Consider the following 144,179-nt stretch of genomic DNA (forward strand, 5'->3'; position numbering starts at 1 on the left):
TATTATGCTTGGATTCAGGCTTTCACTTCACCTCCTGGCTATCTCTAAACCACAGCATTACCTATGAATCCTCTCCCTTTCAACCACCTTTGTGTGTTGTTTCACCATCACCACCCCCTCCCCCCACATTAGAATGTAAGCTCCTTGAGGGGAGGGACTGTTTTGCTCACTTGTATTTGGATTCCCAGTGCTTGGCACATAAAATGATTAATAAGTTCTGTCTGTCTGTCTGTTTGTCTGACTGTATGTCTCTTTTTCTTTCTCTTCCTCCCACCCCACTTCCCTCCCCCCTCTCTACTTCCTTCCCTATCCCTTTTCCTTGTCCCTCTCTCTATCTGAAAGTGATGAACCCCTTTGATGAATGTGCCCCTCTTTGCTTCATAGTTCACCTGATGTTGATAATTGGAGATCTCTTTGTTTTTCCTACATCAAGTAATCTTCTAGTTTCATCACATATGTTCAGGAGAGAGAAATGTTTTTGCTTTAAAGACTTTTAGCAACCAATAATTGATAATAAGTACTGATGTGCCTTATATCTTCTGCACCTTTTGGTCAACTGTGTGACATAAAAAGTCTACAGAAAGTTGTTGGTGAAATCTTTCCAGGTGCCTCCTTATATATTCATCAGAGATGCCTCTGGTTACACATGTGGCTCATTTTTGTCAAGATTTTACAAAGACGAAAAGTGAAACTATGTCTCAATAGTTATCAATGCTCTCTCTCTTTATCTTCTTGTTTTTTTTCAATTACATGTAAGAACAATATTTAACATTCATTTAAAAAAATTGGGGTTTCAAATTCTCTCCCTCCTTCCCTGTGTTTCCTCCTCCCTAAGATGGTAAGCAATTTGACTTAAGTTATACATGTGCAGTCATGCAAAACATATTTCCACATTAGTCATGCTGTGAAAGAAAACACAGATTCCAACCCCAAATAAAAACACAAAGAAAAATAAATAAATGTTTGTTAAAGTATATTTTGATCTGCATTTAGACTCCATCAGTTCTTTTTCTGGAGGTGGATACCACCTTATGAGTCCTTTAGAATTGTCTTAGATTGGGACAGCTAGGTGGCGCAGTGGATAAAGCACCAGGAGGATCTGAGTTCAAATCCAGCCTCAGACATTTGACACTTACTAGCTTTGTGACCCTGGGCAAGTCACTTGACCCTCATTGCCCCACAAAAAAAAATTATCTTGGATCATTGTATTGCTGAGAAGAGCTAAGTCATTCATAGTTGATCATCATATGATATCTTTACTATGTACAATGCTGTCCTGGTCCTGCTCACTTCACTTTGCATCAGTTCATGTAAGTCCATTTTTTTTTTTTCTGAAATCTGCCTGCTCATTGTTTCTTACAGCACAATAGTATTCCATTACATTCATATGCCACAAGTTGTTTAGCCATTCCCTGATTGATGGGCATCCCATCAATTTCCTTATTTTTTTAACACAAAAAGAGCTCCTATAAATATTTTTTATATGTCTTTTTCCTTTAAAAAAATATCTTTGGAACATTGTGCACAGAGACAGAAATATTGTTTGATGAAGAACTGAGAATGACTTGACTTTTCTCAACAATACAATGATCCAAGACAATCCCAAAGGACTATTGATGAAACATACTACCCACTTCCAAAGAAAGAACTGATATTGATGGAACACACTGAAGCATGCTGGTTTTTGCTTTTTAATTTTTTTCTTTTAATCAAGTTTTCTTGTACAAAATAACAAATATGACAATACTTTGCATAATCATACATGTATAACCCATATCTGATTGCTTGCTGCCTCAGGGAAGGGGGAGGGAGGGAGGGGAGGGAGGGGAGGAGGGATAAAAATTGGAACCCCAAACTATAAATAAAAATGTTTATTATTAAAAAAAGAAAATTCAAAAGAAAAATAAAAGAAAGAAAGTGAAAAATAGAATGCTTCAGTCTGTGTTCGATCAATATCAGTTCTTTCTTTGGAGGAGAATAGTATGCAACCAGATATAGGTTATACATGTGCAGTTTTGTAAAACATTACCATATTAGTCATTTTGCGTAAGAAAACTTGAATAAAATAAAAAACATTAAAGTGAAAAATAGCATGCTTCAGTCTGTGTTCAATCAATTTCAGTTATTTCTTTGGAGGTGGATAGTATGCTTTATCATGAGTCCTTTAGGATTGTCTTGGATCATTGTTTTTATGCACAGTTTCATAGCACTTTCAGTATAGTTCTAAACTGCTAACCAGAATAGTTGAATCAGTTTATAACTCCATCCTGCTGCCCCAATTTCCCCCTATCCCCTCTATAATTTGTCATTTTTTGCTTTTCTGTCATATTAGCCTATCTGATAAGTGTGGGATAATACCTCAAAGTTGTTCTAATTTGCATTTCTTTAATCAATAATAAATTAGAGCATTTTTATATGACTATAGATAGCTTTGATTTCTTTAACTGTAAACTGTCTGTTCATATCCTTTGACCATTTATCAATTAGGAAATGACTTGCATCCTTATAAATTTGAATCAGTTCTCTCTATATTTTTGAAATGAGGCCTGTATCAGAGATACTTGCTATAAATTTTTGTTCCTCCTGTTTTTAACTTTCCTTCTCATTTTGACTGCATTGGTTTTATTTGCACAACTCCTTTTTAATTTAATGTAATCAAAATTATCCATTTTATATACCATAATGCTCTTTATCTCTTGTTTGGTCATAAATTCTTCCCTTATCCATGGATCTGACAGGTAAACTAATCCATGCTTCCCTAATTTGCTTATTATCTCACCCTTTATGTCTAAATCATATACCCATTTTGACCTTATCTTGGTATATGATTTGAGATGTTGTTCTGTACCTAGTTTATGTCAAACTACTTTCTAGTTTTTTAAAGCAGTTTTTGTCAAATAGTGAGTTCTTGCTTCCAAAGCTTGGATCTTTGGGTTTATCAAACATTAGATTACTATGGTCATTTCCTACTATGTATAGTGTACCTAATCTATTCCACTGATCCACCACTCTATTTCTTAGCCAGAACCAGATTGTTTTGATGATTACCACTTTGTAATACATTTTGAAATCTTGCATGTCTGGGCCATCATCCTTCACATCTGTTTTCACTAATTCCCTTGATATTCTTGAACTTTTGTTCCCCTGGACAAATTATTATTTTTCCTAGTTTTATAAAATAATTGTTTGGTAGTTTGATTGAAATGTCACTCAACAGATAAATTAATTTAGGTAGAATTGTCATGTTTATTTTATTGGCTCAGCCTACCCAAAAGTAATTAATATTTTCCCCCAATTTTTTGGGCCTGATTTTGTGTGAAAAATGTTTTATAATTTTGTTCATCTAACTCCTGAGTTTGTCTTGGTGGATAAATTCCCAAATATTCTATATTGTCTATAGTTATTTCAAATGGAATGTCTCTTTCTATATCTTGCTGCTGGATTTTGTCAGCAATATATAGAAATGCTAATGGTTTACATGGGTTTATTTTATATCCTGTAACTTTCCTAAAGTTGTTATTTCAACTAGTTTTTTAGTTGATTCTTTAGGATTCTCCAGGTATACCATTTTATCATCTGCAAAGAGTAATAATTCTGTTTCTTCATTACCTATTGTAATTCCTTCGATTTATTTTTCCCTAGTACAATATTGAATAGTGGTGATAATGGGCATCCTTGCTTCATCTCTGATCTTATTTGGAATACTTCTAGCCTATCCCCATTACACATAATACTTGCTGATAGTTTTCAATAGATAATACTTATTTTAAGGACAGCTCCATTTATTTCTATGCTTCCCATTGTTTTTAATAGAAAAGCATGCTGCATTTTGTCAAAAGCTTTTTCTGTATCTATTGCGATAATCATTATTTTTGTTAGTTTTGTTATTGATATGAGCAATTATGCTATAGTTTTCCTAATATCGAACCAGCCCTGCATTCCTGCCATAAATCCTAACTGCTCATGGTATATAACCTTTGTGATTTATTGCTGTAATCTATTTGCTAGCATTTTATTTAAAATATTTTCATCAATATTTGTTAGGAAATTGGTCTATAGTTTTTTCTCTGTTTTTGCTTTTCATGGTTTAGGTATCAACACTACTTTTGTGTTGTAAAAGGAATTTGGTAGGAGTCCTTTTTGCCTATTATTTCCAAATAATTTATATGGTATTGGAATAACTTGTTCTTTAAATGTTTAATAGAATTCACTTGTTAATCCATCTGATTTGAGGAATTTTTTCTTAGGGAGATCATTGATGGCTTGTTCAATTCCTTTTTTTATGATGGGGTTACGTACTCTAATTCTTCTGTGAATCTCAGTTCATTGGTTCTTTATATTCATTCATATACTTGGAAACACTGGCTAAAGAGATCAAAAGTTGGCTAGCTAAGAAATTTCCTGTCTCCTCTGGCTTCCTAATAATGGTGGTAGAGAGTATACATCATTTAGTCTTTTACAGAAAATAGTGATAATATAAAACAGTATCTTGGCCTTTCTTTCTTTTTTGTGCATTGCTGGCTTGTTTGAGCAGAAGCTATTTTAATTGTTCCAAATGCAATTTTTTTCTTTCAATTTTTCTATTCTGACTCATCTTTGAATCCTTGAAGCCAAAAGTTTGGCTGCAGCTAGACTTTGGGGATTCCCACTGCAGCTCCAGACATTTCTGATCTGTTTTTTTAAAAACCTCAGTGCTTTCCACACCCAGCACCTTCCTACTCTCTTTTGGGAGAGGGTGCTAATGCTGAGCAGGGAAGGCTTTGGAATAGGCTGCAAATCTTTGGTCTCCTTCCTTCCTAAAGCCAGAGAAAAATTTGTGAATGTTTTCCATCTTTGCATTGACAACTCGTGTCAAAATTTGTATGGACTTAGTTCCTCGGCAGAGAACTTTGCTTAACAATCTTCTGAAGATTAGCATGGGGGGGGGAGGAGGGGGGTGCATCGCAGCTAGGTGATGCAGTGGATAAAGCACCAACCCGATAGATTCAGGAGGACCTGAGTTCAAATCCGGCCTCAGACACTTGACACTAGCTGTGTGACCCTGAGCGAGTCATTTAATCCTCATTGCCCCACCAAAAAAAAAAAAAGTGAACTGAAGGAGGAAATGGTGAATCATTTCAGCATCGTTGCAAAGAATGGCTAGACATGATTGAAATAACTGGATTAGGGTGAGGACAGACTTGAGGCAGGAATTTACTAGCTGTGTGACCCTAGGCAAGCCACTTAACCCCCATTACCCCTCAAAAAAAAAAAAGATTAGCATGGTAGGAGACAGTGAGCAAGGAGACCTGAGCTCAGCCTGGTGCTGGCCAAGGTGCTGGTAGTCCCATGTAGTCTGAGTGGAAGAATCCAATCCTCTAGAGGCTGTTCTTTCTTTTCTTTTCTTTTTTAGCAGAATTGTGCTGCTACTACTGAGGACTGGTAAATCCTTGGCCATGCCAAAGATATCAGGTTAGCTATCTATTCATGACAAGCCCAATTAGCTAATAAGTTTGTATCCTTCAGATCTTGGCCCATGTCTAAAAGAAGAGCTCATTTTGCCAGTCCTTCAGTTTGTATGTTTAAGCTAGGTGCTCCTAATGGACAGTGGTAAGGTGGGGGAGTGTGGAAAGGCAAAGGGCCCGGGTGAACAATGATGGATTGGACAAAGTTCTCAGTACTCCCCAGCTGCTCATAAAAGTGCGTGTGTTTAACGCTGAGGTTTTCCTGGGAACACCATATGATTATGAGTCACGAACCGTGGTGTGCTTCACAGACAATGCCATGGGTGACTCTGGGGGCAGTAGAGAGAGACCCTATGGGTGCAGGGAGGCTGTTGCAGGTTAGTGAGGATGGCCTAAAATCAGGTTGTCATGGAAAAGATATGATGGCCAATGCCATATGTGACCAGAACCAAGGTGAACCATTGATGGAACAAGAATGGAGGGTACTGACAGGGAGCCTAAATGCTGCCCTGGTGTTTATGAAATAGCAGTACACGCCAAGGGATAAAGGGGGCCTCTGCTCCATTTTATGTATGCCCTTTTGGGAGGGTTTAAGAGTTTTTGGGAGGATGTGCTCAAGAATCAGGATAAGGAGTCATAGATGCGCTGAATTCAGGACTAATAAAGGGAGTGTCCATGTGCAGAAGATATAGGCTCTAGGGAAGAATCAAATTCTACACTTAAGCACATACTGGTGAATGGGTGCAAATACATATGTACACAGATGTACATGGGAATCCACTATCACAGTGTTCACACGAATGTCCATATAGACACAAATGCTACAGAATCACATTATACTATCTCAAAACACTTAGCAACATACTAGCTGCACCCAGGTGCACCCAGATGCAGGAAGTCATAGCATAACACACACAAAAATGCACACATACAATGCACTCACACATACATTTGAGTGAAAATACAAATCCACAAGCACACAAACATGGAAAATACCATATTTGAGATCATGCAATGCATTCACACACAACTGTGCATGTGTGTGCACACCCACATTCATGATCACATATGTGTAGAATACATATGAATACCATTCTAGATATGTCTAGGATGCATACATGTGAAAACCCAAGGTCACAAAATGTGTAATCACAAATGATCCCTACACACATGCATGCACTCACATGCACAAATCAAAAAGTGCGTTTGTACACACATGAACAAAATAATGACATACCTCACAGAAACAAGCATACACAGTGGTAATCAACCACCAGGCATTTATTGAGCACTTGCTTTGTGCCAGGCACTACGCTAAGCATTGAGGATATAAACACAAAAACTGCCTCCCTCCAAGGGGTATACATTGTAATGGGGGAAGAGAACCCACAAAAAGAACCTATTATAATCATCTAAGTAACTGAACTAGAACAGTGATCATAGTGTGAGTGGAGAGAAACAGCAAGAGGTATGGAGGGAGAAAGAGCACCTGATTGGATTGTGGGGTGACAGAGAATGAGAAGTCAAGGGTCATGTAGAGGTTATCACCTTGGAAGATTGGAGAAATAGGAGTGCCCTTAGAAGAGAGGATGGTGGGGGTGGGGGAGATAACAAGTTCAGTTTGGAACAGGTTGACTTGATGCCAATGGGGCCCTAGCTGGAGGTGTCCAAGAGGCAGCTGTGACTAAAGGGGGCAATGACTAAACAAATGGTGATATATGCATGTGATGGAACATCACTGACTGTCATGTATGAAGGAAGTAGAAGAGGAGCCAGCTGACAGGGAGAGGTTGAAGAGGATGGACAGATAGACAGAGAGGGATGGAGAGAGAGGGGAGAAGACATGAAGGTGCAGGAGCAAGGTCTCATCCAGAAGAGGGGTCGCCTCAATTAGAGTCTGGTGAAAGAGGAGACAAGTGGGGGCTCTGAGAATCTTCGAAGAGCTTGTGATTGGTCTGGAGAGAGAAGGGATGATAGCCATGAAGTGGCCATGTATACAGGTGGCAAAATATGAGCTCTAGCCCTGAGTGCACATGGAGGGGCCACCGAGGGCAGACAGAACCCTCTTAGGGCTTAGGAAATGGAGAGAGCCACAGCTTGGCTGAAAGGGAGCTCCTTCACTCTTCCAGATTTTCATTCAATCCGACCAAGGTCCTGGGGAATGTTACACTGTGTGATGTTCTTAGGGACAACTAGGAGGCACCATAGTGCCTAGAGTGCTAGGCCTGGAGTCAGGAAGACTCTCATTCCTGAGTTCAAATATGACCTCAGATGCTGTGTGACCTTGGGCAAGTCACTTCACCCTGTTTGCCCCAGTTTCCTCATCTGTCAAATGACCTGGAGAAGGATATGGCCAACCCCTCCAGTATCTTTGCCAAGAACACTCCCACTGAGGTCACAAGGAGTCAGACATGACTGAAAAATGACTCAACAACATGATGCTCTTCATCATCACCCAAAATTATCCATCTGACCTCACATAGAAGCAGGACCAAAGAGGAAAAGTTAGCAGGGGGTGCAATTAGGGTCAGTGTCAGTGTCAGTGTCAGTAAAACCTTCCTAACAATGAGAACTGTCCCAGAGTGGCCTGGGCTGCCCTGGTGAGTGAGCACTCTCTGTCCCTAGAGGCCTCCACGCTGTGCCCGGAGGTCTCCTTGTTTTGTGGAAGTTGTAAAGGGAATTCAGGCCAGAGCTTAGATTGGATCCCATGGCCTGTGAAGTCCCATTGGAATTAGGGAAGTTAGGTCAGGGGCCCCATCTGGCTCACACCTTGTGGAATTCTCTAGCCCCTGGTGTCTCCGGGAGTTGAGGACAGCCAGAGCCTTAGCAGGCAAGATGCCTCATGGAAACTGCTCATCCTCGGCTCATAACTTCCATCCCCAATAGCTCACTTGCTGCTTGGCAGACTATTGGCTCTGGGGATGTGTGAAAGAGACAGACAAGACAGAGGGGGGGCTGCATGGGGAACAGGCAGAGAGGGACAGGGAGAGAGACAGTGAACACACACAGAGGGTCAGAGACACAGAGAGAGATGGTGAGACACTCAGAGATGGGCAGAGACCCACAGAGAACAGAGACACAGAAACAGTGAGAGATGGAGACAGAGATACCCACACAGAGACAGAATCCCAGAGCTGCTCGACCCACTGCAGGGGGGACCCCGACAGCCTTTCCCCATCCCTCCTTTTACTTGCTCCCCTCCTCGGAGCACCTTCTGCTTCTCTGGCCCCTGCCTCAGCCTGAAGATGCTTCCCTTTCATTCAGCACCATGTTGCCATGGTGACCAAGTTGCTGGCTCCTTCCTCCAGCATCCAGTCACTCCTTTGCTCAGCCTGGGGCTTCCTCACCCCCACCGCCCATCCCTGCTCCTCATGGGCACAGCCATCACCAAGGGGCTTTTGGAGGAACACAGGTGCTGTCTGTTCCCACGTCCTCTAGAGTTCCCTGTCTGGCTCTCTCCTTCTGGTGGTTCCCAGATGGCTGATGCTCATCAGAGGGTTCTCCAGGAAGAGGGTGAGTAATGGGGTAGGGGTTGGGGAGCAGAGCCCAGGCACAAATAAACCAGGGTCTTGAGTGTGGGATGTCAGAGCTCTGTTCTGTGTTCCAAGTTCTGTTTCTTCCCTTGGTTGAGCTGTTAAAGTGTCTTGGACTCAAATGCTGTGATTATTAGAGCCCCTTACCTTGGGGCAAACTCTTCACCTGCTTCCCTCCTCCCATCCCCACCCCCTCAAGTGGAACTGAGCTGGCCATGGCTTTGACAGACTTCTTTTCTTTGAGGAGACATGAGGGTGGGAGGCCCAATGGATCAGGGTTGGCCCCACACCTGGAGAATGGAGCCCTTGAGTCATGGTGGGCGGGGGCGGTCCCTTCCCGAATCTCCCACACAGCCTCCCCAGCAGGAGGCTCTGGAGACCCTGACAGAATACCTCCATGACACTCACTGTGTCCCACAGCAGTCTCTTTCATTTCAGAATAGGGTGGATTGTGAGAGTGTTTGCTGATATGGAACTTAAATCGGTCTCTGTCCATCCATTTGGGGCCTCTGGGGCCAGACAGAACACATCTAATCCACCTGCTTGTGTCCCTTGTTGCCCCAGAGCCTTCTCTTCTCCAGGGTGTGTACCCCTCATGCTCAGCTCTCTTCTCCAGCTAGCCTTCCCACAGCACGGTCTTGAACAGACTTCCCAACTCTTCATTGCCCACAGGAAGGAGGTACTGTCTTTGCCCAGGAGGAGGGCCCTTTGATAGACAACTACCCTGAATGCAGGAGGGCTCAGTGGGACCTTTCCCCACCCTCTGGGGTTGAGGGAATGGAGCTGGCTCAGCTCAGTTCTCCTTCCAGGACCAGACACCTTAGCACCAGCAGCTGAGCCTGAACTATGGTGTTTCTTGTTTGCTGCTTCTCAAAAACAAATTCGGAGCCCATCTTACTGTGTGTGGGTGGAATGTGTGGTTCTCTGGCACACTCGGCCAAATCTGCATCTCCAGAAATTAGTCAAGGAACTGAATTAAATTTACTGTGGATAGAGGTCAGGGAAACTGTAAGCACTGGAGTCCCAGCAGGCACTGAGGTAATTGCAGAAATCTTGAACCAGTGTAGGACCCGTGAGGAGGAGAGGCAGAACTGCTTCGAGTCAGTTGTGCTCAGAGAAACTGCAAACTGAAAGACGGGATAAGCTTCCTAGGCTGCTCACACTAGACTGACTCTTCATACAAGCCACAGACCCACACCATCAGTAGCCTCACTCACACCAGCTATGACTTGTTCTCACCAGCCAAAGACTTACATCATTGATAGCTCACTTATACCAGCCACAGGCTCACTCACACTAGCCATAGCCCATAGCAACTTGTTCTAGGGTCATTTCACACAAGTTACTTTCCTACATTATTCTTTTATGTTTGCTATTCTTGTATATTTGATATACACCTCTTTGAAAACAAGTAAAACCCTGTGGATCTCTACTAACTTTTCTCTTTCACACCCCTGGAGTCCACATGTTTCACCATTCCAAACCTTCTTAGACCTCTGCTATCACTAGAAGTTCTATCCTAGTCCACTTTTTATGCTTGCTATTCAGGTGGACAAAATAATCGCTTTTTGCAAATTGAATAAAAGTATTGAAATGTAAAAAAAGAGTCCAGGGTGGAGCCCCAGGGTGGAGCCCAGCCATGACATTCGTGGCATTCTTTATTGGATATTAACAGTATTAACAGTATCAAAGTTAATTTTCCTGTCACCTCCAATGAAGCTCAGGAAGTTGGCTGAAGCCAGGGGCTTTCAGCCTTGATGATCCCCTGGAAGGTCAGGAGGTGGCATCTTTCACCATTGCCTCCCTTGGTATGTTGCCTGTGCAGCACAGACAGAGGGCCCTGGCTCTGAGCTCAGTTCTTTTGATGCCCACTACCAGATGAGCTGTTCTTTGGGGAACCTCAGTGTCTTTATATCTAAGGATGGGTGGGGGTGGTTGGCCTCTCAGACACCCCCCCAGCTCTAAATCTTTGATCCCACCTTGTGTTCTGCTGCCAGAAATAGAGGGGTCCCCAGTTCACTGCAGCATTTCCTAAGTTGGCCACACCTGCTCCAAGGGACATCCGGACTCCTCTGTATCCACTGGGGGCTGCTGCACATCCCTAGCAGGACTGCCTGACCAGAACAGCCACTAAGGGTGGAGTCCTGCTAAAGGACTACTTTGTGAGTTGTCAAGCAGAACCCACCACCCCAGACCCTTTGCCCCTGCATCCTTCCCCTTTCTCCTTCCTTGTTGGTCAGACCATAGGTGCCCACTCTTATCTTGCTGATTCCTTCTGTTTGCTTGGGGGAGGGGAGCAAGGGGATTCGGGGACGGAAGGCAGATTTCCAGTCCTATCACACAGTTTTTAAGGACATCTGCTGGGGCAACTACTGGGATTGATGCTATTGGTGAATCTTTTTCAGAAGCCAATGAGTGCTGACCTCAGATCAGAATTGCTTCCCGTAAAAATGAAGCTGGTTAAGGAGGGGGCAAATCCTCGTCCTTCTGTTCCCTCTATTGGGTTCAGTTCAGGGGGGAATCCATAGGTCTCCTCAGAAGCTGAAGTTTCTAGAGATGGGCAGATGTACTGTCTGATTAGTTGCTATTCAACCACAGCACTTCAAACCAATGGTTTTAAGCTAATTTATATCTCAGTAAGAAGTTTCCAAATGGGTCCACTTGGGCGCTAAAAGCATCATAAATCAGCTGTGCACGAGGCAGAACTAACGCAGTGGAGGTGGGGGGGTGGAGGTGGGGGCACAGCTGTGTGAGCAGGAAGGTTCCTGAAAGCGACCAGTGGACTGGCTGCGTTCGGGGAGGTGCTGAGAACCTTGTTGGAGTGTATGTCTGCCCTGGGTCCTTCAGAGCTTTGGGTCGCTAAAGCAAATTTTTGACCTCCTGGAGCTCAGAGACCTAGAAAATAAGCCCTTCTCCCCACCCCTGCCCGCCCAGCCAAAGTGTTTCCCAATGTGAACCTTGGCCTTTGGTAGAGGCTCCGAGAGGGCTGGTCTTGTCTTCTCCCTCCTCTACCCCTGTCAGCCATTCTGGAGAGCAATGTGGAATTGTATCCTGAAATCCACTAGGCTTGGCATGCCCTCTGACCCAAACAAATCCCCTCTAGGATAAAGAACAAAGAAAGCTAGCTGGACTTTCTGAGCCTAAGGGGACCCGTCAGCTGGGGAGTGGCCGAATCAATCCTCCACATGTTGCCAATCTGTAAAACAGAGAGCAGCACCCACCTCCCAGGGCCGTTGAAGATCAAATGAGTTCATATTTGTAAAGCGTTTTGCAAACCTCACCGGGCTGTCAAAATGTGCACTGCTGTTATGAGCTGCTGTTACTATTGGACTAACCTAAAGGAGCTCTGGAAAACGGTGTTATTCTACTCAATTATATTAATTACCAGATCAGCCATAGCCTTTGCCCCAGGGAGACCACTGCTAGGCATAAACACCCTGAGGGAGCCAAAGACGCATCAGACACATCCCTCGCTCCCTCCCGTTTTCTCTTCTCTCTTTCTCCCAGTGCCCTCCCTCTCTCCATGCATCCCATGCAGTCCATTTGTTTTGTGCAGATCTCCACACTTTCTTCTCTGTGAGCAGGTCAGTTCCATACTCAGCTCTTTTTCAGACTGTATCTCCAGTGCTTGGGCTTGGGCGGCACACAGCAGGCACTCCATAAATGCTGTTTGAAATCAGCCTGGATTTGATCCGCCCCCCCCCTTTTGTAATTTCTCCATGGAGTTTTCAGTTTTATTTTTTTGAATTGGTTTGTTTCATATCCCTCTTGTTTTGTTCATTGGGGAACTTCCTATTTTTGCAGGAAATCATTCATTTTCCTTAAAGCCTCCCTTTTGCCAGCACCTAATTGTGTGTGGCAGGCTCTGCTCATTCTTTTCATTTTTGCTCTGCTCATTATGAACAGGCCTTGTTCATTTTTATTGGGGGTAATTTGATTTTCCTCTCTCTGGTTTTGCTCAGGCTGGCTCAAGGGTTATTGATTTTGTTCATCTTTTCCAAGAACCAGCTTTTGGTTTGGTTTTTCTCTATAGCATCAGTGGGTCCTTAGGGAAGAACTTGAAGGTCATGTAGGCCGGCCCTCTGACTTTACACACGAGGAAACTTAGGCCCACAGAATTTGAATGATTTGCCCAAAGTCATTCATCAACCAGTCAACAAACAACTTTTTTAAATCATAAGAGTATTTTATTATTTTCTAGTTACATGTAGAGATAGTTTTGAACATTTGTTTTCATAAGATTTTTAGTTCCAAATTTTTCTCCCTCCCCCCTCCCCAAGACAGCAAGCAGTCTGACATAGGTTATATATGTACAATCACATCAAACATATTTCTGCATTAGTCATGCTGTGAAAGAAGAATCAGAACAAAAGGGAGAAATCTCAAAAAAGAAAAACAAAAAAAGTAGAAACAGTCTGGTTCAATCTGCATCTAGATTCCTCAGTTCTTTTTTCTGGATGTGGAGAGCATTTTCCATCATGAGTCCTTTGGAATTATCTTGGAGCATCATATGCAACAAACAATTATTAAAGTCTCTCCTATGGTCCATGTAGTTGCTAGATTCCAGGCATGTGAAGACAAAAACCAAAACAAACAAACATACAAAAAAACCAAAACTAAAACCTGAACCCTGTCCTCCAGGACATTACATTCAATCAAAAAAGATAACATATTCTCCTGTAAGCATTTGTTAAACAAATAAAAGGTAGTTTGGGAGGAATCAGGAAAGCTCTTATGTATGTAGAGAGTGCACTTTGTACTTGGATTTAAGAAAATTAGTCAGGGAATATGTAAAGGTGGGGAAGGAGTGCATTCTGGGAATTGTGGGCAGAGGCCTGGAGCTGCTGGGTGGAAATTTTTTTTAAAGTTGTCTTTTTTTTTCCTGAGGCAACAAGGGTTAAGTGACATTCCCAAGATCACACAGCTAGTATCTGAGGTTGGATCTGAACACAAGTGACCTGATTCTAGGGCCAGTGTTCTATCCACTGCACCACCTAGCTGCCCCTGCTAGATGGAATGTTGAGTGTAAGCAACAGAGAGAAGACCAACTTGACTGGACCATAGAGTGTGTACAGGGGAGGCTGGAAAGGTATATTAACCCTGGATTGTGAAGAGCTTTAAACACCACGTAAAAAAATTTGTGTTTTTTTCTGTTTTGGTTTTGGTTTTGGTTTTTGCGGGGCAATGGGGGTGAAGTGACTTGCTCAGGGTCACACAGCTAGTAAGTGTCAAGTGTCTGAGGCTGGATTTGAACTCAGGTCCTCCTGAATCCAGGGCCAGTGCTCTATCCACTGCACCACCTAGCTGCCCAGTGTTTTCTAAATTATTTGTGCTAGGCTGTACTTTGTTATATTGTTTGCTACTTATAAGTTAATGGCTATTTACATAATAATGGCTATTGCACCCGTTTTGGCAGTAATCATTTATTATTTGTGCTTTTTTTTTTTTTTTTTTTAGTGAGGCAATTGGGGTTAAGTGACTTGCCTAGGGTCACACAGCTAGTAAGTGTTAAGTGTCTGAGGCCGGATTTGAACTCAGGTACTCCTGACTCCAGGGCCGGTGCTCTATCCACTGCGCCATCTAGCTGCCCCTAGTAATCATTTATTATTAACTAATATCATATATACCAGTAAAGTATTGACTCTGTGGCAGCACAAACAAGAGAAAAGCCCCAGAGAGCCAGCATGTGGTCTCAAGGCCTAAGCACTTACATACCCCTAAGTCAGAGAGCAGAGAGCCAGTGAGGAGTGCAAGAGAGAGAGAGAGAGACAGACAGACAGACAGACAGACAGACACACACACACACATACACACACAGAGACAGAGTAACCCTGGTGTGCCCAGGGATTTTTTTTTTTAAGTGAGGCAATTGGGGTTAAGTGACTTGCCCAGGGTCACACAGCTAGTAAGTGTTAAGTGTCTGAGGCCGGATTTGAATTCAGGTACTCCTGACTCCAGGGCTGGTGCTCTATCCACTGCGCCACCTAGCTGCCCTGTGCCCAGGGATTTTATCCCTCTGAGATAGAGGCAGATCTCCATACATTGATCTAAGCTAATGGGTTATAGCCTCATTCAGTTCCATTGATTGACACGTGGAAATTTATTTTGATTTGGGGACCCTACCTTTGGGCTGAGATTAGAAAGCTTTAGGCCCAGGTAGCTAGGTGGCAAAGTGGATAAAGCTCCGGCCCTGGATTCAGGAGGACCTGAGTTCAAATCTGGCCTCAGACACTTGACACTTACTAGCTGTGTGACCCTGGGCAAGTCACTTAACCCACATTGCCCCGTTAAAAAAAAAAAAAAGAAAGCTTTAGGCCCTCAAGGTTTTTCTGTGTGGGAGGGGCTAATGCCCCTCCCCCTCAGCTTCAGCTTCAGCTGAGCCAAAAAGCCCCATGGGCTGTACAAGATACCAGGTCAGACAGCTGGGGGAGAGAGCCCCAGCTCCCTCCACCCTGAGAGAATCTATCCAAGAGATCCCGACCTTGTCCAGGCCGGGCTCTGGTGTAGCCCATGCCGAGGTCTCAGGCACGCAGCAGGGGCATGAGCCCCTGGAGCCCTGGGTATGGTACACAAGCAATGCTCGAGCATTCCCCCAGCCCCAGGCACAGCCCTGGCTGGCAGATTAGCTTGGTGTGTATGGGGCACAAAAAAGCCCCGAGATTTGAGTGGAGAGAAGTAAGATATATATAGACCTGGGAGTTAGATGGCAAGGGAGGCCGGCAGACAAGATTAAGAAGGGAACTGACAAGATTAGAAGAACAGAGAGAGAGAGAGAGAGAGAGAGAGAGAGAGAGAGAGAGAGAGAGAGAGAGACTGACAAGATTAGAACAATGGAGAAGGAGAGGGGCAGCAAAGGCGTCTGAGGGCAGACTGATGGAGCAGAACAGGAGGCAGCGGAGAGCACAGAAGGGGTCAGCACAGGGTACAGGCAGAGTTAGTGAAAGGAGCTGAGCAGTGAAAGTGGAACATACCCTAAGGTAAGAGGTGGCAAGGGCCCTTATTGTATTAAAAAAGTTCCAAGCTCAGCAGGTAGAAAGAGATGCCCAGAACACAGTCAGGTTGTACATTTTATTTCCCTGTATTCATAATTTTAAATTGTATCTCATAAATAAACTCTGCTTTGATTATTTAGCTAAGAGGCTTCTTAATCTTTTGCTTATCAATTTTGGGAGTGGAGCAGTGTGGTGGAACTTTATAAATGGCCCATATTAAATTAATAGCAGTCAGATAGCCAGTTAGTCAAAAGTCCCCAGATTAGTCCTCCAGTAAAATTAGTCCCCCCAAATTAGGCAAGTAAATAAAAATATTTTTACAGACATGATTTGGGGTGGGGAAGGGGGGTCCAGAGAGGGTAAATTCCAAAGTTTAGGTGCTTCTTCCCTGAGCTAAACAAAAGAATCAATCTGCATTTCTTTTGAGGGGGAGACCAACTAAGCTAATGCCTGAATCTTTCCTAGAAACCCATTATTAATAATTATTTTCTCAGAAATTCATGCTTTGATTCTAGAGGTAATAGAGACTGCAAGTTTTTAAGGAGGGGAGATGCAGAGTCCCTCCTGACCACTTTGGTGTGAAAGGGGAGATGGTTGGAGCAGGAGAACTAATTAGACGCTATTACAAAAGTCCTGGTGGGAGGGGATGGTGGGATGAATTAGGGTGGTTTTGTGAGGGGAGAGAAGGGGAGGATGGGAAAAAGCTGTGTGGAGATGGGTTGGATGTGTGGGGCAAAGGAGAGGGAGGAATTAGGACATCTCAGAGCTTGTGAATGGGTGACTAGAAGAAATGGCACACTTTTCAAAACTGGAAAAGTTTAGAAGGGGGTGGGCGGGGGCGGGGAAGATAATGGTTCTTTTGGATATGTTGAGTTTGAGAGGAGGTCTTTTTCAAAAGATGCCATAGATTGGATTTAGGGTTTAGGGTTAGGCTTGGTGGTGCAGACCAGGACCCAGGAGAGAGACTGAGGCTGGACAGAGATTTGGGAGTCAGCTGCAAAGATGGTATTTAAATGCATGGAAGTTTATGAGGTTCTTTACAGAGAATGGAGAGAATGAGAAGAGGACCCAGGATGGAATCTTTTTTTTTTTCCAGTAAATACTCCTTTATTTAGGGTTTTGAGTTCCAAATTCTATCCCCCCTTCCCTCCCTCCTCCCTGAGTCGGTAAGCAATCAGATATAGGCCATACATGTGCAATCATGTAAAACATTACCATATCAGCCATATTGTACAAGAAAACTTGAATAAAAGAAAAAAATGAAAGAAAGTGAAAAATAGCAGGCTTCCCTATGTGTTCAATCAGTATCAGTTATTTCTTTGGAGGTGGATAGTATGCTTCATCATGAGTCCTTTGGGATTGTGTTGGATCATTGCATTGCTGAGAATAGTTAAGTCATTCCCAGTTCTTCATCAAACAATATTGCTGTCTCTGTGCACAGTGTTCTATTGGTTCTGCTCACTTCACTATACATCAGTTCATAGAACTCTTTTCAGGCCTTTCTGAAGTCATTCTGCTTGTTGTTTCTTAGAGCACAATACTATTCCATCACCATCATATACCACAGCTTATTTAGTTATTCCCCAATTGATTGGCATTCCTTTGATTTCCAGTTCTTAGCCACCACAAAAAGAGCTGATATAAATATTTTTGTACAAATAGGCCTTTTTCTCCTTTTGGGGGATGTCTTTTGGATATAAACCTAACAGTGGTATTGCTGGATCAATGGGGTATACCCTTTGGGTATAGTTCCAAATTGCTCTCCAGAATGGTTGGATCTTTTCACAACTCCACCAACAGTGGATTAGGGTCCCAGTTTTCTCACATCTCCTCCAACATCCAATATTTTCCTTTTTTGTTATATTTATACTCTGAGAGATGTGAAATGATACCTCAGAATTGTTTTAATTTGCATTTCTCTGAGCAATAGTGATCTATATAATTTTTTCATATGATTATAGATAGCTTTGATTTCTTTGTCTAAAAACTGTTCATATCCTTTGACCATTTATCAGTTGGGGAATGACTTGTATGTTTTATAAATTTGACTCAGTTCTCCATATAATTGAGAAATGAGGCTTTTATCAGAGATACTTGTTTCGAAAATTCTTTCCCAGTTTTCTGCTTCCTTTATAATATTGGTTACATTCGTTTTGTTTATGCAAAAGTTTTTAATTTTATATAATCAAAATTATCTATTTTACATTTTGTTTTGCTCTCTATATCTTCTTCTTCTTCTTCTTCTTCTTCTTCTTCTTCTTCTTCTTCTTCTTCTTCTTCTGGTGAGGCAATTGGGGTTAAATGACTTGCCCAGGGTCACACAGCTAGTGATCGTTAAGTGTCTGAGGCCGGATCTGAACTTAGGTCCTCCTGAATCCAGTGCCAGTGCTCTATCCACTGTGCCACCTAGCTGCCCCTCTATATCTTCTCTGGTCCTAAATTCTTCCTCTGCCCATAAATCTGACAGACAAATGAATCCATGCTCTCTTAATTTGCTTATGGTTTCACCATTTATGTGTAAACCATGTACCTATTTTGACCAGGATGGAATCTTATTGTCTACCCCTAGGTAGATGTGGAATATGAAAGAGGATTCCACAAAAGAGACTGAAGAAGAGTGGTCATACAGGGAGAAGAAGAGCTGAGAGACAGTAATATCATAAACACAGAGAGATGAGAAAGGGCACAAGAAGTCTATAGTGTCAAATTTTGCAGAGAGGCCTGGAAGGATGAGGAATTTCTTTAAAAGGCCATCTGATTTTGCAACTAAGCCATCATTGGTAACTTTGGTGGAACTCATTTCTTCCTTTTTGTGTCTATTTATAATTTCTCTACGCTGTAGTGTATGGTCTATTTTTGTGAAGGTAACATGTGAGGCTGAGAAATATGTCTTTCCATTTGGAAGACACTGTAAGTCTTTCAAATCCCAATAATTTATTCAGTTCTATATTTTCCATTTGTTTACCTTTCTGTTAGAGTTCTACAACTTTGAGAGAACATTAAAATTTCCTGCAATTATTGTGTTTCTGTACATGGCTTTCCCCTCAATGATGCTATATCATTTACTGTATTTATATTGAATAGTAATATTTTCTTTTTATTCTTATAGGTTGCCCAGCTATTTAATACCAACGTTCTGCCAGTAAGGGTATTTGATAATGAGAGATAGAAGACAATAGTCTTCAAATAATTAAAAATGAATATCCCACAGAAGGTAAGAGAGAAGTCTGGTGAGTCTGAGGATAGACCTAATAAGAAACTTAGAAGGATCTGAGTAGAAGACATCCCCAAGGAATATCTGAGAGTGAAGGATGACAGGTAGAAGTCCACAGGGATCCAAAGGTACCCTGGCAGTGCCAGGAGCAATCTGGGAAGGGCTCCAGCATGTTGGAGGGATGTCCTATGCATAAGAACAAGAGGATTGCAGGATAGGTAGGCATGGCCAGCTGTCAATTGGCTTGCTGGCTTCTCTGGCTTCTTCCAAGGCCCAGCTAAAGTCACCCCTCTCCAGGAAGCCTTTCTAGTCCTTCTTTTTTTTTTAATTATAAAAGTATTTTATTATTTTCCAGTTACATGTAGAGATAGTTTTCAACATTTGTTTTTATAAGATTTCTAGTTTGAAATTTTTTCCCTTCCTCCTCTCCCTCCTCCCTCCCCAAGACGGCAAATAATCTGATATAGGTTATATATGTACAATCACATTAAACATATTTCTGCATTAGTCATGTTATAAGAGAAGAATCAGAGCAAAAAGGAAAAACCTCAAAAAAGAAAAACAACAGCATCAAAAACAAAATAAATACTATGGTTCAATCAGCATCCAATATTCCACAGTTCTTTTTTTTTTCTGGATTTGGAGAGCCTCTTTCCATCATGAGTCCTTTGGAACTATCTTGGACCATTGTATTGCTGAGAAGAATCAAGTCTATCACAGCTGATCAACACATAATGTTGTTGATACTGTGTACAATGTTCTCCTGGTTCTGCTCATCTCACTCATCATCAGTTCATGCAATTCCTTCCAGGTTTCTTTGAAATCCGCCTGCTCATCATTTCTTACAGCACAATAGAATTCCATTACCTTCATATACCACAACTTGTTCAGCCATTCCCTAATTGATGGGAAGTCCCTCAATTTCCAACTCCTTACCACTACAAAAGAGCAGCTATAAATATTTTTGTACATGTGGGTCCTTTTCCATTTTTTATGATCTGTTTGGGGAAAAGACCCAATAGTGGTATTGCTGGGTCAAAGGGTATGCACAGCTTTATAGCCCTTTGGGCATAGTTCCAAATTGCTCTCTAGAAAGGTTGGATCAGGTCACAGCTCCACCAACAATGCATTAGTGTTCCAATTTTCCCACAGCTTCTCCAACATTGATTATTTTCCTTTTTTGTCATATTAGCCAGTCTGATAGGTGTCAGGTGGTATCCCGGAGTTGTTTTAATTTGCATTTCTCTAATCAATAGAGATTTAGAGCATTTTTTATATGACCATGGATAGCTTTGATTTCTTCATCAGAAAACTGCCTGTTCATATCCTTTGACCATTTCTCAATTGGGGAATGACTTGGGTTCTTATACATTTGATTTAGTTCCCTATATATTTTAGAAATGAGGCCTTTATCAGGAGTACTGGCTATAAAAATTGTTTCCCAGCTTTCTGCCTCCCTTCTAATTTTGGATGCATTACTTCTGTTTGTACAACAACTTTTAAATGTAATATTCCAGTCCTTCTTAATGCCAGTGGATTATTTCCAATTTACCTAGTCTGTAGCTCATCTATACAGCGTGTTTGCTTGGTGTCTCCCCCACCAGACTGGGAACTCCTTGAGGACAGGTACTGGCTTTTGTCTGTCTTTGTATCCCCAGTGTTAGCACAGAGCCTGGCACAGAGTAAGTGCTTTTTATTTGACTTGATTGGAACCACTGGAGAGACCACCCAAACTGATGAGATTAAACCTTAATTTGAGTATTTAAAAAAAATATCTGGGGCAGCTCGGTGGTGCAGTGGATAGAGCACCAGCCTTGTAGTCAGGAGTACCTGAGTTCAAATCCGGCCTCAGACCGTCAGACACTTAACACTTACTAGCTGTGTGACCCTAGGCAAGTCACTTAACCCCAATTGCCTCACTTAAAAAAAATCTAATGTGTCTTTAAGCAGATAACATTTTATCAGTTTAACTCTCCAGGTATTATGAATTTTTACTTTTACTTTGATAAGTCATGTGCCAAGACCTGTGCTAAGCAATGGGAATAGGAAGAAAGACCAAAAACAGCCCTCAAGAGATGCACTTGAATGGAGAAGCAAGCATGCCAACTACAAACAAACAAGACCATACATGAAATACTGGTGTTTGTCTCCATGGGAAGGCATGGCCGTGAAGAGACTTCCGGCAGAAGAGGGGGGTTTAGCTGAGACCTGAATGGAGCCAATGAAACTTGGAGGAGAGGTTGGGAAGGGAGAGCATTCCAGGCATGGCAGAGCCAATGAAAATGTCAGAGTTAGGAGATGAGGCCTGAGTGCTGCTGGATCACAGAGTGTGCAGGGGAGTCAAATACAAGAAGACCAGAAAGGTTATGAAGGGCTTAAAAAGCCAAGCAGAGACTATTGTATTTGACCCTAGAGGTTATAGGGAGCCACTGGAGTCAACTGAATAAGGAGGTTGATGTTGTCAGATGTGTACCTCAGGATCTCTTTGGAAGCTGTGTAATGGTTGGACTAGAATGGGGGGCAGCTAGGTGGAACTACAGTGGACAGAGTTCTAGGCTGGAAGTAAAAAAAAGACTCAGTTTCCTGAGTTCAAATCTGGCCTCAGACACTTATTTGCTGTGTGATCCTGGGAAAGTCACTGTCTGCATCAGTTCCTCACCCATGAACCAGAAAGGGAAGCTTGGTGGCACAGTGAATAAAGCACCAGCCTTGGATTCAGGAGGATCCGAGTTCAAATCTGGCCTCAGACACTTGACACTTACTAGCTGTGTGACCCTGGGCAAGTCACTTGACCCTCATTGCCCCACAAAAAAATGATCTGAAGAAGGAAATGGTGAATCATTTCAGCATCTTTGCCAAGAATGGTCAGACATGACTGAAATAACTGGATTAGGGTAAGGACAGACTTCAGGCAGGAGCATCATCTATCCAGACATAATATGATGAGAGCCTGCACCAGAGCAATGGCAGAGGAGGAAAGGGGATTCACGCTGAGAGCTGTTGTGGAAACAGAAATGATAAGACTAGGTAAACAATTGGGAATGGGGAGAGAGAGAAAGTGAGCAGTCAAGGATGACCCTGAGATTGTGGGCTCAGGTGACTGGGGGATGATTCAACAGTAACAGAGAAGTTAGGAAGGGGCTAGACTTGGGGGTGGGGTTGCCATGTTGAGTTTGAGTTCTCTACAGGAATACAGTTCTAGATGCCCAATAGGCAAGTGGAGATGCCAGCCTTAGGTCATAACTGAACAAGTAGATCTGAGAGTCATATGCATGGAGATGATCACTGAAACCACAGGAGATGACAAAATTACCAAGTGAAACTGCTTAGAGGGAAGCCCAGTGGGCAGGCATGTGTGCTGGAGATAAGGATCCCACAACGGATGGCCAGGCAGACATTGGGAGAACCAGTAGAGAACAGTATCCCAGGGAGCTAGATATGAGATTATCAAGGAGAAGAAGATGCATGACAGCATCAAAGTCTTCAGAGAGCTCAAGAAGGATGAGAAGAGATCACTGGTAACTTGGGAGAGAGCAGTTTCAATTGAAAGATGAAATTGGAAGCCAGATTGCAGAAAATGATGAAGAGGGTTAGAGAAAAGCAAGTAGAGGCATTGGTTGTAGCGGTTCTTCTGAACAAATTTAGCCAGGAAGGGGGAAGGGAAGAAAACAAGCATTTATTAAGCACCTACCATGTGCCAGGCATGATGCCAAGCCCTTTTACAAATTTTAACACAACAATCCTGTGAGGCATGTGCTAATGTGATCCCCATTTTAGAGTTAAGGACATGGAGGCAAAAAGAAAGGACATATCTGCAAGGTTGCAGAATCACCAATGTTTCTGATGATGTTATTGGGTGAGCTTCCTTCTCCCCTGAGCAGAGGCCCTCTGCTGCTCTTTTCTTGCTACTACACTTTCTGATGTATGTCTCCTCTCAGCAGCTCTCTGCTGGTTTTCGGTAGGTCTCTTCCTTGCTGCACTCTGCTATCGTCTTCTGTTTTTCTGCTGTTTGTTTCTCTGGGTCCACTGATGTTCTCCTCACTTAGCACAATACTTGGAACATGGTGTGGGCTTAAAAAATGCTTCTTGCCTTGCCATGCTATCAGTTGGACTGCAGTTGCTATGTATACAACCTCTTCCTACAGGGAGAAAGCTCTGCTCATTATAGCCATAAGACCTGGGATTATTGCAACCACATCCAGACAGGCAGCTGCCAAAAGCCAAAAGCCAAAAGAAGCCTTCAAGTTGTCCCTTTTTCACATAGGATCTGTCTTTTGAATTTTTTTCCTGCCTCCACTAAGTTTTAACTCTGATTTATGGTCTAAATTTCCTTTTAATTTATACTATCTCTGGGCCACTAGCTTGGGTCCTCTTTAAATTATCAAAGGCACTCCATTTAGCAAAACGGCAAAGGACCTGAAGCTGAAGAGAGACTTTCCTTTTAATCCCCAGTGATGCCCCTGTTTGACATGCAGTTCAACTCAGGAGCAGGACTGAAAAGGACTAAGAAGTGGGAGAGGTGATAGAGCTGACAACCCGTGCTCACATTCCTACCAGCTTCTCACAATTAGAATTAAACCAATACCTTGTGTCCCTACCTTAAGTCTCTCCCTCATGTTGTACATTCCCATCAAATAATTCCCTTTCCAAATCTCTATATCACTCCTCTGATGAAGAATTCTCAATGACTTAAACTGTTTGCAAGACAAAGGTTTATTTCATAAACCTGGTCTCTAATTCACAGTCTAGCTCCAGTTGACCTCTCTGTTGTTTCTCCCATTCTCCTCTTGGACAACCTTTTCCCTTCTGTGGAATTGATCTCCACACTGCCCCCATCGATGTCTTGTCCACATCTTTATGTATTTCTGTTGTTACCATGCCTGGGATTCTTCCCTGCCCTCTGCTCCTAGTCACCTCTGGGGTCTGTCCTCCCCTTAACTTCACAGACCAAGTTGATCAAGTGTCGCTAGGACTCTTCTGAGTCACAGCTTAATCCAAAGTACATCTGTTAAATGCCTACTACATGCACAACCTACCTTGGGTTAGGGTACTGAAGGGACTGAAGCAGAATAGGCAAACCACCCCTCCCTCAAGGAGCTTACATTCATTTGGGTGGGGAAAATAGAACATACACACAGAAAAGTAAGGACAGAAGAGAACATGGCAGACACCAAGAAGAAATTAAAGTCCAGGAACATTTGTGAAGGGAAAGATGCCTCAGCTGTGAAGGTGGACAGAGAGCAAAGGCTCTCATCCCCCCAACCTGAAGCCTGACTTGTATATGAAGGGAAGACCCATGGAAAGTATGCACTGCTCCTTCGGCCAACTTCCCCAAGCATATGCATATGTAAGGGTGAGGCTGAAATCACTCCAACCCATTCAGCCATCATACATAGATCAGGTGGTTTTTCACCAACTATGGACCTTCCTAACTCTTACAGAAAGACTGTTCAGATTCCAACTCAATCCAGTAAACACTTAATAAGCACTTACTTTGTGTTAGGCATGTTGCTGAACAGTGGGGATTGTTGTCTTTCATCTTGAAGAGGACCAATGACATTGAGGGTAATGTCTTAACTCTTGTATGAATTGGATTTAAGAGAGGCAGAGTTGCACAAAGCCATCTGAGTCCAGTGGCAAGATATACATCAGGATGACTGGAGATGGCCCTGGATGGCTAAGACAATTGGGGTTAAGTGACTTGTCCAGGGTCATACAGCTAGTAAGTGTCTGAGACTGGATTTGAACTCAGATCTTCCTGACTCTAGCCCTCTATCCACTGTATCATCCAGCTGCCCTTAGGAGAGATTCAGACATGACTGAAACAACTAAACAACACCACCTAAGGAAACATTTTCAGGAGCCCAGCAAAAAGATTTCCAGGAGCCAAGTTGTCCCTTTTTTCACATAGGATCTCTAAGCTTGAATCCACTTTCTTCTAGACTCGATATATGCTGATGGGAGGGTGTGTCACAGACTTTTGGGTGGATGTCTTGTACAAACTGTCTTTACTATACCATCTTAGAAAAATCCTTTTTCTAAAAGCTCATCAAGTCTAGTTGACTAATTATATTCATTTATAATTATGAAGGAAGTACACTGAAGGGGCTCATGAGCATTAGATGAAGATGATGATGATGAAGATAGATAGACAGACAGAAACACAGATAGACAGACAGATACATCGTGGGCCAAAAGTAACAAAGGAGGTCTGATGTTTTAATATATTTTTGAAAATAATTTTCCTTTATTTTCCAAGTATATTTTTTCCTATATATACTGTATATGATGCTATGGTATTGTAAATTAAAAACAAAAAATAAAGGAGTTATTAAATATCAAAACTCCTTCATGACTTTTGACCCACCCTGTAGATAGATAGATAGATAGATGGATGGATGGATAGGTAGATAGATAGATATAGATGGATAGATGATAGATGAATAGATGATGGATGGATAGATGGATAGATGATAAATGATAGATGGATGGATGATAGATGGATAGGTAAATAGATACACAGAAGTAGAAAAGACACTCCCTCATCCCCTTAGGGATAACACTAGAGATTCTAGGGGGTTATGGTAACCATAGTCTGGGGACTTGATTTGTCAGTGGGTTAGGGTTACACACACACATATGCAGGGCAGCCATTCACACACACACACACACATATGGACAGGAATAAGGGCTAACCTCACCTGTGTAAACACTTCCAAGCCCATTCCTAGACCTACCACCAGAGCTGAGCTGGTCCCAGGTTGTTTTGTTTGCCTCCTTTGACAGGCAGAGTCCTAGAGCTCTTCCCTGCTCAGGACTCAGGGGCTACTCACCTGAAGTGCCCATTAGCAGCTTCCCCATCAGACCCTAAGCTGCATTAGGACAGGCTCTTACCACCGATGTGAACTTTGACTTCTGTTCTCCAGAACTTTTTTCCTCTTGGAGACTTGTGGGCTTCATCAAGCAATATTTACTTTTGTCAAATGAGTGAAAACAAGTAAGAACTACCCCGTACCTGTTACTACAGACAAGCACTGGTTTCTATAAGAGGAAACAATTTCAAGGGGAGAGGTTTAAACCTATTCTCCGTGCATAACAACAACAGTAGCTAGAATTTATATAGCACCTATTATGAGCTAAGCACTTTATAATCAGTATCTTATTCCATCCTCACAAAATGCTAGGAGGTAGGTGCTGTTATTGTCCCCATTTTACAGATGAGGAAACTGAGGCAAACAGAGGTGATGCGACTTATCCAGGTCACACAACTAGGAAGTATCTGAGGCTGGATTTGAACTCAGGTCTTCCTGACTCCTGACTTCCATAGCTCTACCCACAGCGTCCTCAAGATACCTATGTTGACCAGCAAAGGACTGTGAGAAATCACAATCGTAGTCCACATCCAAGCCCTTGTGGACAGAAGGGTGATAATCCCAAGCTGCTGCCTCCAGTCTTTGTCCTAAGGCACGTGGAAGGAAGAAGGCAGGTCCTCCTCCGTTGAGGGCCTTATGGGGTGATTGACTGAAGTCTGGATGCATGTCTATGACCAGTGAACTGCCTGATCATGTGGTAATCACATCAGACAGACCAGTCAGGGAGTGGGGAGGGAGAGAGTACCCATGACTGCTCCAGCCTCTGCCTGGGATCACTCCCACCCAGGTGCCATTGACTGTGGGTGGACCCATCTGACTAGGTCAACTGCACAAGTTCAGCCAGACCCTCAGTGTTGCTAGACAGTCCCTACTCTATCTCCCTCATCAGCTCATCATCCCCTCAACTGGGCCATCCCTAGCCGTCCTGACTTTTGTCTTGTCACTGGACACTAATGACTCTGGAGGAGAGTGTGAGCCTGATGACTCTGCATAGCTCTGCCTCCCTTAAATCCAATTCACCTGCAAGTTAAGACATCATCCATGTGATGTCATTGATCTTCAAAAACAAAGGGTGGGGGCAGCTAGGTGGTGAAGTGGATAGAGCACCGGCCCTGGATTCAGGAGGACCTGAGTTAAAATCTGGCCTCAGACACTTGACTCTTACTAGCTGTGTGACCCTGGGCAAGTCACCTAACCCCAACTGCCTCACCAAAAAAACCCCAACAAAAAAAACCACACACAAAAACCAAAAAAACAAAACAAAACAAAACAAAAAACAAAGGGTGAACAACAAACAATTCCCCTCTTCTCCGAGGCTCTCCCAAACCTCATCCCTCCTCAAACCTCCCACAGCTTCCACTCCCCCTCCTCTCTCAGCTGAGACCCTTGCTTAGTATTTTACAGAAAAACCAAGGCTGTTCACCGTGAGCTCCCCCTCCTTCCCTCTTCCTCATCTCCCATCACCCAGGTGCTTTCTGCCCCCTGTCCTCCATCTCTCCTGTCTCACCTGATGGAGTGGCCTCATTCCTGACCAAAGATGACCCATCCACTTATTCAAGTGATCCCCTTCCAGCCTGTCTCCTCCAACAAATTGCCCCCTCTGTCATCCTCACTTTTTCACTTATTTTTAATCAATCCCTGTCTACCGGCTCATTTCCCACTGTCTATAAACATGCTCATGTCTCTCCCATACTGAAAAACATCGCTCACTTGATAGTTCCATCTCCACTATTGTCCTAAATCTCTTCTGCCCTTTGTGACTAAACTCTTTTTTTTTTAAGTGAGGCAGTTGGGGTTAAGTGACTTGCCCAGGGTCACACAGCTAGTAAGTGTTAAGTGTCTGAGGCAGGATTTGAACTCAGATACTCCTGACTCCAGGGCCGGTGCTCTATGCTCTATCTACTGCACCATCTAGCTGCCCCGTGACTAAACTCTTCAAAGCAGCTGCCTACCATAGATGCCTCCACTGTCTCTCCTCATTCCTTTTTTAACCCCTTACAATCTGGCTTCCAGTCTCATCATTCCACTGAAACTCTGTGTCCATAATTACTGATGACCTCCCTGTTGCCAAATCAAGTAACCTTTTCTCTACCTTCATTCTCCCTGTGGGTCACTGACGATCACCCTCTCCTCCTTGATACCCTCTTCTCTCTGGGTTTTCAGGACACACACACACTCTCTCTCTCTCTGTATCTCTATATCTCTTTGTCTTTGTCTCTCTCTGTGTGTCTCTGTCTCTGTCTCACTCCCTCTGCCTCTCTGTCTCTCTCTCCCTGTCTCCTCCTCCTCCTCCTCCTCTTCCTCCTCCTTCATAACCTGCCCATTTATTTATTTATTCATTTATTTATTTGTTTGTTTGTTTGTTTATTTATTTATTTAGGGTGAGGCAGTTGGGGCTAAGTGACTTGCCCAGGGTCACACAGATAGTAAGTGTCAAGTGTCTGAGGCAGGATTTGAACTCAGGTACTCCTGAATTCAGGGCTGGTGCTCTATCCACTGCGCCACCTAGCTGCCTCTCCTTTCCAGTCTTCTTACACCTGATTTCCCCACATACTCTTTGATCCAGTGACCCTAGCCTTCTGACCATTCCATAAACAAGACTCTCCAGCTCTTGGCTCCAGGCATTTTTCTCTGGCTGTTCTTCCTCCCCACCCCCCCACCCCCCCACCCCCACACCCCCAGTGCCTGGAATGCTCTTCTTCTTCCTCCTCCTCCTCCTCTTCCTTCTCATCTTCTACTCCTGGATTCCTTTGGGTCCCAACCCAAATCCCATTTACAGGAAGGCTTTACCAGCCCTTCTTAATTCTAGTTCCTTACTTCTGTTAATTATTTCCAATTTATTTTCTTTATAGTTTGTTTGTAACTATCTGTTGGCATGGACTGTCTTTTACCATTTTTTGTATTCCCAGCACATAGCACAGTGCCTGACACATGATGGGTGCTTAGTAAATGCTGACTGGGCAGATGGGTGCTTGCTGTTGTGTTGAGGTCAGGGTGGTCAGTGAGGCTGGTTATAGGGCAGGCACCTTCTCCTTCTCCTGTCCTTAGGGAGAAGTCCACGTCACACAACCAAGATAGCTCCTCACTTCGGCCAACAGTATTCCTCTGCCATTTCAATTATTCAGGGAACTAGCTGGTACCTGTTGGGCACTGACGGTGCTTTGAGCTATTCCCACATAGAGAAACCAGACCAGAGCTACTCATCAGCAAGTCAGGCTGGTGTCACTGACCTGAGAGAGCCCCAGCCTCCAGGTCCCCAGGGCAAAAGGGCATATGGAGAGGCTGGAGACTGGCAGAGTGGGGAAGCTGGTGAGAAGGGAAGCTCAGAAGGGCTGGATACACCCCTTGTGTGCTCACCCGTGAGATGGGTGTCTCTGGTTTGGGGTGTGATTATTGTCAGTCAAGAAGCATTGAGAATGTGCCTACTCTGTGCTAGGTACTGTTGGGGACACAAGGAAAGTACAACCACAGCACTACCCTCGGGGAGCTCATAGTCTGGTGAAGGAGACAATAATGTCTGTACAAGATGTTTACAGGGCAAATGGGGGTGACCTCAGAGGGAAGGGGGAGGAGGAAAAGGCTTCTTGCAGAAGGTGGAGGTAAGGAAAGAACATTCCAGGCACAGATCGGGAACAGTTAGTGCATTATGGGAAGGACTGTGGAGTCTGAGGAACCAGGATGTGGAGGAGTCAGGATCAGGGCTGGCCAGAATCTCTAGGAGCCCACAGGGGCTGGGTTGTGTAAGCCTGTCCATATCATGGAGCTAGTCTGCCTGCCTGTGCAGGCATGGAGAATGGGTGTCACCACAGAGCATAGTGTGTGTGTGTGTGTGTATGTAGATGAGTGTGTGAGTATATGTGGCGGGGGTATACTGTGTCATGTGTATGCATGTGTATGTATGTGAGTGTGTATAGATATGTTGGTGGCCAGGAAGCCTATTGTGTGGTGTGTGTATGTGTATGTGTATGTGTATGTGTATGTGTATGTGTATGTGTATGTGTATGTGTATGTGTGTATGATTATATGTGATGTGTGTGGTATATTGTACGGTGTGTATGTATATTATATGTGGTGTGTGATTATATGCGAAGTGTGCATCATGCATTGTGCATATGTGTGAGTGTGTGTATATGTATGAGTGTATGTGTGTGATTATATGTGGTGTGTGTATTTCTGTGAGTGTGTGTGAGTATATTTGAGGTGTGTATGGAGGTATATTGTGTGGTGTGTGTCTGTGAATGTGCGTATATGTATGGGTATATGTATGTGGTTATATGTGGTATGTGTAGATGTGTTGTATGGTGTGTGTGTATATGTCGGGTGGGTGGATATGTGTGTGCACATGTGCCTGTTTCCCTGCCTCAGTTTCCCATGTGACTTATACATTTGGGTGGCTGGGTGTCCACTTGTGCTCTGTGACCTGTGATTACTGTCTGCACCACAGAGCTTACCTGTGTATCGATGGGTGTCACTGTGGTACGACTGTTATGTCACTGTGTCACTGTTTTGTGTGGCTGTTGAGCTCGGATGACTGTGTGTGACTGGTACCTGTATGCCAGTGAGGGTTCTCTGATGCCCAGGGCACAGCTAGGTGCTACCTCTTCCCAGGTAGAGGCCTGGGAGGGAGGGAGGAAAGGATCGGGGGAAGGAGGGGCCCTGGGGTGGAGGCGACAGGCCGTGGCAGGCAGGGGCGGAGAAGCCTCTGCTGGACCGGTGCCTCTAGGACCCGAGCGGGCTGCTCTCTGCCAGGATGCTGGGCATGTGCAGAGGAGGAAGGGGTGGGAGGGGGGTGGAGAGGAGGGAGGAGGAGGTGGCGGCGGCAGCGGAGCAGGAGGGAGGCGGAGCCCCAGCCCGAGCCCCAGCAGTGCCGCCGGGCTGTGCAGGGCAGGGCTGCTCCGGGCTCTTCTGTGGCGGCTTAGGGCAAGACGGACCCGGGCTGGTCTGGACTGCGCAAGCCGGGCCGGGCCGGGCCGGGCCGGGCCGAGCGGGGGCCACAAGCGATTGACTGACTGACGGATCAGAAGCTACCCAAACTGGGGCGGGATTGGGGGGGGGGGGCGGGGGAGGCTCCGGGCACCCCGGCAGCAGTGGCGGCAGCCAGCGGCGTAGGAGACACGGGAGCCTGCGGACCGGACTGAAGGAGGGTCGGGAAGTAGGTGAAGGGAGAGGGGGGAAGGCAGGTGCGGCGGCGGCGGAGGCGCCACCCCCCCCCCCCCAGGATGCCCTCGGGAGCCCTGACGCAGCGCGCTCCATCGCCCTGGACCGGCTGCTCCCAGACCTGCGCTCCGAGGTGAGTAGAGCGAGCAGCGAGTGAGCTTGGGCACAGCCGCTGCACCGCCGGGCCTCCTTCTGCTCTCTTGGGAAGGGGACTGGGGGGCGGCGGCGGCTCAGGGTCCGGGCTCCGAGATAGCCTTCCACACATAACTTTGTGTCCTCTTTCCCACCCCGAGTCCCACATGTGACAGAGAGCCCCCTCCGGGCAGCCCCCTGCCGCTAGCACTCCTGATCCCCAGCTTGGAACCAGAGGGAGAATTGGGGGCGGGTGTGGGGGCTTCCTTCCTCTGGAACGTGTGTGTGTGTGTGTGTGTGTGTGTGTGTGTGTGTGTGTGTGTGTGTAGTGTGTGTAGTGTGAGCAGAACTGGGGTTCCATTGAAGTGGCTTGGGGGGGGCCCACTTTCACACGCTCGCGGGCATACACACCAGCATAACCACACATTCCCGGACATCCCCCCGGAGCCCTGACTCTCCTCCCCAGAGAGGGACAGAGGACTCCTTGGCCGCAGCAGTCCGCTCTTGGTGGAAGAACTGCTAGGCTTCCCTCTGGCCCTGCCTGGAACCCTCCCTCCCCAGGTTCCCAATCAGCCTGAATTTTTCTCTTCTGACCGTAAACTCCAGCAAAGGGGCTGCTAGAGCAGACGTGGGGTGTTTGGAAACCACACAGAGGCAGAGCGAAGCATCTGCCCAGATGTTGGCTGGCACTGGCTGAATGGGCCCTAGCGATAGCTTAGTGGGAGCCCACGGTGGGGCTGTTGCTGCCCGGAATTGCGGGCAGGCTGCCATCCTCCTGAGGGTTTGGGCACATGCCCAGATAAACACCAGTCGGACAGAGGTGTAGGGGGCCAAGCAGGGTCTCCTCTGCTTGCCCAGCTGCCACTAGGGCAGCAACACTGGGGAAGGTGATGGAAAAATCCCAGGGAGCCTTCCCAGTGAGGCCACATGCCCCATTTGCTGCTGCTCCCAGCTCCATCAGCCCAACAGGACCGGCAGCTCTGGCTCCTCTGCTGCCCTCTTGCCTAGCTTTCCTCCCGGTTCGGTCCCTGTTACAGGGAGGGCAGGGAGCAGAAACACTGTTTTCATCCTCACATCTGAACTGGCCCCCAAAGCCAGCCCTTCCAAAGAAATAACCCAACCCCAGGCTGCTTGGAAGACAGCCCCTCTTCTGTGAGAGAGCAGCAGGTGCCTGGCTGACTGGCTGAGGCTCACTCTCCTGGGGGTGGGAAGAATGGCCTTCCTCTGCCCCCTTCCTCCCTGGGCGTTACTATAGCTGCCCTTCTCACTGGGGTGGTGGCTCTGAGCCAGGGCCCTCATGAAGAACTCGGGTGGGAGGGGACAGCACAAGCTTCCTGATTCCACTCTCTGTCTACCTCCATTCAGCCTCAGAGGTTCCTCAAGTTGGTGCGTGGAGTGGGAGTGACCTCTTTACTGGTCATTCTCTCAGGACTCAGAGCTCAGGGGTTGAAACAGGCCAAAGATGGAAAGCCAGACCTCAGCTTATTCTCAGCATCTTTCCCAGTGTGGAGGTGGAGAGGACGACCGGGCCAGCCCTTCTCTGCACCAGTGTGTCTGGCCCAAGCATTGGCCCTCAGCCCTTCACATCATCAATCTTAAGGTGTCTTCACTCTGCCTGAGGACATGTGGCAGAGAGGAAGAGAAGCTTGAGTCAGTAGAGGCTGACACTACCCCTGCCCCTCCGCATGCGTAGCTGTCCACAGAGCTAAGTGTGATTTGAGAAGTCCCTCAGGCTCCTGGAGGGATATGGGGAGAGCCCTCAGTACCCACTGCCTGGGGATGGCCCTGTGTGTGGAGCATCTGGCCAGAGGAAGCACCCTTGAACAGACCTGCTAAACTGGCCAGCATTGTCTGGTTGGCAGTAGAGTGGTGTGTGTGTGTGTGTGTGTGTGTGTGTGTGTGTGTGTGTGTGTGTGTGTGTGTGTCTGTGTCTGTGTCTGTGTCTGTGTCTGTGTCTCTGTGAGGTGGGGGAGATGTGGCTCTGAGCTAACCTGACCCAGGGCCCTCACCCTGGATGGAGACTCTCCAGCTGTAGCCTCAGGACATCAGGACCCCCTCTGCCAGGCATGGCCTGTGCCCCTCCAGGGTGGTGCTCTGTGGCCAGGGGAGCTGGCATTCACCCTCAGCACTCTCAGTTTCAGGCTTCGAAAGGGAAAAGACTAAGAATGGTCTTTTTAGCCCCTCTTGGCTCTTCCTGGTCTCCTCCCCCAAAAGAGACCACATGTTCCTGCCTATAGCAGGGTTGTGGGGTGCCCATTCTCCTTGTAGCCCCACGTGATATAAACACTGCTTTCATGGCTGGGTGAGTGGGGAGGGGGTCCCTGTGTATTCCTAGAACTGGCTCACTGTCCCCAGCCTGCCCTCACATTGGCCAATCCATTCCCAGAGAAATACACCTACTCCCCAGTTACAGTCAAATGCTCTCTGGATCCCGGGGGGGAACACTGGTGAGAGAAGATCTGCCCTTTCCCTCCAAGTGACTATAGGTAGATGTTTAGTTCTCTGGGGACTGAAGAGCTTTTAAAATCACTTTTTTTTTTTTTTTTTTTTTGCGGGGCAATGGGGGTTAAGTGACTTGCCCAGGGTCACACAGCTAGTAAGTGTTAAGTGTCTGATGCTGGATTTGAACTCAGGTACTCCTGAATCCAGGGCCAGCGCTTTAACCACTGCGCCATCTAGCTGCCCCCCGACTGAAGAGCTTTTGAACCCTAGACCCAGGTCCATGAAGAACTGGGTGGGGGGGAAGCAGAGCCAACTTCCTGATTCCACTCCCCGTCTCTCTCCATTCACCCTCAAGGGACCCTGTCTCACCCTTGCCCCAACCCTCAGAAAATAAATCAAGCATGCAGGTGTTCCTGGGGACCTAGTGTGACAACTTTCCCGAAGTATCCTCAGCTCCTCAGTAAGCAAGCAGGCACTTGATGGAACCCTCCCCAAAGCTCAGCCCCCCTTCCCCAGCCACCTGGCCCTTTGGCACAGGGAATAGTCACAAGTTTTAGGCACAGTAGGGCAGCACCTGCAGTGTGGACAAAGACCTGTGGGCTGGAGGCTGCAAAGGGTGTGGAATTTACCTGCCAGGCTCCTGTTGGTCACAGGCAGCTCCCAGGGCCAGAAGGGGCCTCAGAGGCTGCCTACGACCACCCCTCCCTCCTGATGAAGACATAATCCCCTTATCTACAGCCTTCGTGACCTCTGCTTGCAGCCCTCCTTGGAGGATAAAGTCCCACCTCACACTTACCGACATCTCTGAGAGTGAACAAGTTCCTTGGGGCACCCGATCAGCACAGGCTTCTTTGTCACTTCCCCCCACCCCCCCCCCCTTTGCTTCAAGCAGCTCTGTGGGACTCATTGCCTAGTCTGCATCAGCTGAGGGTGGGGGGAGCATTTCTGCTTTCTCTCCTTGCTTCCTAGAGCTGCCATGAGGGTCAAAGAAGTCAATATGAATTAGTCACGTTGTTGTTGGTTTAGGCACCATTGGCCAGGCCCTGGGCTGGGGGCTTCCTCCGTGCAATCCTTGGGTCTGAGGAGGTTGGGGGTCAGGGAACGTGGGCCACAGAGCCTGGGAAGGTCAGACTTCCTTCCATGAGCATCTCTCCTCATCTCCCCCAAGTCAGTCTCTGGCTGCATGTCCTTCTTGCAAAGGCCTGAACTTGATGGTCAGTCAGTGGGGGGCCTCATGGGGAGAGACTGCAATCCAGTCTGCTCCTGTTCTCATCTTCATAAATCCTTGCCCTAGGAAGGGGTTGCCTGGGAGAGAAGTTAGCCAGGCAGGGAAACCGAAAAGGGTTGTGGTGGAGAAGGCCCAGGGCAGGACCAAGGTCTGCTGCTGGGCTTGGCCAGGGCAAAGGGAGATCTCCCTTGGGCATGGAGAATCAGGGAGACTTGGTATGGGACAGGAGCCATTCCATAGGGCTTAACAGGAACATTTTCAAAAAAGCAAAGGGGCAATGACAGATCCTTTCAGGAATCAAACCTATAGCCAAAGTGTTGGAAATGGGGCCTTTGGGTTCTCCTTGTTTCCCTGACATAGGAGGGAGAGTCAAGATGCCTGGCTTCTGGACAGCCTCTGAGCAAACCGCTTTTCCTTCCTGGCCTCGGTAGCCTCCTCTTTAAAATGGGGCACTGTTTCTTGCTTATACACCTGAAGGGAGTTTGGGGAAGATGAGGCAATCTCTGTGTGACTAGTGGTTAAGAAGAGCCAAGTGTAGAGAGGACCCCAGTGGGAAGGGTGCTTGTGGACATTCTCTCAGGGAAATCCCATCCTCCCCTAGGGAAGGTTCTCAAGAGTCTAGTGTTTGCAGGAATACTGACCTGGGACAGGGTGGAGACAGAACAACCAATGCATTGCTCCCTATTCCTCATCAGCCAAGGCCCCTCTCAGGAGAGGCTAGAGGACACAGGACCAGGGTTGATAATTTCCCCTCCCATGCTTCCATGGAACCTGCTATTGTATCTTTAAGAAAGGATTGGATCGTAGGGAGCTACAGTGTATCTGCCATCTGGGAGGAGCTTGACAGAAGACTAGCTGTCAGTTTAGAGGAAGCCATGTGTGAGATGCAAGAGGAAGGACAAGAGAACTTTTCTCCTGAGAGAGTGAGTGATGGCATTGGATGGAGAGATCTCCATGATCTTTCTCTCTGTGGAAATACTGAGACATGTCTGTGTTGTTTGTAGCTGGCTAGCTAGTTGTTGTACCAAGATGACATCACTTTGCTGGGGTCGAGGTACAGGGTGTCCAGCTGTGGCCAATCAGCCCAGTGTGAGCTCCTCCTTTATAACAATGTGAGTGAATTGTAGAGTCAGTTACACTGATGTTTACTGAAACCTGCAAGACTGGGTTATTTGAGATACACACACATACACTCATGTGCACACTCACATGGGCCAGCTCACACAAAATGTTCCAGCTCAAATATTCTGGGGAAAGATCTTGAAAAGTTCTGGAAGGGCAAAGTTGGGGCTGGGCCCTGAGGGGTAGTGCGGTCATTTTTAATGGTATGCTAGGTTAAGGACAGGCAGGGCCAATAGCTGCTGTTCAGTCCATCTCTGCCAGAAGAGCAAACCCAAGTCCAGAGTGCAGTGACTTGCTTAGGGTCACACCACTGAAAGCACAGCCAAGATTGGGGTCCAGGGCTTCTGATTCCACCGACAGCACTTCTCCAGGGCACCAGGGAAGCCACAGTGATTCAGGATTTTTCTGAGGCTTGGCCAGTCTTGCTCTCTGATGATTCACATAAGGAACTTCCTACAGTATGAATTGAACTGGACTTTGGGCTCACATCTTGGATCCCACACTAACTAGCTGGCCTCCATGGCCCTCAGTTTCCTAATCTGCAAATGGGAATGATAATGCCTGAAAAACCTACATAAAGGGGAAAAGGGAATAGGCATTTATGCAGTGCAGATTGTGTGCCTGGCACTGGGCTGGACACTTCCACAAATATTATCTCCTTTGATTGTTAAAGCTTCCCGTGAGCATCAAGTGAGATGGAAGCTGAAAAGCACTTTGTAAAATTCAGAGAAAAGCATGAGTTGCTGTCATTGTCACTATTGTCATTGTCATCATTGTTGCCATTGTTGTCATTGTCATTGTCGTCATCGAAACCATTGTTGTTGGTGTTGGCATTTCCTGTGTGTGATGCTTCTTTCCTTGGGGCCAAAAGCACCACTGGATCCCTCCTACAGACTGCTGTTCCTGATTTCCCCAAGTTTGGGCTCACTTTCTGTTTTCATAACCTTCTTATCTTGTGTATTGCGTATGTGTCTGAATCTTGATTTTCCCTAAGAGAATGTCAGCTCCCTGGAGGTGGGATTGCTTTTTGTTTTCTCTTAGCATCCTAAGAGTCTAGCTCAGGGCCTGACACATACTAGGTGTTTAAGAAACCTTGGTTGTTGGATTTCATCCAAGTGGCTTGGATACCTTACCTCAGTCAAGTTGACTTGGGTAGGCAGATGAAGTTGAGAATTCAGGCAGAAAACACTCAAAAGTCTCTGGAATGCTCCCTCTCCTCCCTCCCTCCTCCCCCTTCCCCCTCCCCTCCATTTGTCCCCCTCCTTTCCTCCCCCTCTGTCCCCCTCCTTCCCCTTACTTTCTCTCTCCCCACTCCCTAATTCCCATATCATGAATGCAGGTCCTGGCTGCTGGGCAATCACAGACCAGAGGTCTGACCTGCCATGCTGTGCAGCCTTCTAGGTCCCTCCTGCACAGTAGACTGTATTGTGTCTTCTCTCCATGACTTTCCCTTCAGAGGAGGAGGGGATTTGACTGGGGCCCTGCTTTCTAAGAACACTCTGGTTTAACAGCTGATGAATGTCCTCTGCATCCAGTCCTAGCCTGGAGCTGGGAGATACCCACAAAGTGCTGAAGGAAGGGCAGCTGGAATTGTGCCCAGTACTGACACCCAACATTTCTGGTCATGCCATAGATACCATATGGAGAGAATCAAGAATTTGGCCCAAAGAAAGTCACACACAGGGACTTTTAGAGAGTCCCTCTAGTAGTAGCCTCTTCCTTTCCCCGGGCAAAATAAAGGGTGAAGAGGGAGGGAAGGATAGACAGAGACAGAGAGACAGAGATGGGGGAGACAGAGGGAGAGGAGAAAGACAGATGGAGAGAGACAAAGAGAGACAAGGTGGGTGGGGGGGGGAGAGATTGAATATCCATGATTTTATTTTAGAGGTGAGGAGAGTAGCTTTTAGAAAAGGAAAGAGAATTGCCCAAGGTCACACAGCCTTGTGTCCTGGTTCCCAGGCTGGGCCCCTTCTGCTGCTGCCCCACCCCCTACAGTTCGGCACCTCAGAGAACAAAGGCTCTGACTATGAATAGGGTGCTTGGGCCAGTCCTCAGTCCTTGATTTCATTAGTTCTGAGTAACATAAATTAAACAGGCAACAAGGGCATGGTTTTGCATTAGCAGATATTACCTCATGTCTGTCCTGTTCCTTGTGTGTTTAATTCATTAATCCACAAAGGTTGTATGTCTGCTCTTCCAAACAGATCCTGGCAATCTCACAGTCTTAGCTCATACAAAACCCAGTGGCTTTTTTTTGGGGGGGGTCAGTGGCCCTGGGGGAGGGGGCAGCCTCTGAAGGAGACCCTGAAGGACTGCCTTATGTCAGAGGCGTGGTCCCTTCGTACAGTCTGGTCTTCATCTCTGACTTTATGGTCCAAGCCTTTGGAATTTGCTTTGGTCCAGAATTTGACTCAGGAAAACTTCCCTCATTTCAATGTGGGTTATGCTGATCAGGAGATTGGCTCCACTCTTCCTCTCTTCCTCCCCACCACAGCCCCATGCACACATAGGTCATGAGTTTAAACTTTGGCAAGAAAAGAAGGTGATGCTGTCCATTCAACTGCCAAGGCAAGATAGTCAGCCAAGGTGACTGGGACAGGCTGTGTCAGGTTGGGGGTTAGCTTAGGAGCCTTCTCCCAGTGGATCTGCCCAGCCCATATAAAGGAGAGTGGACCCAGAATTGTGGCATTCTCCTTATGTAGGATTCCTGAGCCAGCAAAACAAAGTGCAGTTTTCCAGGAGGTGATAAGCAACAGAACAAGACAAAGCCAGAGGTTACATGTTAAAAGTCAGGAATGATTTTTAGAGCTTCCTGCCTCTGGATCCAAATGATCATTTTACTGATGATGAAATCGGCCCCTCAGGGCTGAGTAACTGCACCAGAGTCACACAGAGTGCAGGTGTCAGACCGAGATTCACACCCAGCCTGGCCCAAATCTAAGCAAGGACAAAGTCATAACCCCCATAGGATCATCTGTCTTTAAATAAATGAACAAGCAAGCTGACTGGGGGTACCAGTGAGATGGAGTGGTATACCCAATGACATGGGCATCACTGAATCTGGATGGGTGGGCTCCAAAACTGGTCTGTGTCTCTGGAACAGTATGTTTTATTCAAAAGAAATCTGAGACATGAGGCTGTTAACATAGACTAGGGGACCAGTAGATCAGCCCCTTCTGTTCCCCCTTCCCTTTGGGAGGGGAAGTGTGCTGGTAAATGTTTAACAACTGGTGCTCTAGAAAAAGTATACACAAAACACTCTAAATGGTTAATTATTAACATTTTTATTAACATTTATTTATTTATTTTATTAACATTATTAACATTTTTCTATTTTTTAACACTGTTTTCTTAAGCCTGGAAAACCAATGTTTGAGACTTAAAAGAAGTCAGGGACGTCCATAGGAGGAGTTGAAAAGGGAGACTTTTCTTCTTTTTTTAATTATAAAAGTATTTTATTATTTTCCAGTTACATGTAGAGATAGTTTTCAACATTTGTTTTTATAAGATTTCTAGTTTCAAAATTTTCTCCTTAACCCCTCCCCAAGACAGCAGGTAATCTGGTTATATATGTACAATCACATTAAACAAATTTCTGCATTAGTCTTGCTGTGTAAGAAGAATCAGAGCAAAAAGGAAAAACCTCAAAAAAGAAAAACAACAGTACCAAAAACAAAAGAAATAGTATGGGGCAGCTAAGGTGGTGCAGTGGATAAAGCACTGGCCCTGGATTCAGGAGTTCCTGAGTTAAATCCGGCCTCAGACACTTGACACTTACTAGTTGTGTGACCTTGGGCAAGTCACTTAAGCTCCATTGCCCTGCAAAAAAAAAACCCCAAAAAACAAAAAAACCCAAAAAACCACCAACAAAAAAAGAAATAGTATGGTTCAATCTATACGCATATTCCACCGTTCTTTTTTTTCTGGATTTGAAGAGCATTTTCCACGATGAGTCCTTTGGAACTATCTTGTACTGTTGTATTGCTGAGAAGAATCAAGTCTATCATAGTTGATCAACACATCATGTTGATGGTACTGTGTACAGTGTTCTCCTGGTTCTGCTCATCTCACTCATCATTAGTTCATGCAAGTCCTTCCAGATTTCTTACAGCACAATAGTATTCCATTACATTCTTATACCACAACTTGTTCAGCCATTCCCCAATTAATGGGCATCCCCTCAATTTCCAATTCTTTGCCACCAGAAAAAGAGCAGCTATAAATATTTTTGTACATGTGGGTCCTTTTCCCTTTTTTATGATATGATCTGCTTGGGAAAAAGCCCTAATAGTGGTATTGCTGGGTCAAAGGGTATACACAGTCCCATAGCCCTTTGGGCATAATTCCAAATTGCTCTCCAGAATGCTTGGATCAGTTCACAGCTGAGAAAGGAGACTTTTCCAGGTATGGAGGATAGCCAGAGAAAAGTTTTGTTGTTCAGTTGTTCCCTACTCTTCATGACCAAATTTGGAGTTTTCTTGGCAAAGGTACTGGAGTGGTTTTCCATATTCTTCTCCGGGTCATTTGACAGAGGAGGAAACTGAGCTAAACAGGGCTGAGTGACTTGTCCAGGGTCACACAGCTAGGAAGTGTCTGAGTATGCATTTGAACTCAGGTCTTTCTGACTCAAGGCCTGGTGCTCTTTCCATTGCATCACCTTGATGCTGCCAGAGAAAATACCTAGAACCAAGAGATGGAGGGTTTTGTTTGTGGAAGTAAGGTGTAAGATGCCTGGGGAGATAGGAGGACACAAGGTTATGAGGGGCTCTGAATGCTAAATAGAGGGTTTTACATTTGATCCGGGAGGTGGGAGATGCTGGAGTTTGTTGAGTGAAGGGTGACATGGTCAGGCTTGTGCTTTAGGTAAGTTACTCCACTGGTTGAATGGAGGATGGAGAGAGACCTGAGACAGATAGACCTAGCAGCTACTGCATAGATTCAGGTGTGAGGTGATGGGAGCTTGCACCAGTGTTGGGGGCATATTGGAGAGATGTTGCAGTGTCTCTGTACCTCTGGAAAGGTGAAGTCAAAAGGCCTTGACACCATATTGGACCTGGGAGGTAAGAGAGTGAGGAGTGAGAATGATGCCTAGGTTGGGAGCCTGCTGATCTGGGATGAGGGCATTGCCCTCTTACCAATAGGGAAGATGGGGGAATGGCTTAGGGGGAAGGTTAGTGAGTTCTGTTTTGGACACGTTTAGCTTAAGATGTCTACTAGATATCCAGTGAATTTGAAGGTTAGCAGAGAGATTGAGAGAAGTAGGTTTGAGGATCATCTGCCAAGAGATAGTCATTAAATGCATGGGAACTGATAGCATCAGCAAGTGAAATAGTATATATAGAGAAAAAAGGGCCCAGGACAGAACCCTGGGGTCACCTATGGTTAGTAGGCATGATCTGAAGGAGGACCAACAAAGAAGACTGAGGAGTTACCAGGGAGGAAGAGAATCAGGAGGGGGGTGTCCTAGAAGGAAGAGAGTGATCAACAGTGTCCAGGGCTGCAGAGAGGTCAGGGAAAATGAGGACTGAAAAAAGTCAATGGATTTGTAACTTTGGAAAGTAGAGTTTCATTGGATTGAGGAGGTCAGAAGTGAGAGCAGGGATGAGGTTAGTCCAAAGGGCAGGTGAGAACTAGGACTATTAGTGGAATGGAGGGATTGAGGAAGGACTTTTTCAGGATGGAGGAGACATGGGCATATTTGTAAGCAGCAGGAAATGAGCCAGTAGAGAGGGAGAGGTTGAAAACAAGGGATAGAGATAACTGTTTTATAGAGTTTATTTTAGGTGGAAAAAAAGGTTTCAGCACAATCACAATAGCTCAGAGCCCCCAATTAAGAAAATTGCTAATGTTCTGTCAGAGGCTTAACTCTCTACCCTAATTAATTTAAGTTTTATCTCTGGTTAACCCCACCTTCTTTATGTCTGAGGCAAAGATCCGGACACCGGGAATGTTTACATTAGAGAAGTAGGCAGAGTATTATACTACCTGTAACTGGACAGACATGGGAAGGGGAAGCAGGAAAAAGCAGACTTTTCCTTTTGGGGAAATTTCTCTCAGTCGTTGCCGAGGAGAGCACAGCCAATAGCTTCAGCCAGAGCCCTAAATTGTGGGATTTCTGCCCCTGTGGCCCACCTTGACCCCCCCCCCTTTCTCTGCCACAGCCCCACCACCCTACCCCCTTTCCTTTTCACTTTTGGCTGTGGGTGATGCACTAGAGATTTCCTTTCATCTTGGCTCATCTCCCTACTGCTCCTGCTGCTCCTGAGCTCTTGACCTCCCTGCCCCTTCCTTACATTTTCTTGCTGTGTATGTTCCTTTAATGGGGAATGAGGAGAAAAGGAATAAGCATTTATTAAGCACTTACTGTGTACCAAGCATTGTGATAAGTACTTTACAAATATCTGATCCTCACAAAATGACTCTGAGAAGGCCTGTAATTATTGGGAGGGTTATTATTAATCCCCTTTTTTTAGTGGAGGAAATGGAGGTAAGCATAAGTTAGAGGACTTGCCCAAGGTCACACAGCTAGAAAATGTCTTAACCCAGATTTAAACTGGAATCTTCCTGACTCTAGGCCCAGCTCTTTTATGAACTCCTGGGTGTGACTCAAGGCCATCTTCCTGCTCAAAGATCTAGACGGCCCCAAAGTACTTTCAGAGCTGAGATGTTCTGTGTCCCTCTGAACAAAAATCCCAGAATACCTGTCAGTTCTTAAGCCTCTCTTATATTAGGGAGATGTGTTCATAGTAAGAAAACAATTAACAAGAGAGGGAAAATGAGGTGGGGAGAATTTGATGAAGGTCAGTGAAGGGAGAAACAGAAGAAGCTTTTGTCACCAGAATGTAATAGAGATGAGCTGGACCGTATGAGGAAATAGAGCAGGCATTTGCGAAACCTCACCACTCCGGCATGGAGGCATTATTGGGTGGTAGTGGAAAACTTCAGCTTCTTAGTTCCCTACTGGAGGGAGGCCTTTCTTTCTCTGCCAACCCCCCCCCCCCCAACAACTCATAATTTCTTGACTTGCTTCATTGATAAGCACATCCTTTAAAAGACAGAGGAACCAATCAGGAGAAAGTCTCTTCTGGATCTGATTCTCACCAGTGGAGGTGAGTGAGAATTGGTTGGTGGGGCTAGAAGTCATGGCAACACCTGTGTGTGTCTCCTCCTTCCTAAAATCTGTCATGTAGGGCTTCTGATGTGTCCTAGATTTGAATAGGCAGGATCCCATGAACTAAAAATCTGTAGAAGTCACCTGAAATGAGATGGGAAGCTCTCACAAATGAAATTCTGAAGAAAGAGAAAAATGTCTATTGTTGAGGGAAATGGGTCTTTCCAAAGAAACTGATGTGGATGCACAGGGAACTCTAGCTAATTTACATTAAATGGCTACACCAGAACAGAAATGGAAGCAAAGTTAGGTTTAATTCATGCAAAAATACAAAAAAGTTAACAAAAGCATGACACAGAGGAGGTAACAGGATGAATGTAATAAGAGGTTGCTTACCATTTACATATATTTGGGCATGAGAAATTGACTTTGTGTGGACCGAACCTCCCATAGGCAAGGACAAAGGGGAGTGAAGTAGTGTTTGACTTGCTGTAGTGTTTGACTCAGGCAGAAGTAACAGGAAGATTCTTGCAATCAAGAATCCAAAATGGACCTGGTGTAAGGCATACTTGGTAAAACAGACCCCCTCCCACCTGTCCTGGAGCTCAGGTCACTTCCCTCAAGAGCTTATTGCTACTGGATCTAGGGAGCGACATTTTTGTTATTAATTTTCCCTTTATATAAAATCTCCTAGTGATAAGAATTTGTGCTGGCTTAGGAGTAGTCTATTGCTGCACCTCCATGGTGTCCTGCCGGATTCCCTTTCTAGCTCTGCCTCAGGCTGAAGTGGGGATGCTTCTCCCTCATCTGGGCTTCCCCCCAAATATGCCCCTGAACTGCAGCACTCGTCACACAAGGAGGATGGGGGGCTACTAGCCAGGTGTACAGAGAGGAAAGTGAGCAGAGGGGAGGGAGGGGGAGAGCTCCTTGGGGTGGAGTAGCCAGAGGCTTGTGCTGCCATCTGCAGAATGGACACCAGCCCCTTTCCCCTGTGGGAAAGAGGAAGAAGGGGACCAGCAGCAGCAGAGGGGGAGGGGGAGGAGGAGTAAGGGAAGGAAGAGGAGAGGAGGAGGAGAGAGGATGAGGAGGAAGAGGAGGAGGAAGAAGAGGAGGAGGAGGAAGAGGAGGAGGAAGAGGAGGAGGAAGAGGAGGAGGAAGAAGAGGAGGAGAGGAGGAGGAAGAGGAGGAGGAGAGGAGGAGGAAGAGGAGGAGGAAGAAGAGGAGGAGAGGAGGAGGAAGAAGAGGAGGAGAGGAGGAGGAGAGAGGATGAGGAAGAGGAGAGGAGGAGGAAGAAGAGTAAGGGAAGGAAGGGGAGGAGGAGGAGGAGGAAGAGGAGTAAGGGAAGGAAGAGGAGGAGGAGGAAAGGAAGAGGAGGAGGGAAAGGAGGAGGAGGAGGAGGAGGAGGAGGGAGGCCACCCCAGGCATTGCTCAATTCTGGTACTGTCTTTTGGTTCTGCTTCCTTCTGTTCAATACAGCAGTGACCTCAGCAGCATCAATAGCAGCTGCTGCCTGCCAAAGTCTCAGGAGGATGGAGGGGACAGCACATACCTGGAAACCCTAACCCATCGTGATGCTTAGCCCTGGCCTGTTCTCATAGTGCCAAGAGGAGAAGGAAACACAAATTCTTGAATTCTCAAAACGCCTTTCAGCTCCCTCAGATATCTACAAACCCATTGTAGAAGTCTAGCTTTAAAACTCACCACCCAGGGGGCAGCTAGGTGGCGCAGTGGGTAGATCACAGGCCCTGGATTCAGGAGTACCTGAGTTCAAATCTGGCCTCAGACCCTTGACACTTACTAGCTGTGTGAACCTGGGCAAGTCACTTAACCCCCATTGCCCCCCAAACAAACAAACAAACAAACAAAAAACCTCACCATACACTGGTAGACTCAAAATGTCCAGTAGCAATCCTTTTAGAAAACATGGTGGTCTGATTGGCAGGCTGCCCCTGAGACCATTAACCAAGCCCAGATCCGTGGGTACCAGACCCAGACTAGCCCTTCATGGGTTGGTCTGGTCAAGGAAACAGACTTGCCAGGGTACTGTATGAGTCCTTCCTGAAGGAGATGGGATATTCAACCATGGTCCCCTGCCCTGAGCTGCCCAGCTGGTAGCTGGCAGTGGTAGAGCCAAGAAGTTATGGAAAGCCTCCTGAAGCTGCTGGACAACCCATTCCTAGAGCTGGCCATTCATTTTACAGATGAGGAAACATAGTCACAGAGAGATCAAGTAACCTACCGAGTTACTCAGCTAGATGGGATCTGAACTTAGCTCTTTCAATCTTGAGTCCAGCCATCTGTCCACCATTCCACTATCTCACTCACCCTACAGCTTCCTTCTCACCTTGGACCACCCATCAATCTGGTAGTCTTCTTAGCCTGGACCATCCCTGCTCTGTGCCAGTTCCATTCTCCCACTGGTGAACTCTCCAGAGGAACCTGTTTGGGGGAGGGACCTAGAATGACCAAGGTTCATATCCACCCTCCCAACTCTGCTTCTTCTGACTGAGGACTTGGCACCATGGCCCCAGGGGCAGGGGTGGGGGTGCCTCTCCCTCACCCACTTTCTTGTGGAGTCTTTCCCACTAGATGCCTGCTACATGGTAGTGGGCACAATAAAAACTGGTTGCTTGATGACTCTGCTTTTCCTTGTGCTAACTCCTTCTGCTCTCCATTCTGCTTGAGCTATGTCTCTGGCAACGTGAGCCCACACTACACAGGGGTGAAGGCCCAGAAGCCTTTGCTTTGGGCCAGACTCTGGGAGCTTCTGAGGCGGCTTCTGCTTGGTCCCAGAATGAATATAGGCCTTCCTGTTGCAGGCAGGTAGGCGTGGCCACTGACTCTACCTCCTTCTCAACACCCTGGCTGCAGGCTTGCTGTGGGACCCTAGGTATAGCTGTTCCAGGAAGTTTGGACTACCTAGGGGGTGCTCCTGGGACTTCTGTCCCACTCTGAATGGAGGCTGCATATGTCAGCCTGCTTTGGCGGCCACAAAGGTCTTGGCTTAGTTTTGGTACTTCCTCTGACATTTCTGGCGTTCAGTTTCCTGTGTCCAATGTATTTGCGTTTGATGGACCCTCAGGTCCTGCTTGTTCCCAGTATTTTATTATTACAGGGCTGGAGGAAATTACTTTTAACTGGCCCATCAGTCAGTCTACCTTCTTTCTGCCTTAGTCTGACCTGCCTGCCTTTCTTTTGGAGAGCTGAGGCCTGAGGTGTCACAGACTGACAGTCCCTGGATCCAGAGGACCACCTGCCCAGTTCTGGAAACTAGTCATCCTCTGTCTTCTAACAGGGAGGCTATGGGCTGGTGGGGACTGCACAGGAGAGGAGAGCAGGAGAGAAGAGGCTTGGGAGTGTGTGTGTGTGTGTGTGTGTGTGTGTGTGTGCTCGCGGGAGAGCGAGCACGCAGGCCCGACCGCCCTCCCTCCCTCCCTCCCTCCCTCCCTCCCTCCCTCCCTTCCTCCCTTCCTTCCTTCCTTCCTTCCTTCCTTCCTTCCTTCCTTCCTTCCTTCCTTCCTTCCTTCCTTCCTTCCTTCCTTCCTTCCTTCCTTCCTTCCTTCCTTCCTTCCTTCCTTCCTTCCTTCCTTCCTTCCTTCCTTCCTTCCTTCCTTCCTTCCTTCCTCTACTCCACTCCTCCCTGATTCCCTCTCTTCCCAGACCAGGAGCTCTCTATAGTTACAAGAAAATTAGACCCCTCTAAAGAAGCTCGTCTGAACCTGGCACACGGTGACTCCAAATGTTCAACAAGGAAGTTCAGGGGATGGGGGCGTCCCCAGTCCCCTCCCTTGCCAGCCCCGCCCCCTCCAAACTCGAGGGAGTCCGGGCTGCTCCCATTTGCAGGCAGGCAGGGGGCTGCCCACGTGAGGGGCACAGAGGAACGATTGACCGAGAGGCTGGGGGGCCTCTGGCCTGGCCCCAGCTCTCATTAGTTACCGGCCGAAGGGTTAGTCACAGCTCACAGGATCTTTTCTTCCCGGGACAATCTCCCCTCCTGTGCAGAGCAGCCTTCCTCGTGGCTCAGCCAAGACGGAAGGCAGCTGAAGAGGCATCTGCCCGCTCGCCCGCCCGGGAGCCGGCCTCTTTGGCCAGCGTGCGGCGCTCTTCCCCTCTCCCCACACACCCTCCTCCTCATTTGAATACAGGTGCACTGGCCCTGCCTCTAGTCCAGGCCGGGCCGTCTGCATGCAGCCGAGGAAGGAGGCGGGGACGGACCAAACCTCTCCTTCCTCCTCTCCTTCCTCTCCTCTTTTGTGGCTAGTGAGGTCCAAAGCCAAGCCAGGGAGACTACCTGGGGTCTGGAAGAGTGACCCCTGAGGACCCACAGGAGTCCGGGGGCTGCCTCCTGGCCTCCCGGGGCTCCCTCGAGGCTGGGCCCCAGGAGCTGGGTTCTGGCCGGCCGGCTCTGAACCTTTCTCTCTTTGCCCTTCCAGCATCCTGTCCTGTTTGAGGGTCTGACGATGGAACCGTGCCAAGGGCTGCTCGGGAGGCATCCGCGGCCACAGGCTCCAGGGGCTCCGGAGGCAGGTTATGACGGGCCGGCATCTGACTGGCAGCCCGAGAACCCGGGAGCCGAGGCGGGGCGGATGATGGGATGAGCCGGTGGTCAGCCCCCAGCCAGCCAGGGATCTGACCGCTGACCCCCCACCCCCAGCAAGGGCATGGCCAAACCTTTTTTCAGACTCCAGAAGCTTCTTCGGCGCACACAGTTCCTGCTCCTTGTCATCACGGCCGCCTACCTGATGGCTGGAAGCCTCCTGCTGCTTCAGCGCTCCCGCCTGGCCGTGATGCCCCAGGGGCCCCGGGCAGCCCCCGGCCCGCTCCAGGCCCTGCCCGTGGCTGCCGTGGCCTTGGGCGTCGGCCTCCTGGATGGCGGCTCCAGCCCCCAAGAAGACCACGAACTCCTCCTGGGCGTGGACGTGCTTCGGCGGCCTCCCAGGGCCGAGCCCAGGCTTGGGCCCCGCGGGCTCATGGCGCGGAATTCTGAGCCCGGGCAGCTGCGGCGGCGCAGGTTCCGTCACTTTGCCAGTGACCAGGACGGAGCTCGGGGCCCCGGGCCCCAGGCGGGGGACCCCAAGGTCCTGAAAGAGGCCTCCGAGAGCCAAGGTAAGCCCGGTGGTTCTGCCTGGGCCATGGGCGTGTTTACTTATTGCGTGGGGCGGGGGTGGGGGGCGCTCTTCACACCTGCACCCAAGACATAGCCCCTCTGCTCTCGGGCTACAGGGCCGGAGTGCTCGTCCAAGTCTACGTGGACCATGAAGATGGAGGAGGCGGAGCCGCGTGCACCGTTGTCTGTTCTTGTAGTCCTTCCTCCCGTGTGTTTATTAAACCCTTGCCTTGTGCCTGGCACTGTGCTCAGGGCTCCTTGCTCCGATCCCGGTGTAGGCCTAGGCTTGGCCTATTCTTCCAGGAGGGCCTTGGCATCCTCCGGTCAAAATCCCTCATTTGACAGTTGAAGCCAGAAGGTTCCCTCCATGTGACCCATGGGAGCTTGTTCGGCAGGGCAGGTCCTCTGGGCCGGTATAGATAGCTGTGTTAGACTCGTTGTTCTCATAGCCAATGGGGTCCAGGGCAGACCCCTGGGACAGAGCAGTATGGTGGTCCAGGGTGAGCCTGGCTTGGGGCAGGGACGGTAGAAGGCACAAAGAAGAGAGTACTGAACTTGGAGTCAGGAAGACCTGAATTCAAATCCATTCTCAGCCACTTCCTAGCTGTAGGACCCTGGGCAAGTCATTTTGTCATTTAGCCTCAATTTGCTCATCTGTAAAAATAGGGATATATCAGCACTTACCCCACAGGGTTGTTGTGAGGATCTAAGGAAATGATCATTGTACAGTGCTTGGCACTAGTACTTGGTACTAGTAGGTGCCTAATAAGTGCTCATTCCCTCATTCCCTCCCTGTTCCTCCTGGCTGCAGCTGCAGGAGGCCCCTACTCTCAGAAAACTCTTAGGCTGGGCCAAGGGCTAGAAGCCCTCCAGCCCTGGTAGGGTGGGGTGGGGGGAGAGGGGGAATTCTGAATTCCCATGTCTCAGCTTGTCTTTTTGTACCCATTACATTCAAATGTCTGGGCCAGGCTCCAGAACAGCTTGGCTTTTAGAGAGGCTGAGAACGTGGTGCATTTTCAGTGTCAGAGTGGGGCAAGGCAGCCATTTTTAATGTCTCTCAGCACACAGCACCCAGGGCACACCAGCTGCTTCTAGAGGTAGGACAGGCCTGGCCCCCTGAGCAGGAGTGAGAACCTGGTAGGCCTGGGAATGACACAGGGATGCCTAACCTGGAAGAGAAGACAGGTGGGGGCCAAGAAGACCAGCTAACCCTGCTTCAGACCAGGCCGTGGGCCCTGCCGGGTCCTCCCTGCCCTTTCTCCAGCAGTGGGCCTGGAAGAGGAGATGGTGAGTGGCCAGTGGTTGGCTAGGGGTGACACAGGCATGCTCCTGGAGTAAATGGCCACCCCCCAGCCTGGAGCCAGTGGGTAACAAAGCCAGGACCCCTTGGGGCCCTTGTGGTCAGGCCTTATGTGCCTTTGGGTCACTGTCTGCACCTCAGCTTGGATGGCAGCACTGGGCCCAGGCATCTGAGTGTGGAGCTCAGGGCTTGTTCCCCATGGAAGGAGACTGTTGTCCAGGTCTTGCCCTGAGAAGAGGGAGCTAAGGCTACTCCAGCCAGGCTGACAGCCCCCTGTGGGGATCCTTGTGTGGGAAGCAGTCTGGGAGCTGCCTGCTGCTGCTGCCACCCTCACAGCCACCCTTTTGTAGCTTTCCAGAGCTTTGTTCTCTTTAAGGTATCACGGGGAGGGGCAGCCTCGGCCGGGAATGGCCCTCCCGTGGCCTCAAGAGAGCGGCATTGTCTGCGGCAGGGGCCTCTTTGAAAGGGAATTTACATCTCATTTTTCATGCTTTTCCTTGGGTTGGGAAAAAATGAAAAATGAAGTGGCCAAGCCCGAGCCCCTCGGTAAGCCACCGGGGCAGCTAGGGTTATTCCCAGGGATGCTGGGGTCCTCTGAGCATCTGCTCCTGGGCTGTTGGAGGTAGAGCTTCCAAGGTCTCCTGGGGGTATCTCAGAGAGTACAAGCATGTTAGGCAAGGAGGGGCCTGAAATACCCTTCAGCCTCAGCCCAGGGAGCAACGAGCCTGAAGAGTCCCTGGGCAGAAGGGGCTCCTTGTCTGGGAAGGTCCCTGACCACTGCCAGGGTGAGGGTCTTTGGGAGAGAGGGAGGGAGAGGGAAGGAGGAAGGAAGAAAGGAAGGAAGGAAGGGAAGGAAGAGAAGGAGGAAGGAACTGATTAAGGAACAGAGAGGGAGAGGAAAGGGGGAAGGAAGGAAGGAAAAGAGGGAAGGAGAATGGGCAGGAGGAAGGGCAGCGTGCAGGGAAGGGGGGCAGATGAGCAGGCTTTTTGGAGATAAGACATGGAAAGCCCAAACAGACCATATAAATGTGAGCTGCTGCTGCTGCTGCTGGGATCTCTATCACGGCCCCTAGAGCTGACATTGCTGCCCACAGGCCCCAGGGCTCCCCCCCCCCCAGCAGTGATGCCCTGGGCTCATTAAACCCGGAAGGGTCCTGGTCAGGAGCTCCCCCTAGGCCAGCTTGGCTTGGTGCTCACAGAGACAATGGTTCAGTCAGTTACTAGCCATTCATAAGTGCTTCCTCTGCACCAAGGCCTGGAGATTCAAAGAGGCGAGACTAGTACTTGCTCTCAAGGGGCCCCCAGCCTCATGGAGGAGACAACGTGCAGGGAGCAGCTTTTAGGGATTGCTTGCTCGGTCCAGGAACTGGGCTAAGAGCTTTATAAGAATGAGCTCATTTTATAGGATAGCAACATTATATAGGATGGGCCGCTAGGGAGTGCCATGGTGCACAAAGCACCAGGCCTGGAGTCAGGAATACTCCTCTCCCTGAGTTCAAATCCAGCCTCAGACACTTACTAGATGTGTGACTCTGGGCAAGTCACTTGCCTGCATTTCCTCACCTGTAAAATGAGAACCGTGAAGAAATGGCAAACCACTCCAGTATCTGCTGAGAAGACCCCCAAAGGGCTGCGAGGAGTGAGATGTGACTGAAATGACAGAACAGCAAGAAGCATATAGGATAAATGAGAAATCACCTCCAAGGGAAGTCACTAGCATCAAGGAAGATCAGAAAGACTTCTTGCACAAGTGGGAAGCTTTTTCTGAGAGTCTCAGGAAGTCAGAAAAGGCAGGAGATAGAGGTTAGGAGGGAGAGTTAGACATGGGGAGAGAGAGGAAGGGAAAATGGCTAGAGTCAGGAAGGAGATGAAGGGTCTTGGTCGTAAAAGAGGCAGGAGGCCTGTGTCCCAGCATAGGAGAGGATGTGTGTGTGTGTGTGTGTGTGTGTGTGTGTGTGTGTGTGTATGAGTGTCTATGTGTGTATTTGAGTGAGTGTGTGTGTGTGTCTGTGGTTGGGTGGGGAGGGAGGTGTAAGAAGACTGGAAAGGAGGGAGGGGGCAGGATGTGCAGGATGGAGGCACTGGAGTTTATAGAGTGGGGGGACATGGTTGAACTTGGGCTTTAGGAAATTCCTTTGGTCATGGAGAAGGGACTGGGATGGGTAGAGTCTTGGGACAGGCAGCCCCCCAGCAGCTACTGCCCAGGCCTGAGGTGGTGAGGGTATACACCCGGTGAGGGCAGGCTCAGCGTAGAGAAGGGGGTGCATTGGAGACATGTGAAGACAGAAATGACAGGCCCTGAGGGAAGATGGGACACTGAGGAGAAGGCCCCCCATGATACACAGGTTGGCATCTCCCCTTTTGTGATAGAGACATTAGGAAAAGGGGGTGGTTTGGGGTGATTGGATCTGAGAGGCATGCAGGAATCCAATTGGAGTTGCCCAGTAGACAGTCAGGGATGCCCTACTGGAGGTCAGGAGAGAAGTTAGGGCTGGATCTAGAGCTCTGGAGCTGTCTGCTTAGTGATGATCAAGAACCCAAGGGAATGGCTGCCATCCCCAAAAGACGCCTAGAGGGAGGAGAGATGAGGGCCTGGACAAGGTGGGGTCTAAGTAGGAGCCTTCCTCCCAGAAGTTGGCCCAGATGCTCCAGGGCCTCCCCATTCCCCCAGCCCCGCCCCAGCCCCAGCTGGGGCTTCCTCTGTGTGTGGCTTCCCAGTCCTAACCTTCACGCACCTGAGGGCATGAATTCCTTCCTGTTTGGGGTGTCTTGCGTGTCCTTCTGGGTAACATGATGCCTCTGGGGTCCCTTTCAAGTCTGACCATGGTCCCCTGATCCTGTCCAGAAGAGCCTCTGGCCAGAATTTCCTGCAGGACCTGGCTGGGCATCTGAGGTCTCCTCCCTTCGTCCTGAGGCATCTCCCTGGCCTTGAACATGCCTCCCTCCATGCCTTGGGATGACAAGGGAGAGAATAGGGCCAGGTTCCCCCTCCAGACAGAGCCTTCTGGAGGGATCCAGATTGGGGGGGGGTAGACTCTCCTAGGACTGGAGGGCAGGAGTCTGTGTTCCCAATTCAGTCCTGCACAACCCGATTCAACAGACACTGTCTTATGTGTGTATAGCACTGTGCTGGTCCTTCCCTTCAGAGAGTTTACAGACCATTAGGGAATGCATCAATCCAGGATAATTTGAGAAGGCAGAGGTGCTCAGGAACTGGCAAAAGGGAGGGAGGCTGGGGAAGAAGGAGATGTGGGATAGCAAGAAACGTGGTCTCATTTCCCATGAAGAAGCTATAAAGAATGAGGAGGCTGGAAAGGTCAGGGAAGGCCCAGCACTCATTCTTCTCAGAGAGCTTTGAGGAAGGTTCTGTGTCCCCTGTGGGCCACTGGGCTTCCAGGCTGCCCAGAACCATTAGAGAGGAGTTCCCTCAGACAAGATGATGCGGGAAGAGACAAGAGGAGGCCCAGAATCCTCTGTGAGGGGAGCTGGCCAGGGCTCTCACCCCTGGGATGGCATGGGATGATGGCACGGGCCGGCTCCCCAAGCAGGGCCAGCACATCCGCAGGAAGAGGGGCTGGCTTTCTTACTGGACTCAGCCTGACCCCACCAGCGGCTCAGCGTGGATCTCAGGACTCACTGGCCATGACTCCAGGATGGCACCGGACCAAGCATATCGGGCCAGGATCTGAAGTTACGGTTAGCATTCAACGGCAGCTACTCAGCATCATGTTTAGGGTTCCATGTTTAGGGTTCCAAAGTGCTTTACAAAGAAGACCACCTTTGAGTCTCACAACAGGTCTGGGAGGGAGGTGCTTTCTGTTTCACAGATGAGGAAATTGAGACGGGATCAGTCAGAGACAATCCTGAGGAAGGTGCCCATATTGGGAGTGCGGAGAAAGGCTTCTCGAGAAGGTGGGGTTTTATCTGAGGTTTGGAAGGATCCAGGGATAAGATCAGCAGCCAACCTGCAGAGTGAAGAAGAATGTGAGAGGAAAGTATAGACAGACTTCTTGAGGAAATTAGCCACTAAGCAAGAGAGATCTTGGATGATGGCTGACTGGGATGGGAGGGGGAGGCCAAGTCATTTAGCCAATCAGAAGGCATGTGTAAGCACCTACTATGTGCCAGACAGAAGAAAGGGGGAACCCTCTAATAGGGGAGAGAAGAGGATGATGGAGGGGGCATTCTGGGAGTGGGAGGGGATTTCCTTGGGGAGGAGCATCCAAGTGATGAGAGATGAAGATCAGGGAAGATGGGGGTGCTCCCCAGGAATTGCCAATGAGATACCATGAGGATCCTGATGAGAGGGTTGGGGAGGGGGAGCACCAGGGGCCTCAGGAGGAATGAAAGGGTTTGAAGAGGGTGATAGGCAGCTGGGTAGGAAGGCGTGGCAGCGTCACCATTTGAATTCTTAGCTAGTTTCAGGAGCTTCCTTAGCATCCCTCAGCAGCCACAGTAGGAGGGAAGGCAGCAGGGGGTGGGGATGGTCCAAGGAGGACATTTGGCAGGGACTCAAGAGAAGAAGACAGTGTTGATGGTCCTGGTTCTCCAAGGGGTCCAGTGGGGAAGGGAAGAGAATGCCCCTAGTTCTGGGCATGGCCAGGGTCACAAGGCAGACTCTGGATTGGGGGCAGATCAGAGTTCATGGACAGGTGGGTGACAGCCAGATCTAGAGCATGCCCATCTTTGTGCACGGCTGAGGTGCATGAGGAGAAGGTTGTGGGAAGGTAGAGCGTTTGAGGGGGCATCTGTATGTGTGCTAACATAGCGTAAGAGTGGAGTGTGGGAGGAGAGCTGGCCTGTGAGCTGTGCACTCAACCCAAGGGGGAAGAAAAAGAATGTCCCCAAGGTCTGAGGACAAAGCCCCCAGAATATGGTTTGGGTGACCTTCGAAGGAGGGTTACTGAAGGATGGCAGAGGGAGAGTCTGGAAGTGGCTGAGGAAAGGGAGTAGTCTAACCATCATGCTAAACAGTAATGGGGGGAGGGGTTAAAGTGCAGCAAGTGCTGGAAAGGGAGGCTGGGGAGCTGTGTTCTCCCTTAGAACTCTACAGTCTGCAGGACTCACAGTCCTGATGGAGACTAAGGTCCAGGTTTGCTCCCCCACCTTGAGGCTCAGTCCCTTGCTCCTCCTCCTCTTGTCTCACAGCCTGTGTACAACCCACTCTCCCCACCAGCGGTTCCAGTGCTGCCATTTCTGGAGCCAGCCCGTTCTGTGGGTCAAGGCTGTTCAGATCAACAGGCTTCTCTTCCAGAAGTTCAGATGCAGCTGAGGGAGGCCAGACGTGCCTGACAGATGGTCCTGTGCCCTTTCCATGTCCTGGCTCAGGCTCTCCTTACTCCCAGCACACATGACAGCTCCCTCCAGGAGGAGGGTCCTTGCCTGGATCATCTCTGTCCTTGGCCCTCTTGGCAAACTGCTGCCCTGCCAAGTCTGTAGCCCCCCCCCCCGAAACTTTCTACCTAAACATCCCTGCCTGAGTATATCACATATGTATGGAACATATATATATATATATATATATATATATACACACACACACATATATATACAGACATATACATATATACAGACATCTATACAGACACATATACACACATACATACATATATACAGACACATATACATCTATACATATACATCTATATACATCTATACACATCTATACATCTATACCTATATATATATATATATATATATATGACACAGGACCACGGAGAAGTATCCCAGCCACACATTTATGTGTGTGCATAGATATACATACACATGGGTGTAAAAGCACGCACACAGATAGTAGTTGGTCAGTTGGTTAGCCTGAGTGCAGGCTTGCCAACCTCTATCCATAGAGATTTAGACGAAAATGATATGTAGATGCTCCAAGGGGAGAGCCTGAAGAGAGACGAGATGGGCTACAATTCTGAGATTTCCCAGAGAAACCGTAGGGAGGAACCTGAGCCATGATAAAACGTGAAGCCTCCAAGAGTGGGTCCTGTTTGTGTGAGCCTGGAGCTCAGGCACCTGGGCCATGGGCTAGAAAATGAAAGGATGAGGCACCAACCGCCATTTTGGAGCCCTCCCTGGACAAAACTAGAGGCTTTTATGGAAAACCACACCCTAGGGCTATATGTTCAGGACCCACCAGGAGGCTATGGTCTAATCCAGGTCCAGGCTGGGAGTACTCTCCTCCCTCTGGGAGCACCCTGCCCAGATCTCTTGCTCCTTCCTCTCCTCCCCCACCTCCTTCCTTTTCTTGGCTTATGTCAGCAGAGGAAATCATGATTCCTGACTTTGCATACCACAAGGGCTGTCTCCTGGCCCTGCCCCTGACCTAGAGACCGCTGTCCTAGTGGATTCTTTTCCTAGTAAGTCAAGGTCAGGAGAGGCAGCCTTGGGCCTGGGGACCAGAGGTGATCAGTAATCAAGCCCGTATGACCAAGTCCTAGGGGCCTGGCAGAGGTGACATCCAGCCAGCTGGAGAAGCTGACCTGGAGCCAAGCCTGACCAAGCTATTGCTCAACCAGCCTTACTCAGTGTTTTTGTGGGTGTATGGGGCCATTTCTGCCTGGACACAAGTAACTGGACTCACCTTATGCTTCGGTGATTAATAATAAAGGCTAGCATTTATGGAGGGCCTGCTGGGTGCTGAACACTATGCCTTTAAGCACCTTGCAATTATCATATCATTTGATCCTCACAACAATCCTGGGAGGGAACTGCTGAGGATTGTTACCCTCATTTTACAGATGAAGAAACTGAGGCAAGCCGAGGTTAAGTGATTTGCCCAACGTCATATAGCTCCTAAGTGTCTGAGGCTGGATTTGAACTCAAGTCGTCCTGACTCCAGGCCTAGCAATCTGTCCACTGCACCACCTAGATGGTTAGAACACTGGACATGGGTTCCAGTCCTAACTCAAGCCCCTATTGGCTGTGTGACCTCCATGAAACTCAGTTTCCTCACATGTCTAATGGGCATAATAACAGCAGATACCTCACAGGCTACTCCTCCCCTGCCCCAGGCCAGTGGTCAGTGCCCCAAGCATCTTCTAATCAGGCTTGACCAGCACTGGTGCAGTGGTCTGTACTCATCCCTCCCAGGGCCTGCTGGATATAGATTGGCTCAGGAGCAGAAGGCACACAGGTGGGCCCTGAGCTGAAGGCTGTGTTAATATGACGGAGCTGGTCTCCATCTCTGAAGAACTGCAGAGGAGACAAGGAGAGCCAGCCAAAGCAGGAATAGTTGTGGTCAGATCCCTGACTCCTGGAGGGATTGGTCAAAGGAGGTGCCTGGAGGAGGCAGAGAGGGAGGGACCTCCCGCTGAGACATTCGAGCCCCAGCCCAGCCGGGCCCCCCAGGCAGAGAGATGACCCATAAAGCAAGGATGGGAGCTAAGCAGGGGCCCGAAGACAAAACTGGCCTTTCTCTGAGTCCTGGGCAGCGCTCCATCTTCCTGAAAGGGAGGCTGTGAGGGGAGCAGGGGCTCTGGGAGGCCGCGTCCATCCCAACCAGTTTCATTAGACCCTGGAAGGTGGCCAAGATGGAATCGGCAGCGAGTTGACTAAGGAAAAGGAGGAACTTCCCCGCGGAGGCTTATTTTTCCATTGACAGTTATTTGCAGTGACACGCCGATGTTTCTGAAGCTGGGTGAGTGCCCTTGTCACCACATGGCCGTCCGGATGTCCCTGGGGCAGAGGCAGCGTCACCCACAATCATCTGTGCGCAGGGTCCAGCTCCAAGTGACAGCTGTGCCTCGCCACCACCCTCCCCCAGCAGCGTTCGTCAGGTGCTCCGTGGCAGCTCCTCAGGAGGTCAGCAAGCCTGGCTGGCACCCGCTCCTGCCTCATGAGCAGACATTAGACCACTTCCTGGTGAAAATAAGCTGAGATCCTCCAGAGATGTGCCCATTCTGAAGGAATTTCAGGCTTGGGATGGCAGAATCCTAGTGCCCGAAGGGGCCTCCAAGGCCAGCAAATCCAAGAAGCTGAACCCTGGCCACACGTGCTATTAATAGGCGGCTCCTTGAGGGGATCTGACTAGAAGGGGATTTCCGGTGGCTGAGTCCTTGGTCACCACCCGTGTGACAGCGCGCACATTCGCCCCTGCATCTCTGCCCCCTGGCCCGGCCATCATTCCCAGTCTGGCTCCCCTCATAGGGCCACCGGACTGAGTGTCAGCCTCTGTGTTGTTTCCCGTCTGAGTTTCCCCTTCACCAAGTTTAAATTCCAGTCTCTGAGTCTTGCCCTGTATGGCTTGTCACCGTGCATGGCTTGTCAGAACCAGCCTCATCTCTCCTCCAGATACTGGTGACAGTGCTCCTACCCCTTTCCACCCCACCCCAGGGCAAACCGTCTGTAGCTCTTCTGATTGGGCACAAACCAGAGGCTCGTCACCATCCTCTTATCCTACTCTGGACACACCTGACTTATCAATGTCCTTCCTCACATGGAATTCTTCAGGCATAGGCTAAACCCCACCCAGACTATAGGATTCTCTTTATGTAGTCTCAGCTTGTACCCATTTAAGTGGCTGTTGTGCTGACTCACATTGAGCTTGTGAAACAGACTCCTAGACTCCTTTCCAGCATCAATCAACCAACCAATCAACACTTATTAAGCACCTACTATGTGCCAGGCACTGTGCTAAGTACTGAGGAGGCAAAAGACAGTCCCTGCCCTCAGGGAGCTTACAATCTAACAAGGGAGATGACAAACAGAACCTGCTGTCTCACCACTCTTCCCCATCTTGTGCTTGTGAAGTCGTTTCTAGAACTGGGCTCTGATTTGATTTGATTTCCAGCTCTCGGAGAAACCATTTTGAAGTCGGATTCTTTCTCAGATTTTAGTAATGCACATTTGACAGGTGGGCCATTTGTGCCGGTGGCCTGGGGGGCCCTTGGGGTGACTGCCAAGATCTTGTGGCTCCCTCTGCTCCCCCTACCAAGGCTCTTTGGGTCGCATTGATCCTCTTATCTAAGCTTGGTTTGTGTGGATTACTCAATCAGGTCCTAAGTCTCCGCTCCTTATATTCCTAGGAGAACTCCCTTTCATCTTGTTCCCCACTGCTTTTCTTAATGGCTCAAGTGTCCCAAGGAAACTTAGAAGAAACATTTCATTGAAGTGACAAGAACATTTCGAGACAAAGGATCAGGGCAGCACTGAGTCTCACTTATCCGGTTACACCAGCCCGAGGATTAATCTTCCCAAGCCCCTCAGAGTGGAAAGGAGGAAGGGATGTGGCCGGCGCTCACCCCCTCCAGCAGAACACTCAGCTCCTTCAAGGTCCCACTTCCTTCTGTCTGCTGCTCTTCTCCCACTGCCACTTATAAAAACTTCTTATGGGCACTGCAGCTGCTTCCACCGACCAACCTAGGTGGGACCATCGTAACAGGCAAAACACTTGCTTCCTAGAGGAACCATTTGTTTTAGAAGCAAACATTTCCAGAATTAGTCAGCTGCTCACTGGATTTCCTTTTTGTGTGGTTAAGACAGCCAAATGTTTTCAAATATTTCCTACCTTTCCTCTCCACGCACAGAAGCCATCCCATTGAGAACACTTGCAAATGGTATACTCTAGTATTGGCCAAGCTCCCTGGTAAATGCGTACAGGGCTGCAATCTCAGGGACTGTAATATGCATTCAGATAACAGAATCTAGAAGACACGAACAGCAAGATGACAGTGGAGTTTTCAGCTAAACTCCCAAAGCCCTCGACCTCCAAACAAAAAGAAATGGCTTATAGATGTAAAAATTAACATTTCATCAAGAAGACAAGAAACAATTTCTCATCGGGGTCATTGCTCCCCTCTTCCATCTCAGATCCCCCTTTCCCCTAGGGGGCTACAGACTCATGAGCTAAAAAGTCCAGAAGGAAATTTGTGGTAAGTTGGGGCATACACAAATCCCTGGGGCTCCCAGGCTGCTTTCCAGAGGTCCTTCCTCCTGTCGGAGAGCCTGCTCAGGGACAGAATGCCAGCTTCAGGACCGAAGGTGCCAACCTCCTGGCCACGGTGTGCTCTCACGTTCCAGTGGAAATCAAGTGACTGATGTCAGAAGCTTCCGACATATCGGGGTGAATCCTCTTTTCAGGGGCACCCTCTGATCTCTGTAGTGTCTGGCATGGGGGCGCACGTTTCGTCTGAATTCTGTAATTGCATGCTTGCAAATTGCCAGGGACGATTCTTGGAAACCTCTATGATGTTGGTGACGTTACAATGTCTGATTTACCAAACTCCAGAAGTGCACTTGTGTGCTGGGGAGGGCAGTGCCCGAGCCGGGCCTGATGGGAAGCTAAGGATTCTTGGGGCAGGTGAACACCTAGTGGCTCAGACAGCATCTGTGCTGATCACCGAGGTGAAGGCTTTCCCACACCATGGGCTCCTGCTTCTCCAATTGAAAACATGCAGAGGGCCAGTCTGCACCTGAAGACCCCTCAAAGCCAGATATACCTGAATGGGGGAGGAGGGGAAAGGGGAGTAGTGAGGAGACAATCCTCAGAGAAAGACCATTCATTGATGCCAGGGGTGTCTCCCCACCTGCCATCCCGCTCCCCTCCCCCACGCCTGCTGGGAGCAGATCAGACTCTGCTCACTCCCCAGGTGAGGCACCCCACCCCCCTGGGGGGGGAGTCTCTCTGATTTCTCTCCTGTCCTCACAGGCTCCTACATGGGCTGCTTCATTGACAGTGTCCAGGACAGGACTCTGAAGGGAGCTGTGTTTTATGACCTGAGGAAGATGACGGTGGCAAACTGCCAGGAAGCCTGTGCTGAGCGGTGAGAGTCATGAGGGGGGAAGGGGAAGGGGAAGGAGGTGGGGGGCAAGAGGTACAGGATCGGGAGCCGGCCGTCTCCACTTCGGCCCCTTCCTACCCGGTCACCTCTCCTAGGGCCTGAGACTAGTAGGGCGGGTCAACAGGATAGGAAAGTACCCTGTGAGGATGGCCTGAAGGTGGGGAATGGTCAGTGAGGAGGAAAAAAGGCTTCAGGGGAGCAGGAGAGAGAGATCGGGCTCTGTGCTTGGCCCCAGAAGGCAGTGAGCCAGGTACCAAAGTCTGTGCTTGACACAGAGGGATCCTTGGGAGTCAGCACATACAACCTGTGACCACTTCACAAGGGGGAGCTGGGGCCAAGGCCTTGGGGGGCCCAGGCAGCTCTGAGATCCAAGAACACAGGTCCTTCCAAGGCAAGAAGGTGAGGCTGTTTCTGGAGTATGTGTTGATGACAAATTTAGCTCATAAACATGGCCCAATCTACTGTCCTGGAGCCACAGACGTTCAGAGCTGGATGTTGGACACTGTCCTATACCCCTACCCTGGCCCACACAGTGAGTCAGCCGTGCTATGATCCACCTTTACCTGAGGCTTTGTGGAGCGGGGAATCTCACAGGATCTTGGACTGCTCTGGGGCCTGGGGATCTTAGTGACTCACAAGCCCCCTAATCATTATGCCCACAGTATGGTCTGTTAGTCAAAGGCACTTGGGCTGCATTGAGAGAGTGTCCAGGCCTGGGGAGGTGAGCAGCAGAGCTGGAGCAGGGGGCTCCATTTTGCCCCCCCCATTTTAGAAGGACAGAGATGAGCTGGACAGTGTCCAGAGGGGGCAGCCAGGATGATGCCGGAGGAGGGAATTGGCTTGTGATAGATGGTAGGGCTAGAAGCTGGGGTTGGGCATTCCCTCAGAAGGCAGCAGGCCCTTCCCTCAGCCTTTGCTGCGTTGTTGTTTCTATCCATGCTCTGAGTCAGACTCTGCTGTGAGGCTTGGAGGATGCTGTCCAGAGGCTGTAGCACCTGCCCATGGCCTTCCTCTCCAGGGTCTTCAGACCTCACGGAGTGGCCCAGGGGTCGAATTCCTGGGATGCTTCCAGGGCTGTTTTGCTAACAGCCTTTTGCAGCCTAGACTGCAGTGGCCTGGAGAGGCAGGCTGGGGGAGGGGGTGAAGGAGGTTGCTGGAGGGTCTCCCAGTCCTGGTTAGGTCTATACAAAGTCCTCCCCACCTAGCCCCCTCCCCACAAGGCTCCATCCACATATGAGAGGGAGAGACCTCCAGTGAGCCCCCTTGCCTGGGGCTGCTTATCCCATGCTGAGATTGCCTTCCCCGATAGTCCTCCCTCCACCCAGCCTAAATCTGCTTACCTGTAATCTTTGCTACTGCCTTCCCCCCCTTTACTGCTCCTGACTCTGCCCTGAGTCTTCCTCAGCTGGAACAAGGCCCCGTGGAAGCAGCTTCTGGCCCGCTGGCACTCTCTGGAGTGGGGGCCTGGAAGGGAGCCTGGTCCAAGGTCTGGGCAGCCCTGCCTGGGCCAGGCTCAGTCCTTGGGCAGTTTCCTGGTGAGGGATGATTGGGGCCAACTTCCTCCTGGGCCATCTTTTTTTTTTTCTGATAAAAGTATTTTATTTTTTCCAGTTACATGTAAAGATAGTTCTCAACATTTGTTTATACAAGCTTTCCAATTTCAGATTTTTCTCCCTCCCTCCCCTCCCTCCCCCCTCCCCTAGACAGCAGGTAATCTGGTATGGGTTATATATATATATATATATATATATATATATATATATATATATATATATATATATATATATATAACATTAAACGTATTTCTGCATTAGTCATAAGAGAAAAATCAGAGCAATGATGAAAAACCTCAAAATAGAAAAACAACAGCACCAAAAACAAAAGAAATAGTATGGTTCATTCAGCATCTATACTCCACAGTTCTTTTTTTTCCCTGGATTTGGAGATCCTCTTCTATCATGAGTTCCCTGGAACTCTTCTGTACCACTGCATTGGTGAGAAGAATATAGTCCATCACAGTAGATCACCACTCAATGTTGATGATACTGTGTACAATGTTCTTCTGGTTCTGCTCATCTCACTCATCATCAGCCCACGCAAGACCCTCCAGGTTTCTCTGAACTCCTCCTGCTCATCGTTTCTTACAGCACAATAGTATTCCATTACATTCATATACCACAACTTGTCCAGCCATTCCCCAGTTGATGACTGGCCCATCTTTTGTCCTTTCTCTGGGGAGGCCCAAGCCCCACCTGACTGGGCCCTATCTGTCCCCCAGGTCTTATGTCTATGCTGGTCTCCAGTATGGCACCGAGTGTTACTGCGGGAACAGGCTACCAAAGAGGAGTTCCAAGGCCGAGGAGTGCAACCGCGAGTGTCGGGGGGAGAAGGGCTCTGTCTGCGGGGGACTCAACCGGCTCTCCATATACCATGTTGGGGCACTCTCTCTCAGCTCCTCCAAACGTAAGTGCTGCTGGCAGTGAGGATGCCCATGTGGGGCTGCAGAGCCGTCAGGGCAGAGGGGGCACCAGGTTCTTTGACCACAGTGCAGAGGACCCTCTTGTGTGCCCGGACCTAGGCTGGCTGCCAGGGAGGGAAGGGAGGAGGAGGAAGAGGAGGAGAGAGTGAGAGAAAAATAGGAGGAAGTGGGAGGAATAAGGGGACCAGAGAGGAGGAGGAAGAGGAAGAGAGAGCAAGGGAAAAGAAGTAGGAAGAAGAGAGAGGAAGAAGGGGACAGGAGAGGAGAAGGAGAAGGAAGGGGAGAAAGGGGAGGAAGGGCCTGGGTCTCTTTTTCTTGCATGCACCAGGGTGTTCAGGACCTTCTCCAAGCTGCTGCCAGAGGCCACCCAGTCCCAGTGCTGGCCCTGGCTCCAGCAGAGCCTCAGGCTGCTCCTGGTGCCCTCTCTACACACACCACCCCCCCCCCAGCCTGATGAAACTTCTTCATTCAAGATATTGCATTATTGCATCCATTTGCTACTGAACTGTAAGACTTTCCATGCCTGCAGCCCCCACCCAGCCCCAGCTTCCTCCTCTCCCTCTCTGGCAGGCCCCTTCTGGGCAGGGGTCTGTCTGGACCTGGAGGCTCTATTCCTTCCCTGCCTTTCCTGGGCTGCTCCTGTTGATAGTGGGAAAAGGGCTTGTTGTCATAGCAACCTGCAAGCCATGATTCTCCATCCACCCTAGGCCCTCGATGAGCCAAGGACAACTCTGTCCAATACCACCCTCTGAAGGGTTGACTTAGGTCTCCTGAGCTCAAAACACATGGTGTGGTCTGAGACAGGCAAGGCCAGAGCAGGCCTGGGCCATCCTTGCTTTCAGGAGTCTGGGGTCTGCATGTGGATTTCCTCATTGTGTGTAAATGGGGTTGGGGAGATACCAACCTCTGGAGCTCACTCACTGCTCAGGACAGGGGCAGTATTGGGGTGGGGCCCTTCTGGCACATGCTCAGGGCCATGTACCCATGAGCCCCAAGGACAGCAGAGCTCCCCTTACACCCCGGTCCCAAGTCCAGCCTGACCCTCACAGCTGCCAGAGAGGGGTGTGGCTCTTGAGCAGAAGGCCTTGGCCGTCTCCCACACCACCAGTTCCAACCCCTGACCAACCTCCACCAAGTAGCAGGAGCTGCAGCCCCTGCCTCCTCGGCAGCCGCAGCTTCTGCAGACCCAGAAGAGACGTGGTTCAACCTTAGTGAAGGCTATGGTTTTGTCAGCAGACTTTGCCCTTTTCCATCTGCCCCAACGCTGACACCCCCTACAGCTAGTCAGCTATCAAGCATGCTTGTCCACTGGCTGTCGGGTTCTGCACTAAGTGCTGGGGATCCAATAACAGCCCTGCCCTCAAATTAGAGCTTCCAGTCTAATGGGGGACCACGTGCAAATGACCCCATACAAGAAAGCAATAGACGGGATCAAACAGAAGGAACCAACAGGGCAGGCTCCAGCTTTGAGGGGAAACAGAGTCCCTTGAGAAAAAGGCCTGCCTTTCTTTCCTGTTTGTGTCCCCAGTTGGCAACAGAGTATTTCATAAACTCATTCATTCACTCATTCACTCACTCATTCATTCCTTCATTCCAGGTTCTCTCTGCTTAGCTCCAGAGAAGCAGGGTCAGGAGCTGAGGACAGAACTTTCTGGATTTGGAGTCAGAGGACCTGGGTTCAAATCCTAGTTCTGCCACTTTTTAGCTATATGACCTAGGGCACAACGTTTTACCTCTCTTGGTCTCAGTGTTTTCATCTGTACAAATAAAGGGGTTGGACTCAATAGGTCCTAAATCCCTTCTGGCCAGAATCGAATTCCTGATAATAAGGTCCTTTGTCAGAGAGACAGCAGTCACCTCTGGGTCATAGGAGTCTGGGACCACCCTCTATCAGGGCTTCTTCCTGGGCTCTATGCTATCTGGGGGAATGGGAGCTGTCCAGCCCATTCCACCATTGGCTCCCAAGAATGTGGCCACGCCTCTGAACTTTGCTGGTCTCCAGCTTTGGGGGACATGTCCTTAGGGGCACTGCCAGGACCCCAACTTTCCTCTTTGACAGCCACATGCAGGAAGGCCTGACTAGAGCAGAGATTCTGAGGGAGGCATGGCACAGAGACATGAGGGGTTCTGGTCTGAAGGGGAGAGATGATTCTAGAGGCTAACTGGAGCCTGGACGTGAGCATAAGGGATGGACTGGATCTGGGGAGTCAAGACCCCCTAAGAAAGCCCATCTTGAGCAGTAGCAAAGCCCAGCCAGAAAGCTGGGGGCTCGGCTGGAAAGCATCACTGTCCTGGGAGGGGACTGGAGAAAAGACCAATTCTGGCTGGGATGAGCAGCTCAGAGGAGGCAGCCAGGGGTGCCCTACCTGTGCAGTGAGAGAAGGGGAGAACTCTTCATCAGTCATCAAGTATTCATGCGGCACTTGCCTGCTAGGTCCTGAGTGGACCGGGACCTTTAAAACAAGTACCTGTAAAAACAATGGCAGAGTCTATATAGAGGAATACAAAATACACACACAGTCATTAAATAAGAGGGAGGTTAGGAGGGAGGGCTCTGGCAGGTGTGAGGATCAAGGAAGGCTCAAGGAGGAAGATGATGATGCCTGAGCTGCATCTTAGAGAGAAAGAGAGAGAGAGAGAGAGAGAGAGAGAGAGAGAGAGAGAGAGAGAGAGAGAGAGAGAGGAGATAGAGAATGAGAGAGAAACAGGAATGACACACAGAGGGGAGACAGAGAGACATAGAAAGAAACAGACAGAAGGATGAAGGGAGAAAGGGAGGGAGAGAAAAAGAGGGAGAAAGAAGGCTAGAGGGAGGGGAAGGGGAGGAGATTAAGAAGGAAGGAGAGGGAGAAGAAGGGGGATAGAAGGGGAAGGAGAGAAAGGGAGAGAAAGAGGGAGGGAGAGAAGGGGAAAGAAAGAGAGATGGTGAAAGGAAAGAGGGAGGAAAAGAGAGGAGAGACAGAGGGGAGAGAGGAGAGAGATAAAAGAAAGGAGGGAAGGGGAAGAGGGAGAAAGGATGAAAAGAGGGAAAAGGAAAAGACAAGGGCCCCTTGATGGCTATGTCTTCTGCTCTGATACCTGAAGTGAGACTGTGGGCAGATGCCTAGTTGTCAGCCATGCCTATCCTAGGACAGAACAATTTGACCCAAGGCAGGCCATGTAAGGGGCTAGGTCCTCTTGGGAAGATGTTGTAAATGCAGCCTGTTTGGGGGCAGGAGTGCCCACAGCTGGAGCAGGGCAGAGAGTTCCAGGACATTGGACATGGGGTTGGGGATGGAAGCAGCTTCCCCTTGCCCCAAATTCTCTCTCCTTCCTTGGTTTCCTTGACTGTTCTCTTCTGGCTCTACCTCCTGCCTGGACCATCAGACACGGTTTATCCTGCATCCTCTTCCCCTGGGTGCCCCCTCCAAGGTTCTGCCTTGGTTCAGGTTCTCTCCTTTTTCACTTGGTGACCTTATCATCTGCCTTGGGTTCAAAAATCATCCCCTCATTCTCCCTCAATATTGTCTTGATCATCCAGAGCCTTTCCTGAGTGGGGAATGAGCAGAGTGATGGACCTTCTCAGGGGCAGCCTCTTCCTCCACCGATTCCCTTGACTCCCACCCCCAGCATGGCTCTTCCTGTCCCTAAAAGAAGTCTTCTTGCTGTCCCTTCAGGAAGGACCGTCACCTACCGGGGATGTTTCCGAGTACCCAGGAACCTCACTGACACCTTGGCCAGCTCCCTGACCCAGCCCAACCTGACTGTGGAGGTGTGCTCACAGCTTTGCTCAAATAAAGTAAGAACATCTCTTGTTCCTTAGCCCTCCCTCTCCTCCCCCTCCTCTCCTCCATCCTCCTCCTTCCTCTCCCCATCCTCTTTCTCCTCCTCCCCTCCTCCCTCTCCTCCTCTTCCTTCTCCTCCCCCTCCTCCTCCCCTCTCCTTAATTCTCCCCCTCCTCCACTCCCCCTTATTCCTTCCCCTCCTTCACCTCCCCATCCTCTTCCTCTTCCTCCTTCTCCCTCCTCTTCCTCCTCTTCCCCCTCCTGTCACCTTTCCTCCTCCTCCTGCTGCTGTGTCCATTTTGAGAGGCAGCATGGTAAAACACCCAGCCTATGGAGAGGGAATGGGCAGCCACTCATATCATTAATGGGCTTAAGGAAAAGAGATGAGTACTGTGTAGACAAGTCGAGGACCACCTCTCACAGGCAGTGCCCGTGGGTGCTGCAGTTCCCCAGAGGAGGGGTTCTTTAGGCTCTCCAGTCATGTTTTAGCTGCTTCTCTAAAGCTCAGGTCTGGGCTGCTCTGAGCATCCGATGACGAGGGCTCTCAGCACAGCTTTTGGCTTGGTGGGGGAGCAGATGGCCAAGGCTGTTGGTGCTGACCCTACAATTAATCTGAATCTGCTTATGCGGATACACTTTTACACACCCTCCCAGCAACCCCAATGGGCTCAGTCCTCAGTCCTGTGGCCCTGCAGCAAGGGAATTTCTATCCTATAGACGTCCAAAGTCTGCACAAAAATCGTTCAGAGCAGTGGTCTTAGGACACATGGGGGCCCCTAGTCTTTGGGTTGGGGGGAATCTGGCCAAGGTTAAAGGTCAGGCTGTGGCTAGTGGCACAGCAAGGTGTGCATAGCTATTTTAGGGGCTAAACTGTGTCCAGCTAAGGGTCAGTTCATGTGGCAGGGGGTGGAGGTGGAGAGTTATTCCGTGTCTGACCTTGACCTCACCTTCCCAGTGGTCTTGACTCAGAGGCACTTTATCCAGCCCAAAGCTCCACAGGCCTTTTTTGATGAGGGTTGGGCCTCCATTTACTATATCCAGGGGGCACCCAGCCCATGTCTCCACATGGGCACTAACAGAGATCTCTGCTGATCAGATCCAATAACCAGTGCTCCCACTGAGTGCATCTCTTGTTTCCTTTATGGAGAATGGACTGGAGCAGAGGGAGACTTGGGGCAGGCAGCTTCTACAATAATCAAAGTGAGAGGTCATGAGACCTGCACTAGGGCGTGCCAACATCAGGGAAGGGGGCATAAAGGCCAGTGTCTGCCTCTGGGATGAAGCTGCTGCTGCTGGGCTCATGGCTAGTGGGATGCGTGGGGGGTCAGGGGACATTCTGTTCCAATGGCAGTTTCCTAGAGCTCCTAGCCTAAATATAGGCTAGAATGCAGAGAGCTCTGTGATGGAGTCAATGCCTGGGAATCACTGGGTGACCCCCCATAATTTCCATGCCTCTCAAGATGCATCCTCATTTGTAGACGAGGTTCAGCTGTGAATGTGGATGCCCCCCCTCCCTTGGAAAAGCTTGGTGTCCACTAGGATGCTGTATCCTTAAAAGCCAGGGTAGGGGGGACAGCTGGGTGGTGCAGTGGATAGAGCACTGGCCCTGAATTCAGGAGTACCTGAGTTCAAATCCAGCCTCAGATACTTAACACTTACTAGCTGTGTGACCTTGGGCAAGTCACTTAACCCCAATTGCCTCACTTAAAAATAAATAAATTTTAAAAAATAACTTAAAAAAACCAGGGTAGGACCAGAAGCCAGATGTGTGGCATTAGTGCTAGGAGTGTCCAGCACTGTTTTGTCCAGACCCTCCCAGGACCAGTCAGCCTGTCCCCTACCATGCCAGAGGGATCCCTGACTCCAGGTGTTCAGCCCTCCCCATTCCCCAGCACCTACAGGACATGGTGGTGATATTCTGGAGCTGCTGCAGCCTGGCCAGTATGGCCAGGACCTCCCCAGATCAGGCCACAGGCATGCCATCCTCAGAGGCTGATGAAGCACCACAATCCACTTTAGCCCTTCCTCGACACAAGGACCCCCCTCCCCCCCACCCTACACACACACATACACACATACATACCTCTTCCTTACAAAACAGGACAGGAGCAGTCATCAAATGCCAGACCCAAAGGGTACAGGGTGGAGGGAAGGAGAGTTTTCAGTAATGGTTTGAAAGTTGAGGAGAAAGCATGAGCCCAGCTGGGCTCAAACATCTCACCAAGGGTGTGGCAGACATTGTTGGATGAGGGCTTTCTCTCAACTGCCTTCTCCACTTGAGATGATGCTTCTTTTTTATTTTTGGATGGGGCAATGAGGGTTAAGTGACTTGCCCAAGGTCACACAGCTAGTGAGCATCAAGTGTCTGAAGCTGGATTTGAACTCAGGTCCTCCTGAATCCAGGGCTGGTGCTTTATCCACTGTGCCACCTAGCTGCCCCTGAGATGATGCTTTTTGACAGTGGCAGATGCCAGGCAGGCCTTTCCATCTTGAATGATTTCCAAACTCCCCCACAGCTTGAGGAGGGGTATCTCCCATCTCTGGGGCATGTCCCATGTCCTTACTCACCAAGCATTAGGGTCAGCCTCCTTGTTTCTGGGATCCTGGGCCTGCATGAGATTGCTGGCATTGGGCAAGAATTTGGATTTGGCTCAGAGTAAAGGTGAGCCCAACACCAAGAGGACCAGTGGAAGACTGGGAAGATGCATAGTCTTGGGAGCCAAGAGAGGCAGCAGGCCAAGGGCATTTGCCAATGGAGTGATGAGGAAGGGGTCTATCACCCTGCTCCTTATTTCCCAGGAAGGTCAATAAGTCTGTGGGCTACGGGTAGGAGGCTAGAGGTCCCACAGAAATAGAGGTGGTCAGTATTCCATTTATTCTATCAGCCCCACCCAGGCATGGGCATCTCCCTTCCCTTCTATAAATAGTGTTTTGCCACTGGGTTTATGTGAATCTTGAGTGTATCTTGGTTTTGTTTTTTGCTTGGTTTGGTTTGGTTTGGTTTGAGTTTTTTGTGAGGCAATTGGGGTTAAGTGACTTGCCCAGGGTCACACAGCTAGTAAGTGTTAAGTGTTTGAGGCCAGATTTGAACTCAGGTCCTCCCGACTCCAGGGCTGGTGCTCCATCCACTGCACCACCTAGCTGCCCTGAGCATATCTTGGTATTGTAACTCCCAGATATTCTATTCATTCTTTTTTTTCAATTTCATTCATTCATTTAGTTATTTCATTCTTTAGTTATTCTGGATGGAATTTCTCTTATCCTCATTTCTTCTTGGCTTTTGTTAGTGCTAAAATGCTAATAACTTGGGAGCTTTATTTTATATTCTATCACATTGCTGTAATTGGGGTGTGTGGATGTTTGAGGAGGACTAGCACCTCTGGGATGAGGACTACTGACTGCTAGTCAGGACTGCTCATCCACCTTTGGTGTCCACCTGTCCCCCAACTCTCCCCTGTGGCTCCAAGAAGCTGTAGCTTGTGCAGTACATACTCTGGTAAACTGTCTTGACAAATGGACTAAACTGGGTTGAGGGTAACTAATGGGCCACAAATCCATCGAGGAGTTAGGGGTGTGTCTACCCCAAGCATGTGAAGACTTTCCCCAGCAGAATAGGTGGATGAAAACAATTTGTTCTGACAGCCATGAAAGTGCTTGGAGCTTGGTCATACATCGAAAACACCAAGGTCACCCGCTGGATCCTGGGCCACTGCCAGGCTTGTCTTGCCAGTGGACTTCAGTGACTCTAGAAGAGAGAGTGAGCCTGGAAACTTCATGCAGCTCTGCCTCATTTAAATTCAATTCATTATCAACTCAAGATATCACTCTGTGATGTCATTGGCAATTGGGGTTAAGTGACTTGCCCAGGGTCACACAGCTAGTAAGTGTTAAGTGTCTGAGGCCGGATTTGAACTCAGGTACTCCTGACTCCAGGGCCGGTGCTCTATCCACTGCGCCACCTAGCTGCCCTGAAATATAGACTTTAAAAAATTTTTATTTTATTTTATTTTTAGGTGGGGCAATGAGGGATAAGTGACTTGCCCAGGGTCACACAGCCAGTAAGTGTCAAGGGTCTGAGGCTGGATTTGAACTCAGGTCCTCCTGAATCTGGGGCCAGTGCTTTATCCACTGTGCCATCTAGCTGTCCTCCTAGACTTTTGACTATTTGAAAAAAGAGTCCACTCATGCTTATGTGTTTGAATTTTTAACACAAATGAGTGCTGAATTTTGTCAAAATCCTGTAGTGAATCTCTTAAAATAATCACATGGGTTTTGTTATTTTTGTTTTAGATATGATTGATCATTCTAATCATTGTTATAATATTGAAATTTCCTTTAATTACTGGTATGAATCAAATTTGGAAAATTGGAATTTGGAAATACTGAGGGTTTTTTTTAGTCTTTTGTAGTCTTGGGAGTCTTTATTTTTATTTTATTTTATTATTTTATTTCTTGTGTGGGGCAATCAGGGTTAAGTGACTTGCCCAGGGTCATACAGCTAGTAAGTGTCAAGTGTCTGAAGTCAAATTTGAACTCAGGTCCTCCTTTGAATCCAGAGTTGGTGCTTTATCCACTGCACCACCTAGTTGCCCCAAGTATTTATTTTCATTGTCTCAATATTTATTAGTAGAATTGGTCTATAGTTCTCTTTGGCTGTTTGTCTGTCTGTGGATTGGGTATCAGAATGATGTTTGTTTCATAAAAGACATTTGATAGAGGCTTTTCTGTCCCTGTTTTTGAGAAGACTTTTTTGGAGGGAAGTTGTTTCTTTTATTCAAGTCCTGGCTGTGACAGACCAACCAAGCGGCTTAGGACAAATCACTTATCTAGAACCTTTCAGTCGGTATCCTAAGAGACTTTCTAAAATTCTAAACTGCCTTGATAGAGGGGACATCCTCCTAGAAATCCCAAGTGAAATCCCAGAAATCCAGATGAAATCCTAGATCTATACCGAAGGACTACATATTCTTCTTTATTGTTGGACATCTTTGCTCTGATAAATCTACTGGGGGTTGGTCCCTAAGGGTTCATCTAGAAACCTGGAATGAATAGTTCTTTCCTCTAGCAATTCATTTGTGGCTACTTGGTTTGTTTTTCTAGTTTGGGATTGTTTGAGATCATGGTTTATATTTTAAATTATTATTATTATTAAGAGATTTTATTTGTTTAAATCAGGAAAGACCTGCCCTCTCTCTCCCCTCCCCCATTAATTGAGACCACTAGAAGGAAAACGACCCATTGCCTCACACACAGAGTCAAGAAAAACAACTTTCTGAATTAGCTCTGCCCTAAAATATTTTTCTCATTCTGTGTGATAAGTTCTTTTCTCTATCAGGAGGTAGGCAGCATATTTCATTATTAGTCCTCGGTCATCACACTGATAAGAAATCAGCACAATAGTATTCCATCACATTTATAAGCCCTAACTTGTTCATCTATTCTTCAATTCATGGGCTCACCCTCAGATTCCCATTCATTTCTACCTTTAAAAAGAGCTATAAATATTTTTGGACATCTTTAGAATTTGTTTTGCTCAAATCCAACCATTCCAGAGAGCAATTTGGAACTATGCCCAAAGGGCTATAAAACTATACATACCTTTTGATCCAGCAATACCCCTGCTAGGTTTATATCCCAAAGACATCCCCCCCCCCAAAAAAAGGTCTATTTGTAAAAAAAATATTTATAGCAGCTCTTTTTGTGGTGACTAAGAATTGGAAATCAAAGGAATACTCATCCATTGGGGAATGGCTAAACAAACTGTGGTATATGATGGTGATGGAATATTATTGTGCTATAAGAAATGACAAGCAGGATGATTTCAGAAAGGCCTGGAAAGACTTGTACGAACTGATGTAGAGTGAAGTGAGCAGAACCAAGAGAATGTTGTGCACAGAGACAGCCATATTGTTTGATGAAGAACTGTGAATGACTTAACTATTCTCAGCAGTACAAGTATCTAGGACAATCCCAAAGGACTAATGGTGAAGCATACTATCTACCTCCAAAAAAATAACTGATATTGATTGAACACAGACTGAAGCATGTTATTTTTCATTTTTTATTGTATTCAAGTTTTCTTATACAAAATGACTAATAAGGTAATGTTTTATATAATTGCATGTGTAAAAATGATTACTGGCAAAAAATAATTGGTTTTGTTTAGGACTAATCCCCCCCCTTAATCTTCTCTCCTCCTAATTCTCCCATTTGCCTCCTATTTCACTTTTGAGTGAAATGTATATCTGTATCTAAATTCTGCGTGGGTTCTTCTTTTGACTAATTCAGATGAGAGCGAGACTCAAGTGTGAACTCCTCCCTCAGCCTCTCTTCCATGTTTGTATAGATGTCTACTTATGTACCAGAATTATGTGAGATAATTGTCCCCTAACCTTATTTTCCCTCCCCTACTTCCCTACCCCCAATATATTCCTCTTTCTTTTTCCATTATTTTCTTAAGATCATTGGGATGTAACAGAAGCACTCTTGGGTCTTGTCTAATTGAACCCCCTCTATGATCCCAGTTGATGATAGGAATCTGAGAGGACACATGTATCATCTCTGCAGATTTGAATGGAAACAGTTTTTCCTTGTTTAGTCCTTTACCATTGCTCATTCATATTGATTGTTACGTGGTTCTCCTACCTCCTTCATGAATTTATACTCCAGATTTTCTCTGCAGCTCTGATCTTTTCATTAGGAATGCTTGGAAATCCTCTATTTTATTAAAGATATATTTTCCACCTTTAGGATTATACTCAGTTTTGTTGGGTAAGTTATTCTTGGCATATCCTTTACCTTCCAGAAAAACATATTCCAGGCTCTTCATCACTTCATTGTGGTGGCTGTTAAATCTTGTGTGAGCCTCACTGTGGCTATTCGGTATTTGAATACTTTCTTTCTGGCTATTTGCAACATTTTTAATTTGTCCTGGAAACTCTAGACTTTGGCTATGATGTTCCTGGGAGTTTTTAGTTTGGGATTTCTTTCAGGATGTGGCAGATGGATTCTTTCTATTTCCACCTTGCCTTTTGGTCCTAAGGGATCTGGCAGTCTTTGAATTTTTTTTTAATCCAGGCTCTTTTATGGTCATAGCATTCAGATAGTGCAATGATTCTTTTTTTCCTCTTTGATCTTTTTTTAGGTCAATTGTTTTTGCTATAATATACCTTACTTTTTGCTATATTTTAGTCATTTAACTTTTGTTTTTAACATTTCTCATTGTCTTGTGGCTTCTATTTGGTTCATTCTAATTTTCAGAGTTTGTTGCTTGAGCAAAGTTTTGTACCTCTTGTACCAAACTGTTAATTCCTTTTCCAGTTTTTTCTTCCATAGCTCTCATGTTTTGGGCTTTTTGTTTGTTTAGGGTTCTTTTTCAATTTTTCTCAAATAATCTCATTCCATTCATAACAATAAAACAAAACAAAACATTTTAATTATTTAAAAAAGAAACTCTTTCTTTATTTCTTCCAGGGTTTCTAGTTGAATTTTTATTCAAGCTGGGTTTTTTTTTTTCCTTAGGCTTTGCTTGTAGACACTTTGGAGACATTTTCTTCTTCTGTGTTTATGTCTTGGGTATCCCTGCTGCAATAATAGCTCATCATGGTGGGATTCTTTTTTTTCTTTCATTATTCCAGCCTGATTCCCGACTTAGGACTTAATGTTAGGGATAGGTTTCTAGATGGAAGGTTTGGGCTAGCTCTGTTGCTGCTGTCTTGGGATATTGAATGTAGGGTTATTCCAAGCTCTCAGGGACAGCTCTCAGTGTTTCCAGGGGAAAGTGTAATTGTACCCCTCTGATCTGACCTATGCAAGTTCTTGACTTGGGTTTGTGTCTGTGCAAGTATAGATTGCTGCTGGATTCAGTCCCTATCAGCCAAGTGGGAAGCTCTGTTTTTTAAGAACAGCAGGATTATAAGCTTCTCTTTGGTCTAGGATCCCTGCATTGGGTATTCCTCTGCAGGCTGGACTGGATGTTGGAAAGAGATCCTACCAGGTGTCAGAGGTTTGAGGCACATTTCTGCTGGTAGCTTCCTCCTTCCTTTCTCCATACACTGCCCCAGGCTTCCCAACCAGGGATATCTCTGGAAGCCTGGGAAACCAGGGCTGCCTAATGCTCATATCCTCTGCCTTTATCAAAAGGGATAAGTTCCTCACCCCTACCTTCCCCTTGCATTTATTTCTACCTCCTCCTCTTCCTCCTCTTCCTCCTCCTCAGAAGATAGTAATCATATCAATTGCTGCTGGAATTAGAGTTTGTCAATTGACCCTCCTAGGGCTCTAATAAAAATCCCTATGACTCCTTTGACCAAAACTCATCTCCCTTGTCCCCACTTTTTTTTGTGGTGCAGTGAGGGTTAAGTGACTTGTCCAGGGTCACACAGCTAGTAAATGTTAGGTGTCTGAGGTCAGATTTGAATTCAGGTCCTCCTGAATCCAGGGCCATTGCTTTATCCACTGTGCCATCTAGCTGCCTGCCCCCCGACCCTTGTCCCCACTTTCTCAAGAATGTTATGTGATCATTGTAATTCAAGATCTTTCTTTTTCATTTATCAAATAAGTTAATATTTGTAAAGTGCCTAGCACAGCACCTGGGGCATAGTAGGCATTCCATTAATGTTCATTCCCTTCCCTTCTCTTCCTTTAAATGCTAAATGCTTAGGGTGCCTAGAACCTAGGAACTTAATAAAGGCTTTCTTCATTCATTGTTGGTTTAAGTTTTTTACATTTTCTTATAACTTTCTTATTTTCCATTTTCTGATTTCTTTGTTTCTCTTCTAATTTTCTAGATTTATTTTTTTGTATTTGTTTTAGGATGGCTAGGATAGTTGATTTTCCAATCAGTTGAATAACATGCTTAGTTAGTTGATCATCTCTTTTTCTATTTTATTAACAGGTTTTCAGAAACAAACATTTTTCTTTGAAAACTGTTTTAGGGGGAAGCTAGGTGGTGAAGTGGATGGAGCACCAGCCCTGGATTCAGGAGGACCTGAGTTCAAATCCAGCCTCAGACACTTAACACTTACTAGCTGTGTGACCGTGGGCAAGTCACTTAACCCCAATTGCCTCACTAAAAAAGAAAAAAGAAAAAAAAAGAAAACTGTTTTAGTTACATATCTAAAGTTTTTAGAATTTTAAAATTATTACTATTTTAACATAATTATTTTTTGTTTATATGATTTATTACCCCTTATTCAGAATGTTGTTACAGTCTTTATTTTGGTCTGTATTTTTTTGCTTAAGTTTTTTCTATTAATTACTAATTTCATTGAAGTATGGTTCACAGTAGTAGAAGTTGTTGTTCAGTCATTTCAGTCATGCTTGACCCTTCTTGGCAAAGATACTGAAGTGGTTTGCCTTTTTCCTTCTCCAGCTCATTTTACAGATGAGGAAACAGAAGCAAACAGGGTGAAGTGACTTGCCCACAGTCACATAGCTAGTCAGTGTCTGAGGCTAGATTGGAACTGAAGAAGATGAGTCTTCCTGACTCTAGGCCCAGCACTCGTATCCACTGTGCCATCTAGCTACCTCATCTGTAACTTAGAGAGGAGTATTAAAGACTCATGCTATCATTGTGTTTCTGAGAATGTCATCTTTGCAGTTTGCTTAGTTTTCTCTTAAGAACTTAGCCACCATACCATTTTATGTCTATGCATGGGATACTTTTGCTTTTCACTTTTTATGATGATATTGATCATAATATAGTTTTCTTCTCTGTTTCTTTTGACTTTATTAATTTTTATTGTTGCCTTATCTGAGATCCACATTACATCATCTACTTTTTCAGAGTAGCATGAAGCACAGTGGATTTTTTTCCATCCTCTTATTTTCATTCTGTATGTGTCTTTGTATATCTTAATGCAATAAATTGTTTGGTTTTGTTTTCTTATTTCTTGATTCTTTTCTTGTTATTGGAGAAATCAATCCATTTATTTTCAGGGTGATAATTATCTTTTTCATTGTTGTTTTCTTCCACTTACTACTTATATGTTTGTATGTGAAGGGTCAAGTGAGGGAAGGGAAAGGAATAAGGGCAGATAAAGGATGATATACTTGGAGAACAGGTATGGATGGATAGATCATGTTGAAGAGTAAGTTTAGGAGTAGTGATTTAGGAGGGGAAAATGATAATGGATAGAAGGCTGTGATGGTTAGAAGGAAACAAGGATGGATAGAAGGTCAGAGAGAGGAAGTTCACAGTTCTGGCTCATTGACAGTTGTGGGTAATGGTCAGATCAGTGGTATGACCATCCTAATGTGTGACTGAGGTAGAATGAAGATAAAGCTGGGCACCTTCCAGTTACCATGTCTAGAGTGTGACTGGGATTGCAAAGCACTCTCCATATACCAATTAGTTAAAGTGGCATTAACTCCATTTTACAAATGAAAAGACTGGAGCTCATAGAGTATGGGTCTTGTATGGTGGGTGTCTATGGTGAGATTTGCACTCATCCCTTTACTCCAAGTCAAGGCATCTAGGTGGCACAGTGGGTAGAGCCTAGACTTTGAGTCATGGAAACCTAAGTTCAAAACAAGCCTTATCCCCTCCCTCATGGCAATCCTAGGCAAGTCAATTAACCTCTCCATGCCTCAACTTCCTAATTTGTAAAATAGAGATAATAATGTCACCTACCCCTCAGGGTTATTGCGAAGATCAAGTGAGATAACACATGTAAAGGGCTTTGTATTATTATTAATGTAATTAATTATAGCAATAGCAATAGTGCTACTAGTATTCATGAGCCAAGCACTCTTTTTTCTAGACTTCTTCCTCTCAAAGGCTGATTAATTCTGGTCACTGAATGAGTCTTCATTTTGGCCACAGACTGAGTCCTAGGCCAGGTCACTGAGTGAACCTACCCCTAGCCACTGGCCTTTGGCAGATTTGGCTGGAAAGCAGATGGTCATAAAGGCTTGTCTAAATTCATGAAAGGGAAAGTGGACAAGGTGCAATGAGCTCCCCTCTTTTTTTTTTTTTTTTGGTGAGGCAATCGGGGTAAAGTGACTTGCCCAGGGTCACACAGCTAGTAAGTGTCAAGTGTCTGAGGCTGGATTTGAACTCAGGTCCTCCTGAATCCAGGGCCAGTGCTCTATCCACTGCACCACTTAGCTGCCCCAAGCTCCCCTCTTAATGGTCTCAGATCACCAGAAGACTGTCTCTGAAAAGGCAGCCTGTTGATCCAAGTCATCTAATTGAAGATCTGGTCACGTAGCTCCTGCCTGCCTGAGAAACGACCAGTGAGTCTTTGGGGATGAAATCAAATTGAAGCAATCTCTTGTATTTATAAACCTTTCATTCTTCCATTTACAAACCTAGTCCTGCCCCTCCTGGAGCTGGGCAGAGCATCCTTCTGACAGGAGGTCCTCTGGAGACATGGCCACCAGGATTACAGGAGCGCTGGTGGAGGGGAATACTTCTCCCCCGCCCTCTACCTTGACCCAAGCTGCTGGGGCCCCTAGGGCAAGTCAGAGAGGCTTTTGTAGGCTGCAGGAATAATATCTGCCTAGTACCCAGCACAGTGCCTGGTATACAGCAGCAGGTTAATAAATGTTTGGTGCTTGGCCCTATCCTCCTGAGTGCAGTGAGAAGGTCCCAGAAGTCCCTGAGATTGAGGAAGGCCTGAGCAAAGCTGAGGGTTCCTGGGCAGGCTGTGGTGGGGCTAGCCTTCCCATTGCCTTCTCATTCTTCCTGCCCCATGTATGGTTACTACAGTGCTGGTCTGCAAACACTGATTGAGTACCCTGAGGACACGGGGCTTAGCGTCTGTGACTGCAGTGAGCCTTCTCGAACCCATAGCACTGGCCATGTCTAATGGAAGGTCTGGGATAGCTAGGTGGTTCAGGGGAAAGCACTGACCCTGGAGTCGGGAGGACCTGAGCTCAAATCTCATCTCAGACACAGACACGGGAATGGTGTTGGCTCAAAGGTTCATCGGTCCTGGCCAGTCTGCACTGGTCATCCAGCTCCTCCTCGTGGTGGTTGATGTGTCTACCTGCAAGCAGGGTATCTCACAGGAATCTTGGCTAAGGCTTGCATTAATCAATCACAAGACTGTCTGGGAAGGAGTCAGTGAGGGAAGCCATGAAGTCCTTGTCTGGTAGAGTTGGGAAGGAAGGGAAGAGAACAAGCATTTGTATTACGGACCTGCTACGTGCCCTCGTCAGAGAAGGAGTGGTGCTCTATGAGCAAAGCAGAATCGAAGAAGCTCAAAAGAAATGAGAGATGTGCAAATTTAGAGAACCCACCCCAAATGTTCCCATGGATTGTATCAGTTTGGTCAGTCAGTCAGACACACTGTCTCTTGAGTCTAACATAGGGGTGTCATTTTGGCCAACCACCAGCATTGTGTGCCAGGTCCTGCGAGAGATACTTTTACAAATACAATCTCTCACCAGTATAATCTCACCACATCCCTGGGGCAAGGGGCCTTGGGTATTCCCATCTTACACATGAGAAAACTGAGATAGACTGCGAGTGACTTGCCCAAGGACACACAGCTCGTACTTGTCTGAGGTTGGATTTGAGCTGAGGTCTTTGCGACTCCAGGTCCAGCACTCTGTGCACTGTGGCACCCTCTGTTGTCCTCAGAGGCGGAGAGGAGGGACATTGAGCCCTTTCCAATGGCTGAAGAAGCCTTGGGTGCAGGGAATAGGGAGCATCACAACCAGGCTTCCTCAGCTTTGGAAGTCACTGAACCTCAGGGCTAGGCAGGAGCTCAGAGAATCCCTCCCTGCCAATGTCCCTCACAAGGGCTCATTCTAGCAATCTGTTGGTCTGCCAACAACTTAGGGTTACTGTGGTTGTCCAACCTCTTGCTCCTCAGTTTCTCTGCCTGTAAAATGGTCATGAAGATGACTTCTACTTACTCCACAGGGAGCTTCTTCCCTGCCATGAGCTGGAGGCAGGTGGTATGAATGATTAGACCCCTTTTAGAAATGAGGCAACTGAGGTTCTGAGAAGTGGCATGGGCTGCCTGGGGCACAGAGGTGGTTATTAAAGAGCTGCAGCTTCAGGTGGGGCACGCCCCCTCCAGCCTCTGCAGAGAGCTGATACCAGAGGGTGACATCATCTTTGCCTTTGGGACAAGCCTTCTCTCCTTCTCTCTTTGCTCTTACAGGAGTTCCCGCTGGCAGTCATCAGAGGCCCGGAGTGCTTTTGTGGCTATCCCACCCCAAAGTTCAGCCTGCATGATGCGGTGGATAGCTCCCTCTGTGCTTGGCACCCTGAGACCCCAGGCTGGGGGGATTACTGTGTGGTCTACCAGACCCCCATCCAAGGTGAGGGCCAGGGAGACTGCCTCAGTGCCTGGCATAAACCCACCCACCACCAGCAGGGGCTTCTCTGTAAGAAAGCACTGCCATTTGGCACTGGGGGAGAGGGAGGGGACCCAGGGCTGGGAGTTTGGAATATGGGGAGAGTGATGGGCAAAGTATGTCAATGCATGGCCCACAGCTCAGAGGAGGCCCGAGGCAGAGGATGCCCTGCTGGTCCAGCTCCAAATGGGAGCTGGCTCTGGAAGCTGGGTGGGGAGGGGGTTGGAGGGACCACCAGTGGGCAGGGCTCTTGTTGCCTCTGCCCTCACTGGGCGGGGGGGGGGGTGCAAGGGAGGAAGGCTCAGGCCTCCAATCTGATATTCTCATTAATGTAGCTGCTAGAGAAGGTGTCCTGGTCAGGGCTGGCCAGTGGGCCATCTAGGACAGTCAGGCCCTTGGGTGCTTGGCGCCACTTCTGTGTCAGATGATTCCAATCCCATGGAAGAGGCAGCCAGGAGCACTAGTGTGGGGGGTGGCCCTCACTACATCTGTCTGCCATGGTCTGAGGCTTCAGAGCCTGGATGAAGGTCATCCCCAAAGGGGAAGATGAAGGATGTGGGCTGCATCCTGGTGTGGAAACTCCCTCCATCAAGGCAGGTGGGGAACTCAGCAATCTGAAAGAGGTATCTGGGAGCCCTGAGGGGCTCAGTGACTTGTCCAGAGCGTCCTGGATCCAGCCTGGCCTTCTCCACTCTGCTTCTTAGGTGAAAATGTGCATTTTAAATATGATCTTGTGCTAAGGCACATCTTGGAAGCATTCAGTGCATCACACAATTGCCAAATGGAATCCAACTCACTTTCTTCCTCTCACTGAATTCTGAACCCATAACATTGTGTATCTGAAACTCCTTTCTGAGACAGACATGCTAGTGGACAACTTGAAGGAGCTGCCAATTCTACTGCTCCTAGGACCCTGAGCCACTGGCTTCTTCATCCACCTCGTGTTTCTGGTATGGATGGCTAAGCTGATCTCTTCTGAATGACCTTGTTCTGGTGCTTAACACCACTAGCCCAAGGCCATTAGCCTCTGAAGGATTGCCCAATCCATGGGGGAGTTTCCTGTCCATTCAGATTCTTCCCTTAACAGTCCCCACAATGTTTCTGAAATGCTTCGGTGAGTGTGTAGTGATGGTCAAATGATCCACTTCTAGTCTTTAGGGTGCTCCCCTGAGAGGAGGAACCCAAGCAGGGTAAGGAAACAGGAAGAGCACCCCAGGGAGCCAAGGCTGTCCTGGGGGGCATGAATCCAAGACTTAGAGGCCAGGCTCATAGCAGAGGCTCCAACTTGGAGCCATCATCTAGTACAATCTTTTAGTCTTCCAGAGGACAAGGAGCCTTAGAGAATTAGGGTGGGTACCCAGGGTCACTCTGTTCTCAGGGGTAGAGGCAGGACCCAGCTCTTCTTTCCTACTTGACAGTCCCTCTCGTAATTGAATGAACCAAATGCATTTGCTAAGCACTGTCTGAATGCTGAGGATACAGAGCTCAAAGCAGAGACAGACTTAGCACAGTAGGAGGTCACATTCCAATGGGGAAGACACTATGTGGAAAGCTTCAGCTCAGTTAGAAAAGTCTCCTGATCCTTAGGATGGAGAAGCAGAGCCAAGGGCCTCTTCTGTAAAGTCCTTTCCACTGATAAGACCCATCAGAATCTGATGTTGGACTGTCAGACAGGAGAGGAGTCTGTGGAAGATGTGGCCACAGCAACTGCAGGCGCCATCCTGGGGCTGCATCTCTACAGGGGCTCTTCCCCAGAGGACGGCTTCTAAGACACAGTCCCTGGCCTTGAGATCAGTGGTGCTGGTTGTTCAGCAGATGAGGCTGGGGTTGGTGTGGGGTGAGGAAGCAATTGTTTCCCTTAGTGATAGCTGTGGGGGCTGAGGTGGAAGTGAGGCTGGTGGTCCGAGGGACACACACGCCTATCCCTGGGCTCTTGGGTTCAGGGCCCTGGGCTGCCTCCCATCCGGGTCTCAGAAGAGGTTGTGGTGGGGGTTTGGCTTGCCTGCCTTCCCCCGCACTGGTGCCAGTTGGTGGGGTTGGCAATGTGGCAGTGATAGCATCCCTCAAAGTATTTTATTATTTTCCAGTTATATGTAAAGATAGTTTTCAACATTTATTTTCATAAGATTTTTCGTCCCAGATTTTTCTCCTTCTCTCCTCCCTCCCCAAGACAGAAAGCAATCTGATATAGGTTATATATGTACAATCCCATTAAACACATTTCTGCATTAGTCATCCAACAGTCATTTCAGAACTAGAGATGCCTTTGGCTCCTGCCAGTGGCTCTTGGGAAGTTCCCTCCCAGGACTTGAGAGTCACCCAGTGACTGCAAGAGCAGAGACCAGCCCCTTTTAGGCTGTAGTGACAGTAACTGAGGGGGATGGGTCAGTATAGCCAAGAGGCCAGGGCTCCATAGACTGATGATTTCCTTTTAGAGTCAAGTTGCTGAGTGCCTTCAGTGGAGGGAGGTTCCATGCTGGGAGTCACCCACACTGAGGATGTGTGCAGGAGGTGGGAATCAAGAGTCCAGGGCTCAGTGATGACACTTGTGAGCCCCCTCTCCCACCCCTCCGACTCTTGCCTGCAGCCAAAAGCTCTGATGGGGCAATGTCCAGACCTTGGGGACAATGCTCTGGGATCCTGTGGCTGGGTTCCATGTAGAGTTCCACTCTAGGCAGACCCTGTTGAGAGTGTCCAGAGTCTGGCTAAGGGACACACGGGTCTAGGAAAAAAAGTGAGGACCTGGAGGTTGGAGCCAGTGCTCCTCAGGGTGCCTCAGCCTGGGCCCAGCGAGGCCTGGAATTGGGGGTCCCCCATTTCTCCAGTTGCTGCTCTGAGTGATGACCACCCTCCTTGTCCTGTGGCCTTGCAGACACACGGTGCACTGACAGGCGCTTCTTGCCCACCAAAGCCAAGGTTTTCGTGGCGTTGTCCAGCTTCCCGGGTGCTGGCAACACATGGGCCCGCCACCTTATCGAGCATGCCACAGGCTTCTACACTGGCAGCTACTACTTTGATGGTGCGCTCTACAATAAAGGTGGGTTCTGGCAGCCTGGGAGGGGGGGTAGCAGAAGGGGATGCACTGGTCCTGCCCCCTCTGGGTTTGGCAGATTTCCCCAGAGATGTCCTGTGCCCCACCCCAGGCAGCAGCATCCTGACCTCATGGGGCTGCTGGTCACGAGGCTCTGGAGCAGGGGTTCTGGACTGTGGTCCATAACCTTTTGTCCCTCTAAACATCTGGATCACCATATTTCCATAGAATCGATCTCCTTGGCAATGCTGGGCATTTCATTTTTATATTTACAAGTAGGATTCTGAGAAAAGTTCATGCCTTGGCATTCCCAAGCTAGCCCAGAGGTCCAGGAAACGCAAAAAGTACAGAGCCCTTAGACTGTCTGATGGTGATCCGGAAATCTGGGAAGGTTTCATTTCTGGGACTTTTCCTTCTGTACAAATGGGGGGTCTCATTATGCTGAGGAGATGAACACAAAGGATAAAACTGGGAGGGGAGGGATTAGCTGAGCATCTTAGCGATGGAGGGACAGGCCTGAGACTTCCCATCATCCCATGCCCAGGTGGGGAGGGGAAAGAAGAATGTTGGCCATCACACTTGGATAACAGCCAGTGTTGTTGTGAGGAGACAAAGTCCTTGGGAACATCTGTTTGGTGCTGGGGGGTGTGGAGCAGGTCTCCAAGGTCATGGACTGCTAGGAACCTTGTCCTCCCACCCCATCATAGGTAAGGTAACGTGAGCCCGGAGAGGGAGGTGATTTCTTGAAGATCACACAGGAGATCAACTGCAGTCAGTCAGCAAGCACCCACACACCCACCTGGCTCATAGTGGATGGAAGCAGGTGTAGACACATTCCCAGCCATGTGTGGAGATCAATCAGCCAGGCTTACAGCCTCATCTTTGAATTTTCACTCTCACTCACCCCCAATGTCAGCCTGTGTGTCAGTTCTTGTCTCTCCTACCTCCATAACAACTCTCCAATGCCCTTTCTCTCCTCTGACCTTTCCCCTACCCTGATGCAGACCCTCATCATGGCATACCTGGACTATGGAAATAGCTGCTGGAGTCTCCCTGCTTCAGGTCTCTCCCCACTCTAGTCCATCATTCATCCACTAAAGATCTTCCTAAAGTGTAGTCTAACCATATTGCCTCACTGCTCCATAACCTCCAGTGGCTCCCTTTTGCCTTCCGGATCAAATACAAAATGTTTTTTTTTGGCATTCAGTGCCCTTCATAGCCTAGTTCCTCCATTTCCGGGCTTCTCACCCCTCACTTCCCACGCATACTCTCTGAGCCAGGGACTCAGGCCTCCCAGCTGTTACACAGACTAGACACTCCATATATTGGCTCTGGACATGTTCTCTGGTTATCCCCCAGGTCTGGAATGCTCTCCATCCTTCTCTCCAACTATTGACCTCCCTCGTTTCCTTTAAGTCCCAACTAAAATCCATCCTTTTCAGGAAGCTTTCCCCAGTCCCTCTTAATTATTCCTTCCCTCTGTTAATTAGCTTGTTTGCACATAGCTGCTTGCTTGTTGTCTCCTCTATTAGACTGTTAGTCCTTGCACCTGTAAGTTGTACCCAATCAATCAATATTTAGATTGTAAGTTCCTTGAGGGCAGGGACTTTCTTTTGCCTCCTTTTTATCCCCAGTGCTTGGCACATAGTAAGTGCATAATAACTGCTTGTTGTTTGGTTGATGGACTTCTCCCTGTGGATGAACATTGCCTGGTTTTAACCCCTAATGGAAACCATTGGCTGACCTCAAAGATGGTCTAGACCATGTCTATACCTTCCCTTAATTACTGATCATGTTAGCCACTAGGCAGCCTGGTGACTTTTCAGAGTTGACCACTGTAGTATATGGTCTCTGGTGTTGTGAAGATGCAATCCAATGTGGAACTGTCTGATGGCCAGAGATAGTTCTTGCCCTCTCTGAGATGAGGACAGCACCAAACAGAGGAGCCCAGAGACTTAGAGACAAAATGTCCAAGGGTACATGATAGTCATGAAGTCTATCTAGATGGGGAAGGGATTTTTGCAAAGTCCCACAGTGAGACTGAGGTCATGGCAAAGCCAGACTCAAAGTCAGTCCCATCGTCTTCCACGCCCCCATATTCCTTTTTTCAGAGTCTTTGCTGAACACTTCCCATTTGTCCAGCATAGAGGCAAATGTTCTCAGTGCTCAGAGTCTACTTGTATGGGGGTCAAAGGACACAGACTTAGAAATCAAAATGGTGGCACTGACCTTATATCTCCACTCCACCTTCCTGTGGGAAAGAGGAGCATCCCTGTATACTGAAGCAGAATGTAAGGTGCTTGAGCCTAATTTAACTTTTTTGTTTAAGGGTTTAAAGGGGAGAAAGACCATTGGAGGAGCAGGAGGACCATCTGTGTGAAAACACATGAAAGTGGAAAGAGAGAGATCGAGATGTTTGATGCTGCCATCTTGCTCATACGGAACCCATACAGGTCCCTCATGGCAGAATTTAACCGCAAGTGTGCTGGGCACTTGGGATATGCCACAGACAGGAACTGGAAGAGCCAAGGTAATGTTAACAGCAGAAGCGGGTGGACAAAGCAGAGAGCTGAACCAGGTGGTCTCCAGGGCTCTGTGTCACATGTTTAGCAGCACAAGAACAGAAACTCGATAGTATTGACATATTGACCTTCAATTCTGAATCAGTGCCTTCTCCCTGCCCCCATGCAGAACCATCCCTTATAACAAAGAATAAAACTAAGAAAGAAAGCCCAGCAGGTCTGCAGCACTGACCAGTACATTAGTCAAGCCTGCCAGCTGTGTAGACAGTGCTCCACACCCATAGGCCCCGTGGTACTGGGGCCAAGTGTGAGCAGTATGATGATGTAGCCCTCAGTTTCTGTTTTTGTTGTTATTCACTGCACGTCTGGTTCTGATCTTATTGCTTTGTGTCCAGTCAGGCTTCATTCTCCAGGCTTTTCTCTACTTGTTATAGCAGTTGTTTCTTAGGGTACGGTAGTGATTTTCCAAGATGCCCATGTACCTTGCTGGTGTGACCCTCCTTCATTGGGCTGGCATTGTTTTCATTTCCCTACTAATCGACTCCCATGAGTGCCCCCACCTAAAAGTGCTCAACTCTGGACAGCTCTCTAAGGACCCAATCTTGGGGTGCAGCTCCTCACCCCTCAGAGGCCTTTTGGAGGGCAGGGCCAGTACTAAGGGTATAAACACTTAATTCTGAGGTGCTAATTCACTGATCTCTCAGCTTCAGCTGAAGCTCAGTCAGTCATCCAGACTCTGACGACGGATTGGCATCTTGCACATCTTGCTTAGAAATCCCCATAGCACTTGCTACTTTACAAGGCATCCTTTGGCCTTGGGGTTATGTGACCAGGGCTGTGCTTGGGGAGTGCCTGTGCTCCCACTTTTCCCCTTATTGTTGTTGTTGTTGTTGTTGTTAATAGGTAACATTTAGATACCACTCATGTGCCAGGCACTGTGCTCAATCTCATTTGATCCTCACAGCAATCTTTTAAGGTAGGTGCTATTATTACCCTCATTTTACAGATGAAAAAACTGAGGCAGAGCTTGATTGGCTTTGTCCAGAATTATCTGAGGCTGGATTTGAACTCAGGTCTTTTTGACCTGATTCTCTATCCATCATACCACTTAGCTTCCCCCAATGTGGGAGACTCGCTTGTGGGTCTTGCTCCCACCTGTGGCTGGCTGCTGCTTCCCCATCCCGAAGAAGTCATCTGCCTATGGTCAGTGTGGTTCCTCTTTCCTCCAGCCTCCTCTAGCAGCCCATAGGGACAGAATTCAGTACTTTCTCAGCCTTTGAAAACAGCATTTCCTAAGTCTGGAGACAGTGTGAGCCAGAGACAGCGAGCTCTGAAGGAGCTCCCACAGACTCAAGGGTCTTGCCTAGGCTGGTGCTCTGTATCATTCCAAACAGGTTTGGGGGCACAAGGTGCCTGAAGCTGTGGCAATGGGAGGGGCATGTGTCATGGTGAGAGCAGAGATTCAGCCTGGCTCAGCATACCAGTGGTACCCAAGGCAGGGCCAGTGAAGGAGTCAAGGATGTGTATGCCCGGAACAGGCCCATTCCACAGAGGGGTAGGGCAAGGCCCACCAGCAAAGGATGGGTGGATAGAAATGCCATACTCTTTTCCCAGCAGGTCTCTGAGTTCAGTGAATGGGAAGTCCCCAACCCCAAAGCTGCTTAGGAACTTCTTTGACCTCAGTCTTAGCCAAGCCCAGTCAGAAGGGTGGTGGTCTCCGTGTGTGTGTGTGTGGGGGGGGTGTACACATGCACGTGCGCGCACGTGTTTGTGTAAAAGCACATGAAAGCTGCTTCTCCCCACACCGCCCCCCAGCTGTGTTTTACAGACTACAGTCCCCTCTGTAGCCACATGAGTGGATCTTAAAAGAAAGTCTACACAGATCCGGGCACACAGCAAATCTGTCTGTGCTTCTGGATAAGATACTCCCATCACCATTCTCAGAAGCAACAAGCACTTATTGAGCACCACCTGTGTGTTGGGCACCGTGCTGAGGATACAAGGAAAGGCAACAACATGGCCCCTATTGGAGGCACAAATGTGCAAACAACTGCATACAAACGAGACATCTACGAGATAAACTGGAGACTATCTGAAAAAGGAAGCATTCAGGGAACCTGGGAAAGGCTTCTTGTAGGAGGGAAGGAAGCAAAGAACTGAAAATGGTTTTATCTGGGACTGGGAGGAAGCCAGGGAAGCCAGAAGGATGAACAGCATTCTAGGCAGGGGAAAAAGCCAGAGGAAATGCCTGGGGTCAGGAGATGGAGGATTTTGTTGAGGGAGCAGCCAGGAGGGGCAGGTAAATATAAAAAGGCTGGGAAGCAGCTAGGTGGTGCAATGCATAGAGCACCGGCCCTGGATTCAGGAGGACCTGAGTTCAAATCCGGACTCAAACACTTGACACTTACTAGCTGTGTGACCCTGGGCAAGTCACTTAACCCTCATTGCCCCACCAAAAAAGGCTGAAAGTTAGAAAGGTTACAGAGCAGAGAGATGGCTTTCCACTGGGACTTGGTCACCAATTTATGCCCGCAGGGGAGGCAGAGACACCATTCCATGCTTGCTCCCTCCACCAATCTCTTGCCTGTCTGCCTGCAAATGCTAGTCCCTCCTCTGGGGAGGCCTGGTCTGGCCTGGCTTGGCTTTGAGGGAAGGAGAGAAATGGCATTTGGCTGCCCCACCGGTCCTCTTCCCTGAGAAGAGGGCTCCATCCTGAGGAAACCCCCAAAGTTAGTGAGAGTGATGTGGGAATGTCCCACACAGGAGACTGTGAAGGGCTGGTCAGTGGGGTCATGGAAACCCAGAATAGAGAGAGGTTCCAAGACCATTGGCTGGTCGGCATAGTCATCAGGGGCTGCTGGAACAGCTGCTGGGCTTGGCAATGACAAGATTGGTGACTCAATTGGATGATGAGGTTGGAAAGCTGGACTACAGAGGGCTTGGAAGAGCATTCAAGGAGAGGGAATGGAGGTGGTGGAGCCTCTCTTGAGGAGTTTAGCCATGGAAGAGGATTACTGACATAAGAAATCCCAGGAGAGTCTGAAAGAGGCAATGTGGCCAAGCAGCTGACTTCTTTATTGGTCTAAAAATAATTATGAGTTAATCTTCAATTTAGCCTTACTTTGGTGTGTGTATATTCATTAGGGAAATTGGTCCATAATTTTCTTTTTTCATGTTATTTTAGCCTATTTTCAAATTACCACTGTATTTGTATGATCAGAGGCATTGGGTAATGTCCCATCATTCTCTACATATGAATAATCTATGCAACACATGAGCTCCTTGTTCCAAGAAAATGAGAAAGAATTCCTCTGAGAATCCACATTAAGGAAATTATCCATCATGACTAGGTAGGGTTTACATCGGGCCATGTAAGGCTAGTTCAATATCAGCAGACACAGGAACACAATCTTTACCTAGAGAACCCCTCTAGTAGTATCTGGTACTGTCTGGCCAGAGCCCAGGAGAAACCACCAGGGACCACGGATAGTGGAACTGCTTTTTGACCACTGACTTGGACTACTGATCACTAGGGGAAATTGGGTCAAGCCCAGAGCGGAAGAAGCTAAGAAGGCAAATGTGTCCACTGGGAGATGAAACAGACCAGGGCGCAGCTTGAGGACCCAGCCACATGGATGCCAGAAATGGGAAGGCGCCAGCTTCTCCTCCCCTATCTGCATTTGCTTTTAATCAGACTGGTGCATGGGGTGTGCTGTGAGCAAACAAAATCATGACGATTGGAAGTTGTGCTGAAAAGACAAGGAATTTACAACCAAGACAGTGGATTTAAGCTCTGAAAAAATGTAAGCAAATGTGTGGAACTGAACTAATTCCCCAAATATTGTCTTATCGGGCAAATGTGGATGCCGTGAGCCTCAACACCCAAGACTGCTGTGCCTCAATCTGTAGAAGGGAGATGATTGCAATGCTCTGAGTAAACCAGCATGAAAGTATGAGCTTCCTGCTGGGGTTTGCTACTGCTTCAGAGCCCACTTTGGGTGACTAGGGGCTGCTGGGTGAACAAAGGAACAAATCAGCTGTTCATTAACTATATGTCACACATCGCTGAGTGCTTTGGACACAGGGAGAAGAGGCAGGTAGTGGCTGTCCTCAGGGATTTCTATTCACATGGGGAAGACGAGACACACAGGTTTTGGCAGCATCAGCTGGAGTCTTGCAGGAAAGCCAGTGGTCAGGCTTCTTCTTCAATGTCTGATTAAAGTGCTGAAATCGAATCCATTTCTGATGTTGAGCCACTGGACAGGCCAAGGATGTGGGGGGCAAAGACTTCTGGGTCCTCTTCAGATACAGTCAACTCCCATGGACAGTGGCTGTGAGCCCTGGGCTGGAAGCCTGGCTCTTCCCAAGGCTCTTGGGCTCAGGGTCTGGGCTATCTCCATCAAAGTCTGGAGGAAAGGTGATGGCTGGTTGCCAATCTTGCCAGTGGCAGTTGGTGGAGATGGCTGACCATTCTAGCTCTGAGTGTATGGTCCTATAATCATCAGTCACTTTCCCTCCTAGGCCTTGGTTTTCTCATAGATAAAATGGACCTCCAAGGTTCCTTCCAGTTCTAGAACTCCGATCCATGTTCCTCAATGTCTTCTTGGTAAAACTTCTGAGGACCTGCTCACTGACACAAACAGGAGAGGAGAGACCAGTCAAAAAGGGCCAAATTAGAATAGAAACTCCTTGAGGCCAAGGGCCCTGACATTTAGCACAGTGCTTTGACAAAGTAAGCACTTAATAAATGCTGCCCCAACCACCCATCCACCCACCCATCCATCCATCCACCCACCCACCCATCCATTAATCCATCCATCCATCCATCCATCCATCCATCCATTAATGATGATAGCAATGATAACAGCATCTTCCTTTTAAAACTGTAAACACTTAAAAGTGCTTTTCTTCCAATACCCGGCAAAGTACATGTTGTAAGTAACATGATGCTCACTTTTCAGATGAGGAAAATGAAACCTGGAGAAGACAGATGATTTTCTGGGCATTACACAGGTATTGATTTGGTAGCAGAGCCAGAAGGGAAATCCAGGTGTCTCTACTCCACTGGGCTGCAGAGAGGCGCATGAGCCGATGAGGATTGAAGGAGGTAGACCCAGTGGCAATAGCCGCCCAACAGAGCTGGAGGCTGGAAAATGATCATGAACAAAGCCTGGCTCCTGAGGAGAGATGGGAATGCATCCATCCCTCCCTTCTTTGCAGAGATGGGGGCAGGGTAGGCATGGAAAACGCTGCATCATTGTAAGGCAGGGAAATGGTCTTCAAGAAGTTTGACTGTGGGGCTCCAGGGATGCCGGGATTCCATTGGAGGCTTCACCACAGGCCAGAAGGCCAGACCTGGGTCAGAAGAGATCTCAGAAGCAGCTTACTCTGCCTTCTTGTCAACAGCATCCCTGGCAGGGACGTGCAGGCTTAGCTTGAGGACCTTCAGGCAGAGGGTCACTGCCCCTGAGGCAGCCCTTACCCCTGGTGGGGGGAGCTCTGAGGCCTGGAGCCCAGCAGGACAAAGGATACCTCTTCAAATGCTCCTTTGAGCCTTGTCTTCAGCCAGACTTCATGTGGCCAGGACTCAGGGTCCCTCACCCTCCTTTCTGTGGTCCAGGCTGTGATCAGCCCATTGAGTTGGTTCATTGGTACCTAGATCTTGGGCAGACTTGGGAGCTATGATCTAGGCCCACAACTGGGCAGGAGGAGCAAGACAGGAGGCTGAACTGGCAGTGTTTGCTGAGTGACCCAAAATTTCTCCTTGAAATGAAGGTTCTCCCTCTTTTAAAAGCAACAACCTGCTCTGGACATGCTGGTGGCTGCTGCCCACAGAACAGCCATCCCCTGTCTGAGAGTGTCCCCAGAGATGTGGGCAGGTCATAAAGCCAGAGTGAGGTCATGGCCAGTCCCTCCCCAGCCGGATCTCTTGACCATTCTGCTCTGCCACAATCCTCCAGAGCCCATGGTCTGCCAGTGGGGACTTGGAGAGGGGCGGTGGTCTTTGGCCAGCTCTGAGGGACTTGGGGGGATCAAAGTGACTCTGACCTTTCCCTGACCCTATTGTTCTCCTCTCTCCTGCTCCAGAGTGGCCCGACTTTGTCAACAGCTATGCATCCTGGTGGTCATCCCATGTCCTGGACTGGCTCAAGTATGGCAAACGGCTCTTGGTCGTCCACTACGAGGACCTGCGTCAGAGCCTCCTTCCTAAGCTGAGGGAGATGGTGGCCTTCCTGAATGTGACAGTGACTGAGGAGAGGCTTCTGTGTGTGGAGAGCAACAGGGAGGGAAGCTTCCGGAGACTCGGTGGGCAGCCAAGGGAGCCCGAACAAGCCTTCACGGCCGAGATGAAAGCACTCATCGATGGCTACATCCGGACTGTGGACCAGGCCTTGAGGGAGAGGAACTGGACTGGCCTGCCCAGCGAGTATGTGCCCAGATGATGGGTCCCTGGCAGGTGGCCCCAGCACCATCTGCTCCCCACAGTGTGCCAGATGCGCAGAAGCACATGACCACCCTCACACATACTCACACCCTCATACATGCACACACTCAGACTTACCCCCCCACACACTCAGACACACACATTCACAAACACTCGCACACACTCACACCCTCATACATGCACGCATTCAGACTCACACACTCATACTTACTCTCCCACACATTTACACAGTCACACCCACACTTACCTATACATATACACCCATACACACATTCACAAACACTTAAACACACTCATACCCTCATACATACACACACTCAGACTCACACACTCATACTTACTCTCCCACACATTTACAGTTACACTCACACCTACACCCATACACACATTCACAAACACACACTCACACCCTCATACGAGCACATACACTCACTCTCCCACACATATTCATCCTCATGCACACACACACACTCTCTCCCTCAATTCATAGGCTCACACATGCATACACTCCAACACAATACTCTCCCACATATTCACACTCACTCACACATACAAACACATACTCATCCATATACACATGCACTCACATGCACATATTCTTCCCCACACACTCACACCCACAGTGGCTCTCAGAAGCCCATAGGTTTACAGCCCCAGTGCCTTGCTGGGGTGGGCCAAGGAAGGCAGTTTTCTCTGACCCTGGGAGGCTCCCCGGGGCACTCTGAACACAAGGACACAGACTGAGCCCAGCCTGTTTTGAGAGGGTGTCCTGTGCAAGGTCTGGGGCCCCAAGTGGCTGCAATGGCCACAGTGAGCTGCAAGGTTTGGAGAGAATTGCCCCCTTGCAGGTGTTCAGATATGCTGAGGGGGATTGGTCATCACACTTCACAAGTCGCCCTCAGCCAGACAAACATACTGACTATGTCTCGGAGACTCCTGTGGAGTCCCCCTCTTTGCCCAGGCTCAGGCTCCCCAGAAGCTGTGCTCAAGCTGCCTCCCTCTGGGCCTTGGGCGATGAACCGAGAGGGAAGGAGGCAGCTGCCAGAAGCTGGAGCCAGCAGTGCTGGCTCCAGTGGGTGCAAAGGAGCCCTGCTGGGGGCACCTGGGATGTGGATGGTCACCCCAGAGGGAGGCTTGTAGCTTCCCTGGGGGCAGGGAGAAGTCTGGTCAAGCCTCCTCCTGGGTACCTCAGGGAGCACCAAGAGGGGTCATCAGTGCCCGAGGGTGGCTTCCACTGCGCCTGGATTATGGACGCTGCTGGCTGCCAAAAGATAGCACTGGTCCAAGTTCTTGGGGAAATGGGATGGTCGGGTCCATTCTGTTGTCTCTCTGTGATCACTTGGCCCCTCTGGGTCTGCCTGCATTCTTGGCGTGCATCTGTCTGTCTGCCTGACACTCTCCCCCATCCTCCCTGCCGGTCCTTTTTGGTTCTCTCTGTGTTGGAGACCATGAAAATTCAGCCTATGTGGGGCTTCTGCCTGGGAAGGATGCTGGCTCAGTGAAGTGATAGAGTCAGTCAATGGTCAATAAGCACTTATTAAGCACCCACAGTGTACCAGGCACTGTGCTTAGCACTGAGGAAACAAAACAAAAAAAAAGGCAAAAGACATTCCCTGCCCACGAGGTGTCCCCAGGTTCATAGCCAGTGGGAACGTGCTCTAATCTCCTTAGAACTCAGCCCTGCCTATGTCAGGAGCATCTTCTGCACAATAAACATGCCCCCAAAGTGGGGCAGGCAGCCGCAGGGTCAGGGAGGGCCGTGCCTGGGGCTGGGAGGCTGTGAGAGAGATTTGGGGAGTCAGCAGACTCCAAACTTGGAGATTCTATCAGTACTTAAGTCGCTGAGTGTCTGCACGTACCCAGGACTCAGTGAGTTGTCCAGAGAAGGTCCCCATGTGTGTTTGGACACATAATGGTCATAAATATTATGGGGCAACTGGGAGATGCAGGAATAGGGGAGGAGTTGGGGCATCCTAATACCTAATACCTTCTGGCCTTGATCGGAGGCCAGTGTGAGCTCAGGGGGTGTCAATGCCCCCCCCAGGGGTCTGAGCCTCCTCACCTGCACCCATGCGTGGTCATGGAGAATTGCTCACCATCATGAGAACTGACATTCCTATGGTGGCTTAAGGCTTTCAAACCTCTGTCCTCCCATTACTCCTGATAGGTTATGCAGATGCCATCCCTCCCACTTTACAGATGAGGAAACAGAGGGTCAGGAAATCCACATGGCTAAATCCATGACCACATGGCTAGTCAAGCACCAGAGCTGAACTTTGACCTCAGGCCCTGTGACCTCCAGTTTAGAGTCGGGCAGTCACACATTGTTTGCTGAAAGTTGCTCCTCGTCAAAGAGAAGCTGAATCATTGGTCTGACCCAGCGCTCTAAGTTGTCTTTGATGCTGAGCATGAAAGCTCGTTTGAGGCCTGTGACTGCTCTCTGCTTGCAGTGTCAATGCTAACCCTTCTCTTGCTTCTCTTTTGGTCCTCTTCTGACAAGCCTCATCTGACCCTGCTCTTCTTTCTTAGCCCTGTCTGTGGATGGCTTGGAGCAGAGGCTTGGCCAGTGCCCTGCCTAGGAGATCCAAGGGTTACTGCTAGGGGAACTCTGGGATTCTACCTCCTCATTTGGGAAAGTGTTCTGTATTGGATAGACTTGTCTAGGAATTGGTGAGAGGCTTTGGTTTCCTTTTTTTGGAATGAAAAACTTAAAGCAGGTTGAGTTGGGACTGAGATGTGTCCCATACAGTGTCTTCCTATCCTATTGATCTCTTCTCATTTGGAATTTGCCTTCTATTACTCTAGATTTGTGTTTTAGCCTCTGTGACCTATGTAATGGACAAAAGCACAAGATGGCCTGCTGTTGGGTCATGCTTTTCATGTTTGCACTGCTGAAGGAGAAAGGCCTTGCTAAGAATCAGAGTCCTTCAACTCTATGCAAACAGTGTGTGTGGCTTCTGGGGTCCTCCAAACAAGGCTTCTGGCCAGCACACCATGAGATGACTGGCAGCAGCAGCAGAAGCCCACCTGTGCAATAGCTAAGTGGGAGAAAGGTGGGTCACTTCTCCTCGGAGTGGCCAGGGAGGGAGCTGGAGAGCCGGCTTCATTGGACACTCCCAGGCTTAAGCACTGTGCTCTGCCAGGGTCACTTTGCCTTGAGGCGCTCATGATGAGGTGATCAAGCGGCTTCTGTGCTGACATGGTGTTCATAGCAAAGAGTCTGCAAAGAGCTCACATGGATCTGTCAGACAAAGCCAGCCTGCTTGGATCATTGGTGTCTTCTCTGTGAACATGGGCACAGGGTGAGGTGCAATTCAAGATCAAGTGATGGAAACAGCCAGACTTCTATCGAATACTATGTCTTCTCTCAGCACTGGGCTTGGTAAACATGGGACTGGCTGTGTTTTCATAGATAGGAAGTTGGCAGTGGCAGATGCAGCCTGCTTAGAGCCAAGGTTGGTGTTCAACACCAGGGCTCTGAAAAGTGAGATGAGGGTTAGAGTCGGTATAGACTCAGCACTGGGAGGGAGGGTGACCCCTTTGGGCAACTCAAGTAGGCACGTAGGGTCACCTTGGAAATGGTCCTGTGCATGCAGACAGTATGCCTCTGTCACAGGATCATGGGAGATCATTAGAGCTGGGAGAGACCTTGGCAGCCTCTAGTCCCAAAGGAATCCCCAATATGGCCTAGCCAATAAGGAGGAGGAATGCATTCCTGACTGCCCAAGGCAGCCCACTCCCCCTTGGAACATCTCAAATTGTAAAGGGTTTTCTTGGCTTTAAGCCTCTTTGAATTGTCTGTCTCCAGAGCTCCTGGCTCTGCCCTCTGAGGCCAAACAGGGCAACTTAAATCCCTTCCTTGTGACAGTTCTTCAGATCTTATGAAAACAAGTAGCTGTTCGATTGTTAATAAAAGTGTAAAAAATAGAATCACGAATGAGCCACATGCTCCCAGACTGGATGGATTACAGGTGTGGATTGGACCTGGTGGCCTGCAGGGTCTCTCCCAGTTCCAGAATCCAGGGATTCTGGGATCCCCCAGATGTAAAGATTCTCTGTATCTATCTAGTCTAATCCATCACACCCCAAACCAAGATCTCCTCTGCAATCTGACCAACAAGTGTCCATCCAGATTCTTTGAGCAGAGCCAGTAGAAGGGGTTTCTGCAAATCAATCCTAAATTGGCACCTTTGCAACTTCTCTCACTGTTCTCTGCTCTCTGATACCAAACCATACAAATGTAACCCCTCTTAAACATGGCAGTCCCTCAAGTACTTGAAAACAGATATCATCCCCCAGGCCTTTTCTTCTTCAGGCTACACATGCCCAGTCCATTCACCAAATCCTTGAGTGGGCTGATCTGGAGGTCCTTCACCATCCTTGCTACACGTCAGGGCTGGGTCCCCTTGGACCATCTTCTTGTTGAGGCTCCATGTCTCCTTAATGCAGTCTAGCAAAGCTTTAATTTCCCGATTTCCATATGACACCATTGTCTTAGGCTGAGCCTTAGTGTCTTGTCATGAATAAGTATGTAATGACCGTTGAACTGGCTAAATATCTGCATTGTTTTCAGAGGAGCTTCTGTCTGACAACCCCTCACTGATCAGCTTTTGAGGTGGATTTTGAAATTCCAATTTAGAACTTTTCATTACATCTACTCCTATTAGATTCAGTTCACATTCTAGCTGTCCCAATTCTGACCCTGCCATTTGGGGTGTTAGCTATCCCTCTCAGCAAATTAAATCAATACCATCTGTGCCTTCATACCAGTCATCGATTAACATTTTGAATCGCTCAGGACCAAGGACAGCTCCCCGGGGGCATTTTACAGCTTCATCCTTCTAAACTGATGTTCAGACCATTACTGACTTCTCTTTGGACCTGGAAAGAATTAGGGTTCATTTCAACCCTAACTGCATTGTGGTCTAGCCCCCAACTTTGTTCAGGCCACAGGGAGAGGATAAGAGTTTTTGTCCCATGTTTAGCAGATGGCTGAGTAACGAATATCTGTAGTATTTCCCCAACTGACCAGTCTAGTTACTTGGAGAGGGGAGTGCATGTGTGTGTGTGTGTGTGTGTGTGTGTGTGTGTGTGTGTGTGTGTGTGTGTGTGGTGGCGGGGGGAGTGTAGGGGGTCAAGGAATAAAGATAATCTGGCCTGATCCTTTCTTGTTGATACTAGGCTAGCTCTTGGGGACCATTGCTTCCTTTGGGCCGGGCAGGACAATGAGGGTCAAGTGACTTGCCCAGGGTCACACAGCTAGTAAGTGTTGTGAAAAAAATTTACTGACTTGGGGGGACTAATCTAACTGGAGGAATAATCTGGAGATTTTTGACTCGCTGGCTATCTGACTGCTATTAATTTAATATGGGCCATTTAAAAATTTCTCCACACTGCTCCCAAATTGACAAGCGAAAGATTAAGAAGCCTTTTAATTAAATAATCAAAGCAGAATTTATTTATAAAAGTAAATGTAAGCGATAAGGGTTAAGAAATGCAAATAATACAACCTTTCTCCGCTTTTAATACAATAAGGGCTGCCTCTTGCCTTAGGGTATGCTCCAGCTTTCTCCAACTTTCTCCTTCACTCCAACTCCCCTGTGCTGACTGCCCCCACTGAATAGCCCCCTGCTTCACTCTTTAACTTCTCTCTCACTACCATAGTGATGAACCCCTGAAAAGCCCCTTACTCCGCACCACTCCTTCCTCTGTCTGTCTCCTCTCTTATTCTTGTCAGCTGGAGCTCTTTCTCACTTTCTCCAATCTCCATACCGTCCTTCTGTTCTCTTAATCTTCCAGCCTCCCTCTCAGCATCTCTATCATCCCTTTCTCACTGACCTCTCAGCATCTCTAATCTCCAGAGTTCTCTTCTCTTAATCTTTCAGCCCCCCCCTTCACTGTCTAACTCCCCTATATATATCTTCCTTCTAACCCCTCAAACCTCGGGCTCTCTGTGCCCCGAACATGCCAAGCTAATCTGCCAGCCGAGCTGGCGCTGCGGCTGGGGGGACTCTCCAGCGTCCTGTGAATACCACACCCAGAGTGCCAGGGGCCCATGCCCCCTGCTGTGCAACCAGGGACCTCTGCACATGCTATGCCAGAGGCCAGCCTGGACGAACCTGGGATCTCTGGGATAGATCCTCTCAGGGTGGAGGGAGCTGGGGATTTTCTCCCAGGTCTGACCTGGCATCCCATAGAGCCCACAGGGCTTTTTGGCTCAACTGTAGCAGAGAGGGAGGGGCACTAGCCCCTCTGACAAAAAAAAAACACCCTGAGGGCCTAAGGCTTTTTAATCTCATCCCAAAGGCAGGGTCCCCAAATCAAAATAAATTTCCACAGTGTCAAGTGTCTGAGGCCAGATTTGAACTCAGGTCCTCCTGAATCCAGGGCCAGTGCTTTATCCACTGTGCCACCTAGCTACCCCTCAATTGCTTCCTTTTTTAAGATAGTGTCACTAACCATCCATTTCATGATACATTCAAGAATTTTGCCCAGAATTGAAGACAGGCTCCCTGGCCAATAGTGTGCAGACTCTTATTTCTTCCCTTTTTGAAGACCAGGAATTTGTGCTTCTCCACTCTGTGGCACCCCACCCATCCTTGGGGTCTCTTGAACATCACTGGCAAAGGCTCAGAAGCCACACCTGCCATTCTTTCAGCACCAAGGGACACAGTTCTTCTGGGACAGGTAATTTGACCTCAAGGCAACAATGGTGGGTAATCCGTCTAAAGCTGTGGTGTTTCTCAAGTGCTCTATATACACTCTCATTCGATCTTTATAATCACCTGATGAGGGAGACATTCTTAATATGTCTGTTTTAGAGATGAAGAAGTGGAGACTCAGAGGCTAAGTGACTTGCCCAGGGTTACCGGACTAGGAAGTGAAGTGGGATCTGACCCCAGATCTTCCTAATGCCAGTTCTAGCTCATTATACCCTGCCACACTGCCTCTTTCCTTTCTGCATGAAGCATATTGCCTGCCCCATAACACTACAGAAATGTCAGCTAATTCAAATGTTATTGTCCATGGCAGAAAAGACAGAAGTAAAATAGGATCTGAATCATTCCACTTTCTATTATCACTTATTGTCTTCCCATTGACCCCAAGCCGAGATCCTGTATGATACTTTCCCTCCAAGATAGCTTTAAAACCACAACAAAACAGTAACCAAAAAATCAGCCTCAACTTATCTGGCCTTTAGTGTCTGGGAGACTGCTCTTACAACAGGGCAATGCTAATTGTGTGTATTCATCCTTTGTTACTATCTGTGCCTGTTTTTTCAAACTACATCTGGACAATGAGTTCCCCATGCATCCCTGTTTGTCCCTTCCAATGACCACCCTCTTCTCTCCTCACTGGAAGGGTTCTTCTTGGTGCCTTCAGAATTTCATTCTCAAGAGTTTGTCATCTATCTTGTGCTTATTTCTCCTATTAAGTCGTAATCCTTGAGACTTTTCTCTGCACCTTGTGGCAAGAATACTCTAAATGTCTTCCCCTATTTGTGGACATGAGTTCTGGGTCAGTATTTAGTCTTGCTATTTTTGGTGGTGGATGGTGGGCACAGCCCAGATCCATAATTGAACCAGTGCTGGGATTGCCTGGAGAGCAAATCCTTGGCATTCATGCAGATTGGCAAAGTGCTCAGAATCATGTGGTCAAGGATGTGTCAGACATGATTGGAACCCAGGTCTTCCTAACTCTGAGGCCTGCTCTCTAGCCACTTCACAAGGGTTGCCTCTGTCAGCATCTGCCCATGACTGAGTGTGGACCGAAAAGTTGATGCAGGTGGAGTAGGGGAAAGAAAGAGCTTTGCTGGGGCCTGACCTAGCCAATATTTCATCTGAGTGGCCTCTTCTAGGAGTGATGGAAGCTTCCCAAGTGTGGGATTCAATTCACTTTGAGGATACATCCTAAGGTTTATTAGCATTTGCTGCCAAAATGCCTTTTGCTGTTATTCTGTGTTAATTATTCAAGAGCTTTTACAAGTGACCCATGAGAACTAGCCAGATTAGCTTTCTGGTCCTCTTCTAGATGGGCGCCTTGTCTACTGTGCCTGGCCTCCATCCAGCCTCCCACCTGGCATTTTTTGGAACATCTCTTCTCTGCCTCATCAGAGGAGGGGAAGATGGAAAGTAGGTCCAACTGGTAGAGGGGAAAGGCCTGGGGGTCCAGTACTGGCCCCAAGTGACTGCAGGAAATGCATAGCCTTTGATTCTCCCAATTCTCAGGGCATAAAGCTGATCCTTGGCAGCCCCCTCCCCCTTAAGCAGGGCAATTCTCTGTGTGTGGGGCAGGGTGGAGAGAGAACAACAGAGACAGATAGGAAGAAAGACAGACAGACAAAGAAACTATCCTGGGAAAAGAAAGTGCTATGAGGTTTCCCCTCCTAGTGGACATTCATTCTGGATCAGCATTTAGTTATGATATTTTGGGTGGGTAGGTGTAATTGTAGAGAACAGGTGGAGGGGAGACCCTTGGGCTATGTGTAACTAAGTCTATTATGATGTCTTTAACCAACCCCCAAACCTCAAGTGACTCAGTGGCTTGTAAATTATTATGGGGAGCCTGGGACCACATTCCTGAATCAGTAAGGGTAGGGCTGTGGACATAGAGGTGGGGACCCAGGTCATCATCCCTTCCAGTCAGAAGCTCTCTGAAGCCCTCATAATGTCTCCACTTTCAGCATGTTTCCTCCTTTGTAAGATGAGTTAGCTGAATGAGATGAACTTTTATATTATTTCCAACTTGTTTATTCTAGATTTCTATGACCACCTTTCTATTTCCTTCCTCCCCTTCCACTGACATTAATAAAGCAACTTAGCCCTGCAGCTAGAAGGGACTCCCTAAAGTGACCTGGCTCAGGCCCCTCTTTCACCATAAATACCAGAAAGCATGAGAGCAGGGTCTGGCTCTCTTATTTAGACCTTACAGGCAAGGATGGCATGGTGGGGCCCTAGCAACCCACACATGATGCCATGCCCTTAAGCCTTGCCTGGATCCCCCTTACTGCAGCTTAAAGGGACTTCTTCTGGTCCTCTGAACCAGGGGATGAGGAAAGTTCTCTCCCCTTTCTAACCTTCTTCACTGTGGGTAATGAAACCTCCATAAACAAGTCCTTTTCTTTAAATGTTGGCTGGTGTGGCCAGCAAAGTGCATTTGTTCGTGTGGCATTTGTCATTTATAGTTTCCTTTTATGAAGCCATACTCTTTATTCCTCTTGACCATCCCAGAAAACAATGATAAATATGTTTACAAGAAACAGCACCAAGCCTAGGGTCTTAAGTGTACCAGACACTCAATAAATGTTTTATGAATGAATGAATGGTGGATGGATGGATTGGGGATTGAGAGGGCTGGAGGGATAGGAGCATGGGTGAAAAACCTGGTTCATTCACATTTGAATTTTAAAGAACTAGGAAAGTACAGCTCCAAAAGCTTCCTCCTTCCTTATGGACTGTGTCAACAGAGAATCTGATTGGAAAATACCTGATTAACAGAGTCAATTTTCTCCCTCAGTAAAATCCACTCTTCCAGAGGTAAACTGACTGGGTTTCATGAGGGGTCTTTGGCATTCAAAAGTATCTCTGCCCTCTTTTATGAATAATATGGTAGCTTTGGGGATAGCAAGGTGGCACCGGCCCTGGATTCAGGAGGACCTGAGTTCCAATCCAGCCTCAGACACTTGACACTTATTAGCTGTGTGACCCTAGGCAAGTCACTTAACACTCATTGTACCAACCCCCCCCCCCAAAAAAAGAGAAAAAAAGATAGCATTATTAATAAAATGATTAATTACCCATAAAAAAGAAAAAGAAAATCCCCAATTGAATTTGCTCCTACAGTTTATTAAAGGACACATCTGGGAACTAAATTCTACTATTGTCCTGCCTTTTCCTGAGCCAGATGAGGTTATCAATCCTCACTGGGTCATAGTTACACCAAATAATGAACTATTTAGGTTACTGGAGATGTCTGATGACTACAGGGTCTAATGACCAAGACAACTCCAGCCAACCACCTGTTCCTTACCCCCACCTTAGCTTCTAGCTTCAGCTTTGGTGGGTGTGCTCAGTCCCTCACCTCTTCACCCCTGTCCAATTGCATCTGTGTCTGGCGCCATCGCTGCTGCCAACTTTATTAATATCAGTGGAAGGGAAGAAAGGAAATTGGGGTTTTCATATAAATTTAGGAGAGAAATGAGGAATAGAGGGAAGGAGGGAAAGAGAGAGAAGAGAGGAGGAGAGAGACAGAGACAGAGAGGAGAGATAGAGACAGAGAAAGACTGAGACACAGAGACAGAGACAGAGACAGTGATGAGAGAGCAAGCTCACTTTTGTTCCCTCTTCAGATTAAGGGCAGCTGCCCCTCCTGGGCTCCTTCACATCATTTGCTCATCAGCTGGAGGGATACTGCCCCATCATTTCTCAGCCATCCTTCTGCCAGAGTGCCTCTTGTCTTTCACCAGTTCCTTCCCTGATTGTTCCCACTGTGTTCACTTTTGCCAAAGTAGAGGGAAGGGAAGAAGGGAAGGTGATGATCTCAGGGGAGGATGGGACTCCCCTTTCCATGTCTCTTCCCAAGCCCAGGACAATCCATTGGATTACTTCTCTTGTCCTTGGGGCAGGCTACCTGGTGCAATCTATTGAAAACTTTCCAGGCAATGATTTCACTTTGCACTGACCTGGGAAATCAAACATGCCTTGAAATCCCCATTCCCACTGGCTCCTCCAGTCATCTCCCATGTACTGACTTTTCTTCTAAGCACTTGGTTCAGTTGCTAATTTCCATTGAGATCATTAATGTCCCTCTCCTTCTCCTCTGGGACCACTTTACTCTTCAGGGTTGGGTTTCATGGAGAAGACTGACATTCAGTTCTTCTCTCTAGGACTGTCTGTCTATGTCTTTTAATGGAAGGGCCTGGGGTGCGATGCTCAGGCACAACGCTTGGCATCAGTGTGTGTTTGGGTATGATTGACTCAACTTTTTGATTTTGTTCCTTATTGTTGGCTTCTGATCTTGGATCACAGTCTCCTCTAAAAAATCCCCTGGCCAGCCTCACTTACTTTTTAGCATTTAATTAAGGTTAATGAAAGCATTACCAAATGCCTGAATTCCATCAGGGAGATGACTCCTTTTCTCCTTGGACCCCAGTCTGATGCCCCCAGCCTCCATCATACTCCAAATCCATGACCCCTTAGATTCCCAAATTGGCTTCTTTCTCATGAAAGGCTTCCCTGGGTAGGGAGGGGGTAGGGAGGCATTATGAGGGGTTGGGTTAGTGGGTATGTGGTAAGGAGAAAAGCGTCACTGCCTCAGAGGCACAGGATGGCTTCTGATACTAACCTCGAGCAAATCACTTCACTTTACAACCTCAGTTGGCACTAATAGAGTCCACCTCATAGGACTGTGGTAAGGATCAGCTGATTGTCAGACACTTGGCTCAGCTTAGAGCTGGTACAAAGGCCAAACTGAACAGGGGAGCATCTCAAAATTGGTGCTTGGGTTGTGGTTGTTGACTGTCCCCAAGCCATAAGAAGCAGGCTGTGACTTCCTGGTGTGGCTGTGGTATGTGTGTCAATGCTGAAAAGAATTGCAGGTGCATGGGAGGGGTCAGAGAGAGGAAGAGAACATGGGACCAGAAAGTATAAACTGATGCTGGAGAGGGGGAGTCTTAGACATGAAGGCCCAGAAGGCATTCAAGCCCTGGGCTGTGGGTCACTGAGAAGCCTGGGCACTGGAGGAGGCCACACCCTCCACAGAGACTTCGTGGCCCCACTGAAGGTCAGTCCTCATGGAGCACGCTTAGTATTTCCCTGAGAAAGGAGGAAGATCAAGCCAAGATGGATCTGAGTCCATGAGCCCCTTATCCCTATGTCTTGGCCCAGAGGGCGGCCATCAGACCCCAAGCTTGGGGCATACCTATGGTGGGTGGGTAGGTGGGTGGGTTCTGAGTCTGTAACTGCAGGCTGCAGGCCCAGCTCAGGCTAAGCAACCATCTCCCTTCAGAAATGACAAGGTCTGCACCGGGCATGTTTTGTTCCAGATGAGCCCAAGAAGGCCTCTGATAAGGAAGAGCTGCAGAAAGTGTGTTCTCTTCAGGAGCCATTGGTATTGCAGCTCCAGGAAGGTGAAATCCCTGGCTCCAATTCGGAGCCTCTGGAGATGATCTTCTCTCTCCCCCTTCCCCTGCTGCCCTCAGCGTTTATTCTTCACTCACATTTTCCTGTTTCTTTCCTAATTTGACCTGTTTCCTGGGTGCCTCACTTTGTACCTGTACCCTTTGTCTGGACCCCTCCCTGATGAATACTCAGCCTGGCAGAACCAGCAGGGGCACTGGATGCCCACAAGTATGGCAGCTTCTCCTGGCCTGAGGAGAAGACAAGGCCTGTAACCATCCTAGGGAGGGCAAGGCCACCCCTCCCGCCAATGCCAGGACTGTGCAGCCAGAAGAGAGGTCCTGGCCCAGCCCAGGGCCTTTGCCCAAGGGGGCCGACACAAGACCTGGGCAGCTGCCCAGGGTCAGAGTCTATGGTTTAGAGCCAATGGCACTTCCCATGGAGGCTTACTTTTTGAATGGCTTTGTATCAAAAGTGCTATTTTAATAAATATTCCTGGTGAGCTCGTTGATATGTTTCCCCATTTATTGCTAAAATTTCAGAGGTCTTATAAAAAACCAGCCATTAGAAGAAACTAAGACATGGAAAATACCCATACCATATTTTCCAACAGCCCCCGGAGAGCAGGAACAGGGGTTTGGTGTCAGGGCAAAGGCTCGCCTAGGCATCCTTCCACAAAGACAAGGTGAGACCAAAGTTCAGTCTGACTTTCAAGTCCTTAGAATAATTTGTCCTTTTTTAAAGTGCAACTTTTTATTTCATTAAATATTTCCCCGCCACATGTAAAAAGATTTTAACATTCATTTTTTAAAAATTTGAGTTCTGAATTCTCTCCCTCCTTCCAACCGTTCCCCTTACTTGGGAAGACATGCAATTTGAGATTGACTATACATGTGAAGTCATGCAAAACATATTTCTATATTAGCCATGTTGTAAAAGAAAACACAGACAATAGATGCAAGAAAAAGGTTGGATTTTTTTGGTTTTGTTTTGTTTTTAGTTTTCCTTGGATGAGGCAATTGGAGTTAAGTGACTTGCCCAGGGTCACACAGCTAGTAAGTGTCAAGTGTCTGAGGTAAAATTTGAACTCAGGTCCTCATGACTCCAGGGCTGATGCTCTATCCACTGTGCCACCTAGCTGCCCTAGAAAAGGGGGTGTTTTGAAATATGCTTCCATATGCACCCAGAATCCATCAGTTCTCTCTTTGGAGGTGTGTAGCATTTTTCATCATGGGTCTTTTGGAATTGTCCTGGATCATTGTCTTGATCAGATTAGGAAGTCTTTCAAAGTTTATCATCCTTACAGTATTGCTGTTACTGCGTACAGTGATTTCTTGGTTCTGCTCACTTTGTTTTCCATCAATTCACGCAAGTCTTTCCAGGTTTTTCTGAAACTATCCTTGTTGTCATTTCTTACAGCACAATAGCATTCCATCACAGTCATATACCACAGCTTGTTCAGCCATTCCCCAGTGGATGGGCATCCCCTCGATCTTCAGTTCTTGGCTACCACAAAAATAGCTCTCCAGCATTTGTCACCCTTCTTTTCTGTTGTGTGAGCCAATCTGATGATGCTTTCCCCTTTTTGTTAAAAAGCCATTTTCCCTCTTCACCACCAGCCTGGAAGACCTCCATGTGGCAGGCAGGGCTCACTAGCACTATGACCTTGGAGGCCGACTCCTTGTGGGTGCCTAAGTCGGCACCTGGACCAGAGTTAAGGTAACAGCGTGTTGAGTCCACATTGTCCGAGTTTACATCTGGACTCTCTCCCTTTCCTGAGTCTATGTTACCAACCTTTTAATGGTGGAAGCAAAGCCAAGTGATGGCAGCAGTGTGCAGCATGGCAGGCCATCCTAGGAGTCAGGAAGACCTGGTCTCCGGTCCTACCTCTGATAAGTCCTGCCAGCGTGACCCTGAGCAAGTGACTTTTTCTCTTAGAGAACCGAAGTTACAGATGAGATGCTGACCTGCACCAGGGAAGGGGCGTTCCACACTGGGAGTTCCCTACACTCAGAAAGGGGACCCTGGCTCCCCAGACCAAGGTCATATGTGACAATGAGCAGTTATGAGCCCAGAGATTGGCATAACTACCACTCTCTCCACCATTGTCCCACACCAATGTTGCTCCCCAGGAATACTTTATGGACCCTAAGGGCATCTCAGTCTCTGCAGACTCATGATTGTAGGGGAGCCAAAGGCATAGGGAGGCTTCAGCCCACAACTGTCTCAGACCTATGTGGAGGCCTAGCCCTCCCCCCCAGGATGGAGACAGTGAGCTCATAAATGTCAGACCATCTCCTCAGCTCCCAGCCTGGTATCATGGCATGGAAGAGCCCAGAGCCCCAAAGTCCTGGGCATGATCTTGGCATTCCCCACCTCCTACATCCAGTGATACCTCAAATCACCATTGGCTGGAGCTTCAGCTCAACTTAGAGATGAGGGGTAGCGGAAAGGCCCATGGGATAGGAAGAGGTCAAAGTATGGCTGAGATGGGGTCCTCAAGGGTCCCCAGAGCCCAGTGAAAGGCGCTGCAAGATGAATGTACAGGTCTAGGAGCAGGAGGGGGCCAGGCTGGGGAGAGAGAGAGTGGGGGGGCAGACTGGAATGGGGGAGAGAGAGCGGGGAGTGCAGGCTGGACAGGGGAGAGAGAGCAGAGGAGGGGCCAGGCTGGGGAGAGAGAGAATGGGGGGCAGGCTGGATGGGGGAGAGAGAGCAGAGGAGGGGGCAGACTGGAATGGGGGAGAGAGAGTGGGGGGTGCAGGCTGGACAGGGGAGAGAGAGCAGGGAGGCAGGGACAAAGGTGGCACCAAGGTGGCGAGAGGGTGAGAGTCAGGCTGAAAGTTTCAAGTGAGCATGTGTTCTAGCTTGGGAAGGAGAGAACTGAAGAAAGGTTTGCAGAGCATCACAGGATCCTAAGTCTAGGACCTGAAGGGATTATAGATGGGAATCTGAGGCCCCTGGAAGTTAAGTAGCTCACCCAAGGTCCTGTGAGTGGTAAGAGGCAGAGGGGTGGGTATGGCCCAGGGTTCTAGCTGGAGAGTCGGCCTGGTGTGAGCCTGGACAAGGTCATCTTTGAGTTTCTTGCTCTGGGCTTCCAGGCAGCCAAATGTGGGGGGAGCCTCAAGGATTGTAGATGGCTCCAACCTTGGCTCTTTCTCTTCATTCCATTATGGGTCAATCGTGTCTCCTCTTTGAGTCTGTTTCACTATCTGTAAAGTGGGCACCATCTTTGCATTGTGCTTATTCAAAGAGGTTGGCAGCAGAGGCTTTGTAATGCCCCAGACCCTGTGAATGTGGAGCTGAGGCTAAAATAACCAGACTCCAGTGCCCCTACCCCATTTGCAGAGTGCTTCTGTCCTGCACCCCCCAGGCCAGGCAGCAACAGTCAGACTGTTTCCCCAGGCTAACAGGAATGAAGAGTGTGGAGGGGAGCCATAGCCAAGGCCACGCTTTGTGGAGCAGACATATGTTCCTCCCCCACCCCATTCCTCTCTGGCCCTACAAAATAATCTGTAATCCTCAAAGATTTGGCATGTCAGGAAGGATTTGTCCCATGTGGTCTCAATGAAGAAAGCCTTGGGCTGTGATGTGGGGAACAAGCTACTCGGGACCCATTTAGTCCTCTACAGGATGGAGCTTTCCTCCTCAGTCGGTCTGGTGGGGTCCTGAGCAGGGTCCTGGCCTCTGGCAGAGCCTGCCTGAGCACAGAGAGAAGCAGCTTGGAGCTGGGGAGAAGGGGATGACAGGGCAGTGGGAGGCAGCAATGGGAGGCACCAGCCCCCAGCCATCACCAGGGGGCATTCTGAGTAAGACAAGGGGAGACAGTGGTCCTTTGAGAGGCAGGGTGGAGGAGCATGGAGAGCTCTGAGTCAAGGCCAGGTTCACATCCTGCCTATGCTCCCCCACCATGGGTGACCCTGGGCCTATCAAGCAGCGGAGAACACAATTGGTAGGTTCTAAGACCATGAGTCACAGAGAGTAGGTGATTGGTGCTGGTAGGAGGAAGGAGTTTCCTCACCGGGAGTTCCTAACCTCAGTGACATCTTTGGTACAAACAGGAAGTCCTGTTACCCTCTGCCCTGGCTGTGGACAGTGCCCCTCCCCACTCTCATCCATGGGGAGCAGGGAAAGACCTCTCTGTGTCAGCTCTCCCCAAGACCCATCAAGAAGCTGGTGAGGAGGGGAGGGGCTAGAGAGGGGAGGCTGCACATCGGGATGCCCACCTCCCCCCCATCAGAGATATCCCTCCCCATGGTATTCACAGTAACCTTCTCTGCCCTTGGATGCCTCAGACTTGGAGTGGAGAGGCTCTGGGTGTCTCCCCTGCCCGCAGCCCTAGCTGGGGCCTTCTCTTCATGCTGGAGGCCTGGGACCAGGGCCCAGGACCTGGAGACAGTGGACCTGGATGAGCCTTGACCCCATCAGAGACTCAGGGCCCATGGCCCTTCCGGGGTTGACATGAAGGCCTCGCTGTGCCAGTGTCTGGGGGTCTGAGATCCCAATTCAGCATCTCTCAGGAGGTCAAGAGCAGGAGGTGGGGCAGATGGCAGAGCATGGGACATGGGAAGCTTAAGGAAGAGGAACGGAGGGAGTGCGTGTCATGGGTATCAATGTTTGGGCAAGCACAGCCTGTTGGTACCTGTTAACACAAGCCTTGGGCACTGCCTGACACTATTTCCTGTTCTCATTCCAGTGCAGAATCCAGATTTCAGTCTAGTCCCTGGGCCTTCTCCAGTCTCCTTCACTACAGGTTTCTGGGAAGGAATTCATCACCGGTTCCACCCTTAGGCTATCCTGTGCAAGCTCAGTAAATGATGCCTGGAGCCTGATGCCTCCCCCCACCCCCTGGCAATAGGTCAGAGCCACAGAACCTGGCCAAGCTGGCCCCTTCCAGCTGCAGGCTGGGGGGGGGGGTCTCCAACCCACAGGGCCCAACCTCATCCCTGTGGATGACATGCTTTCTCCCCTAATCCCTGGCTTTACAGCAACCGTGGGTGCGAGAGACAGACTTTAATAGTAATTCATCCCAGTGTGGGCTCAAAAACCTTAATTTATCTTTGTTGCTGCCAGCGTTTGGATTAATCTGTGGCTCTGCTGTGAGGCCCAGGAGGATCGGAGGGAATTGATATACACAAGGAACTGAATTTCAATTAACGCGAGCTTGTTGCTAATTTTCTAACACATAACCAAGAAACATTCGAATTCATTACTGTTCTGTCATTGCCGTCCTCCTGAGGAAACACTTCTGCACACTCGTTTTGCTTGAAGCCTTATTCATCAAGCCGGGACTCAGTCCCCCTCCCTCTGCCACAGCAGGAAGTAAGGCCCTGCCCTATTGTCCACCCCAGCATTCGCCAAGGTCTGTCAGGATCCTAATTTCTGAGGTTGGCTGCCTGCTTGAACATCATCTGGGTCTTCTCTGAATCATCTGTGATGACTCACCTAGCCCTGGAGGAAGGAAAGGATGGAGTGAAGGAGGGAGGGAAAATAAAGGGAGGATGAAAGGAAGAGAGGAAGAAAGGGAAGGAGGGAGGGAGGGAAGAGGGAAGAGAGGAAGAAGGGGAGGAAGGAAGGAAGGGAGGAAGAGAGGGAAGGAAGGAACCAAAATAGGAAGGGGGAGGGAGGAAAGGAGAGCAAGAGAGGAAGTGCTTGCTACCTCTGGCTGGACCAGCTCTTCCCTTCCCTGTGTGTTTTTATAAATGCATTTAGTGGTCAAGCTTAGGTTCTAAATATTTCATACTATTCTTCCCTTCGGAGACAGTCTCTCACATCTGTCAAATGGAGATGATGTCTTTGTCCCTGTAGCCAAACAACAATGAAAAGCTTGATGGTTCCTATCCATTCCAGTGCCTTGAGGGACAGGGCACCTGGGAGTGGCTGCTTCTGCTGTGCATGAGGTTATCTTTGGGAGCCATGGGAAATCATCTTTCCTCATGCTCCTGATGCTCTGGCTTTTCTCTGTCACTTATGCCCTAGAAATCTCTTCCCCTCGACTTCTACCCTTGGAAGTACCCTGGCCCCTGTGGCCTTCTGGGACTGGCTGGTTCCCCACAAAGCCTCCATTGCAGAGAAGATGCCCAGCTCAGAATCTTTACTCCTTCTTACTCCCTAGACTTTCTCTGTCATGCCCCTATTTCAGGTCACCCTTTCCCTACCTTCCCCCACATTTTCTATTGTATTTCCCTACTAGAATATAAACAATTTCCTTGAGGACAGAGGTTGACTTTCTTTCTGCTTTTTTGTGCTCTTAGAGCTCAGCACGTTGTCGTTCAGTGGCTCATTCATGCTCGACCTTTCATGACCCTGTGAACCATGGCATGCCAACACTGGATTTTCCTGGCTGGAGATGCTGGAGTGGTTTGCCATTTCCCTTTCCAGTGGTTTAATGCAAACAGAGGTTAAGTGACTTGCCCAGGGTCTCATAGCTAGTAAGCATCTGGTGCCAGACTTGAACTGAGGTCTTCCTGACTCTGGGCCCAGCCTTCTATCCACTGCGCCATCTAGTTGTCTGCAATGCACACGGTGAGTACTTAATAAAGGCTTGTTGACTTCTGAAATATTGGATTTTGCTGCAAACACACACAGCCAGATATGCCCATTCCTCTGTCCTAGAGAAACAGAAGACAATGAAGAGACAATAAATAAGAAGCAATCAGTGAGTGCTTAATGAACACCTACCATGTGCCAGGCACTGTACTAGGCACCAAGGGTACAAAGAATGAAGTGTCCCCCAGAGTTTTCTACTCTCCAAGCTAAGCACCCATGGTCTTTTACACGGCCCCCTGCCTGCTCTTCTCTGTCTGATTGCCAGCCGCTCTCTGCCCCTCCTAAAGAGCAGTGTCCAGAACAGAGCTCAATGCTCCAATGACCAGGGAAGAGGTGATGGGCAGGATGACTGAAGCAGACAAGGTCAGCTGGAGAGCCAAGCAACCCCTCCTAGAATCCAAAGGCTCCTCATGTTCCAGTTCTCAGGGCAGAGCAAGGGAGTACCACCAGCCTCTCCCCATGCCCCTCGGCCTTCTGTGGCTCTGGGACTGAGGTGTTCACCTCCTCCACTCCCTCTGCCTAAGTCTCCCTAAGCACTTTCCTCAGCCTCTGTTGAGGACCCTCCGTCTCCCATTCACTCTGCTCTGCCCCCCACCAGAGGCCCAGAAGTTCAGTACCCATGGGAGGCTGAGCTTTGGAGAGGAAAATGTCCCCAACTTTCCTCCTGAGCTAAAGAAGCCCACCCCCCCCCGAAAGCAGACCCTGCTTACAACTGCAGCTCAATGTCATACAGCCAGCACTAACTCTGTTTGGCTTAAATATTTCAGAACTTAATGGCCACTGTGCCATAGCGATGCATTGTCTCCCATTGTATGCTGTGAGACAAGGCGGGTATTTTGCATGTGTATCTCTCTGTAGAGATGGGGTAATTAGTGTAATTATTGGGGGGTTAATGAAGCTGGGAGCTGAGTATCCATGAACACTGACGTGGAGGCTGGTTCAGTGGGTGACTGCATTTGCTTGCTGGGATTCCCCCTCCTTCACAACTAGAATTCCAGTCAGTAATAAAAATACCCCAGATTGAGCTTGTTCTCCCTGATCAGTCTTGTACTTTCCTGGAGGTCAGCCAGGGCCATACTTAGCCTCCCCCTATAGAGGTAGGGGGTGTATCCTTTGGTGCCCAATGGGGAATAGCGTTCACTGCTGGGGGCTTCCCTTAAGATGAAGGGGCAGTTTTGCAGCAGCCAAGGCAGAAAGCCAAAGATCTTCCCCTCCCTTGTCCCAGACTCATAGACTAGCAGGAGCCAGACTTGGGGGACCCTGCCCCAAAGCTCAGTTCACACCTCTGCTTGAGGTGACCACTCTGGCCCTTGTGTCCACTGGCCTTTTCCCAGTAGCCATGGTTCAGGGACCATCTGCCTTGTCATTGTTCTCCAAGGACCCTGGGACCTCACCATCTGCCTTGTTGCTTTGCTTACTGGACCCCACAGACTACATGGCCTTACTATTATCACCCCTGCTTTGCCTGCTCAGTTCTATGGGCCATGGGATCTTTCCGAAGCTGAACCCTCCTACTTGAATCATTGCCCCTCCTAGAATGGAAGCTCCCTCTGTAAGATCAGGGGCTGTGTTACTTTGTACAGTGCTTGGCACAGAGTAAGTGAATAACAAATGATATTCCTTAATACTTGGTCTAACTCTTAGAAGTAGAAGAAGTGATGAAAGAATGGACTCTATCAATCATGTCCTGGAGCCCTTGTCCGATCTATATAACTTATGCAGCCCTTGCCTTCGGTCATGAAAATATCTTTTTTTTTTTTTTTGAGATATTTTATTTTTTCCATTACATGTAAAGATAGTTCTCAACTTTTGTTTATACATGCTTTACAATTTCAGATTTTTCTCCCTCCCTCCCTCCCCTCCCTCCCCCTCCCCTAGACAGCAGGTAATCTGATATAGGTTATATCTATATATATCTATACATATACATATAGATATATATATACACACACATATATATACACATAATAACATTAATCCTATTTCTGCATTAATCCTGTTACAAGAGAAAGAATCAGAGCAGTGATGCAAAACCTCAAAATAGAAAAAAAAAACAACAGCACCCAAAACAAAAGAAATAATATGGTTCAATCAGCATCTATACTCCACAGTTCTTTCTTTCTTTTTTTTTCTTGGATTTGGAGATCCTCTTCTATCATGAGTTCCCTGGAACTCTTCTGTACCATTGCATTGGTGAGAAGAATATAGTCCATCACAGTAGGTCAACACTCAATGTTGATGATACTGTGTACAATGTTCTTCTGGTTCTGCTCATCTCACTCATCATCAGCTCACGTAAGACCCTCCAGGTTTCTCTGAACTCTTCCTGCTCATCATTTCTTACAGCACAATAGTATTCCATTGTATTCATATACCACAACTTGTCCAGCCATTCCCCAATTGATGGGCACCCCCTCAACTTCCAATTCCTTGCTACCACGTAAAGAGCAGCTATAAATATTTTTGTACATGTGGGTCCCTTTCCCCCTTCCATGATTTCTTTGGGCAAAAGACCTAAAAGTGGGATTGCTGGGTCAAAGGGTATGCACAGCTTTATCGCCCTTTGGGCATAATTCCAAATTGCTCTCCAGAATGGTTGGATCAGCTCACAGCTCCACCAACAATGCATTAGTGTTCCAATTTTCCCACAGCCTCTCCAACATTTATTATCTTCCTTTTTTGTCATTTTAGCCAATCTGATAGGTGTCAGGTGGTACCTCAGAGTTGTTTTAATTTGCATCTCTCTAATCATTAGAGATTTAGAGCATTTTTTCATATGGGAATAGATAGCTTTGGTTTCTTCATCAGAAAACTGCCTGTTCATATCCTTTGACCATTTCTCAATTGGGGAATGACTTGGATTCTTATAAATTTGATTTAATTCCCTATATATTTTAGAGATGAGGCCTTTATCAGAAGCACTGGCCTCAAAAATTGTTTCCCAGCTTTCTGCCTCCCTTCTAATTTTGGATGCATTGCTTCTGTTTGTACAAAAATTTTTTAATTTAATATAATCAAAATCATCCACTTTGCATTTTATAATATACTCTATCTCATGTTTGGTCAAAAACTGTTCTCCTTTCCAAAGATCTGATAGGTACACTATTCCTTTCTCTCCTAATTTACCTATGGTATCACCTCTTATGTCTAAATCATGTATCCATTTTGACCTTATTTTAGTATAAGGTGTAAGATGTTGGTCTAAGCCTAATTTCTGCCATACTATCTTCCAGTTTTCCCAGCAGTTTTTGTCAAATACTGAGTTCCTATCCCAGAAGCTGGAGTCTTTGGGTTTATCAAACACTACATTACTAGTGTCATTTACTACTGCATTTCCTGAGCCTAGCCTATTCCATTGATCTACCACTCTATTTTTTAGCCAGTACCAGATAGTTTTGATGACTGCCGCTTTATAGTAAAGCTCCAGGTTTGGTACCGCTAACCCACCTTCCTGTGAATTTTTTTTCATTATTTCCCTGGATATTCTTGATTTTTTGTTTTTCCAGATGAATTTTGTTATTATTTTTTCTAGCTGTATAAAATAATTTTTAGGTAGCCTGATTGGTATGGCACTGAATAAGTAAATTAATTTAGGCAGTATTGTCATTTTTACTATATTAGCTCTGCCTATCCATGAGCAATTGATATCTTTCCAATTATTTAGATCTGATTTGATTTGTGTGAAGAGTGTTTGGTAGTTGTGTTCATAGAGTTCCTGGGTTTGTCTTGGCAAGTAGACTCCCAAGTATTTTATATTACCTACCGTTACTTTAAATGGAATTTCTCTTTCTATCTCTTGCTGCTGGACTTTGTTGGTCATGTATAGAAATGCTGATGATTTATGTGGATTTATTTTATATCCTGCTACTTTGCTAAAGTTGTTAATTGTTTCAAGTAATTTTTGACTTGATTCTCGAGGATTCCTTAAGTATACCATCATATCATCTGCAAAGAGTGATAGTTTTGTTTCCTCCTTGCCTATTCTAATTCCTTTAATTCCTTTCTCTTCTCTGATTGCTAAAGCTAACATTTCTAGGACAATATTAAATAATAGGGGTGATAATGGACATCCCTGTTTCACCCCTGATCTTATTGGGAAGGCCTCTAATTTATCTCCATTGCATATAATACTTGCTGATGGCTTTAGGTAGATACTGTTTATTATTCTAAGGAAAGCTCCCCCTATTCCTAAACTCTCTAGTGTTTTTATTAGGAATGGGTGCTGTACTTTGTCAAAAGCTTTCTCTGCATCTATTGAGATAATCATATGATTTTGGTTGGTTTTCTTATTGATGTGGTTGATTATGTTAATAGTTTTCCTAATGTTGAACCAGCCCTGCATTCCTGGTATAAATCCCACCTGGTCATAGTGTATTATCCTGGTGATCACTTGCTGTAATCTCCTTGCTAATATCTTATTTAAGATTTTAGCATCAATATTCATTAGGGAGATTGGTCTATAATTTTCTTTCTCTGTTTTTGCTTTGCCTGGTTTTGGTATCACCACCATATTTGTGTCATAAAACGAATTTGGTAGAACTCCTTCTTCACCTATTTTTCCAAATAATTTGTATAATATTGGAATTAATTGTTCTTTAAATGTTTGGTAAAATTCACCCGTAAACCCATCTGGCCCTGGGGATTTTTTCTTAGGGAGTTCATTAATAGCTTGTTCAATTTCTTTTTCTAATATGGGTTTATTTAAGGATTTTATTTCCTCTTCAGTTAACCTGGGCAGTTTGTATTTTTGTAAATATTCATCCATTTCATTTAGATTGTCAAATTTATTGGCATACAGTTGGGCAAAATATTTCCTAATTATTGCTTTAATTTCCACTTCATTGGTGGTAACATCACCCTTTTCATTTTTGATACTGGTAATTTGGTTTTCTTCTTTCTTTTTTTTAATCAAATTAACCAGTATTTTATCTATTTTATTGGTTTTTTCATAAAACCAGCTCTTAGTTTTATTGATTAGTTCTATAGTTTTTTTGCTTTCAATCTTATTGATTTCTCCTTTAATTTTCAGGATCTCTAATTTAGTGTCTAATTGGGGATTTCTAATTTGTTCTTTTTCTAGCTTTTTAAGTTGCATGCCCAATTCATTAATCTCCTCTTTCTCTTTTTTATTCATGTAAACATTTAGAGCTATAAATTTTCCCCTAAGCACTGCTTTGGCTGCATCCCATAGATTTTGGTATGTTGTCTCATTATTGTCATTCTCTTGGATAAAGTTATTGATTGTTTCTATGATTTCTTGTTTGGCCCATTCATTCTTTAGAATGAAATTATTTAGTTTCCAATTGATTTTCATTCTACTTTTCCCTGGCTCTTTCTTACATGTAATTTTTATTGCATCATGATCTGAGAAGGATGCATTTACTATTTCTGCCTTTCTACATTTGACTATGATGTTTTTGTGCCCTAATACATGGTCAATTTTTGAAAATGTGCCATGTACTGCTGAGAAAAAGGTATATTCCTTTCTATCCCCATTCAATTTTCTCCAGACATCTATCATGTCTAACTTTTCTAGTAATCTATTCACCTCTTTCACTTCTTTCTTATTTATTTTTTGGCTAGATTTATCTAATTCTGAGAGGGGGAGATTCAGATCCCCCACTAGTATAGTATTACTATCTAATTCCTCTTGTAACTCATTTAACTTCTCCTCTAAGAACTTGGATGCTATACCACTTGGCGCATACATATTCAATATTGATATTACTTCATTATCTATAGTACCTTTAAGTAAGATGTAATTTCCTTCCTTATCTCTTTTAATGAGATCTATTTTTGCCTGCACTTTGTCTGAGATAAGGATTGCTACCCCTGCCTTTTTTACTTTAGCTGAGGCATAATATATTCTGCTCCAGCCTTTTACCTTTACTCTGTGTGTATCTCTCTGCTTCAAATGTGTTTCTTGTAAACAGCATATTGTAGGGTTCTGGTTTTTAATCCACTCTGCAATTCGCTTCCGTTTTATAGCAGAGTTCATCCCATTCACATTCACAGTTATTATTACTGACTGTCTATTCCCCTCCATTCTATTTACCCCCTTTGTACTTTTCCCCCCTTCTTTCACCCTATTCCTCCTCACCGACGTTTTACTTCTTACCCCTGCCTCCCCCAATCTGCCCTCCCTTTTTATCACCCCCCTCTCTTTTCTTTACCCTTTTCTCCCTTGCTTTTGTCCTCCCTTCTCAGTCCCCCCCTTTCCCTTCCCCTTTTGTTTCCCTAAAGAGTGAGTTAAGTTTCTTTATCCCAATGAACGTATATGTTATTCCCTCTTTGAGTCAAATCTAATGAGAATAGGGTTGAAACCATGTTCCCCCCTCCTTTCTTTCCCTCTATTATAATAGGTTTTTTTCCACCTCTTCATATGATATAATTCATCCCATTCCACCTCCCCTTTCCTCTCCTCCCCATAGACTCCCTTTTTATCTCCTTAATTCTTTTGTATCATCACATCAAAGACAATTTATATTTATACCCTCTATATAAAGTCCTTCTCTCTGCCCAAATACATTTACAGTTCTTAAGAGTTATGAGTATTATCTTCCTGTGTAGGGATATAAACAGTTTAACCTAATAGGGTAACTTTTTTTTTCCCCCTCTGTTTACCTTTTTAAACTTCTCTTGAGTCTTGTATGTTGAGATCAAATTTTCTATTCAGTTCTGGTCTTTTCACCAGGAAAGATTGAAAGTCCCCAATGTCATTAAATGTCCATCTTTTCCCCTGAAAGAAAATGCACATTTTTGCTGGGTAATAGATTCTCGGCTGCAATCCAATCTCCTTTGCCTTCCGGAATATCATATTCCAAGCCTTGCGGTCCTTTAATGTTGAAACTGCCAGGTCCTGAGCAATCCTGACTGTGGCTCCATGATATTTAAATTGCTTCTTTCTGGCTGCTTGGAGTATTTTCTCCTTCACCTGATAATTCTGGAATTTGGCTACAATATTCCTTGGAGTTTTCCTTTTGGGGTCTCTTTCAGGAGGTGATCGATGGATTCTTTCAATGATGATTTTATCCTCTGATTCTATGATATCAGGGCAGTTCTCCTTAATAATTTCCTGGAATATGGTATCTAGATTCTTTTTCTGGTCATGGCTTTCAGGCAGTCCAATGATTCTCAAATTGTCTCTCCTCGATCTGTTTTCCAGATCAGTTGTCTTTCCAATGAGGTATTTCACATTTTCTTCTATTTTTTCATTTTTTTTATTCTGCTTGACCGATTCTTGGTGTCTCATGGATTCCTTTTCTTCCAACTGTCCCACTTTAATTTTTAAGGCATTGTTTTCTTCAGTGAGATTATGCACCTTTTTTTCCATTTGGCTAAGTGAATTTTTTAAGGTATTGTTTTCTTCAGTGAGATTATGTACCTTTTTTTCCGTTTGGCTAAGTGAATTTTTTAAGGTATTGTTTTCTTCAGTGAGATTATGCAGCTTTTTTTCCATTTGGCCAAGTGAATTTTTTAAGGCTTTGTTTTCTTCAGCTTCCTTTTCTAAGCTGCTGATTCTTTTTTCATAGTTTTTTTGTGTTGCTTTCATTTCTCTCCCCATTTTTTCTTCTACCTCTTGCAATTGATTTTTAAAATCCTTTTTGAGCTCTTCCAGGAAGGCTTTTTGTTCTTGCGACCAATTCACCTTCCCTTGTGAGGCTTCAGATGTAGACAATTTGAGGCTATTGTCCTCATCTGAGTTTGTGTTGGCTTCTTCCCTATTGATACAGAAGCTCTCAATGGAGAGGGCTCTTTTTTGCTTCTTACTCATTATTGCAGCTTATTTATTTATTCTTTAAGTTGAGGTCTGCTCTGGGGGCACCAGGGTCCCTGTTTTGGGCTTCTTGTGCAGGTGTATAGGTGCTGTGTGACCGGGCTTTTACTCTGAGGCCTTTATGGTGTGTGGAGATCCCCTGTCCTGCACTTCCTGTCTGATTGTGCTCGGCCAGCCAGGCGCCAGACCCCGGCGTCTGATCCCGCCGTTCGTGGCCCTCTCGGCCGGTGCAGGTAAGTTTTTCCACTGTCCTTCTTGGCCACCAGATTTTTGAACCAGGTTCCGGGAGCCTCAGTTGTTCGGCTGTGACCCGCAGCTCCTGCTGATTTGCCCCGACCCCCTCGGCGCTGGGTTGCTGCCCTGCGCTGGGCCTCCCTTTTGCCCGAGTCAGACCGACCTTTTCCTGAAGTCTTCTAAATTATCTCTGGTTGGAGGACTGTGTCTCTCTGTCTCTTTGCAGGTTCTGTAGTTTCAGAATCCGTCCAGAGGCTTGATTTAATGTTCGTTTTGAGGGAACAGAAGGAGAGCTCAGGCAGCTTGCTGCTTCCTCTCCGCCATCTTGGCTCCGCCGAAAATATCTTTTGAAAAGTTACCCTGAGTAATCTATCTAACCCTGCAGGAGAGTAGGAGGGGAAGGGGATAAGGAGGGAGGGGTGAAAGAAAGAAGAGAGGGCAGATTGGGGGAAGGGGCAGTCAGAAGCAAATCACTTTTGAGGAGGGATAGGGTGAAAGAAGATAGAAAATAGAGTAAATACCATGGGCAAGGGAATAGGATGGAAGGAAACAGTTAACAAAATAACTGTGTAAAAGAATTTGAAGCAGAGGCAAGAGTAATGTAAGATGGTGATTGATTGGTTGGTTGGTGATGGGGACTGATTGATGACAATGAGGATGGATTGATGATGATGAGAAAATGTATGGTACTTACTTTGCTGGGCTATTGTGAAGAAAATTATTTGTCAGGTATAAGGTACTATATAAATGTTATCTATTACTATTGTTGAAAGAATCAACCTCATGGGTTTATTGTAAGGAAATCTCTCTTTAAAGTACTATATAAATGTAGTTTACTATTTTAAAAAATTATGAGCAGGATGCTATCAGAAAAACCCAGAAAGACCTACATGAGCTGATGCAACATGAAATGTACTGTATACAAAATAACAGCAATACTGCAAGATGATATGCTGTGAATGACTTGCTTATTTTCAGCAATGCAATGATCCAAGACAACTCTGAAAGTCCTATGAAAATGCAGTCCATCTACAAAGAGAGAACTGATGGTGTCTGAATACAGATTGAAGCATAATTTTTTTGTTTATTAGTTTATCTGAAGTTTTGTTTTTATCTGTTTTCTTTCACAACCAGGCTAATGTGGAAATGTTTTGCAGACTGCTCATGTACAGCTTATATTGAATTTCTTGAGTTCTTGTGGGAGGGGAGAGGGAGGAAGAGAATTTGAAATGCAAAGTTTAAAAAAAAAACCTTAATGTCAAAAAGTTACCCTGACATCTAGACTTCATACATTTGTGGACAGGCATGAACAAAAGTCCTGGCTCTGCACCTAGATGCCTGAGTGACCCTGGGCAAGTCACCTCATTTCTATGGGCTCCAGTTTTCTTCTCTTAAATGAGGGGCTTTCACTTAATGGCCTCTGAGGTCCCTTTTAGCTCTGGTCCTATGAGAAGAGGTGTCTATTAGGGTGGAGAGTAGAGCCTAACTTTGTTTAAAAGTGGCACAGGCCTGTGAGGGAGGTATAAAGGAATCTCAGCCACTTTGGGACCTTGGGGGTGGGTAGCAAATGCAATACCAAGGAGGGACTATCTAGAACACATATTGAAAGATGGGAGAGTCCAACATCCTCTGGCCCCTTCACAGCTGGAAAGTCCTCCTCTGGCCTAAGGTAAGGGAGGGGGAAGAAGGGACCTCTCCTTCTTCTCCAGGCTGTTCCTTCTCAGGGGGTTTCAGTTAGAACTCCACACACTTTCTGATTTCTGGAATTGACTCCCTTCTCAATTCAATTGGTAATTTTAAACCATTACTGGAGTATAAGCAAGTCTGAACTCCATCTGAGGTCCTTTGGTTGAGGTGTATTCTCACCTATTGGAGTCTCAGAGATAAATGGGTGTGTATGGTTTCCACCCACTCTCACACAAGCAAAACCTCCACATAATGACCTGGACCAATATGTGAAGCTAACTGAGCTCTGGAGCTACAGAGAGATGTTTCCAATCCCTGTTAAATCCATGAGCCATTAATACCCAGAACATGGCCTGGAGATGCGAGGTCACAGGAAAAGCTGGGTCTTTGACAGGGCTCTGAGAATAGAAAGAAAAGAGAACAGGAAAGGCAGGGAGGGAAGAGGAGGGGAGCCATAAGGGAAGGAAATCATGGGGGAAGCAAAGGAGAGGGCAGAGGAAGGAGCTATTTCACCTGAAAATTCGCCTCTCCCTCAGACTGCTGTTGACACTGGATCAGACATTCCACACACTCAGTGGGTCATCCCACAGGGACCTTAAGTCTCTCCAGATATGCAGAATTAGGTTCCATGGAGCCTGGGCAAGTGGCAGTTTCCTATACTTTGGGATCCCTGGGAATCATGCTGATTCTGAAAGGAATAAGGTAGAGAGCCTGAAAAGAGACAATGAGACTCTATCCCTCCCCCACCCCCCAGCCCTTGAGCATCAGCTCCAGAGCTTCCTATAAGGTCCAGCCCATCTCCCAATGGGGCTGGCTAATGTCTTTGGGTAAGAGGAATGAAGTGGAGGAAACCAAGCACAACCCAACACAGTCAGTCATCATGGAAACAAAGGCAGGTGATCTGTGCCAGGAATGGGAGTGTTGTTCATTGTTACAAAACTATAATCCCTCATGGCCATTGTGCAAATGTGCTTAAACATAGCCATGAGTATGAGAAGTAGCTGAGCCACACAGATCCTGTGATCAAGTACTGCCCAGCCCAAAGAGTCCCACAGAAATGAGAATATTCAACTTTTTGTGGTTAAAAAAACCCAACACTTTCTGTGGCCTCTTTTTTATCCCTTGCCAAGCCCAGCTCATTCAATTCCATTCCATAAACATTTATTAAGTGCCTACTATGTGCCAGGTATTGTGCTCAATTATGGGAATACAATAGGAAAAAGAGACAGTCTCTGCCCTCAAGGAGCTTACACTCTAATAAGGTAAGACAGCAGATAAAGGAAAGCTTTTTTAAAAAAAAAAAAGGAGTAAAGGTACTCAGCCCAGGAGATATGGTGTCCAATGGAGTGGAAGCTAAGAAGAGCAGCCGATGCAAAATGGAGTTACCAAGAAGGTTGTGAGCCTTCTACAAAAGGAGGTTTGGGGAAGACTCAGAGGTGAGAGGCAATTGAGGGTGAGAAAGTGTAGAGTGTTCAAACCTGAGTCATTCTACATGGGGATGGGATTTCAGGGAATCAGCTTATTCTGGCAGGGGTGTGGGTGGAGGGGCAAGAAGCCACGTTGTTTGGTGGAGTTGAAGCCAAGCAGACTTTCTCATGGACAATAGAGTTCAGCCAAAGCCATAGTATTCCTGGCCCAGTTTTTCCAGGACCCTGTCAACCCGTTGCAGTTCTCTGCGACCATCACCACTGCTTCCTGCTATCCTTTGATGAAGTGTTTCTTCCCTTACCTCATCAATACCTCATCAGCTCTTTAGAATGCTGAGCACACCACCTACTTCCTTGTCCATGTCCTATCAAATCATCTGACTTACCCTTCTCATAAGCTTCTCTTTCCTTCTCCCTAGTCACTTTTCTCTTTCCTTCTTGAGTCCTTCTCTTTCCCATTATGCTCATCCTCCTGTCTCTCTTTCTTCTTTGGTCTTTCTGATTAAATCTGCCACCTGCTTTTCCTTCTTTCCCTCCTTCAACGTCTCAGGTCCTTTCAACTTTCCTCTACCAAAATTAAATCTCTGGTGCATTTCCCACTCACTTCTCCTGAGAGGGGAATGGGATAAAATAAAAAGTGTTTGAACTTAAGAAGAATCTTTTGATTGGTGGCAGGCAAAGAAGTTAATTAAGCCAGACCAGGAGGCATCATTATAACAAGGGGCAGGCAGAGTTGGAAAGAGAAACTCTCATTGGGTGACCAATAGATGATCACAGAGTACAAAATAGCAAGGAGAAAGAAAGGCAATTAGGTCCTAAGAAACTGGTACCCAGAGAAACCTGGGGAGGAGTTGGGGGAAGAGATGAAAGTTAATGCCCATATAGAACCTAAAAAAATTCCTTGGAAGGAGGTTATCTCGGGACCTGAGAACAGGTCAGGTGAGATTAAAACCTGCCCCCCCCCCAAACCAAAACACCCCGGACCCTCTGAAGCTGGGAACAGAAGTGGAGCCGAGAAGCAGCCCCACCCCCACCCCATCACCCCACAGTGGAGAGTTTAAAATAAAATAAAAGCAAGGCCAGGCAGGCTGAGAAGAAGTCCAACCATCCCCTGGGCCACACTGTAGCTTGAACAGTGTGTCCTGGAAGGAGAGCCACACTTTAAGAAGGAGTTAAAAGCCAAGAAATAATAAGCCAGGATGAGTGATCAGAGAAAGCAGAAGACCATCAAAAACTTCTTTGGGGGTAAAGTAGACCACAATACAACCTCAGAAGAAGAAGATAATAACAGGGTCAAAGCTCCAACATCCAAAGCTTCCAAGAAAAATATGAACTGGTCTCAGGCCATGGAAGCTCTCAAAAGGGACTTTAAAGAGAAAGTAGGAGAAATAGAAAGAAGATGTAGAGAAAGGGAGGAAAGGATGGAAAGGGAAATGAGAGTGATGCAGGAGAGTCATGAGAAAAAAGTCAACAGTTTGAAAAGCCAAATGGAAAAGGAGATTAAAAAACTATCTGATGAGAATAACTGCCTAAGAATTAGTATTGAACAAATGGAAGCTAGTGACTTTATGAGAAACCAAGACACAGTAAAGCAAATTCAATTGAATTAAAAAATAGAGGGCAATGTGAAATATCTCCTTGGAAAAACAGCTGACCTAGAAAATAAATCTAGGAAAGATAATTTGAAAATCATTGGACTACCCGAAAACCATGACCAAAACAAAAGCTTAGACACCATCCTCCAAGAGATTGTGAGGGAAAATTGCCCTGATATTCTAGAAGCAGAAGCTAAAATAGAAATTGAAAGAATTCACCAATCACCTCCTGAAAGAGATCCCAAAAGGAAAAGCTCCAGGAATATTATAGCCAAATTCCAGAACTCTCAGGTCAAGGAGAAAATACTGCAAGTAGCTAGAAAAAAGGAATTCAAATACTGTGGAGCTCCAATAAGGATAAAGCAAGATCTAGCAGCTTCTACATTAAAGGACTAAAGTGCATGGAATATGATATTCCAGAAGGCAAAGGAACTGGGACTACAGCCAAAAATCACATACCCAGCAAAACTGAGTATAATATTTCAAAGCCAAAAATGGGATTTCAATGAGAAAGAGGTCTTTCAAGCATTTGTGATGAAAAGACCTGAACTGAATGGAAAATTTGACTTTCAAATACAAGATCCTGGAGAAGCATAAAAAGGTAAACAGGAAAAAGACTTCATGAGGGATATTAAAAGATCAAACTGTTTACATTCCTACATGGGAAGATAATACTTTGAAAACATAAGAACTATCTCAGTAAGAAATTCACAGAAGACAGGGCTGAACTGAATATGAAGGGATGATATCTGTAAAGCATTTATGTTTTGTTCCTTGTAGGGCAGACAGGGTGGGGTGTCTGATGTCTGGGGCTGGATTTGGGTTTGGGACCTCCTGGGTCCAGGGCTGGTGCTTTGTCCACTCTGCCACCAACTAATCCATGATGACATCATTAAAATAGGGTTGAGGTGTAGGAGGAATAAACTGGGGGAGGGAGAAGGGGAGAGATGGTCTGGGGAGAGGTAGTTCACATGAAGGAAACAAGAAGAAAGCTTATGGAGGAGAGTAGAAGAGGGGGAAGGAGTTGAGGAGTAAGTGAACCTTAATATCATCAGAATTGGCTCAAAGAAGGACTAACATACATACTCAAGTAGGTATAGTAATATATTTTTGCCCTGGTGGGGAGAGGGAGAAAAGTGGGGAAGAGAGAAGGGAAGGAGGAAAGGGCAGATTGGGGGAGAGAGCAGTAAAAAGCAGAACACTTTCAAGGAGGATGAAGATGTTCTGCATTACTGCACCAGTATGACATATTGAATTGCTTGAACTCATAGGGAGGGTTGAGGAGGAAGGGAGGAAGAAAAATTTAGAACACAGAATTAGCTCAGGGACCCTGATCTCATTGGAGTGGGCTCATGGAGGGAATAGCTTTCAGACCCAATTTGGGAGGTGCAATCTATTTAATGCTGCAGGAAAGTAGGAGGGGAAGAGGATAAGGAAGGAAGAGTGAAAAAAGGGGAGTGCAGAGTGAGGGAGAGAATAGTCAGAAGTAAAACACTTTTGAGGAGGAATAGGTAAAAAGAAGATAGAGTAAATGTCATGGGAAGGGAGTGGGATGGAGGGAAATAGTTATGATGATTGATTATAATGGCAAAACGTATGGTAGCTACTTTGCTGGGCTTTTATGAAGAAAACTCTCTGTCAAGCTTAAGGTACTATATACAGGTTATGATGAACAGGATACTATCAGAAAAACCTGGAGAGGCCTACATGAACTGAAGCAGGGTGAAAAGTACTGTATACAAAATAACAGCCATAGTGGGGGATGATCTGCTGGGAAGCATGTGGCTATTTTCAGCAAAGCAATGATCCAATATAACCCTGAAAGACTTATGAAGATTGCAGCCCATCTGCAGAGAAAGAACTGATAGTATCTGAAAACAGATGGAAACACATTTAATTTTTTTATTTCCTCTTTGACAATTCCTTAATCTGAAGTTTTGGGGTTTTTGACTGTTTTCTCTCACAACTAGCTATTATGGGAATTTTTCCATGACTACTCATGTATAACTTATTTTGAATTGCTTGAGTTCTTGTGGATGGGGGTTGGGAATGGAGGGGGGAAGAGAAGTTGGAACACAAAGTTTTTTTAAATTAATGTTAAAATGTTGTTTTTACATATATTTTAGATAATAAAATTCTATTCAAAGGAAAAAAATTCCTTGGAAAACGATCATGGATGTGGTCTTGATATCTGTACAGGAGACTTTAGCTTTGGGTCATAGCCTGAATAGGGGAGCCCATTAGTTAATCGCGGTTGCTGGAAGAGTCTAGATGTTGCTTGATTTTATTTTAAAACCACACCCACATCACCTGATTGTCAGTAAGAACACAAAGAAAGCATCAGTGGGATGAACAATATAAAGAATAAAAGATATAATGGGGAAACAAGAGGAGAGTTAGTGTGCAAGAGATGGATGGAGAACATTTGCATGAACCGATACAGAGTAAAATAAGAAGCAAAATGAGCTGATCACTGATGGTGATCATGTAAACAAGGAGTTTCCAAAAGGAAATAGGCTCATAAATTCCAGTGCCAGTAATGTGTTTGATAATGAGTCCTGGAAGAGAGGTGAAGAACTACTGTGACAGAATATGGAATACACTGCCAAGTGAGGCTACTCTGCTGATTCTTCTTGCTTAATTTATCTGCCTGGTCACAAAGAAGTATTTGACCTGGGGGAGGGGCTTGAATTTCCTGTGTTGTGGTGACAAGATAGCAGTAAAATGTATTTTTAAAATCAAGATAAAGCACACTATGAGGATGGTGGCCTATGGCAAGCATTGTTGCTTCATCAATCAGAAGGAAGAGCTAGAAAGCAGGTAAGTTGGATCTCCCTCAGAGCATTTCTTGATGGAATGGAGAAGAGAATGGCCCAAGGGCAGAATGACAGATGCACCTGCCAAATGTTTATGGTGGCCCATTTTCCTCACCTGAGACTGGAACCAACCATCTGAGCTCAAGTACCCGTGTTCCTAGTGTGGAAAGCAAGGAAGTGGATATTTTACTTGGGGAAATAGAGCCAGAAGAATTGCTGAGGCTGGACAAGTACGCAAAGAAGAGATCTGGGCTAGAGGCAATGCAAAGCGTTAACTTCCAAGGGATATGAAAACTATGAAAAAGAGCCCAAATGACAAGACATTCAGTGACAGCTATCCCTCAATCTCCAGCACAAGGAACAGTTATCTGAGAAGTGAAGTTTGAAGATCCTGCACTGGGAGCCAGGGAGACTTGGTTCAAGACCTGTCTCAGACATTTCATGGCTATGTGACCCTTAAGCTCCCTGCCTCCATTTCCTCATCTGTAAAATGAGCTAGAGAAGGAAGTGACAAACCACTCCAGGCTCTCTGCCAAGAAAACCCCAAATGGGGTCACAAAGAGTCGGACACAAGAACAATAACAAAATGAGAGACCATCAGAAACAATTGACCTGTGGGCCTGTTGACTCATTTCTTTTTTTTGGGTCTCATTTCTTTAAAATGTTCATGAAAATGCTCTGCCCCACTCCCCGCCCCCCAGAAGAAACTATTCTTGAGGAGAAGATGAAAAGGAAGCTTTTTTCATTAAGAGATCAATAAGGATGGTCTCTGGCATGTTGGATAGATCCCTCTGATGATGAATATGTCTGAGATGAGCCAGGGGTGGCTGCTACAAATCCTTGATTTGTGGAAAAACTCAATACTTTTCACGGCTGGTGGAAGTATCATTAACCATGAAGTTGTGCTGTATTCTGTGGGTCATTTCCATTCTAAATGGTTGGAACTGTGTGGGGCAGGGCAGGAAGATAAGTCAGTTTGGAAGTGGTCCTCAGTGGTCCTCAGTGGTCCTGGGTTAGTACCATGGAGCCCAGCTTGGAAGAGGTTACTCCACATTTTTTCCTTATTCAGCATCATCACTGTCACCACCATCATGGAGCTAATGAGGAGGGAAGAGACCATTAGGCTGGAAGCCAGAATACCTAGATTATTCTTTGGCTCTGCCATTGGATTCTCATGTAAAATAATGGTAATAATAATAATAATAATTCTACATAGAAATCAAAGGTTTTCAAAGGGCAAACCCAACCATGGACAAATCATTCAACATCTCTGGACCTCAGTTTCCTTGTCTATAAAGTGGATATAATAAAACATGCACTGGGTCTAGAGTGGTTTAGTGGCAAAGAAGACCTGGGTTCATGTCCTGTCCTGACTGTTTGACCAGCGTATGCCACTATCATCATTATCATGTGAAAAGGCACAAGAAAATTAATAGAGCTTCCAAACATAATAAAGGGTGAAGACATCCAGAAATCCGTCTGAAATGAGCTCACTTTATAGAACAACAAGCCAAGACTCTTGGCAATAGGAACTGGATTTCTCAGGTGAAAATCAAAAAGACATATGTTGAACTGGAGCCTAGGAAGTGTAAGAATATTTTAAATGACCATGGCTAACTTGGGGGGACTAATCTGACTTGAGGACTAATCTGGGGACTTTTGACTAACTGGCTATCTGACTGCTATTAGCTTAGTATGGGCCCTTTAAAAATTTCTCCACACTGCTCCCAAATTGATAAGCAAAAAAATTAAGAAGCCTCTTAACTAAATAATCAAAGCAGAGTTTATTTATGAGATACAATTTAAAATTAAGAATACCGGAAAATAAAGTGTACAACTTGACTGCATTCTGGCGCGTCTCTTTCTACCTGCTGCACCTGGAACTTTTTTAGCCTCTGCCTCTCTTTATGTAGCCTCAGTCTCCTTAGCATCCTTGTAGCCTCTTTCTGTCCATTCCTTCCTCTTAACCTTCCGGCCTCTCCCTTCCTCCTAGTCTCCGGAGTCCTCCTTAATCTTGTCAACCCCCCTTTGTCCATTCCTTCCGAGTCTAACTCTCCAGTTTATGTATCTACCTTCTAACCACTCAAACCTCGGGGATCCTTGTGCCCCACCCCCACCCCGTACACACCAAACTAATCCGCCGACCACCCTAGTGCTGCAGCCAGGGGGAGGGGACACTCAAGTGTCTCGTGGGTACCACACCCAGGGCTCCAGGGGCCCGTGCCCCCTGCTGTGTGCCCAGGGACCTCTCCACTGGCTATGCCAGAGGCCAGCCTGGACAAGCCTGGGATCTCTGGGATACATCCTCTCAGGTTGGAGGGAGCTGGGGTTTTTTCTCCCAGCTGCCTGACCTGGCATCTCAGCCCATGGGGCTTTCTGGCTCAGGTGAAGCGGAGGGGGAGGGGCACCAGTCCCTCACACAGAAAAAACCTTGAGGGCCCAAGGCTTTCTAATCTCAGCCCAAAGGTAGGGTCCCCAAATCAAAATAAATTTTCATAGAAGAAAATGTCACCCAAAAGTGTAATTGAAAGACCCTCTATGGGTGACATCCACAGGAATACAACTGACATTAAACAATAAACAGAAAGCTGAGTCATGTAGATTTGTTTGCAGAAATAGGGGAAATTATGATAGCAGTACAAGACCAAGTCACTGCCACTAGAAATTATAGAAGAGTTTTCCCAAAGGAACAAAGACTCACTGATCAATGCAGATTATTCAAAGGAATGGCAATAACTATACAATATGCTGTCATGAGTGACAAAAATTTAGCACCTCCCAAGGACCAGGAGGAATACAATTGGATGGCTGGAATTATACACTAGAAGCTCACGATCTTTCATAAACTAATGAACAAGAGGTCCCCGTACTGTAATAACAGATTCCTAAATGTTCTTGAGAATTCAGCAAATAACTGTACTGGGTCCAGAGAATAATCATAGGCAGACTTAGTGCCTATAATTACCCAGACATAATGTGTATTCGAGAAGATTTAGGATCAGTATTTTTCACACCGAATGTTTATAACATCCCAAATAAATGGGCTGAAAAACTTTCAAAATATAGACACCTAGAAGAAGAAATAAAAATAGCCCAGAAAGAGGGTGAGGATTACATCACCTCATCATCCTCTCTGCTCCAAGAGTTGTCCCAAAGACGCTTTCAGTGACTCTACAGTAGGTAAGCTTAAATTCCAATACTTTGTTCAGTCCAAAGATCAGTCATTTTTCCAGCATCACAATAATTCAGCAAACATTAACCATAAATTCACAGTGGTATGGAGGTGGCTTGTCCCAGGATATTTCCATATAATCACCATTAGATACAAAATGGGAAGAATGAGGATTATGGTGGTGATGAAGATAACTATTGTTCATGTAGCATTTAAGATTTGCAAATAGTCTATGAAACCAAAGGAAAGTCACTCACTTCTCTAGGATTCAAATTCCTAATGTGTAAATGTAGGTAATAGCACTTTCACTGTGGACCACATAGAATCTACCTGGGAATGAGGTCTGAAAATGGCACATTGCAGAGCCCTCTGGAGATATGAGCTAATATTATTTTCTTCCAAGGTGAATACACAATTTGACAGTTATCCTTTGGGAAAAGTCCCCCTGCTACATAGGATTTCCCAAAGTAGAGGACAATAGCATAGGGCCGAAGGGAGAAGCAAGCAAACAAAGCCCAAGATAACTGCTCGTGGGATAGCTCTGCATGATTGTGAGGACTGATGTTCTCTCCTCCTCCAACTCCCTGTGCAATTTCTTTCCAGGGGAAGAGTAGACAGTGCATGCATTAAGCCCACGTCAGAAGCAAGGCTGCTGTGATACTTTAAATGACTCTTAACAATAAGAGACCCACATCCTAATAGCATTACCACACCCCAGGGGGTGCTTCTGTCCCATTATACATCATGCCTGGCTGGGTCTCCATTTGTCACTGAGTACCAGGCATGTGGTAACAGTCCTGTAAAACATGCCCTGTTGGGTCTTAATGCTTCTTTAATGACACCTGCTACTTCAGTGCCTATAAAGGAAATCGTAATGGGAGGGAAGAGCATCTTCTCTGAGTGACAGGTCATTCCCAGGCACATTTTAGTCACTGACTGTGTACTTCAGATGATCACAGAGCAAGAAAGCACCACCTGCCTTAGAGCCTGATTTTGAACTTGGGTCTTCCTGACTCTAGGTACCTGTGCTCTATCCATTGCACCACCTAGCTGAGAAGGATGATAGTTCACTAGGGCTTTTTGGAACCATCTTAACAAAATGAAGCATCCCAGTGTAGCTCTGCCCAGCCTCTACCATCTAAAAGTCTCTGAACAAAGTATTTGACTCCTGCTGGCTGTGCAAACTGCATCCCCACCCCCAGACCAACCAGCCACACAGCAGTGGGCTTGCTTTGGGTTGTCCTCATTGAGAGGAGTGTCTCTAGCAAGTTGTAAATATTTTCCCAGCCCCAGTTCTACACATGGAGGCAGCTGCCAATGAAAAGCTCCCTGCGAATGGTTCCTGATACAGCCTGTCCCCACCATCCTGCAGAAGGGTATACAATAGCAAGATAGGGTAGGGGGAAGCTAGGTGGCGCTAGTGGATAAAGTACCGGCCCTGGATTTAGGAGGACCTGAGTTCAAATCTGACCTCAGACACTTGACACTTACTAGCTGTGTGACCCTGGATAAGTCGCTCAACCCCCATCGCCCCACCAAAAAAATAGCAATATAGGGTAAAATTCTTCATCGTGGCTTTTCCTCTGAGGCTCCTAGGCTGTGTGGAAAACTCACAGTTACTCTAGATATTATTTTACACCCCACAGATTGTGGCTTCCAACACTGCCCCCCCCCCGCAGTGTGTTTGTTTTGCTCTCATTTTATTTGCTTTAGGGAGGGCCCTATGGCAAGGACCTGAAAAATCATAGTTTTCATCTTCCACTCCTGGAGAAGTTTACATCAGAAGAGAACTCTCAGCACACGAAAGGCTTCACCGACTCCAGGCTACTTCAGGCGGTGGTAGTGTGACACAGTGGGGAGATGGGTGGATTTGGAGGCAAAGGACTTCAGTTTAAATCTTGAAGCCACCAACCATTCCCTCTGTGATCTTGGCTATCAAATCCCTCCCTTGTGCCTCAGTTTACTAAACTGTAAAATTATGAGGTTGATCTAGGTGGACTCTAGATTGAGTAGGCTCTCAAGAAGCTTACAATATAATCGGGGAGACAACATGCTAGCAGATATATACAAAGCAAGCTATACACAATATAGGAAGTAATTAATTAATAGAGGCACTGGAATTAAGAGGGTTTGGAGAAGGCTTCCTTTAGAAGATGAGATTTTGTTGGAACTTAAAGGAAGCCAGAGAGGTCAGTAGTTAGAGTGGAGGAGGGAGATAGTTCCAAGCTTGGGGGACAGCCAGAAAGAGCTGATGACAGAGTGTCTTATTCATGAAATTGCCAAAAGGCCAGTGTCACTGGATCAAAGAGTATGTGACAGAGAGTACGGTGTAAGCAGACTGGAAGAGTAGGAAGGGGCTAGGTTATGAAGTTGTAGGTGCATTCATTCATTCATTTGTTTGTTCATTCATCTACGCTAGCTTTATACAACATGACCTCCAGACCTTTTCCCATTCCGACTCACCTCCTGTGGATGCTGTTCAGTTCATCAGCATCTTTCCTATACCCCACCCCAACTAAGCACAGGACTGCAGATGCAAGGATGGCGTCGATCCCTGGATCTAAGTCATTGAGAGAAGTAGCACCAGGTCAAGCATAAGCACTTGTGGCACAATACGTGAGATCTCTGTCCAAGGTGGAACCGAATCATTAGTCACACCTTCTTGGGGCTGGCCATCCAAACAACTGTGAATCCACCCATGTTTATGTGCTTCCATCTAATCCTCAAGAAGAATGTGCCAGGCTCTGTCGGAAACCTTCCCAAAGGCTCTATTGGCAGCATTTCCCTGACCTTCTAGTCAAGTGTCCCATTAAAAGGGAAATTAAATGGATCTCGTGCGACCTAATCCTCATGAAATTATGAAGACTTTTACTGGTCACTGCTTCCATTTCTAAATGCTTACAACACATCCCTTTAGTAATACTTCCCAGTCCTTCCAACATTATGAACTTCATTTACTTCCCTGTTAAACAGGATGATAATACTTCTGTATTACCTCAGAGGGATCATAGAGAACATGGTTTCCAGGCTTCTGTCCCCCATTTAATGACTGTCACACTGAACAAGTTACTGAAACTTCATGAGTCTCATTTCCCTCATCTGTCAAGTGGAGTCCAAGATATTCATACCATCTGCTTCTCTAGGATCTTGAGGTCTAATTGAGGATAATAGCACATATGGGAAGGTGCTGATCAGGGAGGAAGGGTGTTTTGGACAGGGAAGTCACAGAGATGAGGAATGGGGTTATAGGATGATTGATGGACATGCCCTCTATAGGAATGGCCAGTGTTCAAAGGGGAGAGGATGGAACCACATGAAGGGCACACCAACAGAAACATGGCACAAAATAACCAAAGGCTGAGTCTGGGTCCAGACAACTATGGAGAATTCTCACCAATCTGACCCTTGGCCAGATCATTTAAGGGGCCTTCAGCAAAGCGGAATAGACATGAAGTACTAGGCTCCAGGGGGCCAGTGGGGATCTCTAAATGGTTTCTTTCCCAGTTTGTAAGGGGATATGACTCTGTATGGTTTTGATTCATTATACATGACATGACATCTTGTCTTTTCCACTACGCTGTCCTCTCTTTCAAATTTCCTCTAGTGCCTCAATTTCATGGCTCAGGAATTGTTCTGCATTCTTCAGTCGTGGTCAGTCAGCACTCCAGCCCATCCTACAGAACACTGCCTAAGTAATTTCCTTTGAGCTCAGATCTGATCATGTGACTTTCCTACTCAACCAATGCCAGAGGCTTTCCATTACCTCTAGGATCAAAAATAAACTTATCTGTTTCACCTTTAAAGCCATATAGTCTATCCCCCACCTATCTTCCTAGCCTCATTGGACATTACCCCCCCTTTCCTTTTTTCTGCACCTCAGGAATCTTGGCATGTTGTTTCATGATTATCTCTTTTTCACATTGCTATTTGTTTCTATTTTTCCTTTCATTCACTCATTATTTAGGATTTTATTGTGAATTTCCCATTTGGGTCTGTGTCATTTGCTTGCACTCCTTGATCTGCTTACCATTTTTGTTGCATAATAATCTGTAAAAGAAGCATTGCTATTTCTCCCTTTTTACATTATGAAAGTTTCGTGTGGTGCTAAGAAATACATATATTCTTCAGCAGTCCCATTTAGACCCATTGTAAGTCTTTTACCTCTAGCTTCTCCAGAAATTTGGTCAATCTTATATTTTCCATTTTTGTTCCTCTCCAACTATTGTTTTCATTTCTGTGTCTTCTTGCAAGTCAGTTAATTTTTCCCTTGTGAATTTAAGAGATGAGATATTTGGAGCATATAGGTTTAATTTTGATGGTGGTTTGTGGTCTATGGTTCCTTTCAGCATATAGCTAGGTCTCAAGTGGCATGAATATTGAATCCCATGAAGCATTTGCATTATTTGAAATTATAATCATTTGTAAAATATATTAATTGGTTCCAGCCCAATGGGAACAGTCAAGGAAAACATTTTAAGATAAGTTTTTCTGTTTATTAACATAATAGAATAAGAAAAATGTGCTTCTTGTTCAAGTTATTACAAAGTAATAGAGTAGTTGTATGAAGCAAAATTTTAAAATGATTGAATATACCTAAAGATAAACCTACATGGATGATATAATGCAAATGTCATTGTTATTGTTTAAAATATGGCCACAGAGATTCTTCTTTAAATCTTCCTACATATATTGGTAAGTGCAGAGAAATTTATCCACATTTCTGCAAATTTGCATGCTTACAAATTCACACAAGGAACCAAGTGCAGTCAAATGATCTTGAGTGTTATCTAAAATCAATATGCTCTAAATGCAATATCGTTGGCCTTGCAACATTTTTCAACAGTTGGGCTAAATTAACTTGAAAACCAGTTTTTTTTCTTTTTAATATTTCATTTCCCCAATTACATGTAAAAACAATTCTAACATGTTTTTTAAATTTTGATTTCCAAATTCTTTCCCTCCCTTTCCTTACCCCTTCCTTAGATGGTAGGCAATCTGATATAGGTTATATACATGCAATCATGTGAAACGTATTTCAATATTGGTCATTTTATGGAAGAAAACTTGGATAAAATATATAAAGAAAAAAGTAAAAAATAGTCTGCTTCCTTCTGTATTCAGACTCCATCAGTTCTTCCTCTGGAGGCAGATAGCATTTTTCATCATGAATCCTTTGGGCTTGTCTTGAGTCATGGTTTTACTGAGAATAACTAAATCATTCACAATTCATCATACAGTATTGCTGCTACTGTGTACAGTGTACTTGTTCTACTCATTTCACTCTGTATTAGTTCATTCGTGTTCATTGCAGGTTTTTCTGAAATCATCCTGCTTGTTATTTCTTATAACACAATAGTATTCAATTTACAATCATATACCACAACTTGTTCAGGCATTCCTCAATTGATGGGCATCCCTTCAATTTCTAATTCTTTGCTACCACAAAAAGCTGCTATAAATATTTTTGTACAGATAGGTCTCCCTACTTTTTTTATCTCTTGGGTATACAGACCTAGTTTAGATAGATAGATAGATAGATAGATAGATAGATAGATAGATAGATAGATAGATAGATAGATAGATAGATAGATAGATAGATAGATAGATATAGATATAGATTTAGATATAGATATAGATATAGATATGGGGTGGGGCAATGAGGGTTAAGTGACTTGCCCAGGGTCACACAGCTATTATGTATCAAGTGTCTGAGGTCGGATTTGGGCTGGTGCTTTATCCACTGTGCCACCTAGCTGCCCCTTCTAGTACTAGTATTGCTGGATCAAGTGGTATGCACAATTTCAGAGCTCTTTGGGTATAGTTCCAAGTTGCTCTCCAGAATGTTTGGACCAGTTCACAGTTCCACCAACAATGCATTCGTGTTCCAATTTTTCCACATCCCCTCCAACATTTGTCATTTTCCTTTTCCAATCAGCCAATCTGAGGTGGCACCTCAGAGTTGTTTTAATTTGCATTTCTCTAATGAATAGTGATTTTGAGCATTTTTTCATATGATTATAGATAGTTTTAATTTCTTAATTTCAAAACTGCCTGTTTATATCCTTTGACCATCTATCAATTGGGGAATTACTTTTAGTTTTATAAATTTAGATCAGTTCTCTACACATTTGGAAATGAGACCTTTATCAGAGACATTTGCTGTAAAAAATTTATCCCAGCTTTCTTTCTTCTAATTTTTGTTGCATTGATTTTGCTTGTGCAAACTGTCTTAATTTATTATAATAAAAATTATCCATCTTGCATTTTGTAATGTTCTCTATTTCTTGTTTTATCCTAAATTCTCCCTTATCCACATATCTGACAGATAAAGTATTGTGTGCTCCCCTAATTTGCGTTTGGTGTCAAAGTTTATGAATAAATCATGTATCCATTTTGACCTTATCTTGGTATATGGTGTGAAATGTTGATCTATACCTAGTTTCTGCCATGTCATTTTCCAGTTTTGAAAACAGCTTTAGTTACCCAGAAGCAGTTCAGTGTCTTGGTGGATAGAGCACTGGACCTGGAGTCGGGAAGACCCATCTTTCTGAGTTTAAATATGACCTCAGACACCTAGTAGCTATGTGACCCTGGGCAGGTCACTTAACCCTGCTTGCTTCAGTTTCTTCATATGGAAAAAGAAATGGCAAACAACTCCAGTATCTTTTCCAAGAAAACCCCAAGTAGAGTCATGAGGAGTTGGATGCAATTGAAACAACTGAATAGTAATTAGTCAGGCAGGTTTTCTGATTTGAGTGCCAAGAACCGGAAGCAGTCAATAGTTGTAGCCTCTCAGAGCATGAGGATTCTGAGATGGAACAGCACACTTTTTTTCAATTGAAAAATCTCCTTCTGCATTATCTCTCAATAAAAATATTAATTGATCCTTAGACATTTTAAATCCATATGGGGTTGGTTTTTTCTTTCTTTCTTAGAAATGTATATTATGGGGGGCGGCTAGGTGACGCAGTGGATAAAGCACTGGCCCTGGATTCAGGAGTACCTGAGTTCAAATCCGGCCTCAGACACTTGACACTTACTAGCTGTGTGACCCTGGGCAAGTCACTTAACCCCCATTGCCCTGCAAAAAAAAAAAAGAAATGTATATTATGGAAGGCATCCTTCTCCAGAATAAGTGTGTTTCATCCACATTCAAAATTTGAGGATCAGTGTGTATATCACCTCCTTAATTATCTGCTCCAACACATCAGGATATTCCATTACCTAAAAGGAAAAATGAAAGAAAGTAAAAACTACCATACTTCAGTCTTTCCATGGAGATAGATTTTATGCTTCATTAGTCCTTTGGGATTGTCTTGGATTATTGTATTGCTGAAAATGGTTCAGTCATTCACAGTTCTTCATCACACAATATTGCTGTGTCTGTGCACAATGTTCTCTTGGTTCTGTTCACTTAACTATACATCAGTTCATACAAGTCTTTCCAGGCCTTTTTGAAATCATCCTGCTGGTCATTTCTTATAGCACAACAATATTCTATCACAATCATACACCACAGCTTGTTTAGGCATTCCCCAATTAATTGCCCACTTTCTTAAAGGTTCTTTTTTTTTTTAAAGACACATCTGTGGGTGACATGGTTGGGAGCAACATAGCATATGCACACACGGTGATAAGCAAATGCAGACAGAGGATGGAGAGACACTGGCTCCCATGCACTGCATTAATTGCATTTTGCTCCCATTGAATGGGTACCATTTTATTATTTGCATATTTATTATTTATTATTAGTAGTAAAATTTCACACAACCTCCTCCATCTCTTTGTGTTGTAAAGGTTTGCTTTTGCTTTATCTGAGAGCATAGTTGTAATTCCTGCTTTTCTTTAGATTCAGAAGAATGGAAAGGTAAGAGAGACTAGGTTAGTAAGGGCTTTGAATGTCATAAGGAGGGTTTTATATTTCATACTGGAAGTGATAGGGAGGTACTGACATTTTTCAAGTAGGGAGTGATATAATCAGACCTGTGCTTTAGCACCAGGGTGGTGGCAGTCACTGAGGAGAGAAGGGAGCCTATACAAGAGATGTTGTATAGATAAAATCAACAGGACTTAGCAACAGATTAGATGTGTGGGGAGCAATCCAGGATGACACCTAGGTTGTGAGCCTGAGTGACGGGGAGGACCTAATAGTAATAGGGAAGTTTGGAAGAGGGGAAAGTTGGGAGGTGGAAAATGAGTGCAGTGTTGGACATGCTGAGTTTGAGAGGTCTATGAGACATCCAGTGGAGGTGTGAGGCAGGGTGGACTATTGTCTCCATCAGGACGCTTGATCGTGGGAGGAGAAGCTGAAATTCGGTGATTCACAGATCCTTCTCGCTGAAGCAAGTCCCCCCTTCATGCAATGGTGCAGACATCCACAGAACCAGCTTTCAATTCATGGTTTCCAAGGAAACATCAGCAAAGGCTCCAGAAGTACTCACAGTTTTCAGCTGTTTGTTCCAGCACATAGGAGCTGAGCTGATGTGAAGAGCTGCTCCCACCCCCTCCCTCAGGCAGCTGCTGAGAAGCTAGGGCTGCCAATGTCTTGTTGCCTGACAAAAGCATTTCTTTCCTGTTTTTCCATTCCAGGAAGCTCATAATCAGCTGAGTGTGAGGGTGGGGTCCTGGGACTGGGGGGCTCATGGCTTCCTCTTTGGTTTTGCTTTGGAATCTAAATGACTATGCTCTGGATAGCCTTTGTAAGCCCTGGCATGAGGATGTGTCCAGGTTTAGAACTGTCTTTCCAAAGTCACAGTCTCTTTGAGGGTGCAAGCAGCCAGGGCTCATCATCAGAGAGCTCAGCCCTCCTTTTCTGAGAAATGCTTTGCCAGATGACATGGGGTATCCCCTGATTTTGTGGTGGGATGTGTAGAAGAGATGTAGGTTGGAAGTTAAACCTTAGCTGCATGATTCTGGATAGGTCATTTCAATGCTCTGAGACTCAGTTTCCCCATCTGTAAAATAACTTAATGATACCTATTGTCCCTGTTTCACAAAATTCCTGTGGGAAACCATTGAGAGAATGGATAAAAAGTGCTTTACAGAGGTCAGCTCTTTTCAGTGATTCCTATAGTGATGGAAATAAACTCTTGGCAGACTTAAAATGTCTGGTTTTCTTCAAAGTGCAGCTCAAGAGACAACTTGTACATCATGAGGTCTTTTCTGAGCCTCGAGGGTCTTCCTCCTAGCCTTGGGTGGGTTTCATATGTATGGTGTATGTGCTCACTTTGTCCACACTTTTAGGTGCTCATGTCCTCTCTCCCTGTGGCATGTAAGTCCTTTGGAAGCAGGGTCTGTTTACATTTGTCTGAATCCCCAGAATCAGTGCTGTGCCTGGTACATAGTAGGTATTTAATAAATACTTATGGGTTGATTGATTCACTGGTTGATTTATTAGGGACTGGGAGGCAGGGACTGTCTTAAGTGAGCAAAGGGGGTGTGGCATTCTAATTGAAGATGATTTTAGCAATAGAGAGTTGGAGTTGAGTTGTAATGAGGGAACAGCAAAGGAAGGCTCAGCCCTGAGAGCATTCATGGAAAGTGAGCCTGGGTCTGGTAGAGCAGAGGGCCCACAAACTGCAGTGGAGCTAAAGTCAATGACCTTAGAGAAAGGTATGGGTGCCCTCTGGAGTACCCCTATATCCCAAAGGGGGAGACCCAGCTGACCTTCAAGGACTTGCCTCATCAGCGAGAGTCAGAGTCGAGATGAGGGCATAAAAACTGCATGTGGGGTTTCATCTGGGACAAACAGCAAACCCTTTCCATTGACAGAGACTCCAAGAGAGATTCTCCACCTGTCAGTGGATGCCCTAATTCTTAGGAGCCACCAGAGAAAACTTGGCTTTTTTCTCCTATTGTTTAGGCTGTATTTGCACAGTTGCTTTTTCTGGTGTATTTTCTTTTAAAGCCAGACTGACTCCTTTGGAGATGAGTCTTGCATAGTTCAGTGTTTAAGTTCAGTTACCCACTGAGTCATTGAACCCTTTGCAAGTGTTGTATTGAGGCTGATAGAAGAAACGCGGATTTGGCTTCCCTAAGATGCTGGTGCTTTTATTGTGGTGGCTAAGGATTAGAAATCCAAGGAATGCCCGTCAATTGGGGAATGGCTGAACAAGCTGTGATATATGATGGTGATGGACTGTTTTCATGCTATAAAAAACCACAAGAGGGATGATTTCATAAAGGCCTAGAAAGACTTGCATGAACTGATATATAGTGAAGTGAGCAGAACCAGGAGACCATTGTGCATAGAGACAGCAATAGTGTTTGATGAAGAACTGGGAATGACTTGACTCTTCTCAGCAATTCAATGATAAAAGACAATCCCAAAGGACTATTGATGAAGCAGACGATCCACTTCCAAAGAAAGAACTGATATTGATGCAACAGACTGAAGCATGCGATTTTCACTCACATTTTTCTTTTATTCAAGTTTTCTTGTACAAAATGACTAATATGGTCATGTTTTACATAATTGCACACATATAACCTATATCTGAATGTTTACCACCTCAGGGAGGGGGAGGGAAGGGAGGGAAGGAGGGATAGATGCTGGTGCCCAGCTCATAAGTGGTTTCATTTTCCTCTGTTGCCTTTATGCAAACCTACATGGTTTGCCTTATTGTGAGATTATCATGCATTACAGGTCCATCCTTCATGTTTCCAAACTTCAGCTGGGCCCTCACCACAGCAAGGCAGTCGCATTTGCTGTGCAACATATGTCAGGCACTGTGCTAAGCACTGCAGATACAACTATAAGCCAATAGAAAGACGTGCCTTCAAGGAACTTACATTCTGATGGGGGAAGACAATAGGAAGAGTGCTGAAAAGTGGGGAAGGGAAGGACCCAAGAGGAAGCAGAGCTGGGGGAGGAGGGAGTGCTTCCAGACCTAGACCGCCAACTGCCCATCACACCCCAGAGATGTCCCAAAACAAATCTAAGCCCTCCCCTCTTCCCAACTTGTCTCTTTCTGTTGAAGGCACCTTTGCCATCATCGTAGGCTTGTAGCCTTGGTATCCCCCTCTCCTCCTCAGCCCCTCAACCACATTTCCAATCAGTTACCAAACCTTGCCATTCCTGCCTTTGCATCATCTTCCTCCTCCCAACCTGTATCGTTACACCCCTCTATTCACACAGGAAGCTCCTCAGCTCAGATCCTCATCATTTCTGCCTCGATTGCTACATGGGTCTCCCAAAGGGCCTTCCTATCTTGGCACCCCAAGCCAACCTTCCGCTGCTATCAACAAGACTGTCCTTACGCTCAAATTCAACCACGTGACTCCACTACTGATTCCATTGAGCTGAAGTGGTTCCAATGGACTCTAGGATAAAGCATGAGCTTCCCCACCCCTCACCTGTGAGATTGCCCTTGACTTACACTATATGGCCCTGACCCTGGGCCTCTGGGGCTGCCTCCCTTACACTGTAGTCAGATCTTACATATAAAATGTGGGCTCCTTGGGGAAGGGGACCCTGGCTCTGTCTTTGTATGTCCAGTGCTTAGCACATAGCACACAGCAGATGCTCAATAGGTGCTTGTTAAGTGACTGGCTGCATCTGTTTATCTTCTACAATTCTTCCTGATGGAGTTCAGGCTCCCTTTCCAGCCTCACTGGCTGCCACTTCCCTCCTGACTGCAGTCCAGTCATACTGCCCTTCTCTGTCCCTCACCCAGGGCCCTCTACAGGTCAAGCTGAGCCAGTGGAGCCCAAGCAGAGTGGGACATCAGCGGGAACTGTTAACAGTAGAATACACCTCCCCCTCTCTGCCCATGGTCACCTTGGATGACTCAAAGCCCAGCTCCTGTGGGGAGATACCAGCCAACAAAGGTGGCCTGGAAACCTCTGAAGAACACCTCGCCTGAGGCTGGGCTTGGTAAATGCCTCAAGACCTTGGGCAGCATCCGAGGCTATTCAAAAACAGGTTGTTTGCAGATTCCAAGGAGTTTCGCCCCCTCCTGTTTCCCGCTCCAGAGCCTGGACCACCCTTTCCTGCTGTGTCTCAGTCAAGCCAAATCACATCCTAATGTAGCCGAAGCTGCAGATGCCAAATGTTCCTACTCCACACAGCATCCCCAGGAGCTTCCACAGAAAGTAATGACACTTCAAGAGAAGGCTATTGAGCCTCTTCTCTGGGGATGGGGGCATGGCAGGGCTGGGTTCTAATTCTGACTCTGCCTTTCCTTTCTGCATGGCCTTGGAAGTTTCTACACATATCAGCGACCTGTGCAGATGAAGAGGTTGCTCTTTGGGGCCCTTCCAGCACTGAAGGTCTCTGAGTAAGGCAGGTCAATGTTAAGCCCCCACTGGTCATCCCAGCAGAGCTGGGAGGGGACATCCTTTCATTGACAGCAATGACCCTCTGGATCAGGACAGAGGGCTTATCCGTGGGCAGACAGCTGCTAAGTGGGGCAGCGAGAACTAGCTTGAATGACCCCAGGTCCCTGTGGCTCAGGGAGTTTTTGGGAAAGCAGACTCCTGGGCTCCCACTGCCCAGAAAGGCCTAGAGGCTGGTCCACCCTCAGGCTGTAACAAGGTCCAGAAGGTGTCACCTCCTTTCACAGTCGCCCAGTCCTCACAGGTCATTTCAGAATCAGAGATCTGTAGTTCACTCCCCCCCCTTCCCCATGTTACAGAGGAATTGAAGCCCAAGGGGAAGGTGACACCACCACCCCATTGTCTTGGGCCCCTTGCGAAGTCTGGGCTGGGAAAGGTTAGATGTGTTGTCTTGATGTGGGGAGATCACAGGAATCTGGACATTGCCCAGACTGAGGTGGTTGTAGAAGATGCAGCTCAGCCTGGCCTCTGGACAAACAAGGAGGGGGTAGGGAATGAGCTTCTCATGGCCCCTAAGGAGCCAGAGAAGTGAATCATTCATTCACTCATTCATTCATTCATTCTTTGATGAAGTACCTTCTAGATAAGAAGAATGGTGATCTGGAGATAAATGAGACCCAGCAAGAAACCTGTGGGACTACAAGGCTCTCCTAGGAAAAGCCCCTGAACTCAGTAGTGTTAGGATATTTTTGAATTGACTAGCCTAATTTTGGGGGGACTGATCTACGAATGACTAATTTGGGGACTTGTGACTAACTGGCTATCTGACTGCGTTTAATTTAATATGGGCCGTATATAAAGTTCCACCACACTGCTCCACTCCCAAATTGATAAGCACAGGATTAAGAAGCCTCTTAACTAAATAATCCAAGCAGAGTTTATTTATGAGATACTATTTCAAATTAGGAATACAGCGAAATAAAGTACAACCTGACTGCTTTCTTGCGGGCTCTTTCCCACCAATAAGGGCCTTGGCCGCCTCCGGCCTCAGGGCACGTTACACTTTCCCTGGTTTGTATTAAGGCCTGTAACCTTGTCAGACCCGGCTCTCCTTTTCCGAGCAGAACTCTCCTCCGTCCTTGTCCTTGTCCGCGCTCCCCTCTAGTCAGCCCCTCCTCAATCTTGTCTCTCTATCTAGTCCGTCCTCGCTCCTTCTTTTTCTAGTCCGTCTCCCTCTATTTAGCCCTCCTCTAGTCCCGTCTCTCTATTTTTTTTTATCTAGTCCATCTCCCCTCCTTTTTTTTTTCCTGTCTAACTCCCAGGTCTATATATACCGTTTCTTCTCTCCACTCAAATCTCGGGGCTTCCTTCGCCCCCACAGACCAAGCTAATCTGCCAGCCAGAGCTGCAGCTGGTGGGGGTTGGGGGGGGGGGTTGTGCTCTCGAGTCTCATGCCTCAGCACAGGCCATCCAGGATCCTTCAGATAGCTCCACTCAGGTCGGAGGGAGCTGGGGGCTTCCCCCCCCCCCAGCTGTCTGACCTGGCGTCTTGTATAGCCCACGGGGCTTTTTCCGCTCAGCTGAAGCTGAGGAGGAGGGGGAGAGACCCTGAGGGCCTAAGACTTTCTAATCTCAGCCTAAAAGTAGGGTCCCCAAATCAAAATAAATTTCCACAGTAGCCACCAGAGGAATAAGGATGAGCTCTGACTCTATGGGCCCATCACAATCTAGGCAATGTGCAGGCTATGTCTGGGGGCTTCATCTGGCCTCCCCCAACCAGCTTTGAGACTTTTGCAGGTCTCAAAAGTCTTCTCCCTTCCCTTTCTCTCTAAGTAACTAAGTACACGATGGGTACTAAAGAGATATATGTTGAAAGAGTGAATGAATGAGTGAATGAATGCATGAATAAATGAATGAACGAAAAGAAAGTGGATTATCCATCTCAATTATGCTGTGGCTGTCAGTCCTCTGTTCTGAGGGACACCAAGGCTGAAGCACCTGGCCTTGAAGAGCTAACTGCATCAGAGATGTTAGACAGCAACAAGTAGACAATTTCCGTTTTACAGACAGAACTGCAGGGGCTCAGAGAGGGACTCTGAGTGCCAGTGGGGGAACAGGGAGCTTCCTCAATGATTATGGTCCTGGCTTTGTCCAGTGGATATTCTGAGAAGGGGCCAGGTCTGCATCTCTGCCCAGGAGCATCAGCCTCAAGCAGCACATTAGCAAGAGGACCTTGGTTTCCTCACAGAGAGCAGCTCATTCTGTCTGGATGAGTGAATGTTCCTGCCTTCCTGGTTCAGGCCCTGCCATTGTTGTGAAATGGATTGACCCACAGGTGCTCACTGAGTCTCACAGCTCCTGAGCACTAATCAAAGGGAAAGCAGAAATCGACAGACCAAGTCCTTGTGATGGTATCTGTTCAGGGCTGGTCCAAGCTGGAGGGGGAGTGACCCACCAACATGGATCATCTGGGTGGGAATTAGCTGAAGCCCTTGTGCTCTTTGTGGATCCAAGCCCTGGGCAGTGTCCTGGAAGTGGGTC

General features: G+C 46.9%; 1 protein-coding gene across 2 annotated transcripts; it reads left to right on the forward strand.

Annotated features, from left to right (window-relative positions):
* The first annotated feature begins 30,900 nt into the window (after positions 1-30,900).
* On the forward strand, positions 30,901-104,618 carry WSCD1 (WSC domain containing 1). Of its 2 annotated transcripts, XM_043994198.1 has the most exons (10): positions 30,901-31,345; positions 47,681-48,353; positions 60,306-60,420; positions 62,717-62,901; positions 66,574-66,695; positions 79,800-79,959; positions 82,868-83,032; positions 85,356-85,556; positions 91,636-91,975; positions 104,037-104,618. In XM_043994198.1, the coding sequence occupies exons 2-10, from the start codon at positions 47,909-47,911 to the stop codon at positions 104,038-104,040; spliced, it is 1,737 nt and encodes a 578-aa protein (XP_043850133.1). In that variant the 5' UTR covers positions 30,901-31,345; positions 47,681-47,908; the 3' UTR covers positions 104,041-104,618. The 2 variants fall into 2 exon arrangements, with proteins under 2 accessions (XP_043850133.1, XP_043850132.1); XM_043994197.1 differs by lacking the exon at positions 104,037-104,618 and having other exon boundaries at positions 91,636-97,440.
* The last annotated feature ends 39,561 nt before the right edge of the window (positions 104,619-144,179 follow it).

The sequence above is a fragment of the Dromiciops gliroides genome, chromosome 3, assembly GCF_019393635.1.
Source record: "Dromiciops gliroides isolate mDroGli1 chromosome 3, mDroGli1.pri, whole genome shotgun sequence".
Lineage (NCBI taxonomy): Eukaryota > Metazoa > Chordata > Mammalia > Microbiotheria > Microbiotheriidae > Dromiciops > Dromiciops gliroides.

Coding starts and splice junctions, on each gene's coding strand:
- WSCD1 (XM_043994197.1), top strand. CDS start 47,909: ATGGCCAAACCTTTTTTCAGACTCCAGAAGCTTCTTCGGCGCACACAG. Junction 48,354..60,305: donor AGAGGCCTCCGAGAGCCAAG/GTAAGCCCGGTG, acceptor CTGTCCTCACAG/GCTCCTACATGGGCTGCTTC. Junction 62,902..66,573: donor CTCTCTCAGCTCCTCCAAAC/GTAAGTGCTGCT, acceptor CTGTCCCTTCAG/GAAGGACCGTCACCTACCGG.